The 140826-nt window shown below is 45.5% G+C and overlaps 9 protein-coding genes, 1 long non-coding RNA gene and 1 gene segment (V, D, J or C); 6 read left to right on the forward strand and 5 right to left on the reverse strand.

The window, feature by feature from the left end:
- The first annotated feature begins 890 nt into the window (after positions 1–890).
- On the forward strand, positions 891–8523 carry ABT1 (activator of basal transcription 1). 2 transcript variants are annotated; one of them, XM_066617394.1, is made up of 4 exons: positions 891–975; positions 2323–2661; positions 5101–5276; positions 7960–8523. In XM_066617394.1, exons 2-4 carry the CDS (start codon positions 2394–2396, stop codon positions 8296–8298), a joined length of 783 nt encoding a protein of 260 aa, XP_066473491.1. In that variant the 5' UTR covers positions 891–975; positions 2323–2393; the 3' UTR covers positions 8299–8523. The 2 variants fall into 2 exon arrangements, with proteins under 2 accessions (XP_066473491.1, XP_066473492.1); XM_066617395.1 differs by having other exon boundaries at positions 931–980.
- A 16262-nt stretch (positions 8524–24785) lies between these two features.
- On the reverse strand, positions 24786–36202 carry LOC136640001 (cold-inducible RNA-binding protein-like). The gene is made up of 7 exons (XM_066614766.1): positions 36095–36202; positions 32601–32715; positions 29578–29684; positions 27584–27677; positions 27413–27491; positions 26060–26123; positions 24786–25485 (listed from the first exon to the last, which is right to left on the reverse strand). Exons 2-6 carry the CDS (start codon positions 32701–32703, stop codon positions 26060–26062), a joined length of 447 nt encoding a protein of 148 aa, XP_066470863.1. The 5' UTR covers positions 32704–32715; positions 36095–36202; the 3' UTR covers positions 24786–25485.
- A 6179-nt stretch (positions 36203–42381) lies between these two features.
- On the reverse strand, positions 42382–46519 carry LOC136640104 (RNA-binding protein 3-like). Of its 2 annotated transcripts, none has more exons than XM_066614945.1 (7): positions 46442–46519; positions 44569–44687; positions 44368–44474; positions 43727–43832; positions 43538–43613; positions 43393–43457; positions 42382–43011 (listed from the first exon to the last, which is right to left on the reverse strand). In XM_066614945.1, exons 2-6 carry the CDS (start codon positions 44669–44671, stop codon positions 43394–43396), a joined length of 456 nt encoding a protein of 151 aa, XP_066471042.1. In that variant the 5' UTR covers positions 44672–44687; positions 46442–46519; the 3' UTR covers positions 42382–43011; position 43393. The 2 variants fall into 2 exon arrangements, with proteins under 2 accessions (XP_066471042.1, XP_066471041.1); XM_066614944.1 differs by having other exon boundaries at positions 43393–43460.
- Positions 46520–50087: 3568 nt separating this feature from the next.
- LOC136638676 (homeobox protein prophet of Pit-1-like) lies at positions 50088–59211 on the reverse strand. Its single transcript, XM_066612710.1, has 3 exons — positions 59084–59211; positions 52315–52540; positions 50088–50447 (listed from the first exon to the last, which is right to left on the reverse strand). Exons 1-3 carry the CDS (start codon positions 59209–59211, stop codon positions 50088–50090), a joined length of 714 nt encoding a protein of 237 aa, XP_066468807.1.
- A 2781-nt stretch (positions 59212–61992) lies between these two features.
- On the forward strand, positions 61993–68740 carry LOC136638677 (sperm acrosome-associated protein 5-like). The gene is made up of 4 exons (XM_066612711.1): positions 61993–62131; positions 63037–63195; positions 65797–65875; positions 68674–68740. The coding sequence occupies exons 1-4, from the start codon at positions 61993–61995 to the stop codon at positions 68738–68740; spliced, it is 444 nt and encodes a 147-aa protein (XP_066468808.1).
- Positions 68741–74156: 5416 nt separating this feature from the next.
- On the forward strand, positions 74157–80174 carry LOC136638678 (lysozyme C-1-like). The gene is made up of 4 exons (XM_066612712.1): positions 74157–74316; positions 76396–76554; positions 79033–79111; positions 80108–80174. Exons 1-4 carry the CDS (start codon positions 74157–74159, stop codon positions 80172–80174), a joined length of 465 nt encoding a protein of 154 aa, XP_066468809.1.
- A 2610-nt stretch (positions 80175–82784) lies between these two features.
- LOC136640598 (uncharacterized) lies at positions 82785–87235 on the forward strand. Its single transcript, XR_010793813.1, has 4 exons — positions 82785–82912; positions 84146–84307; positions 85490–85571; positions 87125–87235. It is a non-coding gene; the product is annotated as an uncharacterized lncRNA (long non-coding RNA).
- A 3962-nt stretch (positions 87236–91197) lies between these two features.
- LOC136640597 (lysozyme C-like) lies at positions 91198–93999 on the forward strand. The gene is made up of 4 exons (XM_066615782.1): positions 91198–91336; positions 91812–91973; positions 93068–93149; positions 93933–93999. Exons 1-4 carry the CDS (start codon positions 91198–91200, stop codon positions 93997–93999), a joined length of 450 nt encoding a protein of 149 aa, XP_066471879.1.
- Positions 94000–101073: 7074 nt separating this feature from the next.
- Positions 101074–105395, reverse strand: LOC136638680 (Ig heavy chain V region M167-like). The segment is given in 3 exon segments: positions 101074–101390; positions 102081–102443; positions 105347–105395. Coding segments are annotated over 3 exon segments (729 nt in total).
- A 6900-nt stretch (positions 105396–112295) lies between these two features.
- LOC136638681 (lysozyme C-like) lies at positions 112296–114762 on the reverse strand. Its single transcript, XM_066612713.1, has 4 exons — positions 114624–114762; positions 113987–114148; positions 113148–113229; positions 112296–112362 (listed from the first exon to the last, which is right to left on the reverse strand). Exons 1-4 carry the CDS (start codon positions 114760–114762, stop codon positions 112296–112298), a joined length of 450 nt encoding a protein of 149 aa, XP_066468810.1.
- Positions 114763–122695: 7933 nt separating this feature from the next.
- On the forward strand, positions 122696–131483 carry LOC136638682 (sperm acrosome membrane-associated protein 3-like). Its single transcript, XM_066612714.1, has 4 exons — positions 122696–122834; positions 125174–125332; positions 126542–126620; positions 131417–131483. Exons 1-4 carry the CDS (start codon positions 122696–122698, stop codon positions 131481–131483), a joined length of 444 nt encoding a protein of 147 aa, XP_066468811.1.
- Positions 131484–140826: the final 9343 nt, after the last annotated feature.

The following is a 140826-nucleotide window of genomic DNA, read 5'->3' on the forward strand; positions in this document are numbered from 1 at the left end:
TCATAGACAGAGGTAGTTGGAACATATGGGAGCAGGTATCGTGCACTGTACAGAGTATTGGAGTACGTAAGAAGAGCCCTGCTGGATCAGGGCAAAGGCCCACCTAGCTCGGCCTCCTGTGTCTCAGTGGCCCCCCGGATGCCTCAGGGCACACAAGACAAGAAGCCTGCGTCCTGCCTTGCGCCTGGTGGCCTGCTTCTGAAGCCAGGAGGCTGCACAGCCCGGCAGGGCTTGTCCAGTTCTTTCCAAGGCTCCCAGGCCAGGCGCCAGCACCATGTCCTGTGGCAGGGAGTTCCGCAGACCAACCACAGGCTGAGCCCAGAAATGTCTTCTTCTGCCTGTCCTGACTGCTAGTGGCTGTCCTTGGCTCCGGGGTCCTGCGAGAGGGAAGAGCACAGTCCCACCCACTCTGTCCACCCCCTGCACAAACAGCAGGACTGGAGACACCTCAGCCTGCCCAGCCCTGAGGTTCACATCCAAATGCCTGGCCAGGGCAGGCCTAGCCCCGCCCCCTTCCCCCTCCACTTCCGTTCTAGCGTCGCTTCCTGCCACTGCATGGGCGGAGTCACACCCGTGGTTGTATTTCCCAAGGCGGAAGTAGCGCCGCCTGGACAAAGCGGGGGTTTCCACGCAGCGGGGAATCGCGTGCCGGTCTGCGCATGCGCAAACAAGCCGCTCCTCTCCGAAAAGGTGTCCGCAAAGAGAGCCGCTCTTGCTACGTCAGATTTTGGAGTCGGGAGGAAAGGACGGGAGGGACGCATCAACGGCACTTCCGGTCTGAAGCGGAATTGGTTTCCCTCTCTTCAGCGACCACTGCACCCATAGAGAGTTGGCACCATAGAGACTCCGAGGGCTAGAGCGGCATAGGCGGCCAGACTTTTCCGGTGTGTGTCGCTCTAGTCTCCCCCTCGCTCGCTGGCCTTTTGCGACGTCAGCCGTCGGTGAGAGTGTCGTAGCGGTGGAAGCTGTGGGAAGGTGAGGTGCGTGTGGAGAACGGGGAGCAGAGGCGAAGAACTCGCTGAGCAGGGCGAGGGGGGCTGAGGTGGAAGTCGGAGGGGGGGTGGCAGCTGTGGAGGGCCCACCCCTGGAGGGCCCCTGCTGTGACTAGGGAAGGCGTGTGGGGAGGGCGAGGGGGCTGAGCCTGAGGGGCCTGTGCTGGGCGCAGAGGCGTGCGGGGGGTGGTGAAGGCCGCTCTTGGCCTTTCTGAGGGCGAGGTGCAGGAGAGGCTGCAGGCTCTGGCAGTGGCTGAGGGTCTGCGCCCACCGGTGGCCACGCTTGCTCTGCCATGGGGGTGTAGATGGGGGTGCAGCCCTGGACTTTGCCCCCAGGCCCTGAAACCCGGTGCCAGCCGTGGAAGGACGCAGCCACCTTGCTCCAGCTGAGCTTGTCATTGCCTGGATGGAGGACCACCTCGGGACTCAGTGTGTGAAGTCCCGCCTTGCGAGAAAGGCTGGTTGGGGCTGTAATAAAGAAGCGAATCCAAGACAGAAGAGAGCACTGCTCTGGTGTGTGTCGCATGTGAGCGTACGCTTGTGCACATAGTATCCTCCCGTCACTAGGTCTTTAGGGTGCAGCGAGTGGAGGGGGGATCCGCTGCGCATTCCAGGCCAGAAGGGGTGTGGCTTCTGGCCCAGCCAAGATGACGGCAGCCGCACCACTCCAAGCCCAGCTGTTGGCACTGCAGAGTGGTTTTAGAGAGAAGCGCCTCGGGCCAAGACGGTGGTCTCAGAAGGGCCAAAGACAGCCAAGGCAAAGCCCAGCTCAGCCTGATGCACCTGTTGCTTCCGGTTTGCGAGCCACAGCTCAGAGTGGCCACTTCTCTTCTGGGCCGTTGAAGAACTCAGGGCAGAGAAGTGGTTGCTCTGAGCTGTGGCTTGCAAGCCAGAGGTAATTGGGAGGGGTGTCACATGACAAATGTCATCGTGTCACTGCCAGTTGTTTCCACGTCTGCTCACCCAGTGGGATGCTGCTGCAAGTCATCACCCAGGTGGAAGAGGAGTTAGTGATGCTGCTGCTTTAGGGTGTCTCCTAAACCAGACAGCTGTGAAGGCTTTATTCCCTGCCATAATTCGGCACACAGACTTGTCTGATTTTTTACAGGTGTGTCAGACACTTGTTGCCTGTAGTACTTGGGTTCTCTGTACTGTTTGGCTAGATTGAATAATCAGCAGTGTAAGTTGAAAGCAAATAATCTTGAATTCTGTGTAACCAAGTACTGTGCAGGTTGGTGGTTTGTTAAGCAGTTATAGTTAGGGTGTAAAGGGAGACCTTGTCCTCCCTTGGAGATTCTTGGAAGTACAGTATCTTTGTTTCTCATTACAGGAAGAAAGCAGTTTTGCAGTAGTATCCTTCACTCTTTCCCACACAACATCCAATATTTACATTAAACTTAGATGAGTGGCAGAGGTGAAGAGCAGCAGCAGGAAGCACCAATGGGTGAAGACTTGATAGTGGACTACGAAGAAGGAGGACCACAAGAAGGCACAGTGACAGAGAATGAGGAAGAAGGCAGTGCTCAGCCCTCTAGTCAAGATGGCATCAAAAGAGTTGTGCCTGGCATAATTTACCTGGGTCATATCCCTCCTCGCTTCCGGCCTCGGCATGTCCGCAACCTGCTTAGCGGCTATGGAGAAGTGGGACGTATTTTCTTGCAGCCTGAAGGTGGGTGGGTGTGTGCACATTGGGGGGGGGAGGTGAATTTGCTGGTTGATAAGCTTATGCTGGGCAAGAGTAAATGCCAGGGAAAGGATTACAAAGCAAAGTAACATGTTGAGTGCAGTCTCTCCTCAGAACTGGTGAGATGGATTGTGGATGACTAACTGAGGTGCTATTTGGTTCTTTTCAAAGGGTAAGGTATTGGTGAATCCATTTTATATCTGGAGTAACCTGAGCTGAGTTTCAGTGACATACCTATAAAACAGGGGTGGCAAACATTTTGGCAGGAGGTCCACATCATCTCTTTGACAGTATGTTGGGGGCCAGGGAGAAAAAGAATTAATTTTCATTTCAAATTTGAATAAATTTATATAAATGAATACATTATACCTAGAACTTATATGAATGAAAATTTTTTACTGAGCTTATGTTGGAAAGATTTTCAGATTCTTTTCACTGACGCAATGCCAGTCACAGACCTTTTAAAAGGGTTTAGGAGGCTTTATTACAACTGTTTAGTAAGTTACACACAAGCCAGTTGATTTCAGTTTGGATACAAATGTTCACTCCTCATTTCCCATCCTGTTTCTCAAAGAACCACACCCAGAAAATCACATTAAATAATGTGAGATAAACAAAGTTACCCATGTGACACTGTATGTCACTTCCACCTCCTTATTGGGCATATTATGACAGGTTTGGTGCATGGTTCCAGCTTTAATTGGGAGGTCATTTTACCCTGCATCTCAAATGTTCCTGGCCTGCAACTTTGGTTACACAAGATCCTGGAATTCTCCCTCTGGGAAAGTTATGATCTACATGTTCTCTTTGTTTAGGTCGCTTTGACATAATGACTCTCCTATCCTGTTTTAAGGGGAACAATAGTCATTCTCTTGGCTCTAATTTCAGTTATTTTTCTCAAACAAGAGAAGATAAGTTAACCCCTATTTATAATATACATGAGGACTATATAATACAGGCACATAGAACCACATGAGAAGTATGAACTGTTGGCCACACACCTCTTACACAGTGAAAACATACAGACCAAGCCAGAAACACTTGGAAACACAAGTTGTTCAGAGGCAATGGGGGGGGGGGGGTAAAATAATGCCCAGGGAAAAGCAGAAAACAGACTATAAAAGCCCTTGCTCTAACTCAGCCCATAGCTCACATCTGGCAGTTGCGACCAGCAGTCATGGGCCAGCACAGGCTTCCAACTGACAGGCCACAGTAAATTGGAGACTGGGGGCTCCCCATGGATCAGATTGTGGGTCTCTGATGGCCACAAATGGCCCGTGGGACAGGGTTTCCCCGCCCCTGCTATAAACCAATAGATGAGTGGCTGACTTGCTGGGAATTTAAACCTAGGCCATGAGTCTCCAAACTACGGCCTGTGGGCTGGATCTGGTCCATGGAGACCCATGGCCTGTGGAGACCATCTGGCCCACGCCAGTCTGAAGCCCGACCTTGCCAGGCTATTGCGTGTACTGCAGGGGCCCTGCCAAGCAGCTGCACGAGGCTCATGTGGAGACCTGTGGGAGTAAGAAGTAACGGGCTGTACGTGGTGAGGATGTTGGTGGATAGTCTGCTACTCTTCTATGGACCCTGCTGCTAGAAAGGTACTAAAAACATCTTGCAGTCAGTGTTCCTTAATCACAGCTGTGTAGTATCTGTGAAGGAGCGGCATTGTAAAGATCCTGGTGGGGGATGGGGAGAATCTTTCCTGTTGGAAGTAATCTTGGTCTGTGGTTTGTTGCCGTTCAGATGAATTTTTCTTAATTTATTAATGTTGCCAGGAAGAGGTTGGGAGGGTCTTTTCTGCTGGGAATAATCTTGGAATCTGGTCTGTGGTTATTCATTCATCTAAGTAGCAAGTCTTATGTATTTATTTAAATTTACTTAAATTTGAAATTTATTTTCTTGGCCCTCAACACTGTGTCGGACATATGATGCGGCCCTCTTGCGAAAAAGTTTGGAGACCCCTTACCCAGGCAATCATCCAGATCTGCATAACATGTAACCCATAAAGCTGCACACAACTCACTGGCTGTGTATAGTGGTGTGTGTGGGAAGGAGAGAGAGAGAAAGACCTAGCAGAGTATCATATGTGATTAGTTGGCTATGTTTGGCTTGATGGATCTCAAGCTGTGTCAGGTTAGACTAATGTCAGCATGTGTATGCTCTGTTATAGTGCTGTATATAATGAGTGTGTCTTAATTCTCTTGTACTTGTTCAAGCTCTTTACTTCCTCAGGTTTGGACTGTAGACCTTAGTTTTTGCTGTAAACTTGGGGAAATCCAGGCTGCTCCTGGGTTCTAGTAAAGTGTGCATTTTTTCTTTTGCATCTTGAGTGATTTGTCAGCTGTCCAGCTCTTCACTTGACACTAGGAGAGCCACCAAGATTCTCCATAAGGCAACAATCTCTCTTTCTGTGTCCCTCAGAGAAGTTTATACGGAAGAAAAAGAAGAAAGCAGGCTCCAATAGCAAGAATTTCACAGAAGGCTGGGTGGAATTCCGGGATAAGCGTGTAGCAAAACTGGTAGCTACTAGTTTACACAACACGCCCATGGGTGTCCGTAAGAGGAGCCGATTTCATTATGATCTGTGGAACATGAAGGTGAGTACTTTGGGAGTTGCTCCAGTAAGTAAGGATTCTTGGATTTTTCTGTTATCCGGTTGCTTTTATGTCTTAAACTCTAAACCTGTTCACTCACTGACTGCGAAGATCTTCTGAAGCTGGGCTTCTGAAAATACCATAACTTTTCTCCCTTTGGTTGAATGGGCTCTGGCTTGGCTCTGTGAAAGCTTCCATCTCATCTATCCTTGTAGCAGGTGTCGCAAATGGCAGAGGCAGTGTGAGCTGGTGGCACATCTGGACAGGAGCAAGAGAGTTTGACTTTGGCAGAGAGTAGTCTCTTCTCATGTGTTACATTGCTGTCCCCCCAGCTCAGATGAAAACCACACAGGCATGGGTTGGAGCTGCTGGTACTATTCCATGCATCTCTGTCATCTGTATATAAGAAGTTTTATAGCAATCTGAAATGGCAATGAATCCCTGGCAGACTGTCTCTTAACAGACAGCACTCAAAGCCTCCTGGCTCCACCTTGCATAATCTAGGTTATGTACAGGTAGTCCCTGACTTACGGATGTCCCTATTGTGTTTTAAAGCAGGTATGGTCTGTCCAGTCTTGTACTTTTATTTATTTAAAAGATTTTTATCTGGCCTTTTTCATGCTGAAACAAATGCCCAAGGTGGGGTCTGAGCACTTTTGCTCAGGTGCAGTCCAGACAAAGTTGTACTTTCATGCATACACAATAGTGCTGCTCTGACTTAGATCGGTTCTGACTTCTGGACAAAGCTCTGGAAAGGAACCAGAAGTCGAGGACTATCTGCAGACTTTACTGCTAGCTAATGCCAACTTTGTTCTAGACAGAGCATGCCTGGCTGTGACAGGGTTTGATTGTTCTAGACTCCAGACTATTGTCTGGCAAAAGCGTGATTTCTCTGAATACAGTAGTTGCCATCCTTTGAGTCTGTGCGTGTTTAAGAGTTAGGTTAACAGTGAGATGGCTAAGCCTGCAGATGCCGCTGATCTATTCAGGGTGGTGAAAACCAAAAAGGTTTTCAGTGATTTCCACAAAGAATCTCCCCAGTGAATGGGCAACCAAATGACAATTGTGGTTCAATTTCAGTAGGTGTGAAGTGATGCATGCTGGGATAAAAAGTTTCCACAATCCACTTATACCGTGATGGGGTCAGAGTTGTCGGTGACAAACCTGGAAAAAGATCCTGGGGTCATAGTGGATAGCTCAATGAAAACAGCAACCCAGGATGTGGCAGGAAGGTGAATTCCATGCTAGGGGTTATTAGGGAAGGAATTGAGAATAAGACTACTAATATTGCCCCTGTATAAATTTATGGTGAGGCCATATGTGGAATTCTGTACAGTGACCCACTGCAGGTTCCAAACCCACATCTGGAGGCCCACAGAGAACTTCTGGTTGCATCTGGAGGTGTTCTGAGGCATGGGGAGGCCATGCATGATCTCCTTGCTGCTCAGGAGGCCTCTGACAGGTACTACCAGTCCAGAGGTCTTCTGTGGGCCCACCTGTGAATCTCTGTATCCGCAGGAGTCTGGAGATCCCCCACAGATATCAGTCCAGCATGTATATAGTTCTGTTTGCCACCCCATAAGAAAGATATTGTACAGGAGGAAGAGGTGCAAAAGAGGCCAAGCAAAAAGATTAGAGGGTTGGAGCACCTTTCTTACAAGGAAAGGCTACTTCATCTGGGATGTTTTAATGTTTTAAAAAGGAAAATAATGGGGGAGATGATTGAGACTTATAAAATTATGCATGGTGTGGTGGACAGAGAGAGAAGTTTTTCCCCCTTGCTCATAATACTAGAAATGGGAATCATCCACTGTAACGTATTGGTGAGAGATTTAGTATGGACAAAAGGAAGTGGTACATCACATAGCACATAATTAGTCTATGGAACTTGTTGCTACAAGATATGGTGATGGCCACAAGCTTGGATCGGAATTCGACTAAGTCAGGGGTGCCCAAACCCTGGCCCTGGGGCCACATGTGGCCCTCAAGGCCTCTCAATGCGGCCCTCAGGGAGCCCCCAGTCTCCAATGAGCCTCTGGCCCTCTGGAGATTTGTTGGAGCCCGCACTGGCCGGACACAACTGCTCTCAGTGTGAGGGTGACTGTTTCACCTCTCGCGTGAGCTGTGGGATGAGGGCTTCCTCCACTGCTTGCTGTTTCACATCTGTGATGCAGTAGCAGCAGCAAAGGAAAGGCCAGCCTTGCTTTGTGAAAGGCCTTTTATAGGTCTTGAGCTATTGCAAGACCTTCATTCATTCATATAAGTTCATCTTTAATATATTCATTTATGTAAACTTATGTAAATCTATTCAAATTTTAAATGTAAATAAATTCTTCCCGCCCCCCCTCCCCCGTGTCAGAGAGATGATGTGGCCCTCCTGCCAAAAACTTTGGACACCCCTGGACTAAGTCATGGAGGACAGATCTGTCAGTGTCTCATGCACAGCCTCCAGGTTCAGCAGCAGTGAATACCAGCTGCAGGGAAGCAATGAGATGTATGCCTTTTTCCTGCTTGTGGGCTTTGAGGCCGCTGTGGGGAACTGAATACTAGACGGGCCTTTAGTCTGATCCAGCAGGACTTAAGTTCTTGGACTTTTTTGAACTGTATTTCTAAGGCTGAGGCAGTGAGGCACCATGTGACAACGTCTTATAAACTTTCAGCAGTTTTCTTGTCCTTTTCTTCTCAGTATTTGCACCGTTTCAAGTGGACTCATCTGAGTGAGCGGCTGGCCTATGAGCGGCAGGTGCAGCAGCAGCGCATGCGTGCTGAAGTCTCACAGGCCAAGCGAGAGACAAACTTCTACCTGCAGAATGTGGAGAAGAGTAAACACTTTTCAAAGAAGGATAGGCGAGGAGAACAGGTGGATAAGAGCTGGGGCTTTGTGCAGCGCCGTACTGAGGACGAAATCCAGACCACCAAAGGGAAGAAACGTCTTAAGCAGCAGCTGGCCCGGGCTGCTGAGATCCAGCAGAAATCCCAGTCAAACAGCTCTCTGCTGGCCAAGATCTTCAGTGCACAGCAGTAGTGCTGCCTGGTGGCCTGCATCACTTGAGATGCATAACCTATGATCCAGGCTCCTGCAAGCCACACAGACTTGGTGCCATCATCAGGCCTAATGAAAGAGCAAGCACAGCTGTGAATGCTGCAGATACAAATCATACTGGTTGTTGACTGTGAAGAGCTTCCCTTTAGGGAGCTTTTTGACTTTGTGTATCTAGCATTAAAGCTTTCCCCTGTGGGGATTCTGCAAGAGTTTAGCTCTTTTGGGATCATACTGTGGTGAGTGGGGTTGATGCTGGCTGCCTCCCTTCCCAAGCTTTGAACCCACTTCAGAAGGGCCTCCAGTAGAAGAGTTGGCTGTGGTGAATCAGGTGAAATTGGAGGGAAGGGGAAACTAACAGTCTGGTTTCTGGTATGAAGGTCAACCTTGAGAGTAGTTTAGAAAGCAAGGGGATTTAAAGAAACAGGCCAAACTCCTTTTTGGTAGAGTTTGGTGGACAGTCAAACACCAGGGTCTTCCAGTCCCCTGTCCCCATTTGCAGCATAGGTAGTGTTAAATGGAGATATCAAGCAGTAACCTTGTGTGCCATGCGGACAAAAAGCAATAGTGGCAGTTGCTACTCATGCAAACACCTGCAGTTAGAGTAGTAATGTTCATGGAGGTCCCAGTGAATACTACCAGGCTAGAAAATTGGTCTTCAGCCACTGAAAGTTGAGTGTGTGGTTGCTTACAGTGCAATTCTATGCTGAAATGCTGCCAACATTGTCATATCTTAAGCCCATCCAGCACAGATAGGGAGAGGGCAACAAAAGCCCAGGTAACTCCAAAATAGCACAGCCCTCCTAGTACTGTTGCTGGTGTTCAAGGAAACCTTGTCACAACCTGTCATGGAGTGGCAGCCTGATGTCAGCCTAACATTAGCTGACGTGTAAGCAGCTAATCGTAGGGTAGTGATTTTCAGACTTTTTCATCTCACAGCATACTGAAAAGGTGCTAAAATTGTCAAGGAACACCATTGGGTTTTGGACAATTGCCAAGACACATCATGCTACCAGTGGGAAGCTCACATCCTCTGGTAGTCCTATTAATAAAGGACCCTCCCCCAAACTCCTGCAGCACATCTGTGGACCATTTGCAGCATTCCAATGTGCCACGGCACAGTGGTGGAAAATCACTGCTGTGGGGGTTAAGGAAGACCTGCCAAGCTGAATTAAGCAGGTTCCAGGGTGAGGTCCAATGAGGGTCACTACTGAAATGGTGCCCCTTCAGCAGCCTATAGGAATGAGTCACTGCTGCCCACCCGTGGAGAAATACCCCAATGAAGAACACCTACTGCATGAATGCATATCACACTATGATAACTTGCAGGCGGCATGGAGGCAAAAGCAGAAAATTGCTAGGAATCCCAACACCCAGGGTTCACGGTCCCTTGTGCAATACACACAAATACCTGCTTCTAAGGAATACCTTTTTGACTACACCAGAACTGGGGTAGGAACGTGGTTCCCTTGGAAGAGGGTAGTTGTGCGGAATAAACTCAAGTCTCTTTGTGGCAAGTATTCAAATCCCTGTGGAGGAGATCATGAGCTAGAACAGCAGTCTCCAAATTGGAGTCTGCTGTGCAATGGGAGTTTACTGTTCCACCGGGCAGTCTTCCATTGTCACCGCTGCCTGCTCCCCATGTTTGCTCTACCCTGCCTTGTCTTCCAGAAAATTCTGGAGCAGTGCCTGCTGGGGCAGCAGAACATGGAAGTGGTGGGGCAGAGCAAACATGGGGAGTGAGCGACAGTGACAATGGAAGCCTTCCCTGCAGAACAGTAAGCTCCATTCACAAGGGGATTAGTTAGGGCACTGGATCTGACCTGTGGACCACAGTTTGGAGCACCCTGAGCTAGAAGAAACCCTTCTGCAAGGGGAGGGAGTGGGGTGAGTCACATGAGGATTTTCACTGACACACAGGACAGGGTGATCGTAGCCCACTGCTCAGAGGTGCATGCTAGAATTCATGTGAGACAAGTCTGAACCCAGCCAAGGGATGTGCTCCAACCAGTAGTACTTGCTGTTTGCATGATTGGCCTGAAACACCCACAGCAGGGACAAAGGAAGAGGTGGAGTAAGGTCTGGAGCCCACAGCAGCCAGTCCACAAAGCTACTCTCTCACCACACAACTGGCAGGCAACCATTAGCATCCTGCAGCACCACAAACAGGCACACCTGGCAGGGAGGCTGTAGCACACAGGTCAGACATTGGACTTGCATGTGACATGAGCTTCCTGTTGCAGCAGGCTGCCCATGAAGCCACAGCCTCAAGAACTCCGCATGTGATTTGCATAATTGCTGGCACTTGCCGCACAGTGGCCCTATAATGGATTTGGTAGGCTGCCTTCCCACACCTGTCCACCTCCATTGTGACAGCAAACTGATTGACCCATGACCAAGAGGCTTCTGCCCTCTACTGGAACCCAAGAAGTCAGAGAGTGAGGATGATACAGAACCTGAACCCTTGTAGCTGACAGACCCCTCCTCCATCCCCTGCAGCCTCCCATCCTGAGACCAACTGAGAAAAACAACTAGGCAAAGGGATCCCTATCAGCTACCAAAAAAGACACTGTGTGATTGAGTCAAAGTTTGTATTGCACAATCTCAAAGGTGGAGCAACCTCTGAAAGAGCAGCACACAAGTGGAGTTGCCAGCCACCTCCTCGCAGCTGGGCTCTTGCCCTTTTACAAGTTATCCAACAGACTGCCAAGTAGGAGGTGGCAGTGACATTTGGCTACACCAGTTAGCTCACTGTCTACTGTCGGCATCCTTCAGTCTTGGAAGACTATGGTATCGCGCTCTGAATAGTGGTTCTGGAACAGAGTGTCCTCTCCAGTGCGCGAAGCCTGGGTAAAGTAGATATGGAGGATAGACTGTTACTCATGCAGCAAATTCCCCCTCTCCACGTCGCTGGAATGGTCCAATGGAAAGGCAGAAGCCAATACGGTTGATTCCAGCGGCGTCGCAGGAGTTGCCAGAACGTGACTGTGTTCAGCCATGAACTGCCTCAGGGACTCCGGCTCCGGATTTTGTCTCGAGGTTGACTCCTGAAGCCTTTTCCATAACTGGATGTAGCCACAAGGCAGTGGAGGTTTGGGATCAGAGTTTTCCTTCTCTCAGATGAGTTGCCTTCCCAGGCTAATGAGTCCCATCTACCTGGTGTCTACTATGGCATTTGAAAAGCAACAGGTGTCTGTCTGGAACGAGGAGGTTAGTTGCCCCACAAAAGAACAGCTAGGATCACACTAGTCACTGCTGCCAGGCATACTGCAAGCTTCCCTTGTGATCTGCACAACTTGTGATCCTCCCCCCCAGGTGGAGGGTCTTGTGTCCTCTTCCCACAGGCAGCTGCCTATGGAGAGCAAAGAGCAACACAGAGAGCAAGGCATAGATAGCACCATCAGCCACACATGCTCTCTTGATTCAAATATTCACTCAGCGTTCGCAAGAGAGAGTGGTGCTTACTGAGGTGCACACACATCTGTGCCCTGTTGTGGTGGTAGTGAAAGCAAGGTGGCTCAGCGCATTACTTTTCCCTTTTCTGTCTGGGGTGGGGGGAGAGGAAGAACTTCAGCAGAACTCGATGAGAAATGACTGTGCCACTCTGTGTGGCTATGCTGTAGTCCTGAAAAACAAAAGGGTTCCTGGTAAGTGCTGAGTGTTGATTGATAATGAATGCCATGATCAAGGTATTGGAGTCATGGCATTATGGCTTAAAACCAAGGCATTATGAGTCATAAGGAAAAGCTAAAGTTTGTGGGGCTTTTTAGTTAACTGCATGTGTATGTGTGCATGAGAGAGAGAGAGAGAGAGAGAGAGGAGGAACACATGATAGAGGTTTGCACATTTATGCATTGTGCATAGAATGGTCCCCCATCCCTATATTGCAATTCTGAGTCATCCAGTGAAATTGATTGGTAGTAGGCTAAGAAGTCACGCAAACATTTCAGATGGACTTTGGACTTTGCTTTCAGTCTGGAGAGGTTGAAGAGCTTTCCGTCTGATCTGGTTCAGAGATAGATGCTTTCTGTTGCAGTTCCAAAGGCCTGCTTCAGCAGGACAGCGAAGAAAATCCCAAACAAGGTTGGTGCAAGAACACAGCCCTGCTTCATGCTGCTTCGGATGTCAAAGGGGTCTGATGTGGAACCATCAAAGACAACAGTGCCCTTCATGTCCTTGTGGAAGGAGCTGATGATGCTGAGGAGCCTGGGTGGACATCCGATCTTGGGGAGGATCTTGAAGAGGCCGTCCCTGCTGACCAGGTCGAAAGCCTTTGTGAGATCTATGAAGGCTATAAAGAGTGGCTGTCGTCGTTCCCTGCATTTCTCCTGCAGTTGTCTAAGGGAGAATACCATATCAGTGGTGGACCTGTTGGCTCAGAATCCGCACTGTGATTCTGGACAAACGCTCTCTGCAAGTACCTGGAGCCTCTTTAGTGCAACTCGGGCAAACAACTTTCCTACAACACTAAGGAGAGAGATGCCACGGTAGCTGTTGCAGTCACCCCTGGCGCCTTTGTTCTTGTACAGCATGATGATGTTTGCATCCCTCATGTCTTGAGGTACTTCACCTTCTCTCCAGCAGAGACAGAGGATTTCATGCAGCTCAGTGACGATGATCTCTTTTCAGCACTTTAGGACTTCAGCAGGGATGCTGTCTTTTCCAGGTGCCTTGCCAAAGGCAAGGGAGTCCAGGGCCACGTGAAGTTCTTCTAGGGTTGGTTCACTGTCAAGCTCCTCCAGCACAGGCAGGCACTCAATGTTGTTCAGCACTTCTTCGGTGACTACATTTTCTCTGGAATATAGCTCAGAGTTCCCAGCGTTCCATTTGCTGTGCCCAATCCTGGATGACCTCGCCTGTGGCAGACTTCAAGGGGGCAATTTTCTTCTGTGTTGTCCAAAGTCCATCTTGCCGATGATGCAGCTGTCACTACCCACTCTGCCAAAGATCTCCAGCAGCTCCTGGATCATTTTAGCAAGGCCTGCCAAGATTTTGGACTGACCATCAGCCTGAAGAAAACACAGGTCATGGTTCAGGATGTGGACTCACCTCCCTGCATTACAATCTCTGCGCATGAACTGGAGGTTGTCCATGACTTTGTGTACCTTGGCTCAACAATCTCCAACACTCTTTCTCTCGATACCGAGCTAAACAAACGCATCGGTAAAGCAGCTACCACGTTTTCCAGACTCACAATGAGAGTCTGGTCCAACAAGAAGCTGACGGAACATACAGGTCTACAGAGCTTGCATCCTGAGTACACTTCTGTACTGCAGCGAGTCATGGACTCTTTGCTCACAACAGGAGAGGAAACTGAACGCTTTCCACATGCACTGCCTCCGACGCATTCTCGGCATCACCTGGCAGGACAAAGTTCCAAACAACACAGTCCTGGAATGTGCTGGAATCCCTAGCATGTATGCACTGCTGAAACAGAGACACCTGCGTTGGCTCGGTCATGTCGTGAGAATGGATGATGGGTGGATCCCAAAGGATCTCCTCTATGGAGAACTCGTGCAAGGAAAGCGCCCTACAGGTAGACCACAGCTGCGATACAAGGACATCTGCAAGAGGGATCTGAAGGCCTTAGGAGTGGACCTCAACAAGTGGGAAACCCTGGCCTCTGAGCGGCCTGCTTGGAGGCAGGCTGTGCAGCATGGCCTTTCCCAGTTTGAAGAGACACTTGGCCAACAGTCTGAGGCAAAGAGGCAAAGAAGGAAGGCCCATAGTCAGGGAGACAGACCAGGGATAGACTGCACTTGCTCCCAGTGTGGAAGGGATTGTCACTCCCGAATCGGCCTTTTCAGCCACACTAGACGCTGTTCCAGAACCACCTTTCAGAGCGCGATACCATAGTCTTTCGAGACTGAAGGTTGCCTACTAGGTTAAGAAGGGCCAGAGGAAAGTACAGTACTTCTTTACAAAGAGAATTTTGGAATTCTCTGCCTCAGTGATGGTTTCTGGCTTCTCTGGCTGCAACAAGAGATTAAGCCAAGTTATGAAGGACAACATTCTCTGTTGATCTTAGAAACGACAACTAATGCAACCTCTAAAATGTGGAGCTTGGCTTGCCTTACCAGTGCCAGCTTGGGTACTGAAGGGAATGGGTGCTTAACACTGGAATGCAGGGACAGCAAGGCATACAGGAGAGCAAAGAATGACCCAATGAAAGGTAAAAGCCATAAGAAGTTCCCTGACCAAGTTTTTCATACCTTGAATTCTCACAGACACATATGGGATCTTTTCTGGAGTAGACTCATAAAGGGGTTCTCTGTTGTGATTTGATGGCCCTTCGTTGCTCATCCACAGGCCTAAATGGGTGCTTCAGTTGTTTTGTACCCTACTAAGGGTGCAACAACGAACCTTTAGCTAGCTCTGGTGGCCAGTACCACAATTACCATGGCTGCCTTAATTGAATTTAGTTATGGAGTTGGTGAGGGCCAACTAGGGTTGGAGATCCTTCTTTGGTGGTGCTAATAATTTTGTGTACTCCAAGTCAGGATGTTCCCAGGATGTGCCTTTTGTTCACAAGTTCAAATATGCTCTGCAGGCAAGGTGGCTAGTCATGGAATTTTTCAAGAAAGAAAAGCAAAGCAAGGTCAGTTTAGCAGCAGCTGGTGTGCTGCCAGGTAAGGGGGGATACACACAGCATTTAGTGTGCTGCCACAGGCATCAAGAGGCCTTTGAGTGGAACTTGTGAGCATCATATGTGAATGTCAAACTAATATAGCTAAACAAATAAAATCCAGAATGTGTTCCTAAAAACAATGTTCCAACTTAAAGCATTCAGTCCACATTAGTACAAGTATTTCATTATTATTTGATTTCAACATATGTATGTGAATTTATACTAAAATATGTCATCTTCTCCACCCAGAGCTCCTTTCATTCACAGTACCATTTCTGACAGACCAACTCATAAGTTCAGAATTCTACTCATGGAGCTTTGGGAAGTGGTCCTGAGACCCACATGGCACCAGATCATTTAAAAAGAAATAGGACAAACGAGGCACTGACAAAAGTGACAGAAGTTTTTTGCCAGGGCTCAGCACTCCTGGGAATGAACTGAGCTAAGAGGCACATTTTAAGTGGTCATTCTCATATTTTGTAAGAGAAGAGGAAATCCCCCTGTTCATCCCAGCACACCATCTTTTCTAGTGGATAATTGCTGGTGTCTGTGAGTCCTTTTGGAACAGGGGCATTTTGTCATTTATCTTGCTGCATGATAACTTTGAGAGCATTTTTGCTGAAAAGTGAAATATAGCTATTTTTAATGGTTGGCAACCTTCAGTCTCAAAAGACTATGGTATAAGCCTACAGAACCCGGTAGTCCCAGGCAGTCTCCCATCCAAGTACTAACCAGGCCTAACCCTGCTTAGCTTCCACGATCAGACAAGATCAGGCATGTGCATGGCAATTTTGTACCCACTCATGAAACACATTGCCTTCCAAATAATCAGTCAATTGGTCAATTTCATACTGTGGTTTCCTACAAGAGAACCGCAAACCAACAAGCCACACCTGTGGTAATTGGTGCATAAGAACTCCTGTTCCTAGTAACATTAATCAAAAGTCTAATGTGATTCAAGCCACCTTCCTCATGCCCCTTTAGGCTTTCCTTCCCAAAATGACAGCCCCTAAAAAAAGACAGGAGTGTATAATGTAGCAAGCTATTCTGAGTTGCCCATGAAGCACAAAAAGAAGCACATTCTTTTTTCCAGGAAGTCATTTTGGGAAAGAAGGAACAGGAGATCTTATGCACCAATTACCGCAGGTGTGGCTTGTAGGTTTGCTATTCTCTAAAGCTTGTGTGATTCTGCAATCTGCACATGGAAGGCTATTGGTGATGATCATAACTGGTGGGAGGAAATTGCGTAAAGGCACCACTTGCGACATTTCCTGGTGGTATGCCAGCTGTCCTGCTGGGGCACCACCCCAAGACATCAGGATAAAAACCAAGGGCATGCATGCACTGTTGACAAGCTTTGCTGTGATGAATACCATTCTGTTCTTGGGGCTCTCCTTGTGACGCTGGCAGTGCCAACAACAGATAAGATGTTTGGCCAATGTGAACTAGCCAAATGCCTGAAGAAGGTGGCCTTTGAAGGCTTTGTGGAGCGCAAAGTGGCTGACTGTATCTACTGGCCATCGGCCAACCACGCGGTCAACACAACACTCCTTGCCTCGTCACTGTGTGGCTCCCTGCTACTCTTGCTGTGGGACTGAGTGTCTGCCCTTGATGAAATAACACGGCTACCCTCAATCCTCAATCTCTTCCTGCAGGGGGTCTGCCTGTAAAAATATGAGAGTGGTTATTTAACCAAAGCTGTGCATGATGATGAGAGAAGCTGTGATTATGGGATCAACAGCAAGCACTGCTGTTTGTGCTGGCAAAACCCCAGGTTCCAAGAATGGCTGCAAGATTTCCTGTTATAGCAAGTGTGCAAAGAGTGAAGATTGGTAGTGACAAAATGGTCCATCCATCCTATGCTGTAATATTGATGTCTCTCTAGCTCAGGGGTGTCAAACATAAGGCCCGGGGGCCGGATGCGGCCTACGGAAGCTTTTTGTCTGACCCTCAAGCTCTCAGCTGCTGAGCAGTGCTGAGGTGTTACTGCTATAAGGACAGCTCACATGAAAATTGGGCTCTCCCATAACTTGACATATGATCAAGATTTGTGTATTTTCTCTTCTGTCGTTTGCCGCTAATGAGTTCCTAAGTGAAAAAGTGCTTAGTTTTGGTTATGACCTGATTAATGATATCATTTCCTGCTAATAACATCACTTCCAGCCCTCAGCAGGCACCATGAATGCTGTTCGGCCCTTGGTATGTAATGCGTTTGACACCCCTGCTCTAACTTATCTCAGTTTGTTTCTTTCCTTTTAAGAGCTCCTAGATATTAACAACATTGATGACAACATCCAATGTGCCAAGAAGATTGTAGAGGAAGCAACGGTAAGAGGAATCACTGATATACTGAAGGGACAGGAACCAGCGTTGGAGGGCTAGGAAATAGTACAAAGAAGGGAAGGAGAGGGAAGTGAAACTTTCCTCAAAAGTAAAGGGGAAGCAATCGTGTTCATCTGCTACCACCAGGACACCATAGAGCCTAGTGGTACCTTAAAGACCAGCCCATTTATTTCAGCAGATGATTCTGTGGACTGCACTGCACTTCATCAGAGGCATCAAGCAAATGCCTCTGATGAAGTGGCCTGTAGACCACAAAGCTGATGCTGAAAGAAACAGGTGAGGCCTCAAGGTGCTGCAAGACGGTGCTGTGTTTATCGGTCAGGACAAAGAGGATGTTGCTTCAAAGAGGAGACTTTCACAGAAAGTCTCTTTTGCCAGTGAGAGCAGGACAGGAGACTTGTACATGCAGAACACCAGGTGTCTGCACAGACCATGAAGAGTGTCTGTGCACAATGCCTTGCCTGAGTCAGACACAAGTAGCCAAGTTGCTCCACAGGGAAATGAAACTAGGGACAATAAAGCAACACTTTCATTTGAATGGAATACTATTTATGAAGCAGAGTGAGCTCCTGAGTGGTAGAGAAACCTTCCTTAAAAATAAATGTGAAAGGATATTGGCAAAGATGTTTCAGAATGAAGGCATTATTAAATGCCGGTGTGCAGTGGTTCGTGGAGCTGGAGGGAAGATGTCAACACAAGGTCCTACTGCAGCTCTCCCATCATGGATTCTGAACTCAGGTTCTTGCCTCCTCCTGCTAGAGCACTTTTCACAAAAACTCTGATCTTGACCAAATGTGGACCTTGACTGGAATTGAACTTGGCACGGAGGTCATGGATTGGGCAGGGTCTCTGCCCCAGCATGGGCTCCATTACAAAGGGCTGCAACTCTGCACTGGGATGCGAAGACGGCTGCCTGGCACACTTTCATTCCCTCTACATCTTGTGAAGCATCACTTGTCTTCTTTCTCCATAGGGTGGCCCAGGTAAAGCACTGTTAGGGGAATGTCAATGGCGGCTTCAAGCCCAGGAACTCTGGCAGCAACTGGGACTGAAGGTGTGATTGAGGCAGGCGGAGATTATGGGTGGATTGGTGGTGGATGGACTGGGTGATTAGATTAGTCCAGACATCCAGGTGGAGTATGGGCCAAGGAGCAGAGAGTGCTTCAAAAATGATTTCAGAGTGGGCTGTTTGTAACTGTTGGGTATGAATAAAAGGAAGCTGTAGCATAAGAAGTGTTTGGGGCTATAATTTGTTCTCTTTTGTATGTGCATCTGGGGCAAAATTATACATTATTTTGAACTTTGATCTTTGCCTGTGTGCCTCTTCCATTTAAAACAGGGGTGAGCAATCATTTTGGCAGGAGGGCCACATCATCTCTCTGTCTGGCTGGGAAAAAAGAATTAATTTACATTCCAAATTTGAATAAATGTACATAAATAATACATTAGAGATGAAACTTATATGAATGAATTTTACTCAGTTTATAATAAACACGAGAACTATAGCACAGGCATGTAGAACCACATGAGAACTATGAACTGTTTGCCACACACCTCTTGCACAGTGAAAACATACAGACCAAACTAGAAACACGTGGAGACATAAATTGTTCAGAGTCAATGGGGGGTGGTTAAAATAACATCCAGGGAAAAGCCGAAAACACATGGAGACATGAACCGATGCATCTGGGACCATTATGGATGTGCTTTTGCCAGACATCCAGACCAGAAGCCAGAAGGGGGGTATAAATAACTCCTGAGCACACCTCCAACATAAAGCACAGATTGAAACACAACTATATCAGAGACAAGGAAAAACATGGCACGCTTGAGAATTTGATTTTACCAGACACAGCAAACCTAACCAACAGTCTCTGATGGGCCAGAGGCTCACTGGAGACTGGGGGTTCCCTGCGGACCGAATTGGGGGTTCACAAGGGCCACAAATGACCAGAGGGCTGAGGTTTGCCCACTCCAATTTAAAAGAACAGATTGTGTTACAGGAATCAAGTTCAAGCCTTTGTTATATGGAGAAGGGGGGTGTCTTGACTTCCCTGCCTCAAATCTCCTCTTGGCCTTCTCTCAAGGTGGCTTTAGGCAAGTTGCTTTTTCTCAGCTTCAGCTGCACTCTGGGGATGATGATACTTGCTTTGTTCTAAGATTGTATAGGTAGAGCATGCTGCACATTCAAAGAATACTAAATATTTTTTCTCATAAAACAAGTGGGGGACAACCAACAGTTATCCATTTAATGAAACACAGCAGAAAGGGAAACCAGAAAAAGCTATGCAACATAGCATGAAATCAACCCACTGACTGATTAAACAAGGAGGTAGAACACTTCACAAAATAAGTAGCCAAGGTCCTTCCCTGGGCAAATAGCAGTTTTGGAGGGTGGATTATGAAAAGGTTAACCACACCCTCACTCACTGATCAGACTCCTGGATAAGACAAACACATGCAAGACCAAATGACAACCTTAACAGAAGAGGTTGTTTGGTGCTGGGAGCAAGGAAGGAGGGTAGAGATGAAACTGGAGGTGGGCCTGGACCAGCCCTGCTCTTAAGTTGCTATTACTATATTTGGGGGGAGGGAGGTTGTAAACATTTAACCCTTCACTTTATAAGTTCACAGATGACAGAAATGCAGAGATTTCAGTGTATTTTTATCATAACAAAATTATGAAGCCACAGTACATTGACTAATACAATAGGCTATTTTCCCAACAGCTCAATCTCCCTCCAAAGACCCACTCCAGCAGGCAAGAGGGCTGGGCAAGGGAGCAGACAAAGTACCTTTTCTGTTCCCACCTGGTGGTGGCCATCAGCATGGCTACTGGGTCCTTCTGTGATTCCTTTTAGGTCACTTGGGAGGAGAGGAGGTGCAGAGAGTGACATGCTATGCTCTCAATCTTGAGAGGATGAGGGAAAGAGGAGAGGAATGCCGTGGCAAGGAAGAGCAGGTAGATGAGCGGTAGAGTGAGATTGACCAAAGCAACCTCCCCAAAGCCAGTGTCTCTGGGACTCTCATCTAGCACTCCTCACCCTGGCTGCTGTTCATCCTATGCAGGCTGTGAGTCAAAACAACATGGCAGAGGCTGGACTATTTTGAACCAGAGGTTGGATCACAACCTGAGTCCTGACCTACCTGAACAGCCTACCCCAGGTTCCAGAATGCCTGCCATTTTCCATTGCATTTTTTAAGTTCACCTTGTGGTCTGGCTGCTTAACTAGCTGCTTTCACAGACAATTATTAATCTTAACTTTAATGTCAAGTTGTTTTGACCAAGAATTCTCGTGCCCATGTTCTGGGGTGATCTATGGAATGTGCATGCACAGGTTACATCCCCCAGTCCCAAAGGTTGGCTGGAGCTATGTTCTTCAGTGACAATTCCACCACTGATGCACGGACAGTTGGGCACATGATCACCCAACAGCTTTGTCTGACAGATATGACCCTTACCCTACAGCCACAGATAAGAACAATTGTCAGCAATGCTTCACATTGCTCAAGATTCCCAGGCTCCTGTTGCTCAGCTTATGCATTAAAGTCACATTAAAATCAAGGACATTTGCCTCAACTTTGCATTGCTGAAAATATGGAGGCCCTGAACATATGGTGATCACTATCATTGGCTACATGGGCTGCAGAGGTGCCAAAGTATGAACGAATCTGGACAAATATGTCACATATATATGCTATTGTAGCTGCCTAGAAACTCTGATAGTTTTAGGGCGCAATCCTAACCCCTTAAATCAGAGCTTTCCAGCACTGACATAAGAGCAATACAGCTCTGAGGTAAAGGAACAAACATTCCCTTCCTTTGAGGAGGCCTCTGTGAGTGACACATAACTGCAGAATGCAGCACACGTCCCACTGGCACTGCTATGCCAGTGCTGTAGAGCACTGATATAAGGGATTAGGATTGCACCCTTAATAAGAACTGGGCTGCACAGAAGCATGCAGGACTGAGGAATAAAGAAATTATTTCACAATTCCCTTTTTGCATGTCATTGCTAAAGGTTCTGCAGCCTTGTTCTCTATAGCAGGTGACCTTGTTCAAGTACCCGCATGACCAACACAAAAGCTACAATTGGGGAAGATTCTGTTGTTGAGGACTTTTCTGCCATCTGTAGCCCCTCTCAGGATCTTTTTGCTGGCTTCATCTGAAAAACAAAAAAAAGGAAGTAGAACAAGTTCCGTCTTCAAAAATCAACCCATCTTTCAAAAAGTTTGCCCCTTTAGGAACATTACACCCGCTTTCTCCTTCCTTACACTTTGCTTTCTCCTTCCTTCCCTCACCAGCCTCCATCAGAAGTCTATCAGATGTATCTTTCTTTGGCATCACTAATAACTGAGGGAAATATATTCTCTGTTACACATGGGGCCAAGGCAGATAGCAGCATCAGTATCTCAGTTAGCATCCAGCCAGCGGCGATTTCTCATGTCCCTGTTCAGTGCAGACACCAGATCTACACACACATATCCAACAGGTCTCCTCTTTGAAGATGAGCCTTCTGTAGCTTCCTATCTAAGTCAACCAACAAGGCAATAAGCACTGAATTCACCTTACTGAAGCTTTCAGGAGGAAACGTAGGCTAGATATGCAAGATTGTGTACATCATGAAAGTCTCAGAATGAAAAGATTTCAAACACTGACAACAATAACAGTGAGCTGCAAACTAAGGGCTCAGGAATTAAAATGAAGTGGTGACTGTGAGACAAGTGGGGAAAAGACTGAAGAATGCATACAACCTACTTGTCACCAGACTTACCTGAAGCTCTTAAGATAGCATCTCAATTCTTTTTTAGGCCACTGTCATTTCATGTGCATGTGAGGTCTACTACACCATTCATTCCTTCCAGCACTTGGCACTGGAAGAAAATGATTGCCCTCCTGCTGGCACTGGAAGGGGCTTTTGGCTGAAGCATTTGCTCACTTGTTATGGGCTAGTATTAAGGCTATGAGCAGTTCAGGAGAAGCTGCAGAGTGTAATTTTAGGGGCATATCCTAAAGCAACATTGGAAGGAAAGCAATAGATCAGAAGTGGGAAAACTGTTACCCCTCCTCTCTCCTTTTCTATTGCATCTGTTAAACTGCTCCTATTAAGAGTAAAATTCATAGGAACGTAGGAAAAGCAGGTGTTTACTTTTGAACACATCACATGTCAATGGGCTGTATTGACTAAGCAGTGTTAATGATTAGGATAGGCCTGCAGAGGATTTCATAGTGGGAGAGGCTTGTCAGTAGAAGCTGTGGTTTGCCTGGTGCAAATATGGACTTGGTGCTGCTGGACTTGAAGGGCAGAAGAAAATATCTTGTACTTAGATTGTCAGCCAATTGAAGGAATCCTCAATCAAATTTATATACAACATACAGTAGTTCTATAGGAAAAAATCACTTTGTTTGAATGGTACATGTATGTCTCACCAGGTGCCATCTTGGGAAACACATTCCTGCCGGTGGGGGGGGGGGGAAGGGAAGAATGCCTTCTGTAAGATGGTACCTGTCAACAATATAGTATATTACTCTAATCTTAATTTAAGTCTGACAATGGTCAATTTTCTTGACTTCAGGATGGCAGCATTTTAAAGTGTCATTTTGCCACTTGAAACTTATTGCCAATGTGTAATGCAATTGGCATAATCCATGGGGCAATTTACAAATTGCCAGCATAACCAAGACCACCTCACACTGTCTAGACAGGCTTAGCTTTGTGCATTAAGGTATTAAGAGGTGTGTACATGCAAGCTCGCACAACTGAATTAGCGCTCTCCCCTGGCCTCCCCACAACTGTTTACTACATGGAAGACTTATCCATGATATTTAAGTTTTGAGAAGGACTGCATTAACATACGCACAAGACAGAAGCTCCACAGGAAGCACCCAAAGGGAAAGTCTGTTCTCAACTTCAGGCTTGAAGTAAACGAGGATGCAGAGGTGCCCCTTCCACCTGCCAAATAAAGCCTTGTTATAATTCTGGCTCAGTATTCGTGGTATGATCACATCTTGTCAATGGGGCCTAAAGAGTGAACGCTGATGTCTTGGGGTTCAATTCATTTTCACTCATGATCCTTCCAACAACAAAGTATATTAATCCTCTCTCTGCTAGAAGGGAATAGCAGCTACAGCTTAAGCCATTTCTTCCCAACATTGCACATATGTAACAGGGAACATATATGTACACCTGTGGGTTGGGCAATAATGGGTTAAATAACTCAATATTACAAACAGCAGATGCAAAACCACAAGAAACCGGGGGCTAAGGCCCCAGACGTAATGATACACAAGTTACCACTGTTAATGCAGTTACCCTCTCATGTACAATTTGCATTCAACTCTTGTACATTACTTATTGTGGCTAGGATGATAAGAATGGTCAAACCTATGAAACCAGTGTAGGGATGAAAAAAATACCTGTCCATCAAACCAACTGTTGAGATATGGCTGGCCCTGCATAAAAGCAGCATCCACCCAGGGATCATGAACACATTAAAGTATTCAGAGAAAAACCCTGAAGCAGCAGATCATCTCAGCATGCATTAGACACATCTAAATATTATCCCACAGCAAACACAAATAGGGTGTCAAGAGCCATAGCTCCTTTATAAAGATATTAGATTTTGCTTTAAAGTCAAGTTTGATGTGTTCTGAATCCACAAAAGTGTCCTTTGAATTATCTTTATATTAAGGATTTATACACAGGGCTGTGTGTTCTTTGCCATTTGTATGGTATTAGGAACTTGTACAGAGACAAGCTCAACTCCATAATCTAGGTTTACCACTGAGTAAATCCTTCTGATTTTGCTAGCTATGGGGAGGAGGCAAAGAGTTCTGCGGAGTACTACAATTCTGCTCCCAATTATGGGATGAGTGCATTTTTTCAGAATTCAAAAGGACAAACAAGTTGCTCCCCCCACCCACTTTAGAGATGCTCAGGAAGCCAAACTGGGCATCCAATACCAAATCTTGGGGTGTCTGTATTTCCAAAAAAAAGAGAAGGAAAATCACAGCACATACAGATCCCTGCATGTGCATCACATCCGTGCTTGCCACCCAGCAAAGGAATATTTGAGTTCTGAACGTTCATGATTTACTCAGTGAAAAGATTCCCAGTAGGACAGTTTGCACAGGGAAATCAGTAGTGGTGGGCTATGTGCCCGCATGTAACTTCTGGTTATATCCTAGATGCACCTAGTTCACTGAAGGTGGCAACAAAGCCACAGGCCAGGCTGGTGTACTGTATGTCAGACTTGTGTGCACTTTAGAATATTTCAGCCACACACAGAGGCCCTAAGACAGACAAACCAAGCTGGAAAGGATTCCTCAGAACAGAAAATTTGAAAGCCACAGCATTACCTGTATGAAGGTATCCACATATGGTTTTAGCTACCCAATCGTACACTAGAATCCTTCCACTTCCCTTCTCAAGAAGATTCCTCCTGGATTTGATCATGTGTGGCTTTACATTGTGCAAATGGTAAACGTCAAGAACAGAGCTTATTTTCAGAAGGGCATTTAATAGGCTTCGTGAAGCCAAAGAACTGAATACAGGAATTCCTTAACCACTTTTAGTACAATATTGAGTTACATGTGTGTTTTCCAGTTTAAAAAAAAATATAAACAAACAGTTTTTCAAGAACAACTTGCAGGATCTGCAAGCTTTAGTTCTAGGTACATCATACAGTATAAATTCTGATTTCTGAAGATCAAACACACGAGTCTCCCTTTATCATCAAGGGGGTTCACCTTCCACCATACCCCTTCCTTGCTACACCATAGGACTTTTACAAAACTACAAGGTATTAATGCATTTATAAAAACAAGGAGGATCTTCAACCTTGCTCAGATTCTGAGGAATGACAGGTGAAATGTAGGCCAGAGCCCCTTCCCCCGCATCTTGGCTTTTTAAAAAAAAAAATCCAGGGGAAAAAAAGCAACAGTAGTATGTATTCAAAAATGTTTAAACACGTGTAAAAAAAACTGAAAGAAAGAAAAAGGCAAATGAAAGTGTTTTCCTCCAAAAAGCTCTAACAGGCCATCTTGTAGTAGAAGGTGTTGGGCTGCATATGATAAGACTACAAAAAGGGAAAATACAGGTAGAGAACTAAACAAGATTCAGCGAAGCTCCAAAAATCTTTATAAATACGGCCATTGGAAGGACGATCTTGATTCAGGAAGGACTTATGCTCGGTGCAAGCTGAGGACAAGAAGCAGGTACAAATCGTAAAGCATGCTGAAGAACAGTGTACATTCAACTAAACTAGTCTCCCTCCTCCCAGCCCAGAGTGGACTGTTCTCAGCTTTAGCGGGGGGGGGGGGGGGGGGAGAAAGCTGAGCTTCCCATTTTGTTTTTTCCACTTCTTTTAGGACATTATCTGCAACTGTGCAGCTATCTACACACTTATTAAGTACAGCAAGACACTATTAGGAATGCGACAGTTGAATTCCCACTTATGATTCAAAGGAAGTTTTTCATGCATAAAGGCTGCAGTCATCATTTTTCAAGTAGGGTAACCCAACAGTGTCCCTTTAAAAAAAAAAAATCGGAGGATGCTTTTAAAACTGTCCCACAAAAAATAAAAACCACACACACTTCAGCAAATGGCCAATCTTCCACATGCGTTTATACTAGACACTGATGAAAATGAGAGTCTTGCTGGCAGAGTTAGACTGGGTGGTTAGAGGATCAAGGACTATGATTCAACAGATGCTACAGATCAGGAACAGATAGCAATTAAACTCACAGGAGTCTCTGAAAAACAAACACTTACCTAGTTATCGTAGCTATCTCTGTAGGAGCTCCCGGAGTAACGGTCCCCATAGCCTCCTTGATTCCTGCAGGGAAGAGTGCAGGAGATTGGTTTAGACGTTCCAATTAAGTTCTTCATAATGTGCTGCAACTGGGCAGAGTCTTTATATGCACAACAAAACTGTTGGTTTATCCTCTATAAAACATTTACTATGAAACCTCAAAGGTGTCTTAAGAAATCATTATGGGGAGGCAGATTTTGTTAAAAGGTTAAATACCCCAAAACTAGATCCATTCCTATGAAAGATTTGAATTGGGAATGCAGGGCCACCAGAATGGTCCAGACCCAATGAACATGGAGCTCAACAATGCTCCAGGAGGCAGTTCTCCCCTCCCACAATAGTAATAAAAAAGAGGCCTGAGCAGCTGGTAAACTGAAACTTTTCTTCGTCTCGTAAAGCTAGGTGGGTTCCAATACTGTGTTGTTTTGAAAAATTGGCCCTGCTGCTACAAAGTTACAGAACCACTGTTCTATGTAGCACTAACTAAGGGCCCAATCCTATTCAATTTTCAAGTGCCGGTGCTGCTGTGCTAATGGGGGATGCACTGCTTCCTGTGTTGGGAAAGAAGTCACAGAGGCCTCCTCAAGGTAAGGGAACATTTGTTCCCAGTGCTGGAAAGTTGGATAGGATTGGGCCCTAAATCTATGTATACCTGAACAGAGAGAAGTGACTTGGAAAACAAGAGTTCCAAGTACTCTACCACCCATAACAAGCCTGTTAATCCAAACACAATGCAGAAAGATTCAGGCATAAGCAGCATTAGGGTGAACATCCAGAGTGCTGTGCTTGGTACCACACTAAGGGAGACTGTCACAAAGAGAGGATGGTATATTCAAGATGAGTCCATTTACACTACTAAGCCAGGCAACACTTGCAGTTTCAAAAGCACAGATGCAGATGGCTCCACCTTTTAGCACTAAGACGACAGCAACACATTTTAAAATAGGGACCTAAGGAGGAATGGTTACCCACATTATTTACATGGCCAAAATACTGTTTCCCCTTAGTAATGCTGAAATTCTATAGAACTTCTCAAATCTGTGGAGAAAAAATGGTTCAGGGGTAAAAAATTTATAACAATCTTCCATGTTACTCTGAGGCAGAATGCAAGATTTAATGAATGCCACCATTGTGAAAACCATGTGTGTCAATTACATTTTTAAAAATTCCACAGCTTCCTAGGCATAGCAATCAAGATGCCTCTCATTTGTGCCTTTGTGCATAATCTGGCACCTGGAGCTAGAACTCGATTTTGTAACATTCTCAATGTTCATCATAACCCAACTTAAACAGCTTCCACCCACAAGACTTACCTGCTGCCGTAGTAATCTCTGGATCCACCATAGCCACCGCTTCTGTTGTCGTAACGGCCACCTCCGTATCCTCCACCTCCTACAACAAAAGCCCAAGAACATATTAAGCCAGACAGACCCCACATGACTGAGCAGTTAGTAACAAAAAGCAAATGCCACAGGCAAGCTCACCTCTAGAAAATCCACGTCCACGTCCTCTACCTCCAGAAGAGCCACGGGATGATTTTCCAGCCTGGTCAACTCTGATCTGGCGGCCATCGACAGACTTGGAGAGGGAAAGAAAAAGTGAAAGCCAGTTTTTTTTAAATAAAAAGCTACTATCTTTCATATCTGACCAAGGAATAAAGAGAAGACAACTGAAGGAAACTTCCTGCAGTATCATAAAGATTGGAGAATATGTTCTGAGTTTTTGATATTATCAGAAACTATAGAAAAACAAGCCCTTCTGCCTTTTACTACTTTGACCCAAAACCATTAAGCATGCAAGCAGGCATGGTTTGCTTTCCATCTTGTCTTCCCAGGAAAGCATTGGGAAGCATTGGGAGGACTTGCTGAGGGAGAATCAGCATGGCTTCTCACGAACCTTATAGAATTCTTTGAAAAGGTCAACAGGCATGTGGATGCGCGAGAACCCATAGACATTATATATCTGAACTTTCAGAAGGCGTTCGACACGGTCCCTCACCAAAGGCTACTGAAAAAACTCCACAGTCAGGGAATTAGAGGACAGGTCCTCTCATGGATTGAGAACTGGTTAAAGGCCAGGAAACAGAGAGTGGGTGTCAATGGGCAATTTTCACAATGGAGAGAAGTGAAAAGCGGTGTGCCCCAAGGATCTGTCCTGGGACTGGTGCTTTTCAACCTCTTCATAAATGACCTGGAGACAAGGTTGAGCAGTGAAGTGGCTAAGTTTGCAGACAACACCAAAATTTTCTGAGTGGTGAAGACCAGAAGTGATTGTGAGGAGCTCCAGAAGGATCTCTCCAGACTGGCAGAATGGGCAACAAAATGGCAGATGCGCTTCAATGTCAGTAAGTGTAAAGTCATGCAGATTGGGGCAAAAAACCAAAACTTTACATATAGGCTGAGGGATTCTGAGCTGTCTGTGACAGATTAGGAGAGAGATCTTGGGGTGGTGGTGGACCAGGTCGATGAAAGGGTGGACCCAATGTGCAGCGGCAGTGAAGAAGGCCAATTCTATGCTTGGGATCATTAGGAAAGTTATTGAGAACAAAATGGCTAATATTATAATGCCATTGTACAAATCGATGGTAAGGACGCACCTGGAATATTGTGTCCAGTTCTGGTTGCCGCATCTCAAAAAAGACATAGTGGAAATGGAAAAGGTGCAAAAGCGAGCGACTAAAATGGTTACGGGCTGGGGCACCTTCCTTATGAAGAAAGGCTACAGCGTTTGGGCCTCTTCAGCCTAGAAAAGAGGCGCCTCAGGGAGGACATGATTGAGACATACAAAATTATGCAGGGGATGGACAGAGTGGATAGAGAGATGCTCTTTACACTCTCACATAACACCAGAACCAGGGGACATCTGCTAAAATTGAGTGTTGGGAGAGTTAGAACAGACAAAAGAAAATATTTCTTTACTCAGCGTGTGGTTGGTCTGTGGAACTCCTTGTCACAGGATGTGGTGATGGCGTCTGGCCTGGACACCTTTAAAAGGGGATTGGACAAGTTTCTGGAGGAAAAATCCATTATGGGTTACAAGCCATGATGTGTACGTGCAACCTCCTGATTTTAGAAATGGGCTATGTCAGAATGCCAGATGCAAGGGAGGGCACCAGTATGAGGTCTCTTGTTATCTGGTGTGCTCCCTGGGGCATTTGGTGGGCCGCTGTGAGATACAGGAAGCTGGACTAGATGGGCCGATGGCCTGATCCAGTGGGGCTGTTCTTATGTTCTTGCTTGAAGGGCCACTCTTCAGCAAACCAATGAGCTATAAACTAGGAGACAATGTAGCACAATGCTCACTGAACCATAAATGATGCAGTACCACCCATGGTGGGGGGGGGGGAGTGCAAGAAGTTGGAACACAAAATCAGAGCAAGGACCCTTTGTATTCCAAGACAGTTGTGAAGAAGCTGGATGAAACAAAACAGAAAACAATATATGGCAAGCACTTTGTGTGCACTAGCCAAGAAGCTCACCTCTCCATTCATGGCCCTCATGGCATCCTTGGCATCCTCAGGACGGCAATAGGTAATAAAGCCAAAACCCCTTGAACGCTGGGTCTCCCTGTCTTTCACCACAACCACTGAAGAGAAGGGGGGAGGGAGAAAAAGTGTGAGGCATGTTTTAATTACAAAGATCACAGGAAGTCTTGATGCCTCTATTGCCTATGGGAATCATTCATAGGCACCTCTACTTTGTATTGACCGTCAGACCACTCAGAGGATCACCATACATTCAGCTGCATCCTTGAAACAAACCCCAAAATTAGCGTTTCATGTTGAAATAAAATTGACCTGTCCACATTACTACAGTAGACAGGATGATGTTGACATATGCCACTAACGTACCTGGGGGGGATCAGCAGGAGTGACTTTGGGTGGCACGCCTACGGAGCACCAACACCATACCTCCCCTATCACCACTTGAACAGTCCACTCGCTCTTTTTCCTCTTTGAAAGAAGAGAATGGCTGGTCCAAATGGCAGGAGAACCTACCCCTCTTGTAGCAGTTGCACATCACTCTGAGAAAAAAACAGGTGGCCAGGCCACTCAAAGGGAAAGAAGTGGGCAACATTCAGAGCAATGTGCAATGGTTCCAAAGGTGCCAGAAGTAATTGCAGTGACATAATCACATCACTGCAATTACTTCCAGGGTTGGGGGGGGTCAGCATTTACGTTCCTGGCCCCAAGGTGGCAGTAGAGCCAGGAATGAAACTGATACGTGCATACAAGTAGCTAGTTGGTTAAACTCAATCAGGAGTCTGCATCCAGAAATGCACACACTGCATACAAGAGTTTTTATAACACAAACCCCTAAAACGAATGTGGAAACACGCTTGCATTTACACATTCTGGAATACAACCACCTGCTTGAGAATAAAGGAGAAGCACCTGGCTATTCACCATTTCTGTCCCCCAGGTTCCAGCCCACTGTGTTTTGTTGTACACTGTCACCTTTGCCTCATTTTTGTTAACAGTAAATAACAGAGACCACTTTGGAGTAAAACATTAAAACTCAACTCATTCATTATGGCAAATCATAGTTAAATGAAGCCCAACTATAGGTTGCTCAAGATATTCTAACAGATTAGATATTAATAATATATAATATATAATAATAGATATTAATAACATTCTCAAGATATTCTAATAGACAAATGACAGAAGCAAAAACTATGGTTTGAAGTGGGTTTGCAAACATACTCAAGTAAGGTTTGGTATGACACAAGAATTTACAAGCCATAGTTAAGGACAATGTTCTCCCTGAATCTGGACGTTAAAATGCAAAGCAGATGGGAGAACAAAAGTAAGTGATGAGCTCTAAGCTATGGTCCACCATCAGCAGGTCTTCTGTGAAGCAATAAAAAATAAGTGGCTTGGGGTAAGATGGTGTAGTACAGAGACTATGAAACAGAATTCCTTGAATTCAAATCTCACCTCTACTGTTAACTCACTTATTATTCAGAACAAAGTGAGAGAAAGTGTTAAGGAAGCTTGAACATGTAAAAGTGAAAAAAAAATACAAGTAAATGAAAATATTTTTGATTGAGACTTTATAAAGAGTTTTAAAAAGTGCCTGAGAACAACCATGCAATTTGCATTTATCAGCCATGCACTCTGCACTCCCTGGTCTAACAATTGTTCACAGGCATGCACACAGGTGGCAAACTGTACCTCCCCCACCCCAAAGCAGCAGCCATCAATGCACTGCATCTAATACAGGACACTATGGGGACATGGGGCTGATGACACAATGTTCATGTATACTTCTACAGAGAGGTTCTCAATCTTTTTAGCCCCATGACCCACCATCAGCAACCTAGACATCACATCACAACCAAAACTTCTGGGTTGCTGAGCTTTCACATTTTTTTTTTAATGGCAAAAGGCCTGCTTCTGGACCTTGTTTTTGTTAGTGAGAACATGATGCAACTTGGCCCAGAGTCGGCAACTTGCTTGGCAGTTCAACCTACTTCGGGCCGAGTTGCGACATGTTTTTGCTGACAAAAGCACACTCCGGAGGCTGGCTTTTCACAGAAAAATGCAAAAGTTCAACAATTTGGACACTTGGCAGAGCTTGCGTGGCATTACATGACCCATCAAAAATTGGGTTGCAACCCACGGTTTGAGAACCACTGTCCTAGTGCATATGACTGTTTTAGTGAGAAATGGGGCCAAGGATTTGTATGTTTTGTATTCAAGTATGTGCTTTGCAATTTTCAGTTTAAGTCACAATAAAACAAATCAAGAGAAGTCATAGGCTCAGTTCAAATCCCACATTGAACCATGGTTTACTTATGGTTCCATGCAACGTTCATGAACCTCAGGTGTGTACATGACATGTGAGATCATGATTAAACTAAGGTTGTGAGTGATAAGTGAGCTGGGCCATGAGATGTTGCATTATCAACTGTAACTGACAAAATATTAAGTACATACTTGATCACAACCTGAAGAAATCAAGTCATATAGAACACACAGTAAATTTTGCTAGGTATAAAATATTGCCAGGTTATACCACTTCAGAATGCATGTGGGGTGGGTGTTAAATGCTTCCTCAGATTAACAAAAGTGCATTCCAAAATTGCATACCACAGAAAAGGCTGGACCAAAACATTCTCCTCTAAACATGTAATTGAGTATTTAAACCCAACCTGCACACTAAAGTGATGCACCAGTTGCTGGACTGTTCCAAACCTGTACACCAATTAAAAATCATGTACAAGAATCCGGTCATAATCATTAAGAGGTGTCCTATGGTCCCCCTCCCACTGTGAAATCAAAAAAGGGCCGATCCCAAGATCCTATTTCTTCGACATTGAAGAAGGGTCTTCAAAGACCCTTCTTCGACATTGCAAAGTCTTCAGCACATCTGTCTGGTAGCTAGTGGTGTTTCTATCTTATTATATGTGCTGCATGTAGCCACAAATCTGTAAGCTGACTGAATTTCCAATGCTGAAATGTTCCAGAATACAGGAAGGAGTGACACTTTTCCTCACCTTCAGCAATGTCTCCATATGGGGAGAACAACTGCTCCAGATTCTGCTCATTGGTGTCAAAACTGAGCCCTCCAATAAAGAGCTTTCCTTCGTCCGATGCCATTATTGGAATGATCTGTAGACAAAGGATTGCTTATTTAGAGTAGAGAAGTACCACAGGCATACTTACAAGAAGGTATACTTTTACCACCCCGAACATTTTCATTTCCTACCAAAGCAGAGAATGACTACTATTCCTCTTCTCTCTCTAGAAGACCTAAGAGCTCTTTTTTACAGTCCAGTTTCTTTCTTTTTGCCCTATTGACTCACATCAATGATGCAGGACAAGGCATGTCATCAACAGATGACCTGCTCCAAGAAACCAACCAAACCAACTCTTTGGCAAAACCACTCATTTGGAAATCAAAGGACATGTTCAAGTGCCTCCCAGTATTCTGGTGAATGAACTTGCAGTTTCCTATTTCTACCTACAGCTTCCTGCTTTGTTTTATTATCAGTGTGTTTTGTATCTAATTGAGACCAATAATTTTTGCTAGTTTTGTATTACAAGCTTACAAAGCTTATTTTCTTGTGCATACCTTAAGGCAGACACATTTGAAACTGTGCTTTGCATTTGCAGTCATTCCTCTTAACACAGTGGTTCTCAAACTTTGAGGGAGTTTTACTTCCTCAGTAAGTTCTTGCGGGGGAGGGGCTAGGGCAGCTAAGGGGGGGCGCTTTGCACTTACTTTCAGAAGGCAGGGCTGCAGCATGCTACAGGAGGTGCGGGGAACCCTGCGCAGCGCTCCCCAAGGCTTGGAACGTTCACTAAAAGCGGGTGCAAAGCACCTCCTGCAAAACGGAAGTGCTTTGCGCCTGCTTTTAGTGAACGTTCCAAGCCTCGGAGTGCTATGCAGGGCTGCCCACACCTCCTGTAGCCTGCTGCAGCCCTGCCTTCTGAAAGTGCAAAGCACCCCCCTCGCCCCCCTTAGCGATGCGATCCACTACTTCCCTCTCCTTCCCCACCCCTTAAAGGGGGAAGCATTACACAAACTGATGGGTCACAACCCACCAGTTTGAGAACCACTGCTTTAACAAAAAACAACAGACTTAAAATATGCTTACTTGATGCAATTTATTTCCAGGCTCTGTTTCTATACATGTTTACTCAGAAATCAGTACCAGTTTTCAGGATGGCTTACTCCTATCTGGGTGAACAAAAAATTGCAACCTATCTAATCCTAGGCACACTTACATGGGAATAACCCACTGAAAATAATGGCACTTCTGAGTAAACATCCATAGCCTGTATGTAAAGTATTAGTCTGAACAAAAAAGAGATTTGTATTTGTGGCATTTGGCAGTCAACAAGGGAGATTACTTTTTTTTTAGAGTTACTTCATGGTGAGAAGATGAATTATTTCCCTTTTGGTTCTTTTTTAATCCTACATAATGACTGGTGTTTTTATGCCATAATCTTGAAGGGTACACATTTCAGATTTAAAAAACAATGTTTTAACTCATATGAGAGCGGTCAAGTTTTACAGACTCATAACTTTGCAAGTCTGTGAAAAGTTATTTTCCTATTCTTCAGGGTATGGGTGGTTGGTTTAAAGTGCAGTTACCTTTTACTGGACATCTTAACCCATTACTGCCCAGGTATACACATTTGATCCCTCTTGTGTATACACAATGTCGGGCAGAAATGGCTTCACACACACAGCAATAAGCCCAAGCCTTGTCATCATCATCCTGAACATCAGGTACAATTAGGGACTCTTGTTGCATATGCATAATCAAGTCAGTTATAATCATCACTAAACTATGTCCAACGTACCTAACTAATCAAGGACATGCATCTTTGCACAAACCACAGTGCAGAAATAAGGGATTCCTACCTCCCCAAATCAAGAGATGCTATTAATATAATGCTTCTTTCTTAGCATCTGATAAGAATCTCCACCCAGTTACAAGTCTAACATTTAGGATTAGGATATGTTGAGGAGAGACCCTGACAAGCACCTGCCTCTCCATATTCACCAATGTGTTTCAGGAAATTGGGTATGTGTGTTCAAGAAATACAATCTGCAAAGTAGAGAAGTTCAGAACCTGCTGTTCACAGCACCTGTGAGGAAAGGGTGTTGAGGTGCACACTTTTGGACTAGAATTGTAACAATGGTTTCAAATGCATGTTTTTCGTGTGAGCTCCAAGAAATGTCAAATTATTCACTGACACTTAAAACCTATTCCACCTGCTTCAGGCAACAATGTCTCCACATGTCAGTAACTCCTACAAACATGAAATTCCCTGGTGTTGTGGTTTGGGAGGTGGACTCAGACCTGGAAGATCCAGGTTCAAATCCCCCCTCAGCCATGAAGCTTCCTGGGTGACCTTGGGCCAGTCACTTTCAGCCTCACCTACCTCATAGGGTTATTGTGAAGATGAAAGGAGGGGGGCAAGCCTCACCTACCTCACAGGGTTGTTGTGAGGACAAAAGGAGGGGAGCAGCTGTGTACACTGCTCTGAGGTCTTTGGAGGAAGGGCGGTGTAAAAATACGATAAATAAATACTGTTATTCCCGTCATGGGGAGGATCTAAAACTGCAGTGATGCGTGTGCTGCCTTGGGAGGAAGTCTTAACAGGCATCAGTGGGATTGTGCTACAGGCGATGCGACCTGGAGAGGTACCCAAGATCTCCTTACAAAGCCAGGTCCCACACCAACCTATGTGGCTGCTGGGATGCCACGGCCAAGCAAATGTTATAACGTACATGAAAAGGGAAGCCGAGGCCGTCTTGACCAAGGAAGCAAGATAATATATCACAAAGCAAAGGGGGCCTTGGATCATGCGGCAGCACAGAACAGAAGCTGGCGGGCTGCAGTGTTGCTGGGGGCTCACAAAGGCGGGCAAGGAAGAATACGCCCCCCCCGGAGGAGAGAAGGCCCTCTCGCCCCCTCCCCCATTATCCCTCCCTTCCTCCCCCAGGGTAAAATGGCCGCGAGCACGTGGTCAGCACAGAATGCGGGAAGTCGAGCGCAGCGTCTCACGTTCTCCAGCCCAGAACGCGAAAGAGCATGCGCAGAAGCGACCCCGCGGCCGTCCCGCGCGCGCAGTTAACAGCCCCGGCGCGTGAACAGAAGGCTCGTTCCTCGCGCCCCCCCACGCCGCATCAAGCCCTACGACCGCGCGCTTCTTGCGACGTTCAGGGTCCCCCCGCGCGCCTTTCACCTCACTGCTCAGGCCACCCACACGCGGATGCCAAGACGTTACGAGGCGGGGGGCGGCTGTGGGCTTTTTGAACCAGCGCATGCGCACAGCGCCTCGCTCATTCTTTACGGGCAACCGCCATTTTGTGAAGCGTCTCCCTTCCTCGTCTGCCTCTACTCTGCCCCCCCCCCCGCGGTCCAAAGACTACCCGCGGTCGGCCTCGCCTCTTCGATGCCCGGCGCGAGCACCGTCCCTCGCCCGCTCCCCACGCGACGACCTCAGCGGCCGCGGAGCGAAGGACACTCACCAAGGCTGGTCTCCGCAGAGGAAGATGCGCAGAGCCGTTAACCGCTGAGAGAAGAGGCTATCGCGATGGCGGCAAGAGGGAGACGAGCGAGGAGAATGAAAGCGAGGCTGAGCCCAAGCCACGCCCGCGCGCTGTCTCGGAGCGGATTGGCTGGAAGGGGTAGGGGCGGGGCCGAGGCAGAACGGGGCCACGCCCACCTCCCCCTTAGAGTTACGCTGCCCCAATTCCCATTCATCTGCAGAGCTCTCCTCTCCTCGGCCGTCCTGCGGATTCATTTCAAAGGCAGCGGACAAAGGCTGGAGTGTCACCGCGCTGGCCGCAATACGTGGCTTGCTTCCGCGGACACCTTGCACAGGGGGTGGGTGGGCAGAAAGGTCCGGCTACACAGGCTGCAGCCCACTTTCTCCGGCTGGCTTCACACTGCCTTCTTCCCACATAGTAGGGGAAAGTTCTCCACTCCAGAGCTCGCTCTCTGCCTTTCCTAAACTGCCAGCCTCTGCAACCCCCTCTCCACCGTTATCCTAAAACTGGAGGCACTGGTGGGAGGAGGAGACTGGAGTGTCTCTGCTGCTCAGCCAGTCTTGGCAAAGGACAGGCTAGTCAGCTACAGAAATGGGACTATCTCCAAATCCATACCCGTCACCCACTTTACAATTTAACTATACTAGATGCTATGAACCACAACCTTCCTTAGAATGGGTTCTAACAGATGTAGCATCCAGTGATGGTCGCTTCCCCACCCACAAAGGGATGATCTTTTACTGCAGCACACTTCTACAGCAGTGGCTGATCTCTAAGCCCTAGAATAGCCTTACCACATAAATTCACAGAAACTCCATGCTGGGAGCATGTGAGGTGAACCAGGTGTAGGACTGCCCAAGTTACCTCATTGCAAATTAGATTCCAGCCCTTTCTCTTTTAGAGGTCATTTTGCGGACAAGGGCTGCTAATTTCAACTGACAATGATGGCTATGGTGTAGTGTTCAAGAAGTATCTTGATCAGGACACAGCACAGTACTTCATGTGATAATTATATGATCATTCATGCAGAAGACAGCATACAGCATGTTATGAAGCTTAAAGGCAACCCACAGAAGTGGTTGTAGGTTGCTCTCATCTTTGGAATTCCTGAAGTGCATGTTCTCATACTGGACTTAACAGGCCTCTGATCCAATCCAGAAGGACTCAAGTTCTTTAATATTAAGGTTTAAGAATGAAAGAGACTAGGCAAATTCTGCAAAGGTTTTCTTTAGTTTGAAATTCTTGGATCTGCATTTGGAGGCACTAGTAGATGAGGAAGCTCCATTAATTTTTCACCTTGTCCTACTCTACCTCTTACTGAGCAGGTAGAATACAGTTTAGTTTGAAATCCCAACTCTGTCAACTAGTTCCCCACGTGCCTTCACCCTGAAGTATCATTTTACAGGCATTTTAATTACAGGAACTTTACTGTGAAATTGGGCCCTGTACCCAAAAGCTTTATATAAACATTTTCATTCAGTATGCTGAAAACGTCTCAATTTGTGCTACACCAATAAAACAAAGCAGAACACAACACTTAACTAGTGACTGTTAGTACATTTTTATTAAACAGCCTTAAACAGTTGAGCTCAATGTTTTTCCAGCCATAGGCTACTTGAGAAAGGCATTTTATAGACATCTGCACACTGCAGTATTCCTTCACTCTTGCAGCACATACCTAGAGCAGGCTTTCCAATTCCCTCTCTTCAAGGTGATACTGATCAACAAGGTGTTGCACTCTTCCATCTTTTATGTGGATTACTGGCCCAAAGCTATAAATCACTTTAATAAAGACAGCTCCAGGCATATACGCTTGTGTCCCAAAGGCATAGAATATACAATCCAGTGACAGTTGTCTTGTTCTGTTGTGCTGACCACACATTACATCAGCCCCAAAAAGATAACTTCTGGAACTGCATCCTGTAGTATCATCAATCTGATATGGAATGTAATAAACCAAGTTAGTTCAGTGCCTTGATTAGGAGCAAAACAAGTTAATCTATACATATAAAAATGAATGTTCTGACTTGAGACATCAACGCCTAGCTCACACCCCTAGATCTAGAAACATGAAATTCAGGGAGTATATTCCTTTCATGGCATAAGGATCCAGTAAGAAGGAATTTTTAGAAATTCAACCCCTAAGGGGTAAAAAGGGATAAATGTTTTCATGGATTCTTCATTATCTCTTAGGCCTGATAGCAACTTGGTTTTTGCTTACAAAGGTTAGCCATACAAATCCTTAATTCAGGATTTTGCCCTAATCAACCCCTAAAGGGGCCAATCTAAATTCAGGGGTAAATTACAGAACGCTTCGCTTCCTATTACTTAGACTGGCTGACTTTTCTCTCCCCCCCCCCATGCTACTGCCTGAGAGACATGTGGCTTATAGGAGGCAAGTGAGATCAGGCCAGCCCTTTTAACTCTCAAGTCAGTATGGCAAGGGGTAAATCAGTTATAATAATTGTAAACAGTTAACAGTAAAACAGCAGTTATTTTAGTGTTTACTCTGAACAAAAAAATGAAGTATATTCCTGGCTCAGTGCAAAGCTCTGCTACTAGGATTCTGACAAGCCTTTCTCCTGAGAATTTACGCTATCACCAGCCCTTGCTCCTGCTTATCCCTGCATTTCAGTGAGAAGAGTTAGAGAGGGGCACTGGCTTGAGAGTTGAGTGGTGCAGTCTTTCTTCCCTCACAGGAGGCATTTTCTCTTGACTGTAGTTGCTGCAAAGAGCTGAGGATCCCTTATTTAAGACAGTATGATAAATGAGTATTTAAATGTCAATGGGGAGATGGTGCCTCACACTATCATCCCCATCATGAGACAGAGCCTGCCATTTCCAAACCCTCTCCTATCTCATATATGACACTGCTAATGGCTAGGGAGGTACGTGAGCTCATCATGAGGCACATGATGGACAACTGGGAGAAGTTCTCCATGTCCCATGAAGCAGGGGAAAACTACACTAGCTTCACTGAGTACCTTGCTCACATGTCCAGACTCTTTACTTATGGTGGTTTATGCAAGCTGGTGACAGCTGGGCAACCAAGTTAGTCTTCAAGGTTTACCACAATGGGGAGCTCTTGGCGCTAAAGAGCAAGAGCTCCGTTTTACGCAGGACCTTTCTAGAGGCCATTTTGAGGTGTATCCGCCATGTGAACCTGAAGTGTCCACCACATACCCCTCCCTCAGCCAGATTGCATCTCACACATCACCTTTCTGACCCCAAGAAGGCTCCTGGCAAATGCTGTGCCAGATACACTGCTGCTAAAAGGAGGAAGCAACTTAAGGAAGCAGCAAGGAAATATGGGCAGAGTAATCCTGTGGTGCAGTGTGCTGTGGTGGTCAAGTACCAAAAAAAAAAAATTACCGAGGTCCAGAGCAGCAGGGTATACAAAGAGTTCCTTAAGCAGAGAACCAAAGGCTGTAGGTATTTTCCACTACAATATTCCCTGTTATTTCTTCATCAAATGTTATATTTTGAATTTCACATCATTTTTCTGCATCAACATGCTTTGCTTAATTCCAACTGTGTAAGCTTTTTCTTAATTTGTTTTCCTTTACTTTTGCAAATAGTACCTGTGCTTTGCAAAGGTACTATTTTATTATAGTACAAAACCAATTCAACACACAAAATAAAAAAATTCAATGAAACCATGACTTCCAATAGTTTCAGAGTGTTGCCTGACAAGGGGTAATTGCGTTAAATTTCAATTGTTCATTGCAATCAAAGGAAAATTTATTGGAGTCAAAATGGATTTAAAGTAGTTAAATACCATAACAATGCACAGGTATCATGCTAGTAAATATTAAAAATGGGCTTTAGTATGGGGAGCTTCATCCAATCTGGAAAGCATGGGAGGCTTTTTTAAACAGAATTTTTAAACCCCCATACCTCCAGTTTGCTACATCTATACACAAATAACCAACCTGTTGGGAGGTGTGTTGGTGTCTCCCCAAGAGGCATCTTCCTCTTGTCGAATTAGCAGCTGCAGAAGATTGTAAAGAAATAAAAGCACTGTAGGTGAGTCAGAATAGCTTTCATCCAGTTTCAACTGCCAGTACTGCACAACTTTCTCATTTTAGAAGAGGTCATGTTACACAGAATATGGAACCCTTTCATTATGCACAATTTTCAAGCTAGTGGACTGAAACAATATAATGCCCATGGCTACATCATAACTCAACACCATCACTTATTAGTAAGAAACCAGATGGCTTTGCTATGCTGTGTCTGAAAACATCAAAGTTTAGGGTGAACTGACTAGTATCAAATCCTTCCCCAGGTTGCCACAGCTTTAAAGGCTTCCATTTAATCTTACATGAGCCAAATCAAGATCCTGTTATCACTTTAGAATTTAATATTAATTTCATTAGAAAAATCTTGCTTACTTTACAATATTGCATCAGAATTCCAAGAGAAGCAGTTCATGCCCTTGTGGTACTTTAGTGCAGTTGTTGATGCTTACTCTCAGGACAGTAGTTGATGCTTACTCTCAGGAAAGAGTAGCTACATCTTCATACCTGCCAAAAATAATTCAGTGTCACTAACAAAGTTTGTTCAAATTCACTATATTCAACAGATCACAGGTCTCAACAAGACACTCAAGGGCTAGGTGATACTTTTCAATTAGCCCTCAGGAGATTCCCCAATAGTCAGATTTTTCTCCCATATTTAGAACCTTGTTCAGAGCAAACATACACGAAAAAATAAGAACAAGAACTTCTATGAAGTGGGAACGGAGACTTCCACACAAACCATGCTACACTGGGAAAGACCTTCCCAAGTAACAGTCCAGGTTCTTCATAAGGCAGTTATACAAACTTGGATAAACGGAGGCAGCTGGATAAATCTGAATATCGTGTAGCCAAATGCCCTTCCCTTGTTTTTGAAAAGCAAAATCCCAAGTCACAGGAGGCAGGGAGGCCCTCCCCCCAGGATAAAAAACAGATTCAGTACAAATTCTCCTGGGGTCCAGGGAGACCCCAAGTTTGTCAATAAGAACCAGTGGTTTGCTGTGGCCACAAGAGTGGAGCTCTGTGGGAGAGAAGATGCAGACATGAGCAAAAGAGTTACCTCGAAATACAGGACTATTTCCACAAATGAACTAGCCAAGAGCAGCTTTCGTCTCACATGGATCGCACTGAAGGAGGCACAACACACTTCGGGGTCTCCAAGGACACTTGCTTCCACACGCTAGCAGAGAATTCTCACAGTGTAAGAACAGGACAGAGCTAACTACAAGTCAGCCCACCTAGGCACCAACATCAGTTTAGCCTTAGCCCTGACCAAAACCCTCAATAAAGCCTCAGGCCCCCCAATTCCAAGAGCCTCCTTCTCCATCAGCTTATCTGACAAAGCGGAGTTTTTCAAAACCATGTAGAACATGTCCTGAAAGTGTAATTTGTGGAGGCAGGTTCCTTCCCATATCTTCCTAACTTGCAACAGTAATATGAGTGTATTACAACTGCAGCAAGGGGCTGCAACCCTTGCAACAATCACTGGGCTTTTGCAGTTTTATAGGAGTTGGGCAACAAAAATCCCAGTGCTACCATTAAGCACAGTATTGTTGCCACATAATATTCAGCATCCCATGTCTTGTTTTCTCTTGGAAGTACCAGTACCCAAATTAGAAAGTAATTTGCCTTCAATTATTGAATTAACTGAGGCTTGATTATTGAAGGCCAAACTACAACACCCAACATCTTAAGTCACTTCTATATTGAGGAAATGTCACTGGAATCCTCATCTGCAGTTATTTCACCACCAGTCCTTGGTGATGTGAAATTGTTTCAGCCACTATTACTTGAGACGTAACAGACTCATTTTCACCAGGATAGTACTACAGTGTTGACACTGAAGCATCAAGAAACATTCTAGCACACTGGAAGCATTGGCAGATGCCAATTTGAATGCTTTGACAGTTATCTATTTAGAATTTAGACAAGATTTAGACTTAGACAAGATTACTAAGGTATGTGAATATCAAGATGCTTCCACAACAGTATAATATATATCATGATATATCTTCCTTAACCAACCAGTTTGAAGAGCAAGTGGATGTTTCCACTTAATTTTCCCACTTTTGCAGAATTTTACTGCTTCATCAGCTATCAGCTACTGAAGTATTAGTGTCTATCACATTTGTTACCTGGGCACCAACCTTGGGCTTTACCTAGGTGAGGCCAGACTCTTTTCTTACTTGCCACTAAACTATCTAAGTTGTGCAGTGCAATGTGATGTCAAACGTCAAGAGCAGAGACTGTTTCAGATGGGATTTTAATGGGCTTCGTAAAGCCAAAAATTCAGTACAGGAACTTCCTTATCCACTTCAAATACAATGTCAATTGAATTATGCACGTTTCTTCCAGTAAAAAAAGGACAATATAAACAAACATTTTCAAGAACCTCTCAAAGCATTTAATTCGAGTTCTGGGTTTACTTTACAGTAAAATAGCTTTTACTATGAACCAACGTGAATCATTCAACTCTTCATTAATACCAAGGTGGTTTGTATTTTGTCACCCTCCCTTGCTATGCTAAGAGTTGTAGTGCATTGCACTTTTCAAAAAGTTCACTCAGCTTCCAGCTTTTTTTTTTTAAATTGTAGGGCCCCCATTTATAGAGTTAAAAGAAACTTTGGATTGAAAAAGCAAAGCAAATAAAACTGATTTCAAAAATGTTTAAAAACCACTCTTGGGGAAAAACCAACTCTTGAGCAAAGTCTAAACAGGCCATCGTGTAGAGGAAGCTTTCAGGCTGCATGTGACAAGCTATATGGGGGAAGATACAAGTAGTAACTAAACAAGATTCAGCGAAGCTCCAAAAATCTTTATAAATACGGCCATTGGAAGGACGATCTTGATTCAGGAAGGATTTTTACTCGGTGTGAGCTGAGGACAAGAAGCAGGTACAATCATAAAGGCACAAGCATACGGACATGTTGCAGCATTTCACCACTCCTAGATTTTTTAGATTAGTGATGCTAGAAATCTAGGAATCTCAGGCCCTCCCCCAGTTAGCACTCTGACAGCTGTGCAATTTGAAGTTAGAGTTTCTTTTAAGGTTCAACATGCATTTAAGTTACTTATCAGTAATTGGAATGGAGACCTGAAGAGTTTAGACTGAGACATTGGCAGATATGCTGAAAACCATCTTTGGTACTAACAATGTAGTAGCAAGCTGTTACTGCTGCTACTCAGCAAGTGTTGCAACTGCAATTTAACAGAATTTTGACAAGCCAAAATTTTCAGCCCCTTCCAAGAGCCACTTACCTCAGTTATCATAACTGTCTCTGTAAGAGCCTCCTGAAGAGTAGCGGTCATTATAGCCTCCCTGACTTCTGAAAACAAAGCATTTGTTTTACATCCGTTCACTGAAACACAACTGTTTTAAAGTAGAACATACCACCACAATTACCTGCTGTAATCTCGGGAACCACCATAACCCCCGCTTCGGTTGTCATACCGTCCACCATAGCTTCTGTCTCCACCACCTGCAGCAAGAGAGGTATTCATGACAGTAAACCACTGATGACAGTAAACCACTAATCCTTGTTCTGCTCATCCAACATGTACAAGCACTAACCACTACCCCCTTAAGATTTACCTCTGGAATAACCACGGCCTCGCCCCCTGCCTCCGAAGTAGCCACCTCTGGATCCACGCGAAGATTTCCCTGCATGGTCAACTCTGATCTGACGGCCATCTACAGACTGAAACACAGGTATTTCAGTTACAACCTCCACCCAAATAAATATCAATCCAGGTACAGGCCTAAGATGACAAGAAAAGGGAAAATACTCCTCTCAAGTGGAGGAAATTAGTCAAGTATACTTTTTAGAGCCACAAAAAGCTCTCTTTTACTGAATCAGACCACTGAACCCCTCAAGGCAGTATAATCAGACTAGCAGCAGCAGCTCTCCAAGGTTTCAGACGGAAATTTAGCCATCCAATCCCCAACACCTTCAGAGGACAGAGCACCTATTTTGAGTGCACAAAGTCCTATCACAGAGTCACAGCCCTTCAATTCATTCGAGATTCTAAAATAAAGCCTTACAGCACTAATTTCAATGCTTTGGAACTCTGAGCTGTTTCAAGCACTTACAGTGGACAGTACGTTACCCATTTTTGCCTGGCTCACAGGTGTACACCTTTGGTCCCTGTTGCATATATGCAATGTATGGCCGAAATGGCTTAAAACAGTATGCAACGATTTACATCGTTGTACATCAATCTTACAATCCTCACCTCTCCATTCATGGCTCTCATGGCATCTGATGCATGTTCAGGATTGGCAAAGGTGATAAAGCCAAAGCCTCTTGACCTCTGGGTCTCTTTGTCCTTGATCACTACAACTAGAATACAACAGAGAAAACAGGGAAGATTATTTAACCGCTTATGTTGATGCCAAGAGAAATTCCCCTACTCTACTACCCAAAACGTTCTTACCTTCAGAAATAGGACCAAAAGAGCTGAAGTGCTGCTCCAGGCCTTGCTCATCTGTGTCAAAGTTCAATCCCCCAACAAACAACTTTCCTTCTTCAGAAGACATGATAGTGAGGAGGAGTCTAAGTAAAGGAAATCAAAGACCACAGATTAGACTGATACACATGGTTACACAATTTCACCATCAAAGCCGAAGCCTGCCAATTTTTGGAGAGGAACATAGCTGAATTTGTATGCACTCTATTCCATCAGACCATTGCTCCTATTTCTAAATCCTCAAAGGCCGTATAAATGTGGAACTTTGTTTTCCTAATGCTTTCAATGCAATGACTTCTATTAAAGCTTCTGTTACTGTATTTATATCCTCTAGAGCAGTAGTTCTCAAACTTTGCACTGGGACCCACTTTTTAGAATGAGAATCTGTCAGGACCCACCAGAAGTGATGTCATGACCAGGTATGATGTCATCAAGCTGGAAAATTTTTAACATTCGTGGGCTGCAACCCTACACACATTTATTCAGGAGTAAGTTCCATTTACTATCATTTTTAAAAGCACATACAGAATAGCCTATTAAAAGTAGAGATCTGTAACATTTCCCCAATGCAGTCACAAGCCATAGTAGCATCAAGTCTAATATATTGAAAATAAAATATTAGAATGAATGGGTACGATGTGAAATCAGCTCACGACCCACAGTTTGAGAAACACTGCTCTGGAGCAGTGGTGTTCCCCCCCCCCCGTACTTGAAGAAGAATTGAATAATGGCGGGAAAAGGCAGATCTGTATTAGAATGCCCTGCTGAGCTGGCGAGGCTGGAAGGAAAGCAGCTAGCTGGCTGTGAAAGCCCCAACCACTGCTAGTTTCTGGTCATCAATTTATGCATTATCAGATATGGATCAACAGTTGAAAACTTATAAACTTGAAACAGCAACTATATTAGTTACAAACATTTAGCTGAGATGAGGGGTACAATTTATGGAAATGGGCTGAAAGGGGTATGCAAGTGAAACACTGGCAGCCGCTACCCCAGAGAAGGCCATGATGACTGCTCAAACTCAACCTGTTGCAATCCGTGCAACGTGGGCCTGAGCTCCCCTTGCCTGAGTGACTTGGCCTCTCCCACCCTACATGGGGCAAACGTCTCTAGGACCGAGGTCACCCCAGAGGAATCAAGGCCCAACAACAGATCTCGCCTCCCCGTTAGGCCAGGCGGGAACTGCAAGCTGCGCGAAGATCCCCTCGTGTCACACCCACACCCCGCGCGGGGCAGTCCCTGCAAACCCGCTCCGTTCCCTCAGCCACCTCCACTTCTCAGGGCGCCTTAAGGAAGCGCGCGCCTCAAACCGCCCCCGCGCGTCCCACGGCGGAAGGCGGCGCGAGAAGCAGCCCCGCTTCCCCCTCGCCGCCCCGGGGAAGCCCGTGCCAGGCCGCACGCAGCTCCATGGGCGGCCCCCATTTCCCCGCCTCGAGCGCCATTTTGTTAACCCCCAGCTTAGACTCGAGGGGCAGCCGGAGAGCCAAAGATGGCGGCTGCCGCTGCACCGCCTCGCTGGGCCTCGGTCACGCCCACTCCCGCTTCCCGCCAGCCTCACGAGAGCGCGCGCCCTTCCTGCCTTCCGCCGCCCCTCGCGCGACCCCCAGCACCTGCCTCCGTTCCGCCGCATGCGCAGACCGTTGGCGCTTTAAAGGCCGCCCCGATCACGCGCCTGCGCTCCGAAGCCAACACGGGCCGCACCCCCTCCCTCCGCTACCTCACGCGGTATGACGAAAGAGCGGCGATCGCCGCCGGCTACCCTACCAGCGGCCCCACGAAAGCCAGAGCAAAGAGGGCCTCAGAGCAAAGAGGGCCCCAAACCCGCCGCAGCCTGACTTACACGAGCACCTTCCCCGAGCTAGAGCTGCTGACAATGCGGCCGAGGCACCGCCCGCGCAATGCTTATATAGACTCCCGCCCACAACCAATGGTCACGTGACAGTCGTCGTGCCTTTACATGGACAAAGGTGACTGCGCATGCGTCTAGGCATGATCGCAGTTCCGTAGCCGCGTTGGGGGTGACGGGAGGTGTTGCGAGCAGCCGGGTATTTGGACTACATTCTCCCTCCAAAAAAAAAAAAATACGACATCCGGGGCTTTGTGTGTCTTCAACGAGCAGAGTTCCAAGTAGCTGTTACTTCCGGTCCTGATTGGACTTTTCCGTACGCATGGTCTACAGCAGGGGTGTCCAAAGTTTTTGGCAGGGGGGGCCACATCATCTCTCTGACATTGTGTCAGGGGCCAGGGGAAAAAAGAATTAATTTACATTTAAAATTTGAATAAATTTATATAAATGAATATTAAAGATGAACTTATATGAATGAATGAAGGTCTTGCAATAGCTCAAGGCCTATAAAAGGCCTTGCATAAAGCAAGGCTGGCCTTTCCTTTGCTGCCGCTACTGCATCACAGATGTGAAACAGCAAGCAGTGGAGGGAGCCCTCATCCCACAGGTCATGTGAGAGGTCAAACAGTCACCCTCACGCTGAAAGGAGTTGCATCGGGCCAGTGAGGGCTCCAGCAAGTCTGTGCAGGGTCAGAGGTTCATTGGAGATTGGGGGGTCCCTGAGGGCCGCATTGGGAGTCCTCAAGGGCTGCAAGTGGCCCCAGGGCCGGGGTTTGGGCACCCCTGGTCTACAGCGTGGATAGGAGTGTGGTCTCAGGCTGCAATCCCATGTGTGCTTCCCTGAGAGTCAGTCCCACTGAACTCAACGGGACTTACTTCTGAGTAGACAGACATAGGATTGGGCTGTCAGGCTGCAATCCCATGTGTGCTTTCCTGGGAGTCAGCCCCACTGAACTCAACGGGACTTACTTCTGAGTAGACACACATAAGATCAGGCTGTTATGCAGGCGATCCTCTGCTAGAGTGTCTGCCCCACGCTCACCTTACCGCCTCCCTTTTGCTCCCTGCTGAAGTCCCACTGTGCTGAATGTCCCTTGCTTTTTAGGAAGCGTGTTCAGGGCTGCAGCGCTGCAGCCAGATCCTAAGCATGTGTACGTGAAAACAAGCCCCACTGTGTGCAATGGACTTACTCACACATCACTGTCGACCAAGAAAAAAAGCCCCAGGGTTGAGACACCTTAAAGACTAAGGGCCCAATCCTACCCGATGTAGCCACAATGCAGCCCCGTAACACATATCCCCATACCTTGAGGAGGCCCCAGTGACTGTCCCTCCACCACAGGATGCAGCGCACGTCCCACTGCCACAACTGCACCAGCACTGGAAAATTGGGTAGGATTGGGCCCTAACAGACTTGTGGCCCCCAACCCACCAGAGTGCACTGCCAGTGGCTGGTGGAGCCCAAGTGGGCTTACTGGGCAATGACAATCAATGCCATGTTGATTTGAGTGTCATCATGGCTGCATCTGGACTTTTAATGCCCCTGATGTAATGTCACTCTGGAGTCCCAACTGAGGCTGTGTGGAAGGTGTAGTCAGTTTGGCTGGCCCTGGCCCACCCTGAGAAGTGTAAAACCTGGTGGACTTACTAGGATGGCTGAAGCTGCCATTTAATGCCCTTATTCACAGATGAAATAAGGGCACACTTCTATACTCAAGATCACTGTTTCTCAAACTGTGGTTTGGGAGCCTATTTCAGGTGGGTCCCCATTCAGTTCAATATTTTATTTTTAATATATTAGATGATGCTACCATGGTATGTGACTGCTTTTGGGGAAATGTTACAGACTTGTACTTTTAACAGGTTACTATGTATATTCTTTTAACAATGTTAGTAAATTGGATTTACTCCTGGGTAAGTATGGGTAGAATTGCAGCCTTGGAGTTTTGTGTTTGATGACACCACTTCCGGTCATGACATCACTTCCGGTGGGTCCTGACATTCTCATTCTAAAAAGTGGGTCCCGGTGCTAAATGTGTGAGAACCACTGCTCAAGAACATAAGAAGAGCCCTGCTGGATCCAGCCCATCTAGTCCAGCTTTCTATATCTCATAGTGGCTCACCAAATACTTGTAACTTTTTTCTTGCCCCAACGACTTTGCTTCAACCCTTCTCCATAGTGTTATTCATCAGTCAAGGCTCCTTTCCCTCTGCTGTATGCTGTGTTTATGCTGTGCAGTACAGTAATTTGATCAGCACCAATTTGTTCTGTAGTTTGTTCTGTAGAGCATAACTAGCATGTTAACAACAGTCCAACACACCTCATCTGGTGAAACATGGGAAGTGGTAGACTGTGCTACCACTGACTTCAGATGCTGATGTGTGGGCAGAGAAGATGCATACATTCCAATACCTCTGCTGACCATGAGCAGCCCGTTTTCTAGTACAATCCCTACTGTGCCTTTGGGGAATGTTTTTGTTAAATTATATTAATGTATTAATTAATTAATGCACTAGAATTCTTCAGCTGCCTCTCCCAAGTATCTAGAAGTTAAATTCCTAAGTAAGCGGATGGGTGCATCTTGATGAGCATTTACCTAAGGCACATTAATGTAAGTGCACACACATAAACATAGAATCCTAGCACACTGCTTCCCTTCAGTGTTAGTGCCCCTAATTGCTTGGTGGCACATCGGATGATACTGTTGCTACCAGTATTGAGGGTTCAGAGGTCAGTCTGATCAGGTGGACCCGGAAATGGGAGTGGGCCTGTGGCCAGTGCCTGACCTTGATGACCCCTAATAATGCCCACTTCTGTGTCCCCAGCCCAGTTCAGTAGAAAAGAAAACGGATTGTTTGTTTATGCGAGCACACGCTGTTCCACTATTTCAGAAGTCAGGCTGCTGCAGAGCCAATGATACAATACACAGCAGGCAGAAAAGAGTTTTCAGCAACATGGAATGCAGGAGGTGAGTCAGTGATCTATTCTAAAGGTATGCTGAAAAATACAGAAAAGTATCCTTCTTAGCATTCTTTGAGGTGTCCTTTTAACTTTGGGGCTATTCATATTGTGCAATGAGCTATATCAGTCCTTGTTTCTCCTGTGCACAGAGACTGGAGAATCTTGGGGTTCTTCAGAAGCTTATGAGAGATTACCTGAAAGAAAGATTGCCCAGCACTGAACTTCTGTGGTGTGCAGACCCTGATGAGTTTTTGAGTTGCACTCTCAGTTCATGTGGGGTGAAGGTAAAACTTAACAGGCCTGGCTAGCTTCCTGCATACATGTTTTACACAACTAGAAAATCCTCTGTAAAAGAGCAAGGTTTCCTCAGAGGGCAGTGTGGGCGGAGGTGGGTTTGCAAAAGGCTAAACTAGGGTATGTTAAAGCATTCCTGTTCCTCCAGTGATTTGCCCAAAGGTGGCTATGTGTTGCCTGAGGGTGTTATTATGAAGTTGTTCTCAGAAGTAACTGCATTTCATGGAGTCAAGCCTATGTAACATTACTGTGGAATGGAGCCACTGTGGACAGAATAAACAATAAACAATAGTATACATCTTTAAGTATCTTTACTTCCCCCACCCACCCACCCACCCTAATTGTCCTGCTGGAATCTGTTCATCCCCTGAAGACAAAAAGCTCTTAGTTCCAGTGTGTGTTGGGGTCAAGACTCAGTGAGATCATGGAAGGTGGTGGAGGAGCTGTGGGAGAACCCATGGTGCGCAATGGGCTGTACCAATCTTCATGGGTGCGGGAAGCTTGAGGGTGGTGGGGGGCAGGACAGGGAAATGGAGCAGAGGCAGAAGAAGGAGGTGGGGGTGGCAGAGAGTAGGTGGCAGGGAAACGGGGCAGGGGGTGATGTGGCCCAAGGGTGGGGGGATATTGGTATTGTCGAGGTGGAGGTGCAGGCATGGGACAGATGGAAAGAACACCGGAGGTGCCTGGTTTTAGCAGAGTTCGTTCTTGCTTTCGTTGCTTTGCCCGGCGGTTCTGGAACCAAACCTGTTCAGAAAAAAGAAAAGAGAAAATTCACATTGTGAATTATATTCCCAGGACAATTGATTTTAGCTTCATTAGGCCCAAATCCTAACCAATTTTCCTGTACTGACACAACTGTACCAATGGGGCATATGCATTCTGCAGTTGGGTGGCAATTGCAGAGGCCTCCTCAAGGTATGTTTGTTCCCTTACCTAAAAGCTGCATTGCCTTTACCCCGCTGCTGGAAAGTTGATTAGGATCATGCCTTTAGTTATATAACTGAATGAAGTTACTTCTGAGAATATATAAATTAGCCATCTCAGTATCTTTATGGGATATGCAAGAATGTGCCCATTGGTAGACAGGGGCTGGGACATCAGCAGAAGTTAAATGGCTAGCCAGGAGCAGGAAATTCTCTGTGAGGCTTGAGCAGTGCATTTAGGATGGGAAAACTATATTGTAACGATTGATTAATAAATCAGGAGAAAATGAACAATGAAGGGAGAAAAGGAAGTCTGCACACTCTCAACAAAAGGAAGCGGTATGGAAGCTCACTTATGTTCAGGTGGACAGAACAGAATTGTGGGAGATTAAATGGCCAAACAGGGATTCCTAGCAATCTCCTAGACTTTGCACACTCCGCTGGTTCCTAGTGGTTAATATTAAAGAGCAAACATTGTACTATTGGCTTTCACCACACCGAACAGATCGGTCCTCTCCAGACATTTGTGGGTGCCTCAATTTCTCATATAAACTCAAAATATCTGCTTACTAGTATCATGTGGCACAACTGAATGTAAGCATACAAAATTTGCTGGGGGGGGGAAAGCTGCATTAGTATTTTGCAGCAAAAACAACAGTCTTTTTGCACCTTAAAGACTAATAATTTTATTTCAGCAGAAACTTTCATGGACCTCTCACAGAACCCAATCTTATCTCCTGCCATGCTATAGTATGCAGCCCTGCCAAAAAGAGGTGCAATGCTTGCTGTGGTCGTGGTGGGCGACCTGAAAGCAAACAGAAGTAAATAAAAAACATTTTTACCTACCTCTTTGTAAGCCCTCAGGCCACCTATGGGCCTTCTCAGACATATGTCACCTATTTTGTGGCCTTTGTGAGGAGAGAAAAGGGACAGAGAAGTTTTCAAAAGGGGATAAGATCCAGTGTGCATGAGTGCTGCCGGGCCGCCCTTCTCCATCCCTTGACTCACCCCAGTTCTCGCCCTGAAATGCCATTCCTCCCCCTCCCCACTCGCAGCGTGCCCTCACTGCTGACTTACTGGTGCTGGGGGATCTGGGAGGGTAGCTGCCACATGGCCAGCACAACCTGTTGTTTCTGGCAATGGCTCTATGGAGCACCGTGTTTTGTAATGCCATAAGTCAGGCTGATAGGATTGGACTTAGGATCTTCATATGCATATCTGTACAATGTTATCCTCAGTTGGAAGGGGTGTGTGTGTGTTTAATTTGGCCCTCTGTCTTTAAGAGGCATAAGGCTCTTTGTTATTCAAACATAGGCAAGCACAGAACTTCAAAAACATAGGCTTGTGAATGCAGATAATAGTGATTTATAAGGAGGAACTCAACTCTCTTAGAATGCAACACATCAAAAGAAAGAAAGAATGTTCTAAATTTGTTGAAAGAGCACACTTTTCTCTTTCCATTGATAGTATTAAGGGTCAAGGGATATACATGCTTTACCGAGCAAGCCTATACAGATTTACTCAGAAGTAAGTCCAACTAATTTGCAGTGGGATTTACTCTCAGGAAAGTGTATAGGATTGCAGCTTTAATTACCCAGTTTCTAAAAGTCCTTGTGTAGGCCATTTTGTTCAGTGTCCATTATGGAACCAGCCACATATTCTCTGGGCTCCAGCTATGAAGGAGATACCTGGATACGAGCTTCATTGAGTTTGGTGGCCCTGGCCAGTTCCTCCCGGCAGTAGATATCAGGATAGTGATTTTTTGCAAAAGCTGCTTCCAACTGGTCGAGCTGGTCCTGGCTGAAGGTTGTCCGGTGCCGTCGACGGGTAGGAGTGGCAGTTGTGTTCAGGGAGGAGGGGGCAACAGGTGAGAGTAATGAACCCTCAGCTAGTTCAGAGACACTGGAGAGCTTCCTGTAGAGGGAAACTTCAACATCTGAAAGGAAATCAGAGGATCAATTGACACCTCTCTGCTGACCTACATCCAAGCTTTTGGGGTTTCCATCATCCCTGCCAAAGCCCCTGCTGGTAACCTGACGTGCTTTCTTCCCCCTGCTTGTTTCTCAGAGGGTTCTTCTTAAAGCACAATCCTATGCACATCTTTAGGGCCAAACTACATATAACACAGGTCAACACACATTTTATTTTCTTTAAAGTTAAACCTATTCTTGGATATATTTGGGGTGCTGAATCAAAAAATGGCATTGGTTTTGCCTGATTGGTTCTAGTTTGGGGGGTACGGCACAGTCATATAGTCATAGTAACAAGGAAGCTGCTTGAATCAATGTATAAAATGGCTATGCTGTGCCAAACCAGAGCCAATCGGGCAAAACTGATGCCATTTTTGGATTCAACACCCCCAAAATATCCTAAATTCATTCAAACGTTCTTGGCAACTGAAAAGGTTTTTGTTTCTTTTGTAAGCCTGTGTAATATTTAAAGTTTTGTTAGCCCTGATTGGTTTATGTTTTCTTCACACAATAGCGACTGGATCAGCATACCCTCCTGGATCAGGCCCACAGAAGCCACATGTAGGAAAAAGTTAAGCACACCTCCCTCCCTTCCACTCTTCTGCTTTCAGTCAACTCCTCCTGCAGTGGCTTTTCATTTTTGGAAAATGGGCATGCTGTTCTGTTACACATGTGTTTCTGCGTCATATGTAGTTGGTCCTTTCAAGAGCAGGCAAAAGAGGGGCAGCAATTGAGAAAATGGCTGAAAAGGAAACATGATTAACCCAACCCTCACCCCTCCCCACTGCAAGATTAACAGTGGCCCACATACAATGAGTTTTTGCTCAGAGCAGTGGGACAGCTTAAGCCAGCACTTCTTTTTGGATCCTGGCAGTGGCCTGCTGACCTGAGACTTGTTGGAGTCGTCTGGGACTGAGTGTTAACACGCCAAGCAGCACCACTGATGCCATGACTGCCTCCTCTTCGGGAAGATTCTCCTGATCTCTTTTCTTTAGAGCAGCAGCTGGCAGCATCAGGTATGTGAACTTTTCTCCCATACCAATAATGAAATGCTGTGATGGTAACAGTATATATATATTTTTCCAATTCCCTCTTGAAATCCCCAGGATTAACCATGGGGAACATGATGCTCCGGCCCCTTCTTCCTGGAAGAACATGAGATCGTGAGAGCAAGGGAGGCACAATGGACTCGCCTGAGAAACTAATTAATTTGGGACCCCAGTGTGTGTGGGTGGGAATGGACAGGATTTGAGCCCCCAGGATCTGAGCCAAATAGCTTTCTCGTTAATGTGCGTGCATCCTGGTGTTTGGAGGAATGACAGGTTCTCTAGTCTGTTTCACTCACACTTCTCAGTAGCACCCTCCTTCAGTTCTCATGTGTAAATTGAATTCTGCAATATCAGAGGAGTCCTGCTGAATCAACTCAAAAGGTCCGGCATTCTGCTGCTCACTGGGCAGATAGGTACCTCAGAGAAGTCTACACAAGCTGGGCTTGAATCAAAGAAGGGGCCTTCCATAGAGTTGGAAGGGGCCTAATAGGTCATCTAGTCCAACCCCCTTCAGCAGGAAATCCTCTTAGAGAATCTCCAACAGGTGCTTGTCGAGCCTCTGCTTGAATATCTCTAGTGATGGAGAGTCCAACTGAGGGTGAAGGCAACTGCTCTTTCCTGTTTTTGCTCCCTAGCACTTTGGTATTTGGAGGTATACTGCCTCTGAACATGGAAGTTCCATCTAGTCATCTTGACTAACAGTCACTGATAGGTGATCCTTCGTGAATTTGTCTGTCCTCTACCTAACTTCCCCCTTCCGTCTAACTAGTGTCTTGCTTTTGTGGAAAGAGTGGCAAAGTCTCTCCCCTTGAAAGCATTCCTGGCCAGAAACCACACTGACAATGTCAGAGGACTAAATCAAAGAATCCAGAGTCAGGCACCCCCACTCCCATAGCTAGAGATGATTTTTTTTTTAGGTGATAATGAAATAAACACATAACACTGCTTTCTGTACTTCTAATTTTTGTTGAAAAAACAAAACAAAACCCAAAATCTGCAACAACAACAACAAAAATAAAACTGTTGTCTAACATCTCTATATGCCTGTGGGTGCATCTGTTGATACTACACCACTTACCTAGTACACTTTTAAAGTTATTTCAATTTATAAAAAGGCATCCTTGGAATAAAAAGACATAACTCCACTTTCTGCACTTCTCATTTTTGTCAAAAAACGAAATCTGTGAAAAAACCAAAAAAGCACACCTCTGCCCATAGTTAGGGAGGATGATATTTCTCGGATAAGGATGACTTACAAGGTATCTTATTGTTCCCAACTATCAGTGCAAAGATGTGACTGGAAGAAAATAAACTGAGGACACAAAAGGTGCAAGTGGCACCATCTGCTGGTGATTTCATGAACTTTGATTTGCGAGTGCGGCTATCATAAGTCTGCCTGGACTTTGGACACTGTTGGGAAGCTAAGGTAGAGGAAGGAATAAAAGCCACAGGCATGCTGTCCAGTTCTGCCCTTTTAAATCTTAGAGCTAGATGCATAACCTAGGAATTGTTCCTGTCTACCTCTCTGGCTTCTTCACTCCAGGTGATAATTTCAGGGTGTATGTACCAAATCTTATCCAAATTTCCAGCACTGCTGCAGCCGCAATGTAGCCCTGAGGTAAGGCATCAATGACTGCCTCCCCACTACAGGATGCAGTGCATGCCCCATTGGCATGGCTGCCCCGGCACTGGAAAACTGAATAGGACTGGGCTTTGTGTTTGTACTTCTATTTTATGTTCCATATTTGTGTCAATAAGTTTTCTATAACCTAAAATCAAAAAAATTATTGCCTTTTACTCTAATTAGTAACTTTTTTTATTCTTAAAGGGGTTCTTCTTGTTATCCATATTTGCAATGTTAAAAAAGGCTATAAAAATAGGAACAGTATTCAAAAGTAAATGTATAAATAAGATACAAAAACCAAAATAACTTCACACCAGCTTAACCTTAGCTGTTAAAAACAAGCCCCCCACCCAAAGAAGTTCTTTATTAATTCCAGAATAGTTTGCTATACCACTACCTATTAGGCTGCATGGTCCCTCCCAGACCTGGGAACAGATGAGTGGTGTGCTTGTTTTCATATTTCTCAACCTAGAAACCCTCTTGCACTGTGGTGCATTCTCACCAGTTGCTTTTGCCAGACTGGATTTTTAAATTTTCTTCTTCCCAGCTGCTCCATGCTATCTGCAGTCTAGATGCCCTCCCTGTGCGCCTGGTAGATCGGAGCTTTCCCACTCACCAGCTGTGGAGCTGACGGTCTCAGGAAATGCATCAGTGAGTGCCGCACTCTTCCTCTTACCTGCTCGTCCACCCTCCATCTCCCTTGATCCAGACTGCGCTTCCCTCAAAACTTTTAAGCCAGTTCTGACGTCAACTGTCTCTTTTGGATGGGGGTGCGGCTTTGGCCAGCCACCTCCCACCACCACCACCCCTGGAGCACACCTGCTTATGGTAAGGATGACCAGCAGAAAGGAGGTTCAGAACAAGGGAAGGGGGTCGGACAAAGCTAAGGAGTGCTGGGTGGAGGAACTCTGGGTCTCCATGCCATCTGGCAAGTGATTTTGTGTAGCAGTGTTGTGTTAAAATGCATCTGTCCTGTGCATAGGATATAGGTGTGTGAGGATGCTCTGTGTACATGCTGTGCCATTGATGGATGTAATTTTATGTGCAGATGAATCTGATGTCTAGTGGTGTGAAGTTGTATTGCTTTGATGTTACTTTGTGTGTTTGTGTGCACCTGCTGGTGTGTTTTTCTTACTGTTTTGTAACTCTCTTAGATTGGTATGTGTGTGTTTTGCTCCAAAGGCATGCCAATTGCTTTGTGAATGTATTGCTTTGGTATCTGCCTAAAAGCGTACCAGAGGGCCTCTGTGGGTGGCAGCCCAGACCCTGTCTCCTGGGATAAGGTTCCAGCAATCATGGCTCTCTATTGTCAATGCAAATCCCTTGGAAAAGCAGAAACCAACCAGCCGAGGGATAGACCGTGGCCAAACTATCTGCCTTACACTGTCCTTTGGGTCTGACTCATGACCTCAGCAGCCCCACTGGCTCTCCCTTTGCGTCAAAAATGCTCAAATTCATAGCCCCCCTTGTGCTTTCTCAAAGGGTTACACGAGGCTATTCCACGGCTTGTCATTTTGTCAGGTTCTTCCTGTCAAAGCTTTGACTTTATGACACAATTGCAGAGCTTAAGAGCAAATCCAGAGGGACAAAGGGACAAGCAGGCAGCAAACAGGTCTGGCAGGTTGGGGAGGGGCAAACTCTACACAGTTAGGCTAGTATTCCGGCTCACTATTGCCTCTTGGTTGTGGCAAATGCCTGGATTTGTCTGGATTGTCCCAGATCATGTCTGTGTCATGAGTGATCCTGTCTGTTTCAAAATGGAACTGATTCTTTAGCGTGCTTGTGGGTGTCCCCTGCTGCGCTGTTCCCATGCCTCATCTGCCTATAGTGCGGGATGGGAGTGCAGTGCACCACAGACCATCAGAGAGTGCTAACCCTTACTGCTTGCAACCCTTCTAGGTATGACTTCCCTACTGTGAGAAGGGAATCCAGAAATCCTACCCCTGAGCCACAGTTGCAAAAGAGAGAGTTTCACTTACCTTCTTCTCTCATAATGCAGAACTCAGAGCTAGTTAATGGGGATGGCAGGAGGATGCATTTCTTCACACAGCTCATAATTCGCATGTGCAATAGATTTCACTACCACATGATGTGGTAAGGGGCACAAAAGTCCTCTTAGGCTTTAGAAAAGCATTTTGAAGCTCATGGAGGAAGGTAGGTCTATCAACAGCTGTGATGACTCAGAGGAACCTCCATGTTCAGAAGCAATTTCGCTCTGAAGTTCAGGTGTTTGGGAGAAACCACAAGAGGAGGCCATCACAAGAGGGTGCCCTACTCAAAAGAACCAAGAGACATCTGGCTGGTTGTTGAAGGAGAGGGCTGGACGAGATGGACCTTGGTCTGATCCAGTAGTGCAATGCTGATCTTCTTGCGCAATGCTACTCTTTGTTGTTGCTCACCATAACATTGGGGATAGTTAGGAGCAGGGTAAGCGGAGGGTCCCAAAATTGTACATTGACGGGGCTGCTGTGCTGATTGCCCTTCGATTTGTGGTTAATGCGATTAGGCCCCCACGATTGCTGGGAACTCCCCTGGGCTTCAGTAGACAATCTTCCTCATTATTACTAATTGGGAATGGTACGTGTAAAGGGGAGGCTACGCCCTCAGGACATGGCATTAAGTATATGTGGGGTAGCAGATGGCAGCACAAAATAGGCTTTTGCCTTCCCGTTGCACTACATGTCAATAAGCTTTTACAAGACTTTTATTAAGTCTTAACTTTGGATCTGAATTCAATGAATCATTCTAATTGAAAGGCCTCTTACAGCTGTGAGAACCCAAGAGTCCTGGTTGCTAGCCTCCTTCCCTCTATCTCAGCGTGTTTGTGTGGGGCTATCAGTATGGTTTGAAGGCATGCTCTCAGATATATCTGACTGCAAAAACACAGCGTATCTCAAGAGCATTTGTTGGGGTTAGAGTCTTCTGTGATCCCTAGGAATGTTAATACAATCTTCACCCTTTTTCAAGCAAAGGATTTATGCCTTTGGCAAGCGTATGTTAATACAGAGGCCTGTTAAATTATTTATACTACTCAGTGCACAGGACCAGAGTTGGCTGGAGATATAGATGCTCCTGAGCAATAATCACAGGTGATCTGAAACCAATGGGGGTGGGGGTGAGATGTTATCACCTAATTAGATGGTGCCCCTGTTTGCTGCCTCTGTATGATGGTGGAAAACTAATGTGCTATGGGTTTGTTCATCTGCTTCCTCTGACCTTGCTTTCTTTCTCTTGCATAGTCCATTCTTGACTCATTTTTGAAATTTCTCCTAATCCAACATTCTGTTGCTGTTGCCATCTCCTGGACAGCGGGGGCTTACCCCTGAGGAGGCCTTCGTAAAGCCAAAACTCCCCCACAAGTTGCAGCAGACATGTTGGCATGGCTGCATTGCCATACGGCTGGAGGTAGGATTGGGCTGCCCATCTTCAGTGGCAGTCACAGGCTGTGATATCACAGGGTGACCTCAGAGGTCGGGTTCTAGAACACAGCTGAACTGCCACCTTTTGGTGGGATATGTTGGCAGGTACATCTTCATCTTTGGTCCTGGAGAGGTTGACAGCCCAATCCAATACTTCTCAATGCCCAGGGCTGCAGCGGCACTGAAATGGCTACCGCTGCATCCCATGGGGCTGGGAAGCAGCACGGGGAAGCAGTGCTATTGAGCGGGTGCAGATTTGAGGTGACCCATGTCGGGAGGGGGGGTCAGGATATGGTGGCAGGGCCTGCCGCCATCGCCGCCCCCTTCCCACCCCGCTCCCTTCCCCGCCATGCCTTCCCCCACACTGCCCCGGAACACCTATCCCCCAGTCTTACCACTCTGCCACCCGGCGCTTGCCCTGAGCTCCAGGCAGAGGTCCCCCATCCTCTGCCCAGTGCTGGCTCAGCGTGAGCTCGCTCTGAGCCAGCTCCAGTGCCAGACCAACACAGTCTGTTGCAGGCATGCCTTATGGCACGTTTGTGACACTGTGCGCCGGCGCTGGGACGGCGCAAGCCCGTTTGGATTGGGATCACAGGCAGATGTGAGGGCATAGACAGGTGCCTCTACAAGGCTTTTAGTTGATTCAGCGTCTTGAATGAAAAGGTTTGATCTAACCACATGACAAATTTATTAACTACGTTAAAATTAATTTGGATTGCATCTACAAAAGGCAAAATGTGTTGGATTTGGTCAGCCGTTTCCAACCTTTCTGCCAAGTTACACTTGGCTGCTATTTGAAATACATCATTCAATTAAACACCTAGAGTTCCTGTGAGGCTCTGGGTAAGGTTTCCTTCAAGTTGGCAGGTCTGGTGCCAGGAACATCACTGGGAAGTTGCCAAGGATCCAGGGTCCTCAGAAGGACAGGCTGCTGATCCCTGAGACCATTTCTGTGTCCATGGCCTTTGTGTGTTGGTGGCAGAACAGCTCTCTCAGGGCCCACCCAGGTAGGAGGAAACCCATGAGTGGCAGTTTTCCAAGGGTCCTGCTGAAATCTGAATGCAAATCAGCATCCTCTGAAGGTCCCCAGTTGCCTAAAAGACCCGATGTGTGCATGGTGAGCCCCTTTTCAGACCTTCTGCCAAACATGCAGAGGTGAGTGAAAAAGACAGTAGGCTCTCTGGGGAGGTGTGGAGCAAATTCTTCTCTGGTTACATCTGTACAGCTAGTTAAGGAGGAAGATGGTTGGTTCTTCAAAGAGCAGCCCATTTTTTGTCAACTAGTCTATAGGAAGTCTTTTTAGATTGTGAGCCCTTTTGGGACAGGGAACCATTAGTTATTTGATTTTTCTCTGTAAACCGCTTTGTGAACTTTTTTTGTTGAAAGCGGTATATAAATACTGTTAATAATAATAATAGTAAGATGCAGCAAGCAAGATTTAATCATCCAATCATTCAGTCATCAAGATTGAATGAATGGTTTTTCATTCACATAATCAGCCACAGGTCTTGTCCTTCTCTCTCCTGTTTCTCGCCTCTCGGTCTTTCCTTCCCCCACTGATTGCTCCTTCTCCTTTTCTCTCTTTTCCTCCCAGAGCCCTGCATGGATGAACTTGTGGGAATCTGATAGGGAAGGATGGACAACTAGAGGCTTCAACACCATTCTTTTGCTTTCCCCTCACTTTAACGCTCTGTTCTGTGGCATTTGTTAATGTGAGGATCACGTTACTGTGAAATAATGAAGTGTTCACGTTGACTCTTTAGAAGGTGTTCAAAGAACAAAAAATGTAATTCAGTCTTTTTGAGACTATTGCTGAATGCTTTCTCCTCCCCCACACAGTGGCATAGCTAAGTGGGTGCAGGGGTAACAGTTGAACCGGGCATCAAGTTTTAGGAGGGCAACAAGCTGACACTAGTGACCAAAATTGTGAAAATCTTGGTATGTATGAATAATACCATCATGTTATATATCATTGGAAAGGTAATTTAATACAGAATGCAATGAAACAAATGGCATTGGAATATGTGTATTCTGTCAAATTTGTATTCTATTGAATTGGCCTCTTATGGCCAATTAACCAGAAAATAAAAACACAATTGCCTTATGGAACAGCAATTGGATTTTCTTAACTCAAAATTGACCTGTGAGACTGATTGTTCTGAGAGCCAGTGACATATTATTATGTTATTGACATGTTGCAATGACATGTTATGATATAGCATGAAACCAATAGGGTGTTAATACAGTATGAGTTAGCTCTCATTTCTATGTATCATAATACAGTTACCCCTGCTAACTGGGTAAAAGGCACTTTTTCAAGTGGTGCCCTTCTTATATTTAGCAAGGGGAGAATAACCATCCCTCTTCACCCCAGCACAGTGTCTCAAACCTATCAGGGGCACACTTTTTATTTATTTACTTAATTAATTTGATTTTGTCTGGAGGGGGGGCTACAAATCTTCTTTGACCCCAAGTAGCAGATAGATGCCTTAGCTATGTCACTGACTGGGTGGAGGCAGCAGAGAAAGTTGGTGGCAAGCTGCTGGGGGGAGGAGGTGCGTTCCTCCCAATTTTCACTTTTTAAAAAGTCCGGATGTGATGTCACTTCCGGGGCAACATTTTGAGTTTGGCACCAGGCTACATGATAATTAGCTATGCCACTGCCCCCACACACCCAAACAAACCTCCCCAGACATAAACATCTAGTTTGTCAAGGTTCTAGTGTAGCCTTCTTTGTGATGTATTCATTTTCTCTGCATTGACCAGAAAACCTTTAGCTTTCCATTTAGTGATGATGACCTGACTGTGAGGGCCACTCACACACATAGGCCACTGAAGTCCAAAGTGGAAAGCCCCAAATTGCCATACTACTGTCAAATGTGTTGTGCAACCTGGCTTCTTTAACATACTCTTCATGTGGGGAGAAGAAGAAACTTGTTTTCCGATCTCTAAAGTATCAGTACTAGGAACAGTATATGTAGAAATGCTGACTACAATAGATTTAATTACTGAGCAGCACCTGGAATTACTGGAGGGTATTGGGATGTGCCAGGGCTGAGTGTTGATGATCACTGCCCAGGTGACTATCCCTGACATCTGCTGCCACCGAGTGACTTTACTGGTGGCATTTCAATCATTTGCACCACCATTAGTCACAGTTGCTCCTTGTTGCTCAGAAATACACAAAAACTCTCACTGTCTGATCTCCAAATGTTACTTCTCTTGTTACAGACTGGTCCTCCTGAAAAGATCCCCACCCTCAACTGCTTAGCAACAGGGTAGTAAGACCAGCCAGAGCACCAAGATGAAGGCTCTTCGGGTGATGGCCATTGTTATCTGCCTTGCAATTAAAACTCACAGCAAGTTCTTGAGTCGCTGTGAGCTGGTGCTGATCCTGCAACGTTCAGGAATGGATGGGTATGCGGGCTACAACTTGGCTGACTGTGAGTTGCACATATGTGGGTGTCAATCTGTTTTATTACTGTTTGTGGAAGGGAAAACATTTTGCTCCATTAAAACTGGCAGGGCAAGTCCACATGAGGATAAAGAAAGGTTTGCCCCAAATTTCAGGCTGTGTGGTAGTCCCCCAAGCAACCAGCTTTCCAGTTTTGTTAGCCCTCCAGGACTGGCCTGGAATCTTCAGGAATTGGCAGATGTCCAAGTGACCAAGCCAAACCTGTGTCTGTGTGGAACACAACTCACAATCCTCTCCAAACACGTTCCAGGTCCTATTCCAGTCTTATGCTACATCTCCCTCCAAACCTACTCTCCTGTCAAATTTCTACCATGCTAGTTGAGAAACCTCAACCCCAACTGCTAGAGGTGGGTTTTTTCTCATTGATAATGAAATTATCCCTTTTTCTGTACTTTTCATTTTTGTAAAACTAAACACCAAAATCTGCAAAAATAAAACCATTCTGACCTCTACATATTCTCCAACACCTCTACATGCATGTGGCTGCATTTGCTGACACTATACCACCTATACCACCTACCTAGTACACTTTTAAAGCAATTATAATTTATTTATATTGATTTATAAATCAATCATAATTTATGATTATAATTTATAAAAATGTACCCTTGGAATAAAAAATACGTAACACTGCTTTCTGCACTTCTAACTTCAGAAAACACGGAATCTGCCAAAAAATAAAACCATTTTCTCCCACCTCTACCCTTTGCAAATTTGGCCTTGGGCAAACTGGATTGAAAGGTGTCATTAACATGTTTTTCTGCAAGCTAAATCTTATCTCTGACAGGCTCTGCCTTCCCACCAGCTTCTCTCCAAACTCCCTTGTAAACTCCAGCAAATACAGTGATCCTGTGGATTGGTCTCCTCCCTCAGGGGTCTGCTTGGCGTACTATGTGAGTGGCTTCAACACAGCCGCTGTGACGTACAGCTCAGATGGCACTACTGAATATGGCATCTTCCAGCTCAACAGTGGCTTTTGGTGTGCTGACGGCTACAGTAAAACGAGGAACCTGTGTGATTTACCTTGCCGCGGTATGGGTTTCTGTCAGAAGACAGGTGCAAGAACCTGGTCCTTGGAAGTATAGCCTTTAGGCTTAGCCTGGGAAAGCCAATGAGAGACAGATGATTACCTGGGGAAGCCGGCAGTTTCCTCATTGGCCTTACTGTGACCATCCCTTTCCCAGAAGGTGACTCTAGGTCTCCTGGTCATTGGCTGCAATCAGCCCAGCAATAGCAGCAGCCACTGTCTTTGAGAGCATAGGGTAGTGGTTGTTGCCTTGTTAAAGAAACATTAGATCATTAACTGTGTGGATATTAATTGATTGATCTATTTATTAACCCATTAAATCTTCCTTACACAGTTGCCATAGAGGTTGCTGAGATAACGTGTGTCAAATGCCCTGAACTGATAGGAAACATGGCATGGAAATTCTGTGAATTATTGTGCTGGGGGATGGTCAGAGGGCACAAGCTGCAGCTACTGTACTGAGATGAACCAGTGTCCAAGGCTCTGCGGGTGTGACAATGGGGAAAGGTGTCAGATAAATTTCCGTAGTTCAAAATTTACTCCAGCACCCTTTGCCAGCTATGATGCAAGGAAACAAAATAGAACACCACCCAGATCACAAGTACTAATCAGAAACAGCTAACATTTTCTTTCTGTTTATGAAAAGGACCAACCTGACACACTAGCAGTACCCAAAACCTCATGTGCATCTATAGAGACTCAGCCAGAGAGATCTTGTCAGACCAGCTATGCTGTTAGTACTCAGTATGTCACTCCACTTGGTTGAGTGGTTCAGAAACTTTGGAAATTCAGCAATAAGTGAATGACTATGAACTACCAAATGCTCAATAGTGCTGATTTGTTTAAGTGACATTTCTTTAAACAAAAGAGGAGAGGATATGTGTGTATTAGAGTCTTCCTATGAGTGTCACTAGGTGACACTATATTTAGTTGCATCAACATGGAGTCAGATAAGACTAACAGATAAGCAGATAAAAAAACTGTGTTTGGCATACTGTACAGTGTCTTCTGGCATTTTCATAGAAAGTGCCTTCTTTTTTGCTTGTGCCATACACCTACACTTGCAGAACAGTCTCAGAACCTATCCTGCAAGCAGATTGACAATTAAGGACAACATCTGCAGCCATTAAGTCCCCATATCCCATTGAGGAAATATCATCTAAATCACCTTTGACGGTTATCAAGGATGATCGCTCACCCAGCAGGTGGGATGATATTTACTTCAATTGACTAAAATGTTCCAGTTGATGACAAGAGATATCAGGGAGGGAGGGCAGTTAGAGAATTTGTGGTGGTGGTGGTAGGGAATGTCCTATCTGTAATAGAAGCTTTAGCTTTCTGAAATTTCAGATCAATATGAGAACTTCATTCTTCTTTCTCTCTGCCACTCCTCATCACATGCACCTCTCCTATCTGTCCAGTCTTTCTCCCAAGTTGCCTTCAGTTCTCAGAAGCCTTTTCCTCGTTATCTCCCCTTGACCTCATCCTCTGGCCCACTTCCTTCCCCCCTGTCCATTTCACTGGACTGCCTGCCCTGTCCTCTTGAGGATCTGAGTGACAGACTGTGATTTCTAGGATCAGAGTAGCATAGCCAATGATGGCCAGAGAGCCTTCTTCCTGCACCACCCCTCTGCAACATTAGGGCAGATTAGCCAGTCACTGCAAAAGGCTTCATCACAACCACAGGTAATAGCTGAAAGCATCTGATGTTTTATTTAGGCCTGCCACTTCCCCCCCCCTCACTTTGCACCCAGAACATTGCCGCATCCTTTTACAATGCCTACATTAACCCCAACAACCTTAGGTTCCTCAAGTACCCCATATCCCTTTACCCTTTCTCCTCCCACCCCATATCTCTTGCTGATTCTGTTGTCTTCATCTAACCCCTTCACATACCCCTTTGATCTTCTTGATTACCCCCACTATTATCTCCTCTCTCCTTTTCTCACATCATCAATCTTACCCCCTCCCTCTTCAGGCTCCTTCCCACTGCATTCAAACATGTCACCATCTTCCCGATTCAAAAAAAACTCAAACCAAAAATGCTTTTCTTGACTCCTCTTTACTAAGACTGGTGTTAGATCAAAGAGCACCCCAGGCAAGGCTTTCCATTTTGTTCAGTGTTTGTAGCTCCTTTTAGCATGTGCACTTTCCTGTCTAAATGGTATCTAAATGCTTGATTTATCACTGTCATATGATGATAAAAATGCATGCATGGATCCATATATCTGAATGTATTTATGCCATATATCAACAAATATATTTGTCCTTATATAATTGTTTTAATTTTAAAAATAACTGAAATGCCTGTTGCACTGCAGATCTGGTGCTAGGCAGTAGCTCAGGTGGCTTGCCCCCCAAACTGGCCCCCACCCTCTGACTACTGGCTACACTCTTGCTGCTTCCTTTTTGCACCGGACTCCTAAAGCATATACTATGTTCACCCTGTGTCCTGTCTTTCTCTCTTCCCGGGCCACTCTTCATCTCCTATAATCTGCCCTCCAGTTGAAACTGCTCTATATCACAGAGCTCACTGTAAATAATAACATAATGACATGTATTATTCTGCAGTACGTAACACTTGCTGTTTCCTCCATACCCGCTAGATCTGCTGACTGACCAAATTCAGGATGACATAGTGTGCCTCAAGAGAGCTGCAGTGGGCCCAGATGGCTTGGACACCTGGTAAGAGGATGAGTTTATCCTTCAGTGGCCTGGTATGTCTGCTCCATCCAGCCATCCTGTGTGAAAGTCATCCAGCTATTTGCTGTCTTAAGCATCTGAGCTGATTTTGTTTCCAATGATTTTATAGTGGTATGGGGAACCTGGGAGTGATGGGGCTTTACTACTCAGACCACTCGCATGCTTGGATGCTTTTCTCTAAACAGTTATCTGCTCTTAGAAACCTAGCATGACAGATAGATAACCAGGCAAGAATTTTTCTCCCTCATGTGCTAGTTTGCTACATGTAGGGATATATTTTTTAAAGGACCATTCAATCATGAGTCCCTTACCTGCAGTTCGAAGTGATGCATCCCAGGCACAGGTTTACCTCCTTAGTGAGAACTGGGCAAAATACAGTTACCATGCAGTAGTAGAGAGATCCAGATGTCTGGGGCTGGAGTGAGGTAGACACATGAAAATAATAAATTGCAGATAGAGAAAATAACTTGAATGTCTCCAGTGACTTCACTGAAGGTTATATCTCGATCATGCGGTCAGGGCATGTCTGTACAAACTGGCACTTCCAATTTTTGCTGGGCTTTCACTTGACAATACAATCCTTGTTGAGTCAGATGGCAAGGGAGTCTCTGACCCACACAGTGTTCCATTGCCCACTTTACAAGGAATCTAGATCTATGTATTTGGATTTGTTTTTTTTGTCAATCACTCTGACTGTCATGATGAATTGAAATTACAGATATTACTTACAAATGAGAATATGACAAAACGAATGGCGGACTTTTTATACGGGATTTTAACTAAACGTAAAATGGAGGGAAATTTTTATTTGAATCTATATTTATTCTGTTCTGATGACCTGCTGGAATGCAATCTTTGTGTAGGTTTCTCAGGCAACTGTCAAGTTTTATGCCTAATAAAGGTCGTCTGTCTGTCTGTCTGTCAGATGGCAAGGCCATCTAATCCAGGGTACTATGTTTCCAAACATGGCTAGCCAGGCACCATGTAGGTGTTCACTTTTATCTGCTGGTTTAATTGCAGAGCATGGTGAGCAGAGAAACGAAGCCTAGTTAGGCAGTCCAAATGACTATAGACGGATGACCAGATGCAAAGCTGGAAGGGATCCTGTCTCTTGAACACCAATTTAGAAGGGATTTTGCTAAGCTGGTGCAGTTTGCCATGTGGAGTGAGAGAAGCTGCCCTTGCTAAAATTCTCTCTTCTGTGCAACAGTTAGCAAATTGATTTAGGAATCCTATGCTTCTTGATTGCTAGAATGCTGCATTTTGCCTGAATTTTGTAGGACTCTGCTTGGCATAGTCTTGGTTTAGCACACAATTGCCAAGCCAAGAAAGCAGGAAGTTGCCCCTAGACCAGGGGTGTCCAAAGTTTTTGGCAGGAGGGCCACATCAGCTCTCTGACACTGTGTCGGGGGCCAGGGGAAAAAAAAGAATTAATTTACATTTAAAATTTGAATAAATTTGCATAAGTTTACATAAATGAATATATTAAAGATGAACTTATATGAATGAATCAGGGTCTTGCAATAGCTTAATGCCTATAAAAGGCGTTGCACAAAGCAAGGCTGGCCTTTCCTTTGCTGCCACTGCTGCATCACAGATGTGAAAGAGCAAGCAGTGGAGAGGGCTCTCATCCCACAGCTCACACGAAAGGTCAAACAGTCGCCCTCACACTGAGAGAAGTTGTGTTGGGCCAGTGCGGGCTTCAACAAATCTCCGGAGGGCCATAGGCTCATTGAAGACTGGGGGCTCCCTGAGGGCCACATTGAGAGGCCTCGAGGGCCGCAAGTGGCCCCCGGGCCGGGGTTTGGGCACCCCTGCCCTAGACTCACGAAAAACAACTAGATGTCAATATTAGCCACTTCCCCTTGTATGTTTCCTTTCTCTCCTCTTCCTGGTAACATGTGGCTTAATGCAAGGCAAGATGTCATGTCATCATACTATGTGTTTTCCCATTGTGGCCACCAACCAATTATACACAGCTGGGTGCTGTCATGTCACATGTTGTGTCATATTACATGGAAGTGGGGAGAAACACGGAGTGATGGCAACTCTGTATTTCTCCTAACTGCAATACCAGCAATGGAAACTAGGGGACCCTTGGGGAAGATGACTTCAAGGTCTTCTCCCTCCTCACCACCATTCACCACCACTTGCTAGCCAGACCCTCTACCTGACACTACTTGCTCTTTCGAAAGTCATTTGCTTGCCTTCTCCCTATGCACAATGCTGCCCAACAGGACAGGGCTGCTGCTGCTCCTTCTCCTTGCCCTTCTCACACACACACTCAGAGAGGGTAGATGAACATGCAGTGACCAGAAGACCCAGCTGGCTTTGGGGGTTGGCAGTGCCCCCCCCCCCCGCAGAGGTGTGGGCATCACAGGTATTCAGTGAGGCTGATCTCCAGGGCTGGCCCATTCAAGAGGTCAACTGAAGTGATTGCCTCAGGCAGCAGATTGGTGGGGCAGGAGTGCCCATCTCTATCTCCCTACTTGCCCCCATTGCTCTTTTTCCTTCCCCTCCCTGGATTGGGAAAAAAAGAGGGAGACAGAGAGGGAGGGAAGGAGAGTGCTGAGCTAGAACACTGGAGAGTGGGGGGAGCAGAGGCTGCCACAGCATGGGGTAAGGAGGGCAGCATTTGGCCTCAGGAGGTCTTGGGATGACCCTGCTGAACTCCGATGCTGGTCTTGTTCTAAAGCTCGCTTCTGTCCTTGGCTTGCATTTTTGACTGGCTCCACCAGGAGTGCCGTGTGCATTTCTTTCTTTTTTCTTTTCTCCCTTAGGATGGAGTGGAGGGACCACTGCCGCAACAGGGACCTGAGTCACTGGATTGCTGGCTGTAATCTGTGAACTTTCAGCACCAATCATAGAATGCATCCCATGCTAGCCAGACCTCTACCTGGCACCACCTGCTGCTGATCCTCTAGTGCAATTTGATTGAAGCCCTAACATTGTATCTCATTAAACTATCTTTTTTCTTAGGCAAAGCCTTCCTATGAAGAAGTCTTCTTTGTTAGGTCTCTGATAGAGATGGGAGAAGCAACAGGGTAGAGTGGGGAGGAGCACCACAAGAGGAACTGATTGTTGTGGAAGAAGGAACTAGGGCTTGCTGGTCTGATCTCAGTGGAGGTGTGTGTTGGACCTGTTCACACATGCGTGTACATTGTATAGCGTACAGGTGGGACCCCGGTATCCATGGGGGTCCATTCTCTGACCCCTCTTCCCCCCTGCAAATACTGAAAACCATGGCTAAGCAAATCTGTGATTTTGGTTCCCTTTAACCCTCTGAAGGATGGCCTCTATGAGCTTCAGAATGCCTCCTAGAGACCCCCCTCCCATGCTATTTTTGGAGGCCACAGATAGTACTTCTAGATCTACCTTAAATGCATTGCTTTTGCAGCAGAATCTACTCACAGAGTACAAGCTGAGCATACTTATCCGTGGATTTTCTATTTGTGGATTTGGCTCAATGCGGGTCTCCTGGACCCTCATTGAGCCAGACTTGGGTCAATCTGAATTCTCTGAAGACAACCAGAGCAGTGCTCCAATAACCACTGGAAGGCTTTCTGAAACCCGCAGAGACTGCAGAAGTAGTTTTTTTTTTTTTTTGGCCTCTAGGAGGCATTCTGAAGCCTGCTGTTGTTGGCGAACATGTGCTGCCTCTGCTGACTTCAGAAGGCCCTTTGGAGGTGACTGGAGTGCAGCTTCAGTCACCTTTGGAGGGTTCAGGTTGGACCAAGTCTGGCGCAACATGAGTCTGGGGAACTTCCCCACAATTGAAAATCCATTGATAAACAGGTTCAACCTGTAATCTGTGAGTGGATTCTGCTACAAAAGCTGAGGTGGCTATGGAAGTTCTATCTGTGGCATTGGTTTCACAATAGTCTATTGTTTGTGCAACTGCTTTTATCATGTTTTATTTGTCTGTTATGAGCCACCCTGATACTGATGTAAATGTAAATTCTGCTAAACACAACCATCAATTTTCATTTTTAAAATGTAAACACATGGCTCCCTAAAGGTTTACCAACTTTAGCCATTAATTTGTAATTGTGCATGGCAAAAAATGCAAGGGGAGATTATTTATCTGAAAATGTAACAAGGTACTTGAAGTGACCTTGGGTCAGTCACTCAGTCTCACATTGTTGTTGTGAGGATAAAAGAAGGGAAGGAACCATAAACACCACCCTGAGCTCCTTGGAGGAAGGGTGGAATAAAAATGTCAGGGAAAAGTGGGGAAAAAAGGAGTGGTAGCAGCAGCTGGTGTGTCATTTCTTTTGGGGGGTGTCCAGCTCCTACAAAGGAGAGGGACACCCAACTGTAAGATGGCAACAAGGTCACAGGCTTCATCCCCACTGCCCTGCAGGTACATGCTGCTCAGTATTACATTTGAAGTTCCTGTGAGACTGTGCTGCCTCTCTCAATGCCCTCTGGAAAGGGAGTAAGCTCTCTCTTGCATAGTGGTGAGCAACAGCAGAAACCAGGTCCCTGCCACTGTATGAAATGCTGCTAAACAGGACATCTGAGCATTTAACACTAAGCCATTTCTGTCCAACATTGCATATACGCAACACTGACCAAATGCCTACACCTGTGGGCCAGGCAGAAATGGGTTAAAGAATACATAAAGGATGGTTGAGGAGGGAAACAAAGGAAGGGCCAGGATGAGCATCTTCAAGTCAATTAACGCATGGGGCGGTTTGGCTTTTCAAATATCATCTGAGCTGGCCCAATATTGCTTTGACTTCACATTTAGCAATTTAGACGTCACCATTAGTGAATGGTTCAAGCAGCTTCCTCATGAGGAAGCCATGGTGTAGGCTATGCTGTGTCTCCAAAACTAGATGTGACAGGGCAAAACGGATGCCATTTTTGGAATCAGCACCCCAAATATACCCAGGAATTGGTGTAACTTTTAAGGAAGCAAAATGTGTGTTGGCCTGTGTTATCAAAGCGGTTTACATAGCAAAGGAATGAGAACATGGTTCTCTGTCCCCAAAGGGGTACCCAATCTAAAAATTCAAAGCAGGCCCCAGCAACAGCCCACAAGGAAGGACCTTATGCTGGGACAAATGGGGCCAGTCGCTCTCCCCTTATTCAATATCAGAGGGACATGATTAAAAGGGTGTGTTTGGCCCAGTTAGCAGGGACTAATGCTTGAGGTTCTTTATTATTATTAGCAGTATTTATATACCGCTTTTCAACGAAAAGTTCACAAAGAGGTTTACAGAGAAAAATCAAATAGCTAAATGGCTCCCTGTCCCAAAAGGGCTCACAATCTAAAAAGATGCAAATGAATACCAGTAGACAGCCACTAGAACAGACAGTGCTGGGGTGAGGTGGGCTCCAGCATAGGTTCTTTACATATGCAAAGTAGCAAAAACAGTTGCAGAATGTGTATTTCACACAAGTTTTAATTGCTTCCCAGTGTTTGAGGGAGGTCTTGGGTTCTTCCTGGTCTCTTTGGTTCCTCCTGTGTGGATCAGAAAGAGAAAGGGGTGTTCCTGGTTCCGGCTGGAGTGAGGAGAACATTGTGCTTTATTCATTCATGGACCTCAGACAGAGATAAGTTAATGTAGCTAAGAAGCTCCTGACAAAAATTTAAGTGCTTTCAGGAGAGCCACCAAAAAGCCATCATCGGATGAAGTAAAGGGACAGGTGGAAGTTTAGAAAGGGGATAACACTGGGTGAATACAAAGAAGAAAAAATAAGGTACATGTCTGCAGTTAGCTTGAGAGATTTCAGGCTAACAGGAAGGGTCCAATGGACTCCACCCACTCCACCAGTTTTCTGCATCTGGCCTAACATTCCAACTTCATTTCCTCTCCTCTCCCCCAAACCATCACAACTTCCTTTGAAAGTCCTATCCATTTTTCTCCTATTATGAGCACAGACTGAATGGCACCTCTGAATACTTACTCTTAGATTTACAGTGTTTCTCAAACTGTGGATCAGGATCCAGTTGGTGGCTCGCGAATCAATTTCAGGTGGGTCTCCACTCATTTCAATGTGTATTTATTTCTAATACATAAACCGCAGTCGCATGGTATGTGACTGCATTTGGGGAAATGTTACAGATCTGTACTTTTAATAGGTTACTATTTACAGTTGGGCCCCCATATCTGCAGATCCCATATCCACAGATTCACTTATCTGCAGATCGGGTTCACCCCCTGTGCAGGCCCCCTCCGGAGTGCCACTCTCCTTGCCTTTGGAGGGTTATCTGAGGGTCCTTCCCCAGGCCTCCTGGTTGGCAACCTTGAAAGACTATGGTATAAGCCTACAGCACCCGGTATTCCCAGGCAGTTTCCCATCCAAGTACTAACCAGACCTGACCCTGCTTAGCTTTCGAGATCAGACGAGGTCGGGCATCTGCAGGGTAACAGTTTTATAACGCATTAAGAATATCACTTCCGGTTTAATGGAGAAACCAGAAATGACTTTTATTCACTGTCGGCCTCAGTTTGAGCCCGGCAGAGGCCGCGGACATTTGTCCGCAGCTTCTGTTGGGTTCAGAGGACCCGCTGGAGGCAAGGGGAGCAGAGCTCCCCTCAGCTCTGGAGGATGGGGAGGAAGCATTTGTCCGTATCCATGGTTTCACTTAACTGCAGGGGGATCTATCATTCTAAGGCAATCTGTTGGGACCTGGTGCTAAAAAGTTTGAGAACCACTGTCCTAGAATCTTACTGTAAGGTTGACCTCTGAGGCTGATAGTACCACTCACTTTTGCTTCAGCCATGGCAAAAAAAAAAAAAAAAAAAAATCACTGGAGGGTGTGAAGATTTATTTTATTTTATTTTTATCTAAAACATTTATATACCACCTTTCTTACATTCAAGGCAGTGGACCACACACAAATAAAAACATAAGAATAAAAACCATCAGAAACAACTAAAAATGATATAAGAGCCAATTAAAATATAAACACCGCAATGACATACAAGCAATAACATAGAATAGCAGCAGAATATAAAAAGGACCCCTAGGAGCCTCCCTCCTTGAATGCCAAGTGAAATAAATGTTTTATTTTATTACATGAGGGATGGATCCACACAAGCAATCTGAGCAATACTTCAGCAGCCTTAAAGGGCCCTAATGTAGACAGCAGCCTCTCAGGGGCTTTCTGTGGCACTTACAGAGATTAAGGGCCCAATCCTATCCAATTCTCCAGCCCCAGTGCAACCACAATTCAGCCCCAAGGTAAGGGAACACATGTTCCCATATCTTAAGGATGACTCTGTGACTGCCTCCCCACTACAGGACGCAACACATGTCCCATTGGAACAACTGCACTGGCACTGGAAAACTGGATAGGATTGGGCCCTAAGGCTGCAATCCTAACCACACTTTCCTGAGAGTAAGCCTTATTGAACAAAATAGGACTTACTTCTGAGTAGACCGGGTTAGGATTGTGCCCTAAAACTGTTGGCCCCAAAGGCCTGGCCATGGGTTTGGATTTTCAGAGACTTTAGGTCACTGTCTGAGAAGTTAGAATACTATTCCCCTATGTAAAAATTGCAGTACATATTAGCATAGCCTGCCTGTTCATGTGCTAAAATGTTTTTTCCCCTTTAATTTCCAGGCCATTTTTACATGAGGGAACTTTCTAAAATAGCTTCCCCCATTTGCAGTCTATAATGGTCCAGTACAAAATGTTTATCACCTCAGCAAATAACCATATTTTGCTGGGTGCATAGATAGATCAAGCTTGACTTGTAGCTCAGGGCAGTTACTAGCCTCAGCTCCACTGAGTAACTGATGTCATAGTAGACTGTTGGCAGCAGGTTCCAGAACTTCCAGAAGCTCTAAGCAGAAGTGCGGAGGTAGAAACCCCATCATAGGTGGCTCTTTGCAAAGCTCAACTTTTGCCTTGTGAGTCCTGATGACCTGACCAACCTGCTGGTATATCACCTCCTGATCACAGGTGAACTCAGTAGGGTGCTCAGGATTCCTACGTGAGACTCCTGATTTCACAACAGTACTCAGTCCCCCTCTACTAACCAGCCCATAGACACAGTGCCCCTGTGGAATTAATTTCATATGGAATTGGCTTTTAAGTTTCTGCTATTTTACATTGACATGTGTACATAAGTTGCTGAGGGTAATCAAGGTGCTTTCAACTATTCTCCTTAAAGTGTTACATGTTTGTGCCCCTTGGGGAGCTGGTGTATCTATTTCTCTGGTTCTTCCTAGACGTCACACTTAGAAGCCACAAACTGGCTCAAAGTTAACCTTCAGCTCCTTGCCATGTGATGGAACTACAGAGATGATGATGAAGACGACTTTCATACCAAAGACCCTCCTCCTTGCCTGCTTTGTGGCCAATTTAGTCACCATCCAAGCCCGAATCTTTGGTCGCTGCGAGTTGGCCCGTATGCTAAATGATAACGGGCTGGATGGATACCAAGGCTACAGCCTAGCTAACTGTGAGTATAACGTCTCGACAGAGGGCAGTCTTTGTTTCTAAACTCTGAATTTATGTGTGTGGGAAGTTGGACAATACCTTGCCTCTGGGTATTTTCTGTTCAGCTGTTATCCTTTAAGCATTATTTCCTTGTCCCTGCACCCAAAACAAGGTGACAGTTTATTTGCTCTAGATTCTGCCCCCAGAGTCACACTTACAAATACTTCTCCAGAGCATCCCATTAGCTCAAGACTCCCCCAGAACGAATGTCTCAACTTCTCTTTCTGGCTCTAAGCTGCCACTGCCATGAAACAAAGGGAGGTGGTAATCTCCAGTGACAGAAATTGGATCCCAGAGAGTTGAAAACTGATTGCAAGATCAATTAAAAATGATGAATGCTGTGCCAGAGCAGCCTTTCAAGAAAAGTAGGAGAACTGCCTGGTGAATCATTTCTCATGCTACTTAATGGGGAAGGGATGCCATTTTGAGGTTCTTCAGGCACCAATTTATTTTGGGATGGTTGGCAACCTTCAGTCTCGAAAGACTATGATATAAGCCTATAGCACCTGGTATTCCCAGGCAGTCTCCCATCCAAGTACTAACCAAGTCTGACCCTGCTTAGCTTCCGAGATCAGGCAAGATCAGGCATGTGCAGGGTAACAGTGAATGGGCCAGTCAGAAGAGTATGCAGCATTTCCCCCTCCCCATGCATGCTACTAGCCACAGCAACAGCCCAATCCTAACTAACTCCCCACATGGTGATGCAACAGCCAGGGGAGTTTTGGCCTGTGGAGATGTCCTCAGGGTCCGGGGACCCTTGTTCAGGGTAAGCCCCAGCAGCCATTATGAGTCAACTAGACCTGTGCCAGCTCAATAGCTGGCACAAGTCTGTACTGAGCCATGCAGGCAATTGGGCCTGGGAAGGGGGTTAGGATTTGGTTGGTGCTGCCGCCACTGATCTGCCCTCTTCCCTGCACCTGTCCCACCCACCCCTCCCCTATTCTGGAACAATGAGGAATGAATATTGTGTCCAATCCTATGTTTTCAGCATCAAAAAACCAAAGGGCATGTTATCATGCCTATCCAATAGGCTGTACTTAATCAGAAGGCACAGATAGTTAAGCAAATGCTTTATTTCCATGTTTCATACATGAGGGTAGAATGCAGTTCCATATACGTTTAAAAAGCTTTAAACTTTAGTAAGCATTTACACCCACCATCAGGAATCAGTTGAGGATCAGAAAACCTTTAAAAGAAGTGTGAAGACACCTCCAAATTCATTCATGAACCAAAAAGTATTGAAATCGTACAATAAGGTGCCTGCTTTAACTTCCGCACCATGGAAGCAGTTCAAGTCACAGCTTGCTTCAACTTTGCTTCCTTGCATGTACAGCACACATTTCCTTGGCTATTTAGCCCCTATCATTTTTTTTGCAGGCTGGGGGAACTAACAGCCCAATCCTAATGCATGTCTACTCAGAAGTAAGTCCCATTAGAGTTAATGGAGCTTACTCCCAGGAAAGTGTGGATAGGATTGGGCTGTAAGGGCCCAATCCTATCCAACTTTCCAGCACCAGTGAAGCTGCCATGCAGCCCCAAGGTAAGGGAACAAATGTGACTCTGTGACTGCCTCCCCACCACAAGATGCAGTGTACACCCCATTGGCACAGCAGCACCAGCACTGGAAAATTGGATAGGATTGGGCCCTAAGTGAGTCAAGCCACAGATTGTAAGACAAGTTAAGATAAAGCAACTCTTCACCACCACCACTGCTACACACACACACACACTCTCTCTCTCTCTCCTTTTCCATGTATCTCTATGGAACCAGCGTTTGAACTAGAGCAGGCTTTTGAAAAAAAAAATGTAAAGGGTAAATGTTGGAGATGACTGGATCACTAACTAGTGACTAATCACTTGTTCTCATTTATGGGGTTGCTTCAGAGGGTTGTCCTACTGGGGCAAGTGCAGGGGCCCAGAGCCCTCCGAAAACACTTCACTGGGCTGCAAAGCCTCTTCCAACCATCACTTTTGGGAACGAATGAGCTAAAACTGCAGAGCGGGCATTGGAGACTGAGGCCTGTATCTTCTCTCCCTGCAGGGGTCTGCTTGGCATTCTTTACGAGTGGTTTTGACACGAAGGCTGTGGAGAACAACAATGATGGCAGCAAAAGCTTTGGCATTTTTCAAATCAACAGTGATTGGTGGTGTCAAGATACCGGTTACCCTTCGGAGAACCTGTGCTACGTCTCTTGCAATGGTGAGTCCTTTCTCACCCATCACCACTAGAGGGTGCTGTGCCATAAGCAACAGGAAAATGGATTTGATGCAGCAGGGAGCCATGCCCCCACAAATGGAGCATCCTAAATACATAACCTGGCCCAATAAGGTTTTATTTATAGATAGTATGTGGGTGGTGCAAAATATTTAGAAAATGTGGGGGGAGGGCTTTGATACTTCATTATTATTTCAATCCCAATCACTATATGCCAATGTATACTTGACGATGGCTTGGAAGTTTAACTCAAATTGTGATGTTTCTTCTCCACTCATATAACATGCTTGTGTCGTTAAACCCTTTGATTATGCCTGATATAATGTCTTCCCATTTCACTGGATTTGTCTTGGGAGCCGGTGCCCTCCTAACTTTGAAAGGAGTAAGGACTATAATGAATTTGCATTTTATCTGGAACACAGATGGTGAACTTTTTTGAGATCGTGTGCTCAAGCTGGCAGTACAGTAATCTAAAAAATTCTTTCACATGCCCATGGTCATTTGGAGCAGCAGATTATTATTTATTATTATATTTGTATTTTACAAATTAAGGCTGTAATCCTATGGACACTTACCTGGGAGTAAGTTCCCCTGAACTCAGTGGAACTTACTTCAGAGTAGACATACATACCTACATAGGCTTGTGCTTTAAGGGAGATTTTGTTCATCATTAAAGCTACTTTGGGTATGCATCGTTTATATTATTCTCAAATTGGACCGTTTATATCCTAGAAAAGGTCATCCTGGACAGATGCTCTTTTTCAAAACCTCCAGTTTTAAACCATTTTAAACCCTGTTTTAAAATGAATAAAAAACAACCTTCCCCCCCTCTCCACTTCAATTTCAGAAGGTTGGCACTTTTTAAAAAATGGTTCTGCTGCTGTGATTAGAAGCCTGACACACAGAAAATTAAAAAGAAGCCTTTTCTCACTACTTAATAATAACTAATAATAACTTTATTTATACCCCGCCCTTCTCCCCAAAGGGACCCAAAGCGGCTTACTTGTGACATGAATTACCTAAGTATTTGTTTTTGGTATCAAACTATTATAAAAACACTGGAATGCAGCATTCATGTAAAGCTGGCACCAAACTCAGACAGTTACAGGTGGGAGAGGCCAGACAGCCTAGTGGTGAGAGTGACTTGCAACTGGGAGACCTGGGTTCTTTCTTTCTCAGCAGTGGAAAGGCTATCCAATTCGGGTGGGAAATTTTTTGTTAGTACTTTGCCTGAGGAGTACCTAGGGAGCAGACTGTTTGGGAATCAGGAAAAAACATACAGGAAGAATCAGGAGCAGCCTGGAGAGGAAGCAGTTGCTGCTGGAGCTGACAATGGGTGTGGGGGGTGGAGGAGGAGAATAAACAGATTGGTGGTCAAAAAGATAGTTCTCCTGGGCTGCGTTTGAGCTAATAGCAGAGACAGATTAACTGGCACTGTTGGAGCCTAGGAGGGAGGACCTAGGGAGAGTCAAGGGGTGGCACTGCATGCCGTGTGTCAACAGAATTTGTTCACATACCACATACCATGTGGCGTCCATAGATTCGCCACTCCTGATCCAGAACCTTCAGCTAATCAGGCTGGCAAAAACAGTTATTTATTGTGTTATTTCCATTTAAACCTGATTTCTTCAGCAGGTGCAGCTTTTATGCCTGCCCTGCCCGCAGCTGCACCTCTCAAAATATTCTCTTCTATGGAATTGCTATAGGGACATGAATCCTTTCTTCCTTTGCATGTGATCACTTTAGGGCAGGTGATGGAAAGTGTGAAAGCGAATCTCTAGGGGTGGATTTTAGAGTTGTTGCTTCTTACTTTGGACACCAAAACTGCCACTTCCACTGAACTGGCTGTTCCTCTAATGTTCATTGGAAGGTAATGAGGGTTTTCTATCACAGGAGTTCAGGGATAGAATGACAGAGAATCAGAGCCAAAGGTGGTCTTCATTTTAATAGTGAACACTCAGCCCACCAATTCATCTAGTCCTCTCTTACTTCTATGCAGTAGAGAAAGCAGCCGTGGCTCCTCCTGCCCATTTACGTCTATGGCAAACACATCTCCAGATCACACCAACACAGCCAATGGATGTGGAGTAGACAAGAGCCAGAAGTGGAGCTGGGGGGGGGGCACAGCGCGTTAGCCATGTCATGCTCTACAACGCACTGTGTAAGTGGCCCCTCCCCGTCGGCATTGGAACCAATGGGGCAGCGACAGCAACATACCATCACTGCCCTAAATGGCTCTGATGTGTTGCAGAGCATGTCCTACTTACCATGCTACCCCACCCAGCTCTGCTTCTGACAAGAGCAGCAGGGAGTGAACAGTGGGAAGAGCTGTACAATGGAGAACTATGTCTAGAGCCAGAAGGGGTCTGGGGTTAGTCTAAATAACCTTTTCATTCAGTCCAGCTTTGTGGTATGAAGGAGCAGCTATACCCACATCTCATCGCTTCTCATTTTTCCTTTTAGATTTGCTGAATTCTGAAATTAAAGACGACATCCATTGTGTCAAAAGGATTGTGGAAGATCCCCAAGGCCTGGAGGCATGGTATGAGAAATATCCTACACTGGTCACCCCAGATGAATGGCCTTCTGGGACTAACTCACAGATACCTCATGCCACACCCCTATAGTTGGTCCATAAGATTATTCTGCATTGACTAACTCTTGCTCCAAGTAGATTATTATGTCCTAGTCAGGTGTGCACTTAATTGTGCAACTTGACTGTATGGGGGGCATTTTAGAGTTAAATAACAAGTGGGGGGGCATGAAATGGGGGGGTGAGGTAATTTGCACCAGTGCAGTTTGAGCCCCCTGCCTATTTTTACATGTAAAAAAGTTTCTATTGGCTTTCAGTTGAAGCTTTTCTTCATTTAAAAAATAGCATGAGAAGGGAGTGCAGTTGGGCACACAACTAAAGCCAACCTCTGCATCCCTATTCACACTCTTATTTCAGTGTCCTGGCAGGGTCAAGAAAGGAGCAGCAGTCAGAGATAATTCCTCCCTCTTTTCTCAGCTGTCCAGAAGATAACTCTATCCCCTAGGAATTACAGTCTAAATATTACAGGTTATTTTGCATTTGGCAAACACAACTTGTTATGCAGGAGCGAGAAGTTACATGTGGCAAAAATTTCCAGCTTGTGCAACTATTATAGGATCCTTTTCTCTCTTTTGCATCTGGTCATCCTTTGCATCTAGGGAACATCACTTAGCTCCAGACTAAATGGCACAAGGGACTAAATAGCACGGCTCATGAATTAAATGGGGAAAGTAAATCTGGCACAATCCAAATCCATTAAAATTAATTGGCATTGTAACAGACTTCAGTTGAATGTAGAGAGCACCCAAGGCAAAGTTGAATGCATTAAATCCCATTGATTTTACTAGGTCCACTTTACACATACACAATTCTAAGCAAAGGTTATATCCCAAGTGCTTGCTATTTAACTGGTCTTCGATTCAAGAACATTCTATAATCCTTGTGGCATGCACCATTGTTTTCAGAATATTAATTGTAGCAACCCATTTCCTCCTCTTCCTGCAGGGATGAGTGGACAACACACTGCAAAAATCAAAGCCTGAACCAATGGGTGAATGGATGCAAGCTTTGAAGAAGCAACTGGCTACTGTCCACCTGCCTTCAGCAACAGGGCTAGGTGCCTGCATGCTTCTATGATGTGGCACTCTTCAAGTGGTTGAATTAAAAGAAAAATCTCTTCTGCCTTTTGGTTCTTTCAGTTATCAGGGGAAATGCCACAGACTGAAAGAGGGTGCAGCTTATTCTGGCTTCTCTCCACACTGTTGTGCTCACTTTGAGCCCAACAGTCTCTGTCTCTGTCTGTACTGCACAGACAGAGACAAACAAGACAGACTGTACTGTACTCTGTCTGTACTGCAGTCTGGGAAATGAGAAGCAGTCCACTTTGAGCAGGATGCTTGTGGGTGCAGGGTTCTTCCTAAGCTTGCTGACTGCAAAAACGTTCAGTCTGTTCTAATTGGGCACCTTTAACTGCTGCTTGATATTCAGCAAGCACTATATGGAAATAATAAACCTCACCTATGAACTGATGCTCATCCAGCTGCTGTTAAAGACACAGCTGCAGGGATCAGTTCAAAAGTTGGCAACCCTAATATTACTTCCCCATGCTCTGTTCCAATTCTTCCTTTGGGAAAGTACTGGGTACTCAGTGTCCATGTCCTTTCAGGATCAGATCCCTGCAACTACAGGTGACCTGAAGCAGAGGAAGTGGGCAGGGTCATCAGTCTTTATCCCAGACAGGGACCCAAAGCCAGCACAGTTTCCACAGTGGAGGACAGGACAGTGCTGAGCAGGACATCAGAAGAGCTCCACTGGATCAAGACAAAAGCCCATCTAGTCCAGCTTCCTGTATCTCACAATGGCCCACCAAATGCCTCAGGGGAACAGCAGTGGAACTACCATAGACTGAGATGGGGCAAAAGCCCCAGGTGCTGGCTGCTGGGACCCCGTGGAAGCCTCTCTGAGGCTCCTGATAGAGGTGGAAGCTGTGCTTCTGGTTTCCCAGAAGCACAGTTTAAAGCATCGGGGAACCTCATAGAGGTTTTCCCAACACAGGTGGAGGTTCTGCGAGGCTCCATGAACCTCAAGTGAGTGGGGGGGGGGCAACAGCCCATGGGGTGCCATCGCGAACCTTTGCCCAGGGCGTGGGACTGGGGAGCTCTGCTGCTGCAGGGGAGCACACAAGACACCTGCATCCTTGCACCCGTTCAGAGATAGCCAACTTTTAGGAGGCTGCACGTACCTATCATGGCGCAACCTGTGATGGACTTTTCTTCCATAAATCTGTCCAGTCCCCTCTTAAAGGCATCTAGGCTGCATGTCATTGCCACATCTCGTGGCAATGGGTTCCACAGATTAATTATACACTGGGTGGAAAAATATTTTCTTTGGTCTGTTCTAACTCTCCTGACACTCACTGGCTGAAGATAAGAACAGGACAGGAAGCAGGTTTGGGAGGGGGGCAGGCAGACCATTCCATAGACCCCACAAGCATAGATTCAGTTTGGTCAACTGAAGCAGAGGCTCTCAAAGGAGCAGAGGCTGGCCATGGGCTGGACAGAGCTAGCTGCAGGCTGCATCTGGCCCCCGGGCCAGGATTCGGAGACCCCTGGATTGAACAATCAGGAATCAGTGGGCATCACGTTTAGCTGTTTGCTCTGGGTTCTAAACTGGTAGATGAGATCAGGTGGTGAAAGTCGGGAGGTGATCATATTAGAGTCCCTTGGGCTAGCTAGGCACTGGGAGTTCCAGAGCTTTACTGAGGTCGAGTCAAAGAACAACAGAATTCAGAATGGTCTCCACGCTCCTCAGCAGCAGCAGCTCCCTGTCCAGGCGGCAACAGCTAATTTGGTCACTAGACAAAAGAAACCCCGCTTCACATTTAATACACAGTCATAACAGTCAAAATACACCGCTGCTCTGACTGCATCTCACTGCAGGAGCAGACCTGCCCTCTTTCTGCCCTGGAGCAGGTTTGTGACATGCCACCCCCCTCCAGCACACTGTCCCCCCCTCCCTAGGATACTCGCCAAGGCTCACAATGTTCCACAGCGGTTCCACAAGCCTTCTGACACTTCTCCTGCTGTTTGAAACAATGGTTGGCAACCTTCAGTCTGGAAAGACTATGGTATAAGCCTACAGCACCCGGTATTCTGGTTTGTTGACAAAACCAGAAATTGTTTAAAAGAATGGGGGAAGCCTGACAAGGTGGCAGGTGGCGTGGGGCGATGGGCGGAGGTAGCAGCGGTGGGGCACAGCAAGTGCGTGGCAAGCACGGCACCTGGGGCCCTGCCTCAGGTCTGCCAGAGTCTCACAGGAAGAGAACTGTGCAGTTTGGGGAAGGGGTCATATTTTATGCTGAACAACCTAACACAAGTTGACCATCACAGACTACAGTCCATGACCACTTCTGTTGCAATAAATGAGTTAACCTTTAAGCTATCACAAGACTCTTTTGTGCTTTTCCTGCTACAGACTAAGCCGGCTGCTGCCTCTCTAGTACTTGTTTTGGATGACACACATTTCAACAGCTAGGCAAGGGCGGTGTTAACTTCCTGAAGTATCTCACATGTTGACCTTTGCTGTTTCCTGAAGGTGTGCCAGAAGAACATGTATAAAAGCATGCATGAGGTCCCATCTTCCACATTGGCCTCCCTGCCTGTGCTGCAAAGATGAAGGTCCTTTTGCTGCTTCCCATCCTTGCCTGTGTCCTTACTGTAGGACAAGGCAAGACCTATGAGCGCTGTCAGGTGGCTCGGGATTTTAAGAAACTGGGATTAGATGGCTTCAATGGCTACAGTCTGGACAACTGTGAGTCCTGGCAGGGATTTTATTGTCTAGGCAAGCACTATGAAAATGGCAGGCATTTTTTGGAAGGGGGCAGGATTGTGTGTTACATTTGGGTGATTTGGTCTTTTGTGTCCACCCAATCATGTGTTTAGTCATAGGAGTAATTATGGGGGAAGAGAGCCTCCAACCATATTTCTACTGACAAATTTCATTTTGTGGTTTGTTTGTTTGCTTTTATTTTCATGATGCACAGAGGTTTTGGAAAGTGGTGACCATGGAGCACAGGGTATGTCTTGAACTGATGCCTGATCTATAGAGGGGGGAAAGGTGCAGAAAAGTACAGTAAAATTGAAATGAGGGTGCATATTGTCCTTCTTCTGTTACCACACCTCTCAAACAAGGATGACACAGTAGTGCTGGCAGCAGTCCACACACAAGGTCCACATGCTGCCATACCATTGTGCTCAAGACAGGCAGGTTTTTTGTCTTAAGAGATGCAATTATTTCAGTGCAGGGAAAATACCGGGAACATCAAGAGATGGCTGATGATGTTGTGTGAACTCCTTGCAAAGAGTGAGTGAATAAGATGTGGTAATTTTTAGATGAAACACCTGCCTAGAAGTGCCCTTAGATGGCTTTAAAAGGAGATCAAACAAATTCTTGGAGGGGGGAATAGGTCTACCAATGGCTACCAGCCATGGGACATGGGACCTTCCATATTTACGTGCAGCTGAATAATAGTTTTTGGTGGGCAATGCTGGAAGTGGGCTGTTGTCTCTGAATTCTGTTTGTGAGCTTCCAAGAGGTATCTGGTTGGCTGGTGTGGGACACTTTGCTAAACAGACCTTCATTGGATCCAGAAGACCTCTTCTTGTGTTCTTATGAATGAATGGGAATGAAGAATGATCTGTGTCTGCATGTGGAGAGGTGACTTAGTGGTGGGGCTGCACAGTTGGGTGGATGCCGTGTGTATATGTGTGGCAAAGAGTGACTTCTTGAAGATGGAATTGATGAGGGGTGTTGTGCAAAGTCGAAAGGACATTTTGGCACTTACATGAAACCTGGTTAGTCTTAACTTTCAAGTTTATTCTTTGAATTATTCCCTATTTTATCAGCATGACAGCCCTGATGGTTCCTGAGCCCTCCTACCGTGTTACAGAATGTAGCAGTGCTATACACAAGGACACCTCTTTCCACTGTGCCCACCCCCAGTATGTCTGTACTTACTTCCAACCTTTTTTCTCCCTACTTCAGGGGTCTGCATAGCAAACCATGAGAGCCACTACAACACAGATGCCAAGCACTATAACAACTATGATGGCAGCACAGACTTTGGAATCTTGCAGATCAACAGCCGCTACTGGTGCAAGTATGGCAATCAACCAAGTTCCAATGGTTGCGGAATTCAGTGCACTGGTGAGCAACATTATCTCGCTGCTTGTGCAACACATCGGTGCTTTTCAGGAGGGATAAGCTGACATGTTTGCAGCTGGTTTTTGCTGGTGCACAAGCCATGCTTGACAGAACCAGCAGCCAAAGAGTCATGAGCAGAAAACCATCCTGATCTGCCTACTCATGAGTAAATCTGCTTTCTGGCCTCCTGCTTGAAAGAGAGGTCTTCCCAGCTGGAAGATCTGCTGCATCCACTGCAGGGCTCCATTTCAGGCAGGAGACCAGAGTATAGCCAGCAGGTCTAAAGTTTCCCATGATGCCTATTCTTCAGACGAAACACCTTTTCTTGACTCCTGGATGGGCCACAACTGAGAACGTATTTGCATTCTTACGCAGTGGCAGGGGCATCTCTCCACCTGGTTCAGTTAGTTCCACTGAGCCACTCCAGCAATAGACATATTTTGGAATCCAACTGATAGGACTAACAATATGGTTCTTGCCAGGGTGACCAGACACAATGCAGGGCAGAGTGCCTGTACCTTTAACCAGTGTGGGGGGGAGGGGAGGGGATTTTGGCAGGTGTAGCTTTTTAAACCCTTCCATGTTAAGCTGCACCTGCCAAAATTCCCTCTTCTCAACAATGGCTAAAGGTATAAGCACTCTGTCCTCCATTGTATCTGGTCACCCTGGGTTCTTTCCCATGCAAATGTTGCCATTCCTGGGGAAATCCAACTCTTGCTTTCTTTAGGCCAGAGACAGTTTCTAGCATTAGTTGTACTTCAGAAGTTACATTTCATTGGCTTGAGACTGATGTGGGGAATATCCCATTTTCTATTCTCCAGATAGAGAACATGCCATTTTTTGTAGTTGCACAGTGCAAGTTCTAGAGTGGTGGAAGATCTAGAGCAACTCACTGTTTCCTGGGAGTATTCCACTGTTTCATATATGCAGAAATGCAAGTGTTTCCCACACCATCACTGCTTTTCTATGCTGAGGGAAGTTATACTGTTTTTTTTCCCCCTGGTCTCCAGCTTTTCAAATCATAGGAGCCATGCCAAAATAAAAATAGTGGCAACCACTGGTGGGTCAGATGACTGAATACAGGGACTGTCCACCTTTGAATCATCCTTATCCTGAAACCAATTGAGTCCTACCATATGCCAGGAGGGAAGCATCACATTCATATTCAATGTCCTCTTCCTACAGAATTGCTGACAGATGACCTTGCTCCAAGCGTGGCTTGCGCTAAGATTGTGGTGAAGGAGTCACGGAATGGACTGGGTGCCTGGTAAGTGGGCATCAGCTGTAGGGGAAGGGAAGACGGGTCAGAGGCTCTTATTGGCATTCCACACAGCAGGTGAAGGATTGCAGAACACCATTCACAGTCACTGTCAGCAACCCAAGGCAAGAACAAGACTGCACATAGAAAATGTAAAATTGCACACAACTGTGTGTCAGGACTGACTCGTGTGCCATCAGCAAACTGCTTGTGTGCCATAAAATAAATTAATTCAATAGTTAAGGTCCCCTGTAAGTCCAAGGCATCTACCCATAGAGGAGGCTGCCATTGTGCTTTTGCATATGTTACTTTTCTGGGCTTGCTTCCTTCTAGACCAAAACAGACCCAGATCGGTGACTCAGGCAGAAGCACAAGGAATAGGTGGCTAATTTTTGATCTTACTCTTAGGTCCAAACTGTAGGGCTATCACATGATGGAGGTTATAGCCCTAGATCACATGGTTGAGGTGATAGTCCTGCCTGTTTAATTTTTTCAAATGTAAATAGTTACTGTGCAGGATCTCCATTCGGATCACAACCATCACCACAAAAGCCTCTGTCGGGCGCCCTTCATGGCTGTTATTTGCTAAGAGAATAAAAAAGCTTTTTCTCCTTTGCAAGTAGCAGCTGAGAGGGAGCAATCTAGATCAGTAAGGGCCACAGCAGGGGTATTGTTAAAGATCTCTTTCCGTGATCCTGAAGTGAGTTTATCACAGAAGTCAGATTCAACCAGGGAAGTCTTGACTCACAGCTCACTCACTCAACCACTACAGTACACTTGACTGTCAAAGCCAAATGATTGCAGCAACCCTAAATGTGAAGTACATCAAACCATACTTATAGGGAGAGAGAGCAAAAGAAAAATGATTTTGAAGGCTATTGCTTGCTGTGACAATACAAAATTTTGTTTTCTGATTTTGGCCTATCCTTTCTAACAGACTGTTTTTTATGTGTGGGGAGCCCAGCACAATTATTTTGACTATGTTTTAAAAATGAAATAAAACTTACAGAAGTGAAATCAAATAAATCAGTAGCCATTACCCCTGCTAACTGGGTAAGAGGCACCCTTTCAAGTGGGTGCTCCTCTTTTTAGCAGGGGGAGAGTAAACTGGCCCACCTCACGCCAGCAGTGTCTTTTCTAGTGGCTGTCTGCTGGTGTTCTTTTGCATCTTTTTAGATTGTGAGCCCTTTTGGGACAGGGAGCCATTAGTTATTTGATTTTTCTTTGTAAACCGCTTTGTGGACTTTTAGTTGAAAAGCGGTATATAAATACTGTTAATAATAATATAATTTGGTGATGCAATCAGGGCTACTTTCAATGGGTACAAGCAAACAATAAATAAGGTTTCCCATCTTAACACACCCATGAAACTATTTTACATTAACACACCCATGAAACTGTTTTAGATCAACACACCCACGAAACTGTTTTGCAACTCATTTTGCAAATTGTCTATAATCTATTTTAGGTTATGAAGCTTCACACAGATAAGTGGAGATATGTCAGATCGTGATCAGATATGTGCACATGAGGATGTTCTTATCTGTTCTCTTTTCCTGTAGGGTGACATGGAGGGAATATTGTGAAGGCAAGGACCTGTCTAAATACGTTGAAGGATGTGGCGTGTAGAGGAACAGCATTCCCTGGAGTTCTGGGCAGGGATCCTAGAAACTTCCCCCTTAGTTCCTGTCTGGCGAACAACTCTACACACAGGCCTCCAAATAAATGCATCAAAAAAACTGTGGTGTCTAGTGTTTCTGTTGTCTAGTATGTTCCTTGAAGCATCTGGTGGGCCGCTGTGAGATACAGGAAGCTGGACTAGATGGGCCTTTGGCCTGATCTAGCAGGGATCTTCTTAGGTGTGTTCTCTTTCACAGCCTCATTTCTGCATGTATACTTTTCTTGGAAGAGGGAGCATACCGTTTTTCCCAAAACCAAAGCATTGAAAAAGCCAGCTGGCACATTTCTTGTAACATGTAACTTGGCCCTCAAATTATGACCTGCAGAGGTACCTGCTTCTTAGGGTGCCTGCTGCAGCAGCTAGAAAACAGGAAGGTACAGGAAGTGTGAAACCAATTAGTGCAGAAACCATTTGGATGAACTATGCCAAACTCCATCTCAGATTCACTGGGCAACAATGGACTGGAGGCAACCTCTCCTCTGTGAAGTGCAGACTGCAGTGATTGTGTCTGTCAACTGTTGAGCAAGAGAGGGTTATGTCTCCAGTTACGGATTGTGATTATTGTGGGTTTCAGAGGGGAAAAAATGTTTAAAAGGAACGAAACTGCCACACTGATGCTTTAGGACATAAATTTCATTCACAAGACAAAAAATATTTTGAGTATCCCCCCAAATCAGATTTACAACATGAAACTGGAATTCAAATTTAAAATTCAAATACTGGAACTTGAGGCAAATCACACACGACCTGCCAATCAGACCACTCTGATGTGGGGGAACTGATCGTTTCCATTCAGTGACGTGGCTGTATTAACATTAACTCTGTAAAGCAACAAATAAACATACAGAACATAGTTAATTATGAACATTTCTACACATCAGAGAAAGATATCCTGGGAACAGGGAATTAGAACACTCAAATACCTTGAATACAATGTGTAAGGTATAAGAGCCTTCATGTTGTTTCCATGTCACTTATGTGTGGCAAATGTAGCATTTTCAGTGTGCGCTTGGGTGGCACTGGAGGAAGCTTTGATCAGGTCTGGATGGTCTCCAAGCAGGGGCTTTGTTGGCTGCAGAAGATGTTCTTCTCACTCCAACAGCACAATCGCCTTCTGACAGAAATGGCGGAGGATGTGTAAGGCAGACACTCCAAATCAAATGGCGCCCTCCCATGGTGGTAAAGATTCTATATTGTACTTCTAAACTAATGATAAGACCAGCCTTGCTTGTTGACAAGCTCAGGCATGAGCTCTTCAGAGAGCTTCACCTCCCTAACTGGTGGATTCTCCCTGACTTCTGCTGGTGTGCATACATGCAGGGCAGAGCCAATCAGCAGCCTCTTGCAGAGTAACAGTCTGCTGTACATTCAGGTGGCTACTTGCTCTTGTCTTTTCCCCCTAATCTCATTCAGTCTGAACCTCCACAGCCAGGGATGGTGTCAGTCATCCAGTCAGCTTAGGCACCAGCCAAGAACCCACTCCTCTCAGAGGGTACACTTGACTGGGCTGACTCCTGAACCCCCAAGCACTGGTGGCAGTGCCCAGTGCACCACTAGGGGACAGTGCTGGGCTTTGCCCTCAGCCCCCAGCTGCCTAGCACCTGTACTGGGTGGACCCTCGAATAAAATGCCTGCCCTTCTCCTAGTGACTGAAACCTCCACTGAAACCTGGATGTTTGCAGACTCCTTCCTTCCAGGCTGCTTGATCCCTCCCTGACTCTTCCAGCATGATCAGTGCAACTGATTCTACTGTGGTTTGTTGCTCCATTCAGATCAAGAATCAGACTCCTATTTTGGATTATTTGATGGCTTCCCTTGATGCGGACATGTGATCACTGTTTGCTTGTCACCACATGAGGGCACATTCAACTGAAACATTTGCCACCAAGCCCTAACAGTGGTATACCACCTGTGAATCAAGCACACTTACTGGAGGGAGGGGCACAGCACATCCCACTGTACTCACTGCTTCTGAGTAATTATGCAAAGGATGCACACTCAGCAAAAGGAAACATAAGAACTGGGAAGGAGACAGACAGGGAAGAAAGAATCATTTACTTCAAAGGTGTATCAACCTGTATGTGAGGGCCCAGGAAATGTGATTTGCTTTGTTCTAGATTTTGTGTCTTGCTTTGGTGTGGACAAGCTCATGAACAAAGGGCATGGTCCCATCAAAGTTAAGTACATTAAATCCCCATTGAGTTCCGTGGGAGAGTTAAACACACACTCAAATTGCTGAAATCTACAGGGTTTAAAAGTGCTGAAGCATGGCTGGATCGTGCTCAAAAACACTGGGTAGTTGAGACCCATATTGAAGCAATTCATGGCCACAGCTGGCACCCTTCCTGGCTGTGAAGGACCTTCCTTAATCCAAACCGATTGTTGCCGCAGGACCTTGGTGAATGCCTTGACAAACAGCCACCTGCTTGATTTTCCTTAAACAATCAGAAATCAATGGGCATGACATTTAGCTGTTTGCTCTGAGTTGGTAGATTAGATAAGCTGGTAGATTAGATCAAGTGGTGAAAGTCAGGAGGTGATCATATTTGAGTCCCTTGGGCTAGGCACTGGAGTTCCAGAGCTTTGCAGGCCTTACTGAGGTCAAATCAAAGAACAACATACGTAGTTCAGAATGGTCTCCATACTCAACAGCAGTAGCAGCTCCCTGCCCAGGTTGCAACTGAGACTAGCTAATTTTGTCACCAGACCAGCAATTTTCAACATTTTTCATCTCGTGGCACACTGAGAAGGCACTAAAATTGCCAAGGCACACCATCAGGTTTTTGACAATTGACAAGGCACACCATGCTGCCAGTGGGAGCTGACATGCCCCATTGGTGCTACTAATAAATTACCTTCCCCCAAATTCCTGTGGCACACCTGTGGACTACTCGTGGCACACCAGTGTGCCACGGCACAGTGGTTGAAATAGGCTGCACTAGACAAAAGAAACCCCACTTCACATTTAATACACATACCTAATGGTAAACATTTACCTCTGGACTGACTGCATCTCCCAGGAAGAGAACTGTGCCATTTGGGGAAGGGGAAGAGGCGGAGCTACTGTGTGGGCTTCTCCTAGACCAGGGGTGTCCAAAGTTTTTGGCAGGAGGGCCACATTGTCTCTCTGACACTGTGTCGGGGGTAAAAAAGAATTAATTTACATTTAAAATTTGAATAAATTTACAGCAGTTTACATAAATGAATATATTAAAGATGAACTTATATGAATGAATGAAGGTCTTGCAATAGCTCAAGGCCTATAAAAGACCTTTCACAAAGCAAGACTGGCCTTTCCTTTGCTGCCGCTACTGCATCACAGATGTGAAACAACAAGCAGTGGAGGAAGCCCTCATCCCACAGCTCACGTGAGAGGTCAAACGGTTGCCCTCATTCTGAGAGCAGTTGCGTCAGGCCAGTGTGGGCTCCAACAAATCTCCGGAGGGCCAGAGGCTCATTGGAGACTGGGGGCTCCCTGAGGGCCGCATTGAGAGGCCTCGAGGGCCGCAAGTGGCCCCAGGGCCGGGGTTTGGGCACCCCTGTCCTAGGCCTAGATTAAATCTGAGGCACCAATGTGTTATTACCCCCCAGGAAATGAACACTGTGACTTATTTTATGCTGAAACATCCTAACAGTAGCATAGCAATGGTCACAAGCTGACGATCACAACTATAGTCCATGACTGCTTCTGTTGCAATAAATAAGTTAACCTTAAGGTATCACAAGACTCTTTTGTGCTTTTGTTGCTACAGACTAAGCCGGCTGCTGCCTCTCTAGTACTTCTTTCTGTTGACACACGTTTCAACAGCTAGGCAAGGGTGGTATGAACTTCCCAAAGTCTCTCCCAAAGTCATGCTGACCTTGCAGTTTCCTGGAAATGTGCCCGAAGAACATGTATAAAAGCAGGCATGAGGCCCTATCTTGCATCTTGGTCTCCCATCCTGTGCTGCAGAGATGAAGGTCCTTTTGCTGCTTCCCATCCTTGCCTGTGTCCTTACTGTAGGACAAGGCATGATCTATGGGCGCTGTCAGCTGGCTCGGGCACTTAAGCAACTGGGAATGGATGGCTACGATGGCTACAGCCTGGCCAACTGTGAGTCTTCTGGCTGAGCTTCTGTTGACTAGGCAAATGCTGTGAAAATGGCAGGCATTCCTTAGAAGGGGGCAAGATTGTGTGTTACATTTTGGGGCCTTGGTTTTCTGTGTCCACCCAATCTTGTGTTCAATAGGAGTAATTATGGGAGAGGAGGGCTTCTAAATACATTTCTCCTGGCAAATTTCATTATGTGGTTTGTTGGCTTTTATTTTTGTGATGCACAGAGGTTTTGGAAAGTGGTGACCATGGAGCACAGGGTATGTCTTGAACTGATGCCTGATCTATAGAGGGGGGAAAGGTGCAGAAAAGGAATAATAAAACTGAAAGGAGAGCCCTGATGGCTCCTGACCCTTCCTACCATGTTACAGAATGCAGAAGTGCGGTAGACAAGGTCACAAGTGCACCTCTTTCCACTGTGCCCATCCCCAGTATGTCTGTACTTCGTTCCAATCATTTTTTCTCCCTACTTCAGGGGTCTGCACAGCATACCACGAGAGCAGCTACAACACAGAGGCCACACACTACAACACCTATGATGGCAGCACGGACTTTGGCATCTTCCAGATCAACAGCCGCTACTGGTGCAAGTATGGCAATCAACCAAGTTCCGATGGTTGCGGAATTCAGTGCTCTGGTGAGCAACATTATCTCACTGCGTGTGCAACACATCGGTGCTTTTCAGGAGGGACAAGCTGACATGTTTGCTGCTGGTTTTTGCTTTCTGCTTTCTGGCCTCCTGCTTGAAAGAGAGGTCTTCCCGGCTGGTAGATCTGCTGCATCCACTGCAGGGCTCCATTTCAGGCAGGAGACCAGAGTATAGCCAGCAGGTCTAAAGTTTCCCATGATGCCTATTCTTCAGATGAAACACCTTTTCTTGACTCCTGGATGGGCCACAACTGAGAATGTATTTGCATTCTTACGCAGTGGCAGGGGCATCTCTCCACCTGGTTCAGTTAGTTCCACTGAGCCACTCCAGCAATAGACATATTTTGGAATCCAACTGATAGGACTAACAATATGGTTCTTGCCAGGGTGACCAGACACAATGCAGGGCAGAGTGCCTGTACCTTTAACCAGTGTGGGGGGGGAGGGGAGGGGATTTTGGCAGGTGTAGCTTTTTAAACCCTTCCATGTTAAGCTGCACCTGCCAAAATTCCCTCTTCTCAACAATGGCTAAAGGTATAAGCACTCTGTCCTCCATTGTATCTGGTCACCCTGGGTTCTTTCCCATGCAAATGTTGCCATTCCTGGGGAAATCCAACTCTTGTTTTCTTTAGGCCAGAGACAGTTTCTAGCATTAGTTGTACTTCAGAAGTTATGTTTCTTTGGCTTGAGATTGATGTGGGGAATATCCCATTTTCTATTCTCCAGATATAGAACATGCCATTTTTTGTAGTTGCACAGTGCAAGATCCAGAGTGGTGGAAGATTCTAGAGCAACGCACTGTTTCCTGGGAGTATTCCTGTGTTTCATATATGCAGAAATGCAAGTGTTTCCCACACCACCACTGCTTTTCAATGCTGAGGGAAGTTATACTGTTTTGTTTCCCCTTGGTCTCCAGCTTTTCAAATCATAGGAGCCATCCCAAAATAAAAATAGTGGCAACCATTGCTGGGTCACATGATTGAATACAGGGACTGTCCATCTTTGAGTCATTCTTATCAATTGAGTCCTACCATATGCCAGGAGGGAAGTGTCACACTCATATTCAATGTCCTCTCCCTGCAGAACTGCTGACAAATGACCTTGCTCCAAGCGTGGCTTGCGCTAAGATTGTGGTGAAGGAGTCACAGAATGGACTCGGTGCCTGGTAAGTGGGCATCGGCTGTATGGGAAGGGAAGACGGGCCAGAGGCTCTTATTGGCATTCCACACAGCAGGTGAAGGATTGCAACACCATCCACAGTCACTGTCACCAACCCAAGGCAAGAACAAGACTGCACATAGAAAATGTAAAATTGCATACAACTGTGTGTCAGGGCTGACTCGTGTGCCATCAGCAAACTGCTTGTGTGCCATAAAATATAACTTAATTCAATAGTTAAGGTCTCCTGTAAGTCCAAGGTATTTACCCGTAAAGGAGGCTGTCATTGTGCTTCTGCATGTATCACTTTTCTGGGCTTGCTTTCTTCTAGACCAGGGGTGTCCAAACTTTTTGGCAGGAGAGCCACATCATCTCTCTGACACTGTGTTGGAGGCTGGAAAATTGGCCGTAATTTGATAGACTACTGATATTCTAATTCAGTTGGTTGCATTGCATTCTGCATTAAATGACCTTTCCAATGATATATAACATGATGGTATTATTCATACATACCAAGATTTTCACAATTTTGGTCACTAGTGTCAAGCTCAGATTGTTGCCCCCCTAAAGCTTGATGCCCGGTGCAACTGCTACCCCCTGCACTCCCTTAGCCACTGGTTTTAGATGAACACACCCATGAAACTGTTTTGCAATTCATTTTGCAAGTGCAGAGCACAAGAATGTAAATAATCTATTTTAGGTCCTGCAGCTTCACAAGGATAAGTGGAGCAAGGCACATGGTCAGATGTGTGCTCATGAGGATGTTCTCATCTGTTCTCTTTTCCCCCAGGGTGGCATGGAGGGCATACTGTGAAGGCCGGGACCTGTCTCAGTACGTTGAAGGATGTGGTGTGTAGAGAAACAGCATTCTCTGGAGTTGACTGGCCTGGGATCCCTCTTAGTTCCTTCTTAGTTCCTGTCTGACAAACAACAACTCTACTCACAGGCCTCCAAATAAATGCAGCAAAATACTATAGTGTGTTCTTTTTCACAGCCTCATTTCTGCATGCATACTTGTCTTGGAGCAGGTACATCTTTCCATGAGTGACAGCAAAGATAACTGGGCTGCAGAACTCCTAGGTGCTTTCCCCTGAGATACAGAAAAGGCAGTGAATCAGCTGTAATGTCTCTGCTGGTTTTCAATTTCATCTCTATTTTAGCTCATTTCTCCATATTAAAACTATTGTAAATACAGAGGAATGCATGACTTAGACTGGAACCACAGAGGAGGGGGCAGTATTAAACCTCCCCCATCACGATGTCATTCCACAACACCATCTCTCTGACATACAGTTTTTCCCAAAGCCAAAGCACTGAAAAAGTCAGCTGGCACATTTATTGTAACATGTAACTTGGCCCTCAAATTATGACCTGCAGAGGTACCTGCTTCTTAGGGTGCCTGCTGCAGCAGCTAGAAAACAGGAAGATACAGGAAGTGTGAAACCAATTAGTGCAGAAACCATTTGGATGAACTATGCCGAACTCCATCTCAGATTCACTGGACAACAACAGAGTGGAGACAACCTCTCCTCTGTGAACTGCAGACTGCAGTGATTGTGTCTGCCAACTGTTGAGTGAGAGAGGGCATCTAAACCTGGTTTTGTTTGATCTCTTATATTCGCCAAAGCAGCTGGCGCAGTCTTCTCTGTCATCCCTTTACACAGACCACGCCTTCTAACGGTCTCTAACTCTGAATCAACAACTTCGGAACTCATTTCACCCTACACACTCAAGGGTCTACTTCTGAGGCTGAAGCAGGTTAAAGGAAAGACAGCAACCTGAAAAGAACCACTTCTCAGTCTTGATTGTCCCAACACACTGTGCCACAGGGCCCCCAGTGCCCATATAGCCCAGCAAATGTTTATGAGTCTGGCCTCAATATTCTCATTTTCAGAGTAACAGGATGCTAGGCCTCAACACGGCAGGAAAAATACAAGTGCTGTGGGGGAGGGGAAAATGGACCCTGTGCCAACCGCTGGAATGCCCAAGGGTCTGGGCAAATAATCTGTGAAGATGAGGGTACGCTCCCAGCCTTGGCAGAGTTGACCCCAAATCGTGCTGCTGCCTCTGAAGAATTGCTAAACTAGGAGCAAACCTAGACTGGAAAATGGGGTAAAAATTACTCTGAATTCTGTAGATATCTTTAGTGTGATATCTACAAAAGACAGTTTGTATTCAATATTCAAATTCACATTAGTCCAAATTCACATTAGTCCTGTTTTCTGGACACAAAGAATTGCAATTTCTTTAAAGGGCTTTCCTGAGGTAGCTGCACTTCTGATGGTGGGTTAAAGTGCTGAGATTTTGAGGTGGGGGGAGCTGGGCAGGTTGGTCCTGAAGGTTTGTGCAAGAGCCTCAGGAAACGGCAGGGGTTGGTCACACTATATTAACCTCCACTCTGTCAAAACCAGGCGTGCAACGAGGCGTTCTGGGATTGTTTACCTCTACTTCGCTGGCTGATGTAAATCGTGCTTCGGGGAAGCAACAGCCCTGACTAGTGAACCACAGTGCCTTCAGATGACATGTACATTTGAAGTACCTAGTCAATGTAGCTGTGCCAGTGGGGCATGTGCTGCATCCTGCAGTTGGGGGGCAGTCACGGAGGCCTCCTTAAGGTAAGGAAATGATTGTTCCCTTACCTCAGAGTTGCATTGCCCTGATGTCAGAGCTGGAAAGTGGGTTAGGATTGCGGCCAAGGTCTCTATTTTCTGTTACCTGCTCCTGGTCGTACTTTACCTCTGGGGAAGTTGGAGGAGACAACTTTGAAACATATTATCAGATGCTTGTGTGCAGGGCCACCTTCAGACTTCTCCCTCCTCCCCATCCAGGTCTCTGGAAGTTAAATACTGTCCTGTGTCACAAGCAGAGACAGGAGCAGACGAAGCTTGTCCTTAACATATACATGCATGCCAATGTGTTTGCATGGACACAAAATGCTCACTACCCTCCCTCTATTCTCCTTCCCTTAACGATTTATCCAGGCAGTAAAGCCATGCTGAGCAGATCTGAATTGCAATTATTCAGTGATAAATGCAGCCAGACCCATTGTGTAATTTAACATTCTATTTAATTATCTTGTGTTGAACAAAAAAAGGAAGCTGCACATGACATTAATCACAAAGTTTGGCCCTATGGAGTTAATCTTTCAGTTTTAAATAAGAGGCATGCTGGTTGATTAGGATCAGGACCATAGTGTCCAAAGATAGGGGACTGACTCTTATCTTTTATGGTGCAGCCCCAGCAAAAATGGTCCCTGCTGTTATTTGGCCAGGGAGGGCAGCTGACACCAATGGCAGTGTTTCTTCCAAGGGAAATCATAGCTGAGGATGGGGATGGGATTTACATTGGGAAAGCAGCATGAGGGGAAAGGGTTAAAAAACATGCACCACTATCCTGACCCTCACAAGCCCCCTCTGCACAGCCAACTACTGCACGTACACTTGTCATGATGTGTAGTTGGACTCAATACACCCTGTTTTAGAAGTCAGAACAGGAAAGGCTATTGCAAAGTAAAGGAACACAGTCTACAGGGAACAGTCTTTGGCAATGTGTCATGATCAAGGATTAATTCATGTCAGTTTCACCATGGCTCAGATCTGCTTCCTCTTTTACATTTCATTCATTGCTGACTTGGGAGATAAGGTACTAAAGCTTTCTTTTCTCCCACTCACTTTTCTCTTCCTTCTTTCATCCATCCCAGTCTCACACCTTCTTGGGGAGGAAGGAGGAAAGAGGACCCAGGGGACAGACAGACCAAAGAAACCACGTCTGTCAAGCCAGTGGTGGGGAGGAGTCTCCAGGTTGCATCAGGCAACCTTAGCTGGAAATCCAACCACATTTGATCCAATGGAACAGAGGACGCTTACACTAGCTGAAGATTCAGCTCCATTGCTGGGGGTTGGATGCCATTTATCGTGTTGCTGTTAGCAGTTCCACCATTCCCAGAAGCTGTGGGGGCAGGTGCATGCATGAGAGCGCCTGCGGTTTGCGGTTAGGTATTTTTAAGCCTTTTTAACAAAACAAGTTGACAAAAACACTGACCAGGTGGGTAAGAATTGCCTGTCCTAAGTCTGTTATTAGCTCAGGTGGTTTCCAGACTGACCTCAATTCATCTGGCTGGCGGAACGGAAAAGCAGTTGAAGTTCCATTACAGGGCCTCTGGTTTGTCCAATCCTGTGGCTCACCGTAGCCTTATCCTTTGGGGGATGAAGGTGTGTCAGTTCATACTTAGGTCTGCAGAGGTCTTACCATGGCTCCATCAAGCAATGCGCTAATAAGGTCTCCAATTCATCAAATGTTGCTCGAACCCTGTATCATCACCAGACAGCCTTAGGGTTGGTTGTCTCACACAAGGTCTCATGTTCAGGTCCTGGTACTCTGCTATGATCCATGTGTAAAGACAAGTGCATTGAATTTCCAAATGATTCCTATCCAGCTGCCACCTAAGAAGTAAACCAGCATCCTAATGGGTAGGACATCAGTTCAAGGCCCATCTGGTTTGTGTCTTCTTATTTAATGTGTTCTGCATATAAGAACATGAGAACATAAGAACAGCCCCACTGGATTAGGCCATAGGCCCATCTAGTTCAGCTTCCTGTATCTCACAGCGGCCCACCAAATGCCCCAGGGAGCACACCAGATAACAAGAGACCTCATCCTGGTGCCCTCCCTTGCATCTGGCATTCTGACATGGCCCATTTCTAAAATCAGGAGGTTGCACATACACATCATGGTCTGTAACCCGTAATGGATTTTTCCTCCAGAAACTTGTCCAATCCCCTTTTAAAGGCATCCAGGCCAGATGCCATCACCACATCCTGTGGCAAGGAGTTCCACAGACCAACCACACGCTGAGTAAAGAAATATTTTCTTTTGTCTGCTCTAACTCTCCCAACAATCAATTTTAGTGGATGTCCCCTAGTTCTGGTGTTATGTGAGAGTGTAAAGAGCATCTCTCTATCCACTTTATCCTTCCCATGCATAATTTTATGTCTCAATCATGTCCCCCCTCAGGCGTCTCTTAATATGAGCATCTGTTCCCATTTGAGAAAGCTGTACTCTGTGGACCCAGGCTGAATGCCCATCTTCACAGAAACAGCTTGATGTGATAGTACCAAGAAATGACATGAGTTTGCAATATACAAGCCAACCCCAACATATGTGATGAACTACTATCAGTAACAATCCAGGGTGTGTTCCTATGGTCTAGGGGCCTTCAGTCTGCCATCTAATACAGCCACACGATTCCCCTCTGTATGATAGGAAAACGCACAGGCAGGCAGGCGGCCCTTCCAAGCAGACAGCTCTTAACGGCACCAACTAGTTGCTACTTTCTCACTTGCAGTCACACTCACAGATGCAACGTTCCTTTCACATTGCACCAGGCTTGATGTGGGAGGCGGGCAGTAAAATGCCTCTCCTCCTTTTACCGCCTCCAGCTTCGGCTGTGGTCTGTTGAATTTGAGCAAGGATTTCTCCAAAGAGATGCAACAGTGACAGTCCACATGTATGACAGTTGTGCTGCTATCCAGCAAGGTTTTTAAAACTGGTTTTTCCATGTTAATAGATATGACATTGAACTGTGGGGAACATACAGGAGGAGAACATATGGAGGACAGTGGGGAGTCATGGACTTTCTGCATGAGAGAGAGAATGTTATGAGCTGTGGATTTGAAGATTAGATTTGAAGGGTGTTAATTTAGATCACTAAAAAGCTGTAAGTAATTAGAACATTTGACTTTGCCCATGCTACACCATCAGAAGTACATAAGAACATAAGAACATAAGAACAGCCCCACTGGATCAGGCCATAGGCCCCTCTAGTCCAGCTTCCTGTATCTCACAGCGGCCCACCAAATGCCCCAGGGAGCACACCAGATAACAAGAGTATTTTTTGTACTTTTAAAATATCTGAATATATGCATCTTTAATGTGATTTTTCATTTTTATTTGTTTCTCTTATTGTGTCTTTTCCCCTTTTTCTTTATTATTATAAATAAATTTTTTTTAAAAGAAAAGATGACAGTGTGGAGTGAACCGTAGGGGTGAACCTTAACAGCTCATGAAGAGGTGCAGCACTTCAGACTTCCAACAATAACTGTTTATTATACAATTAAGTAAAATGTACAACTTAAATCATACGTAACTAAGAGCACAATCCTTTCTAACATTCTAGCACTGACGCAGCCATGCCAACACAGCACGTGTTGCCTCCTGCAGTTGGGGGGCAGTCAAAGAGACCTCCTTAAGGTATGGGAATGTTTGTTCCCTTACCTTGGGGCTGCATAGGTGCTGGAAAGTTGGATAGTATTGGGCTCTAATGTGTGTGAACTGAGTACTTTTTTGACTTTAATATCTCATCTTAGGCTCAGAGGAAAGCCGGTCCAAGATCTCATGAAAGGCCTCTGCAGCAGGACTGAACTACTGTGCCCTGCATGCAACTTTTTGCCTGCCTCTTAACAGTCATAATATATCACAAACGTCCCAATAAAGACTGAGTGAACAAAATGTAACAATCCTGGACTAAGTGGATTCCCTTCTGGAAGTACCCACAGTGGGCAAGCAAGATAGGAAGAAATTGGAAATGATCAGCTACAGTGCCAATAGAATGAAAATGTTTGTTTTCGGTCAAGGAGAATACACACAACAGTGCTGAAAATTTACAGGAAGTTCTTTTTTCATGGCTAGAAAATTGGCTTTAGACCATGCTTTTTAATGTTGGAGCTGAAGAAGCGAATGATCCAAAACACATCTCTTTATATTTGCAGTAAATTTTTTTAAAGCACATTGCATTGATGCCTGGTTATCCTACGCTAGAGCCCAGCCTTACCTTTGAAGTAATAACAAGTTCATGACCAAATGGGAGCCTCTGCAGAGCTAGTCATTTTTGCTCTGTCACCAGGTTTCCGCAATAATATTATTTTGCAAAAATCCTTAAAAGTTCTGTTTCCAACCAGAGCCCAAAAGACGACAGTGTGGCATCAACCGTAACAGTGAACCTTAATAACTCTCCCCTTACCCCATGTCATGCTGCACTGGCCCCAATGGGTCTACTTGGATCTGCGCCACCTCAGGAAATGGCTCAAATCTGAGTTGACCGGAGCAGCGACAGGCTGCTCTGTGCCGCTCGGGAACAGGGTCAGGATCTGGCATAACCGCTGAATCTTAGTCCTGCCTCCCACTAGCCGCCCGCCCACTTGCCACACGCCCTCTCCGGGAATGCCTGGAGTGCATTCTGAAAATCTACTCTGAAAGGGTGGCTCTGGGAGACTCCAACTATAACCTGACCAGATAAAGAGCTACCAGGCGCCGCACCTGGCCCACGGGCTTTGACACCTGTGCGATTGAGTGTCATTTTAAAAAGTGGGTCCCAGTGCTAACAAGTTTGGGAACCACTGCACTAAGTCCAGTCAGCAGCATCACACTGTTGTAACTCTTCTGACGTGTTGACATCAGCACAGATATAAAGCCACTTCCAAGAATGCAGCGTCATGCAGCTTCCTCATTCTTTCTTGTTATTCTACATTAGCATGATCAAGAAATATCACCCAGAGAACCAGCTGGAGGAAGCAATGCATTGGAGATGAGCGGTATTGGGGTGGGGTAATGAGGCTGGGAAGGGAGCTGAAGTTGGAAATGAGGTGATGATGGAGAGGGGGAGGAAGCAATTTTGGAGAGTGCGGAACGAGGAAGAACTTGGAGAAAGAACTGGAGTTGCCCAACTGCCGTTCGTTGCAACTGAGTGTGTTCTGGATAGGTTTTGGGTGTATTGCATCTAACCAACAAATAATGTTCAGACACAGCAGGGATGTGAAGGAGGGTTTGTTTGTTTATTTATTTATTGGACATTGCAGAGGGAGGAACTGCCCCCTGCACATGGGAGCAACCGGGAAAGAAGCAGCAGCAGTGAATGGCCAGGTCACTTGTTTTCCCTAGCACAGCTCCAAGCATTTCTCAACTTGGCTGCCAGAAGACTTGTGGTGCACAGAACACTTTAAGGCACCACTGCGAAGAACATTGCGAGGGATGTTCAGAATGCTGTTGGTGCTGTAGGAGCCATCTTTGTTCAAGACCAATGCTCCTGGTGTCACTTCTTTGGATATGGGGTTCCCAGCGGTGCTCCACTTTATCTCCAGAAATCCAGGGAAGAATCCCTTAGCTAAGCACAAGGCATGGATGGTGGAGGAGTCTGATGCCATGGGGCTGAAGTTAGACAAGAGGATGACTGATGGTTCCTTTGCTGAGTTTCCTGGAAAAGATGACCATGAGTGTCAAAGCCAGGAGTCTTTTCATCCCCCAACAGAATCACAACGTCACTGTTTCCTGATTTCTGCTCTGACAATTTGCCTGAGAACAGATTTTTTTTGAGGAGGGAGGGCGCAAACAAGGAAAATTTACTAGACTGGTAGATTACAGATCACACACCCCTCCAGTAGTACTTAGGGCAGAACCGTCCACATTTCCAAAATTGGATTGGTGGCAAATGCATGTAAGGCAGAGAGCAGGGTGGCGCAATTTCCCTCCACAAGTGGCAGGTGGGAAGTTGGTGCTGAACCCTTTCTCCATCCTCTGTTTCCCTTGTAATCCCTCCCTCCAACTGATGTTCTCTTCATTGTGCCCTGAAACCAGAAATAGACCTGGAAGAGAGAAAAAGCAGGTGGAGCCAGGTGGTTGGGGCCAGGAAAGTGGCAGTGGAAAAAAAACAAAAACATTTTCTAACACTTCTGCATATTCTGTAGTACTTCTACATGCCACCTAGTTCACCTATGTAGTACTCTTTAAAAGCAATTATAGCGCAACTTATAATTACAATTTATAAAAATGTGCCCTTGGAATAAAAACACATAACACCGCTTTCTGCACATCTACCTTTGGAAAACACCAAAATCCAAATAAAAAAGTTTTCACCCACCTCTGGTTACACAATATTCTGACTCACCTCCTGTGATGCTGAGCTGTGTTCCACCACCTGAGACTGCAGTGCTGAAGTAATTTGCCTCTGCCATGCACCAATAGGTGGCGCTGTCCTCTGTGCGCACCCCCTGGATCCGCAGCACATAGGCATTGGTGCTTGTGTCTCGGATGCCCACAAACCGCTCATCAAATTCACTGGATTGTTCTAAGCGACCATCAATATTGTGCTTCATGATAAAGACCGGGGGCTTGCCTGGGGTTTGCTGGAACCAAAAGGCATGGTAGTTGTCGATCCTGCCATCCACTAGGCTGCACTGGATGGCAGCAGTGCCCCCCTCAGAAACCGAGGCCTGTGGAGGCTGGATGGGCACAGGCTGCAGTGTTCCACCTGACAGGAGAAAAACAAATGGATGTGCTGATGAAGTCATTGTTGAAGGCTCAGAAAGAATCCAAGTTGCATACTGAAAAAGTTCCTCCCCTACTTACAGAGATCAGGAGGGAAGGCCCTAATCCAAGCCCCGTTTATTGGGAGGTTCTATTGGTTGTAGATGGAAGCAGAATTTTTTCTATGATGGCCCCTGAGGCCATGCAATAGGCTTCCCAAGAAACTGTGTCTACACATATCTGTTTTTGTTGCGAGCTGGAGAAGACGTTCACGCAGCTAGCTGCTATCAGGTTGCTCGGCTTGCCTATCTCCCAAGGTCAGAGTGCACACTCCCGGCGACAAAAACGACGCAAGGCAAAAGTCCTCCACCAAACGCCTCTTTACTATGTACAATATTTACAACAGCAACAGTCCAAACTGTACAAATGGCACACAAATCACTGATCACACTGATGTAGCCTTCAGCACAAAATCCACTCTGCATCTCCCACAACCCAGCTTGCTCCTGCTGGAATATATATGTGTGGCAGCCAATCAGAGAGCAGTAAAATCTGCAGAGTCACTCTGACTTGGCATGTGCTGCCACACACACACACACACACACACACACACACAGAGGGAATGTCACCTGGTATGGATCACCAGATATTTCATCATCCTTTCTCTCCCAGGATGCTGTGTTGGCTTAGTCAGGCCAAGGCTTCAGGCCTGCTACTATTCAGCCAGTAAATTACCTAGCAGTCCCAGGGATGAACCCGTAACAGTTTTAAAGTCCAGCCAGGAACATAGGATCACCTTCTAAATGGGGTCTTCCAAGTCTTAAGTTTAGGAAGATATGGGATCTAGGCAGATAGATGAACAGACAGACTGCTCATGATGAGTCTGTTCTGTTCTTAGAGGCAAAGATCATCTAGGCATGATGTTAGAAATATGTAGCTCAACCCATAGCTAAGGAATGTCTTATTAGAAATGTCTTAGTAGGGCCAAATCACACAATACCGTACTTTAAAATGTGTATGTTGACCCAGTATTATTATTATTATTATTATTATTATTATTATTATTATTATTAAGATAATGTATGTGAATGGGATGTACAGTGGTATTGCATCATACATGCTTTCAGCTTCTGAGAATTCAATTATATGCAGTCGACAAACGACTTAAATAGTGCGGACAATCCTGCCCACCATTCCACTTCGTGAGTGTATGCCCCGGAGTGAGCCTGAGATGGGAGACATGAATCTGCTGTTCCCTGCAGTCCCTGCTGACTGGCCCCCAAAATGGCAGATCAGATTATCTCATTTATTATATACTGGAACGCAGATTGTAATTTTATAACTATTGAAATAAAGACACATAAATTAAAATAGATGCATAACTTAAAAACAAAACAAAACAATCAAAATACTTTCTGAAAGAAGACAATGAAAAATATTCCTGAAAGGGCTGGGAGACAGAGAATGAATACACTCAGTCTCACACCTCGATCCTGTCTGCATTTGTTTATTCAGAGGCAAGTCCCAATGCATTGAATGAGAGAGGATGCACAAGATTTCAGCTCAAGACACAGGATCGAACACCCCCTTTAGTTTCCAAAATACCAACATTTTTGTTTGATTTAGCATTAAAGTACACTTTAAGAATATACTACTTTTTAATCTGTTAAACAGGTTGCAGCCCCCTACAAATTAGGACCATGGCAGGGCGACAGAGGCTCTTCACTCCGTGGTGGGATCTTGACTGCATTGGACCTCTGTGCAGTTGCTATTTACCATGGGGAAAAACACTTTCATTGTCAGCAAGGGGAGAATTAGAGCACACGGTCCACCCTGATCTCAATGAGACTCTAATGGGGAGAGGAAAATTAACACACTATGCCCTACAATAATCTGATTCAAGGTAGCTCCCTGATGCAGTGGCTATTTCCAGTTTTAAAAAGCGTGTGTTTAAAGTAACGTATAGGTTGACTTAAAAATCAAAGGCCAAAGCTGACATTATATGGGAGTTCCATGACTGGAACTGTTGATACCCTTTTCTTTTTCAGAAAGGAACTGCAGGGAATGGAATAGAATTGGTGTCACAGGAGGCAGGACCTCCTCAAAATCCCTTGCCCTAAATCAATTCCCTGACTTAAACCACAACCCCTTCCCTGCCTTAGCCACTATTAGCCAAGGAGGCAACACCATACAGTTCCAAATTGTGCGCATAAATGTTCTGTGTCACAGCTAATAGCATTTGATGGAGGATTATGCCAATAAAGTGTTGGGACTATGCCAATAACACCTTTTTGGAGAGGCAGATTTTAGCATCTTTCAGTTTTGCCTACTGGCACGCACCTCTTTATACAATGGAAAGATGGTTCCACAAAATATATCATTTTACCAATGTCATTTTTGATTGACCTTGTTGACAAAAATTATTTCTATCTATTAAGCGTGATAGTCAGCAAGATGGTTAGTGAGTAGGCAAAGGGATCATTTCCTTCAACTGCATGCATGTATATCATCCTCTACAGCTTCTCACCTCATCTACGCACCTTTTCCAAACAGTAGTTGTGGCTCTTAATTGACTTGAGAAAAAAGATGTCAGGATTCATCCTATGGTCATGCTCATTCTCTCTGTGTAGAAGAACCAGCACAAGGCTAGAAGTTCCTCCTTTTCCAGTCATTCAGTGGCCCCTTTCCAGTTCTTGCTTTCTCTTGGGGTCCAATCCTATCCAACTTTCCAGCACTGATGCAGCTGTGGCAACAGGGTTCGTGCTGCACCCTGCAGTGGGGAGGCAGTCACGGAGGCCTCCTCAAGATATGGGAACATTTGTTCCCTTACCTTGGGTCTGCACTGCAGCTGCATCAATGCTGGATAGTTGGATGAGATAGGGCACTAGGTTGGTAGCATATACTCACCCTGGATGGAGGAAGCCAGTAAGAGGCACAGCAGAAGCCACAAACTCATCCTTCTCAGCTTGAACTTGGATCTGTGATGAAACTGCTGATCCTTCTGCTGATCTCGCCTTACGCACACTGTTTTACAGGCTCTGGGCTCATTTGCAAGTATTTGGTTACTGGCCAGTTGATTTCCTGAGATTCAACCAAATGGGCTCTGGTTGGAAACAGAACTTTTAAGGATCTTTGCAAAATAACATTATTGCGGAAATCTGGTGACAGAGCAAAAATGACTAGCTCTGCAGAGGCTCCCATTTGGTCATGAACTTGTTATTACTTCAAAGGTAAGGCTGGGCTCTAGCATAGGATAACCAGGCACCAATGCAATGTGCTTTAAAAAAAAATTCTGCAAATATAAAGAGATGTGTTTTGGATCATTGGCTTCGTCAGCTCCAAAATTAAAAAACATGATCTAAAGCCAATTTTCTAGCCATGAAAAAAAGAACTTCCTGTAAATTTTCAGTAATGTTGTGTGTATTCTCCATGACCGAAAACAAATATTTTCATTCTATTGGCACTGTAGCTGATCATTTCCAATTTCTTCCTGTCTTGCTTGCCCACTGTGGGTACTTCCAGAAGGGAATCCACTTAGTCCAGGATTGTCACATTTTGTTCACTCAGTCTTTATTGGGACATTTGTGATATGACTGTTAAGAGGCAGGCAAAAAGTTGAATACAAGGCACAATAGTTCAGTCCTGCTGGAGAGGCCTTTCGTGAGTATTTCCTCTGTATTTATTTCCCCACTTCTTTCGTGAGGCTTTCCTCTGAGCCTAAGATGAGATATTAAAGTCAAAAAAGTACTCAGTTCACATACCTTAGAGCCCATTCCTTTCCAACTTTCCAGCACCTATGCAGCCCCATGGTAAGGGAACAAACATTCCCATACCTTAAGGAGGTCTCTTTGACTCCCCCCTACTGCAGGATGCAATGCGTGCTGTGTTGGCATGGCTGCGTCAGTGCTAGAACGTTAGAAAGGACTGGGCTCTTAGTTACATACGATTTAAGTTGTACATTTTACTTAATGCACATTTGTGCATTTTAAGTACATACATTTTACTTAATTGTATAATAAACAGTTATTGTTGGAAGTCTGAAGTGCTGCACTTCTTCATGAGCTATTAAGGTTCACCCCTACGGTTCACTCCACACTGTCATCTTTTCTTTTTAAAAAAAGTTATTTATAATAATAAAGAAAAAGGGAAAAAAGACACAAATAAGAAAGAAAAATCAAACAACATTAAAGTTACATATATACAGATATTAAAAAGTACAAAAAATACTTCTGATGCTGTAGCATGGGCAAAGTCGTATGTTCTAATTACTTACAGCTTTTTAGAAATCTAAATTAACACCAATATATACCTTCTATCTCCGACAGCTCCTCTCATCTACTCATTATAAGTATTCCATTTCAGATTAATGTTCTCTATTCTGTTCAGTCTAATCTTCAAATCCACAGCTCATAACATTCTCTCTGTCCTCCGTATGTTCTCCTCCTGTATGTTCCCCACAGTTCAATGTCATATCTATTAACATGGAAAAACCAGTTTTAAAAACCTTGCTGGATAGCAGCACAACCGTCATACATGTGGACTGTCACTGTTGCATCTTTTGGGAGAAATCCTTGCTCAAATTCAACAGACCACAGCCGAAGCTGGAGGCGGTAAAAGGAGGAGAGGCATTTTACTGCCCCCCCCCCACATCAAGCCTGGTGCAATGTGAAAGGAACGTTGCATCTGTGAGTGTGACTGCAAGTGAGAAAGTAGCAACTAGTTGGTGCCATTAAGAGCTGTCTGCTGTCTGTGCCTGTGCGTCTGCCATCTGCCTGCCTGTGCGTTTTCCTATCATACAGAGGGGAATTGTGTGGCTGTATTAGATGGCAGCCTGAAGGCCCCTAGACCATAGGAAGGAACACACCCTGGATTGTTACTGATAGTAGTTCATCACATATCTTGGAGTTGGTTTGTATATAATAATAATAATAATAATAATAATAATAATAATAATAATAAAGTATTTATATACCACCTTTCTGGTCATCAGATTACTCCTCTGATTCAAGGCGGTTTACATAGGCAGGCATTTCTAAATCCCTCAAGGGTTTTTTTTACAATCATAGAGGTTCTCTCTTTCAAGAACCACCAACATTTCAGAATGGATCTTCCTGGTTTGCTCTCACTTCTGGCCAAGTCACAAACTCACAAACTCATATCATCACAAACTCATGTCATTTCTCGGTACTATCACATCAAGCCGTTTCTGTGAAGATGGGCGTTCAGCCTGGGTCCACAGAGTACAGGTTTCTCAAATGGGAAACAGATGCTCATATTACTTTTCTGATATACAGAATACATTAAATAAGAAGACACAAACCAGGTGGGTCTTGAACTGATGTCCTACCCATTAGGATGCTGGTTTACTTCTTAGGTGGCAGCTGAATAGGAATCATTTGAAAATTCAATGCACTTGTCTTTATACATGCTTCATAGCAGAGTACCAGGACCTGAACATGAGACTTTGCATGAGACAACCAACCCTAAGGCTGTCTGGTGATGATACAGGGTTTGAGCAATATTTGATGAATTGGAGACCTTATTAGCGCATTGCTTGATGGAGCCATGGTAAGACCTCTGCAGCCCTAAGTATGAACTGACACACCTTCATATCCCAAAGGATAAGGCTACGGTGAGCCACAGGATTGGACAAACCAGAGGCCCTGTAATGGAACTTCAACTGCTTTTCTGTTCTGCCAGCCAAATGAATTGAGATCAGTCTGGAAACCACCTGAGCTAATAACAGACTTAGGACAGGCAATTCTTACGCACCTGGTCAGTGTTTTTGTCAACTTGTTTTGTTAAAAAGGCTTAAAAATACCTAACCGCAAACCGCAGGCGCTCTCATGCATGCACCTGCCCCCACAGCTTCTGGGAATGGTGGAACTGCTAACAGCAACACGATAAATGGCATCCAACTCCCAGCAATGGAGCTGAATCCTCAGCTAGTGTAAGCGTCCTCTGTTCCATTGGATCAAATGTGGTTGGATTTCCAGCTAAGGTTGCCTGATGCAACCTGGAGACTCCTCCCCCCATATCTTTGAGTCCACTATTGGCTTGACAGACGTGGTTTCTTTGGTCTGTCTGTCTCCTGTTTCCTCCTTCCTCCCCAGGAAGGTGTGAGACTGGGATGGATGAAAGAAGGAAGAGAAAAGTGAGTGGGAGAAAGCCTTAGTGCCTTATTTCCCAAGTCAGCAATGAAGGAAACATACAAGGGGAATCTTCAGGTTGCAGCATTAATGGGTCAACCAGTTCACAGCTTGTTTAAATCAATCTTACTTCATTAGACTATGCCTTCCAACGTTTTGCAAGGTGAAAATAGGAACAGTGATGCTTTGTTACATGGACTGTAAGGCCAAAGGTCATTACCGAGGTTTAATTTCTTGGGGAAAACATGCCAGGTTCAAGTCAAAACAGCACCCTTTGACCTAGAGGCCCTTCTCCTGAATGTATGAAGGCTCTCTGACAAGGCAGCAAATAGGCAGTAAGTAGCCTAGTGATCCAGGACACATGAATGGAGTTTTTAAAAAAGTTGTCTCCAACCCTTCCCAAAGGCAAAACAGGGCTATGTGAATTTGAAATGAATCCCAGAACATTTCACAACCAATTGCTAAGGATGAAATAGAGCAAGATCCTAACCGCACCCTAGTTTGGCACAAGTCCATTGCCCATGTAAAACATGTTTGCGCCTCCTCAGGAGTCGGCTGGGCGGGCGCAGGGACGCGTGCCGGTCCACGTGTGCCAGAGACTGCATCCTGCCTCCATGCCGACTACAGGAGGGAGGGTTGTGTGGTCCAAGCTCAACTGATGCACGGATCTGGGGAGTGCAGGATGGAAGGGAGTGGGAGGCGTTCCAGGGCAGAGGGAGGACAGGGAGCGGGAGGTGGGGCTGGGACCCTGCAGTTTTGCCAGATCCCAACCCTGTTACCCGAGCAGCGCAGAGCCGCTTCAAGCTGCTCTGTTCTCCTTGGACTCGTGCCACCTCCTGAGGAGACCCCTTGGGGCCATGGTGGCTTTTTATTAAGAGAACCTTACTGAGGAAATTGCACTCTTCACCTGCTCAGTAGCATTTCCATATATTTTTGGTTCCCTGGTTTTGGATTCTAGGCTTCCTCCCTGGCATTGACAATAAATATCAGATCTGAGCCATGGTGAAACTGACATGAATTAATCCTTGATCATGACACATTGCCAAAGACTGTTCTCTGTAGACTGTGTTCCTTTACTTTGCAATAGCCTGTCCTGTTCTGGCTTCTGAAACAGGGTGTATTGAGTCCAACTACACGTCATGACAAGTGTACGTGCAGTAGTTGGCTATGCAGAGGGGGCTTGTGAGGGTCAGGATAGTGGTGCATGTTTTTTAACCCTTTCCCCTCATGCTGCTTTCCCAATGTAAATCCCATCCCCATCCTCAGCTATGATTTCCCTTGGAAGAAACACTGCCATTGGTGTCAGCTGCCCTCCCTGGCCAAATAACAGCAGGGACCATTTTTGCTGGGGCTGCACCATAAAAGATAAGAGTCAGTCCCCTCTCTCTGTACACCATGGTCCTGATCCTAATCAACCAGCATGCCTCATAATTAAAAAGGAAAGATTAACTCCATAGGGCCAAACTTTGTGATTAATGTCATGTGCAGCTTCCTTTTTTTGTTCAACACAAGATAATTAAATAGAATGTTAAATTACACAATGGGTCTGGCTGCATTTATCACTGAATAATTGCAATTCAGATCTGCTCAGCATGGCTTTACTGCCTGGATAAATCGTTAAGGGAAGGAGAATAGAGGGAGGGTAGTGAGCATTTTGTGTCCATGCAAACACATTGGCATGCATGTATATGTTAAGGACAAGCTTCGTCTGCTCCTGTCTCTGCTTGTGACACAGGACAGTATTTAACTTCCATAGACCTGGATGGGGAGGAGGGAGAAGTCTGAAGGTGGCCCTGCACACAAGCATCTGATAATATGTTTCAAAGTTGTCTCCTCCAACTTCCCCAGAGGTAAAGTACGACCAGGAGCAGGTAACAGAAAATAGAGACCTTGGCCGCAATCCTAACCCACTTTCCAGCTCTGACATCAGGGCAATGCAACTCTGAGGTAAGGGAACAATCATTTCCTTACCTTAAGGAGGCCTCCGTGACTGCCCCCCAACTGCAGGATGCAGCACACGCCCCACTGGCACAGCTAAATTGACTAGGTACTTCAAATGTACATGTCATCTGAAGGCACTGTGGTTCACTAGTCAGGGCTGTTGCTTCCCCGAAGCACGATTTACATCAGCCAGCGAAGTAGAGGTAAACAATCCCAGAATGCCTCCTTGCACGCCTGGTTGTGACACAGTGGAGGTTAATATAGTGTGACCAACCCCTGCCGTTTCCTGAGGCTCTTGCACAAACCTTCAGGACCAACCTGCCCAGCTCCCCCCACCCCAAATTCCAGCACTTTAACCCACCATCAGAAGCGCAGCTACCTCAGGAAAGCCCTTTAAAGAAATTGCAATTCTTTGTGTCCAAAAAACAGGACTAATGTGAGTTTAAATATCGAAAACTGTCTTTTGTAGATAATCACACTAAAGATATCTACAGAATTTATAGTAATTTTTACCCCATTTTCCAGTCTAGGTTTGCTCCTAGTTTAGCAATTCTTCAGAGGCAGTGGCACGATTTGGGGTCAACTCTGCCAAGGCTGGGAGCGTACCCCTTCACAGATTATTTGCCCAGACCCTTGGGCGTTCCAGCGGTTGGCGCAGTGTCCATTCCTCCCCTCCCCCACAGCACCTGTATTTTTCCCGCCATGTTGAGGCCTAGCATCCTGTTACTTTGAAAATGAGAATATTGAGGCCAGACTCATAAACATTTGCTGGACTATATGGGCACCGGGGACCCTGTGGCGCAGTGTGTTGGGGCAATCAAGACTGAGAAGTGGTTCTTTTCAGGTTGCTGCCTTTCCTTCAACCTGCTTCAGCCTCGGAAGTAGACCCTTGAGTGTGTAGGGTGAAATGAGTTCCGAAGTTGTTGATTCAGAGTTATAGACCATTAGAAAGTGTGGTCTGTGTAAAGGGATGACAGAGAAGACTGCGCCAGCTGCTTTGGCGAATATAAGAGGTCAAACAAAACCAGGTTTAGATGCCCTCTCTTGCTCAACAGTTGACAGAGACAATCACTGCAGTCTGCAGTTTACAAAGGAGAGGTTGTCTCCACTCCATTGTTGCCCAGTGAATCTGAGATGAAGTTTGGCATAGTTCATCCAAATGGTTTCTGCACTAATTGGTTTCACATTTCCTGTATCTTCCTGTTTCTAGCTGCTGCAGCAGGCACCCTAAGAAGCAGGTACCTCTGCAGGTCATAATTTGAGGGCCAAGTTACATGTTACAATAAATGTGCCAGCTGGCTTTTTCAATGCTTTGGTTTTGGGAAAAACTGTATGCCAGAGAGATGGTGTTGTGGAATGACATCGTGATGGGGGAGGTTTAATACTGCCCCCTCCCCTGTGGTTCCAGTCTAGGTCATGCATTCCTCTGTATTTACAATAGTTTTAATATGGAGAAATGAGCTAAAATCAAGATGAAATTGATGAAAACCAGCAGAGAAATTACAGCTGATTCACTGCCTCTTTGTATCTCAGGGGAAAGCACCTAGGAGTTCTGCAGCCCAGTTATCTTTGCAATCACTCATGGAAATATGTACCTGTTCCAAGACAAGTATAAGTGTTGAAATGAGGCTGTGAAATAGAACACATTATAGTATTTTGCTGCATTTATTTGGAGCCCTGTGAATAGAGTTGTTGTTTGTCAGACAGGAACTAAGAAGGAACTAAGAAGGATCCCAGGCCAGTCAACTCCAGAGAATGCTGTTTCTCTACACACCACATCCTTCAACGTACTGAGACAGGTCCCGGCCTTCACAGTATGCCCTCCATGCCACCCTGGGGGAAAAGAGAACAGATGAGAACATCCTCATGAGCACACATCTCACCATGTGCCTTGCTCCACTTATCCTTGTGAAGCTGCAGGACCTAAAATAGATTATTTACATTCTTGTGCTCTGCACTTGCAAAATGAATTGCAAAACAGTTTCATGGGTGTGTTCATCTAAAACCAGTGGCTAAGGGAGTGCAGGGGGTAGCAGTTGCACCGGGCATCAAGCTTTAGGGGGGCAACAATCTGAGCTTGACACTAGTGACCAAAATTGTGAAAATCTTGGTATGTATGAATAATACCATCATGTTATATATCATTGGAAAGGTCATTTAATGCAGAATGCAATGCAACCAACTGAATTAGAATATCAGTAGTCTATCAAATTACGGCCAATTTTCCAGCCTCCAACACAGTGTCAGAGAGATGATGTGGCTCTCCTGCCAAAAAGTTTGGACACCCCTGGTCTAGATGAAAGCAAGCCCAGAAAAGTGATACATGCAGAAGCACAATGGCAGCCTCCTCTACGGGTAAATACCTTGGACTTACAGGAGACCTTAACTATTGAATTAAGTTATATTTTATGGCACACAAGCAGTTTGCTGATGGCACACGAGTCAGCCCTGACACACAGTTGTGTGCAATTTTACATTTTCTATGTGCAGTCTTGTTCTTGCCTTGGGTTGGTGACAGTGACTGTGGATGGTGTTCTGCAATCCTTCACCTGCTGTGTGGAATGCCAATAAGAGCCTCTGGCCCGTCTTCCCTTCCCCTACAGCCGATTCCCACTTACCAGGCACCGAGTCCATTCCATGACTCCTTCACCACAATCTTAGCGCAAGCCACACTTGTAGCAAGGTCATTTGTCAGCAGTTCTGCAGGGAGAGGACATTGAATATGAGTGTGACACTTCCCTCCTGGCATATGGTAGGACTCAATTGATAAGGATGACTCAAAGATGGACAGTCCCTGTATTCAATCATGTGACCCAGCAATGGTTGCCACTATTTTTATTTTGGGATGGCTCCTATGATTTTAAAAACTGGAGACCAGGGGGAAACAAAACAGTATAACTTCCCTCAGCATTGAAAAGCAGTGGTGGTGTGGGAAACACTTGCATTTCTGCATATATGAAACACAAGATTACTCCCAGGAAACAGTGAGTTGCTCTAGATCTTCCACCACTCTAGATCTTGCACTGTGCAACTACAAAAAATGGCATGTTCAATATCTAGAGAATAGAAAATGGGATATTCCCCACATCAATCTCAAGCCAAAGAAATGTAACTGCTGGAGTGGTTCAGTGGAACTAACTGAACCAGGTGGAGAGATGCCCCTGCCACTGCGTAAGAATGCAAATATGTTTTCAGTTATGGCCCATTCAGGAGTCAAGAAAAGGTGTTTCATCTGAAGAATAGGCATCATGGGAAACTTTATACCTGCTGGCTATACTCTGGTCTCCTGCCTGAAATGGAGCCCTGCAGTGGATGCAGCAGATCTACCAGCCGGGAAGACCTCTCTTTCAAGCAGGAGGCCAGAAAGCAGAATGCAAAAACCAGCAGCAAACATGTCAGCTTGTCCCTCCTGAAAAGCACCGATGTGTTGCACACGCAGTGAGATAATGTTGCTCACCAGAGCACTGAATTCCGCAACCATCGGAACTTGGTTGATTGCCATACTTGCACCAGTAGCGGCTGTTGATCTGGAAGATGCCAAAGTCCGTGCTGCCATCATAGGTGTTGTAGTGTGTGGCCTCTGTGTTGTAGCTGCTCTCGTGGTATGCTGTGCAGACCCCTGAAGTAGGGAGAAAAAATGATTGGAACGAAGTACAGACATACTGGGGATGGGCACAGTGGAAAGAGGTGCGCTTGTGACCTTGTCTACTGCACTTCTGCATTCTGTAACGTGGTAGGAAGGGTCAGGAGCCATCAGGGCTCTCCTTTCAGTTTTATAGTTCCTTTTCTGCACCTTTCCCCCCTCTATAGATCAGGCATCAGTTCAAGACATACCCTGTGCTCCATGGTCACCGCTTTCCAAAACCTCTGTGCATCACAAAAATAAAAGCCAACAAACCACATAATGAAATTTGCCAGGAGAAATGTATTTAGAAGCCCTCCTCTCCCATAATTACTCCTATTGAACACATGATTGGGTGGACACAGAAAACCAAGGCCCCAAAATGTAACACACAATCTTGCCCCCTTCTAAGGAATGCCTGCCGTTTTCACAGCATTTGCCTAGTCAACAGAAGCTCAGCCAGAAGACTCACAGTTGGCCAGGCTGTAGCCATCGTAGCCATCCATTCCCAGTTGCTTAAGTGCCCGAGCCAGCTGACAGCGCCCATAGATCATGCCTTGTCCTACAGTAAGGACACAGGCAAGGATGGGAAGCAGCAAAAGGACCTTCATCTCTGCAGCACAGGATGGGAGACCAAGATGCAAGATAGGGCCTCATGCCTGCTTTTATACACGTTCTTCGGGCACATTTCCAGGAAACTGCAAGGTCAGCATGACTTTGGGAGAGACTTTGGGAAGTTCATACCACCCTTGCCTAGCTGTTGAAACGTGTGTCAACAGAAAGAAGCACTAGAGAGGCAGCAGCCGGCTTAGTCTGTAGCAGCAAAAGCACAAAAGAGTCTTGTGATACCATAAGGTTAACTTATTTATTGCAACAGAAGCAGTCATGGACTATAGTTGTGATCGTCAGCTTGTGACCATTGCTATGCTACTGTTAGGATGTTTCAGCATAAAATAAGTCACAATGTTCATTTCCTGGGGGGTAATAACACATTGGTGCCTCAGATTTAATCTAGGTCTAGGACAAGGGAGCCCAACCCCTGGCCCTGGGGCCACTTGCGGCCCTTGAGGCCTCTCAATGCAGCCCTCTGGGAGCCCCCAGTCTCCAATGAGCCTCTGGCCCTCTGGAGATTTGTTGGAGCCCACACTGGTCTGACGCAACTGCTCTCAGAATGAGGGCAACCGTTTGACCTCTCAGGTGAGCTGTGGGATGAGGGCTCCCTCCACTGCTTGCTGTTTCACATCTGTGATGCAGTAGCGGCAGTAAAGGAAAGGCCAGTCTTGCTTTGTGCAAGGCCTTTTGTATGCCTTGAGCTATTGCAAGACCTTCATTCATGCATATAAGTTCATCTTTAATATATTCATTTATGTAAACTGATGTAAATTTATTCAAATTTTAAATGTAAATTAATTCTTTTTTTCCCTGGCCCCCGACAATGTGGCCCTCCTGCCAAAAGCTTTGGACACCCCTGGTCTAGGAGAAGCCCACACAGTAGCTCTGCCTCTTCCCCTTCCCCAAATGGCACAGTTCTCTTCCTGGGAGATGCAGTCAGTTCAGAGGTGAATGTTTACCGTTAGGTATGTGTATTAAATGTGAAGTGGGGTTTCTTTGGTCTAGTGCAGCCATTTTCAACCACTGTGCCATGGCACACTGGTGTGCCACAGGAATTTGGGGGAAAGTAAATTATTAGTAGCACCAATGGGTGATACCTTAAGGTTAACTTATTTATTGCAACAGAAGCAGTCGTGGACTATAGTTGTGATTGCCAACTTGTGACCATTGCTATGCTATTGTTAGGATGTTTCAGCATAAATTAAGTCACAACGTTCATTTCCTGGGGGCTAATAACACTTTGGTGCCTCAATTTAATCTAAGTCTAGGAGAAGCCCACACAGTAGCTCCGCCTCTTCCCCTTTCCCAAATGGCACGGTTCTTTTCCTGTGAGATGCAGTCAGTCCAGAGGTGAATGTTTACCATTAGGTATGTGTATTAAATGTGAAGTGGGGTTTCTTTTGTCTAGTGCAGCCTTTTTCAACCACTGTGCCGTGGCACACTGGTGTGCCACGAGTAGTCCACAGGTCTGCCACAGGAATTTGGGGGAAGGTAATTTATTAGTAGCACCAATGGGGCATGTCAGCCCCAACTGGCAGCATGGTGTGCCTTGTCAATTGTCAAAAACCTGATGGTATGCCTTGGCAATTGTAGTGCCTTGTCAGTGTGCCACGAGCTGACAAATGTTGAAAATTGCTGGTGACAAAATTAGCTAGCCTCTGTTGCAACCTGGGCAGGGAGCTGCTACTGCTGTTGAGTATGGAGACCATTCTGAACTATGTTGTTCTTTGATTTGACCTCAGTAAGGCCTGCAAAGCTCTGGAACTCCAGTGCCTAGCCCAAGGGACTCAAATATGATCACCTCCTGACTTTCACCACTTGATTGAATCTACCAGCTTATCTAATCTACCAACTCAGAGCAAACAGCTAAATGTCATGCCCACTGATTTCTGATTGTTTAAGGAAAATCAAGCAGGTGGCTGTTTGTCAAGGCATTCACCAAGGTCCTGCGGCAACAATCGGTTTGGAGCAAGGAAGGTCCTTCACAGCCAGGAAGGGTGCCAGCTGTGGCCATGAATTGCTTCAATATGGGTCTCAACTACCCAGTGCTTTTGAGCACAATCCAGCCATGCTTCAGCACTTTTAAACCCTGTTGATTTCAGCAATTTGAGTGTGTGTTTAACTCTCCCACTGAACTCAATGGGGATTTAATGTACTTAACTTTGATGGGACCATGCCCTTTGTTCATGAGCTTGTCCACACCAAAGCAAGACACAAAATCTAGAACAAAGCAAATCACATTTCCTGGGCCCTCACATACAGGTTGATACATCTTTGAAGTAATAGATTCTTTCTTCCTTGTCTGTCTCCTTCCCAGTTCTTATGTTTCTTTCTGCTGTGTCTGCATCCTCTGCATAGTTACTCAGAAGCAGTGAGTACAGTGGGATGTGCTGTGCCCCCCCCCCCCGTAAGTGTGCTTGATTCACAGGTGGTATACCACTGTTAGGGCTTGGTGGCAAATGTTTCATTTGAATGTGCCCTCATGTGGTGACAAGCAAACACTGATCACACATCCGCATCAAGGGAAGCCATCAAATAATCCAAAATACGAGTCTGATTCTTGATCTGAATGGAGCAACAAACCACAGTAGAATCAGTTGCACTGATCATGCTGGAAGAGTCAGGGAGGGATCAAGCAGCCTGGAAGGAAGGAGTTTGCAAACATCCAGGTTTCGGTGGAGGTTTCAGTCACCAGGAGAAGGGCAGGCATTTTATTCGAGGGTCCACCCAATACAGGTGCTAGGGAGCTGGGGGCTGAGGGCAAAGCCCAGCACTGTCCCCTAGTGGTGCACTGGGCACTGCCACCAGTGCTTGGGGGTTCAGGAGTCAGCCCAGTCAAGTGTACCCTCTGAGAGGAGTGGGTTCTTGGCTAGTGCCTAAGCTGGCTGGATGACTGACACCATCCCTGGCTGTGGAGGTTCAGACTGAATGAGATTAGGGGGAAAAGACAAGAGCAAGTAGCCACCTGAATGTACAGCAGACTGTTACTCTGCAAGAGGCTGCTGATTGGCTCTGCCCTGCATGTATGTACACCAGCAGAAGTGGGGGAGAATCCACCAGTTAGGGAGGTGAAGCTCTCTGAAGAGCTCATGCCTGAGCTTGTCAACAAGCAAGGCTGGTCTTATCATGAGTTTAGAAGTACAATATAGAATCTTTACCACCATGGGAGGGCGCCATTTGATTTGGAGTTTCTGCCTTACACATCCTCAGCCATTTCTGTCAGAAGGCGATTGTGCTGTTGGAGTGAGAAGAACATCTTCTGCAGCCAACAAAGCCCCTGCTTGGAGACCATCCAGACCTGATCAAGGCTTCCTCCAGTGCCACCCAAGCGCACACTGAAAATGCTACATTTGCTACACATAACTGACATGGAAACAACATGAAGGCTCTTATACCTTACATTGTATTCAAGGTATTTGAGTGTTCTAATTCCCTGTTCCCAGGATATCTTTCTCTGATGTGTAGAAATGTTCATAATTAACTATGTGCTGTATGTTTATTTGTTGCTTTACAGAGTTAATGTAAATACAGCCACGTCATTGGCTGGAAACGATCAGTTCCCCCACATCAGAGTGGTCTGATTGGCAGGTCGTGTGTGATTTGCCTCAAATTCCAGTATTTGAATTTTAAATTTGAATTCCAGTTTCATGTTGTAAATCTGACTTGGGGGGATACTCAAAATATTTTTTGTCTTGTGAATGAAATTTATGTCTTAAAGCATCAGTGTGGCAGTTTCATTCCTTCTAAACATTTTTTCCCCTCTGAAACCCACAATAATAATAATCCATAACTGCACATGTTATGAAAACATCAGTAGGAGTTTTGCAAGGAAATTCAAACAAGTAAAGCTGTGGTTCCCATAAACAACACAGACAGAATGGATTATATAATGTAGGGCACAATCCTAACCAACTTTCCAGCACTGGCATAGCTGTGCCAGTGGGGCATGTGCTGCATCCTGCCATTGGCGGGCAGTTACAGAGGCCTTCTCAAGGTATGGCAATGTTTGTTTCCTTACATCAAAGTTGCATTATCCTTAGGTTCTAGAAAGTGGGTTAGGATTGTGCCCTTAATTTACATAACAATAAGAAGTGGCCATGTGGGTCCGTAACAAAAATCTAAAAGCTTCCACTAGGAAGTCTTGGTTGGGCTAAATCAGGGGTGTCCAAACTTTTTGGCAGGAGGGCCCAATCATCTCTCTGACACTGTGTCAGGGGCCAGGGGAAAAAAAGAATTAATTTACATTTCAAACTTGAATAAATTTACATAAATGAATATATTAGAGATGGAACTTATATGAATGAATGAAGGTCTTGCAATAGCTCAAAGCCTGTAAAAGGCCTTACAAAGCAAGGCCAGTCTTTTTTTCACTGCTGCTGCAGCATCACAGACGTGAGACAGCAAGCAGTGGAGGGAACCCTTGTCGCACAGCTCACCTGAGAGGTTGAAAAGTCACCCTCATACTGAGAGCAGTTGTGTAGGGCCAGTGCAGGCTCCAGCAAGTCTCCGGAGGGCCAGAGGTTCATTGGAGATTGGGGGCTCCCTGAGGGCCAGATTGGGAGTCCTTGAGGGCTGCAAGTGGCCCCAGGGCCGGGGTTTGGGCACCCCTAGGCTAAATAAAGGTGTTACTAGAAGTGGCTTTTTAGAATTTAAATAGTGATCCCTGTGCTGTGCTGGACAACTGTGCTGGGCAACTGAAACCCTGGATGTGGAGGCTTCTGTTTGGTCAGGCTCAGAGCTGGAGCAAGGAGGCTGCGGCACCCAAATTCCAGTGCAGACTGAGGGTCTGCTGTCCATTTCTGGAAATACAGCAGGAGGCCGGGGTTGAAGTACAATAGAACAAGGGTGCAGTTTTGGTGACCAGGAAAGGACAGAAGGCCAGAATCCTAGCATTTATTGGAGGTATGGCCCATCTAGAAATTTCAAATTACTGGCCAATGGCAGGGGCTGATCTTGCACACACCCCTGTTTGCTTTTGAACTTGGAGAGGAAGGCTGAGCATGCAAAGTCGTAAGGAGAAAACTGGATTTAGATACAATTGCAGCCTGCTTAAAGTCCTGAATACATTTCCGTTTGGGATTCTAATAAGTTGAACTTGGTATTTAAGAATTTTTCAAAAGGAGAAAAAAAAAGTCTGTTTTGGGGAGAATTGGAGAGAAGCATTGTTCCTTTGGCTGTGTGCATGTGGTTCTTTGACTTTCATAGAATGTCCAAAATAAGACAGGACGTCCTTCAAAATTCATATGGAATGAAATCTCTTATCTAGGCTTATCTTATCTTGACTGCTGTGGAGCCCACTGAACCAGCATTGTCCACTAGATCATGTGACCAGGCCTTCCGTTGGGGGTACCATGCAGGAGAAAAGAGAGCTGTGCACACATGCTCACCCACATACAGTACTGTACCTGTGTTCTGGAAGGGAACCTGCAGCAGTGCTGCTGGTGCAGGATCAAAAGTAACCACTAAAGGGTACAGTACAGCAGACATCAAGATAAGGGCCACAGTAAAGAACAGAAACAGGGGATGTTCTAGAAGCTGAGGTGCTGTGATGTCAGGTGCTCCTGATGTCACAGGAACTCTGCTAGATTCCAGAAGCACCTGTGCGATGGGACCCTCTGCTTCCAAACCTGGCAGGATAAGAGTTTCTCTGTCTTGCTCAGTAAGTGGATCTTCATGTGGGTGGAATGAGAGCCAGACTAGATGAGATGTTTTGCTCCTTTATGATGCTTTGGGATGCTGCATCCCAAATCTCCTGGGCAGACACATGGGACTAGAGATCTAGGTCTAGCAGGGAAGTGGGGCCTAATGGTTTTGCGCATGTATGAGGGGCTAAAACACCAAGGTTCTCTCCCAAACTCTCAGAAAAAAATTGAGTCCAGTAAGGTGTTTCCCAGCCGAAAAATAAACAGAAATTCTTATTTTTAGGTGAATTGAATCTGCTGTTGCAGTGCACTTGGACACCCCAGAGGTGACCAATAAATGCTGAATGTGAAAATCGGCCTCAAAAGAGTTCACTCCCCAATTCCCACAGCACCCGTCATTGCTTCTCTCACTGATTTGAACATGCTGCCTGATAGAAAAGAGGCAATTACAAAGCACCAAAACAGTAGGTAGCTGGGTTGGTGGACCATTAGAAAAACATCCAAAAGTTGCAGTCTAGTAATTAGATTAGCTTCACAAGGTGTTCAAGATGATTTCAAGATGCAAGACAAGGAAGAAATAATGGCTGTTCACCCATTTTTGTCTAAGTAATGAGTAAAAAGGCTATTCCTTTCAATTGGGGGAACTCATACAACACGGAGGGTGGGCTCTTATGAGGATAAATGTCTCAACTCTGTCTCTGCATTGGGAGTGACTGGAATGAGATGCAACCAGAGTAAAATTCTGACATAGCAGGCAACTTCCTATTTGGTTTCTATTCCTTGGATGTATAGGAACCTTTAACTATTTTCTTAAATTGTTTCCCATGGCACACTTTGTGACTCCTATGGCATGTAGTTTGGAAATTCTTGGTCCAGTATGTAATAGAGCTTAAGTAAGAATAGAATGGTAAACATTAGGAAGGTATCTTCTGTTGTATACCTGTTTAGGTGTCATAGCCTCCCCCCCCCCTCCGAAAAGACTGCAGGATCTAATTCCCTAAGGGGACTGAGATATCCATATCTTGAACTTCTCTTCAGAGGCTCCCAGGATTCTCTGGGGAGAGCACTGAGCCTGTCAGTATGGCATCTGGGCTGGGGGCCAATGCCCATCTATGGGCCCACACCCATGCTTGGCCAATCCTTCAGGCCTTGAAGGTCTGCTATTGTCACAGCTTCCCACCACCACCCAGTAAGCCAGAGCTGTTGGGATATTGCTCAGGTGGTTGTGGGAGAGCAGCAACAACAGCAGTGCTCCTGTAACCTCCCCTCAGTGCCATTTTTACAATTCTCAGATGTGTTGTGCCCCTGCCTTAGGGGCTGGTGCACCTGGGAATTGTCAAATAGTGCCAAGGGAAGAAAGAAGACAGCCTGCTGCTTGCTCCCACTGCCTCCTGGTTGGGCTCCCCATTGAGTGCTCACCTAGAAAAGCAAACCAGTTTCTGGCTAGTGGATGGGCAAGAAGTCTCCTCCACTGTTGCTGCTACTGCTGTAGTTGGGGGTTGTAGCATGAAAGAGGACTCCTATCTGACTGCTACCCAGACCCAGGCACCATGGGAGGGGTAGCTGACATGAGTACACACTTTCTAAAGTGTGGGGAGAGTGCTTCTACTGCAGGGTCCCCAAAAAGCTGAATCAGCTGCTGCGTCCAACCAAGTTTTGTGTTTCTAGACATGTACACTGACTTCTTTGGAGGACAAAAGCATGGAAAAGAAGGATTAGGGCAGGGGTCTCCAAACCCTGGCTCGGGGGCCAGATGCTGCCCACAGAGAGTTTCTGTCTGGCCCACGGCCAACCTCTGATCCCCTGAGAGCCTCTGGCCCGGTTGACCAAACACAACCAGAGTTGTGCTTGTGGGGTGGGGGAATGGGGGTCCATTTAAGTGTGTGTGCTTTATTTCTTGGGCTGTGTTGGTGCTTGGAGGAATCCTAGACATTTGAGCCCATTCATTCATTCATTTCAGTCATTCATCTAAGTTCCATCTCTAATGTATTTATTTAAATTTTATATCTAATTATTTTTTCCGGCCCTCGACACCGCGACAGATATTTGATGCGGCCCTTTGGCCAAAAAGTTTAGAGACCCCTGGATTAGGGCATTGTATGGAGGAAAATGCTGGAGAAAACCAGTAATGGCTACCTTGAATTTCTTGCATTATCTGATTTCTCCATGATTTATCTAAAACGGTCCCCTAATGCTTTTTTCCTTCTCCACAGGCCATCTTGGAACTTCCTGTTTGGACCCCACCTGTCGTTTTGCCTGATCTCTTGACCTTCCCAATGCATTTTGAGGAATGAAGGTTCTTTTACTGCTGCCTCTCTTCATGTGTCTTACATGTAGAGTTTGGGGAAGGCACTTTGAACGCTGTGAGCTGGCTCAGGTGTTGCACAACGCTGGCTTGGAAGGGTACCGTGGGTACACTCTGGGTGATTGTGAGTGCTTCTCTCTGTTCTCTCCATTCCCTCAATGTGGTCAGTACTTGTGTATAGAACTGGTGCTCTGTCTCTCATTTTGGGACCTGGATGTGATGATAATGTAAGCGTATAAGTAAGGCTCTGGTCTTCCACAATCATATATGAGCACAGAAGAATAATGTGCAAAGGAATCCTTGGGAAAAAATTCAGTTCTCCAAGCATGCCAGCCAGGTCCACCCCAAGGCCTCCTGATGCCTGAGGTGGCATGCGAAGTACTGCTCCCCCTTATCCAGTGATGAGCCCACTCTTCATCATTTTAGCTCAGCTGTCTCCTCCCCTCCACACTTCTTTTCTGTCCCCCTCTAACTTTTTGAATCCAGGGAGTGGAAGAAGAAGGAGGGGCAGTGAAGGCAAGTAGGAGGACAGAGATGGGTACCCCCCCTCCAATCTGCTGCCTGGGGTGACCACTTCAGTTGGCCTTTGCACTGGTTCCCAACCTGTGGTCTGGGGACTACAGGTGGTCTGAAAGACCCTGAGGAGTAGTCCATGAAGCCTCAGGAGAAGAAAAAAAAAAGAGAGAGAGAGATTGCCTTTGATCACTTCCAGTGTGCTCCCCCACAGACTACCAGAGAGGGTGGAGACTGAATTGCCCGCACCCAGCAACAAAAGCAGCAACCCACAAATCTTCACTATAAATAATACATCTAATAAATCTCTAATTATTACAAATTTAATTGTATCTTTTTGTGAAGGGCTGGGGGTTGCATGCAAGACCTATGAGAGGGGGTACAGGGGGTAATTTGTACCTGGGCCCAGGGTCAAAAAGAGGGGACCCAGGAGTCAAAGGAGCCAAACCCCCAGAAATTTCCTGGAATCTGATATTTTCCAGTCTCATCTGAACGTGCTGTCAGCATGGGATGCTGGGTGGACAGTAGCTGTGGCTACCGCAAGCCATATGTGCTAGGCCAAGGAATGCATACATGGCATTCCTGAGCACTGTCAAATCTGGGAAGAAACTGGCCTGCTACAGTAGCTCTTTGCCCTGTGGATCTACTTACCATTAAGAAGTGTATCAAGGACACAACTGTGGAACTACAGCTGCTGCAGTAGTACATTTTGGTTCACACAGGATGCTTTCCCTTCTAGTTTGAGCCTAAATATGATGGTCTAATTTTCTTCAATGATTTTCTTCAATGATTTTCTATACTTAAAAGATTTTAGAGACTTAGGCTGCAATCCTAACCACACTTTCCTGAGTGTAAGCCCCATTGAACAAAATAGGACTTACTTCTGAATAATCCTGGTTAGGATTGTGCCCTTAAGAGTGTGTTTGGTTTTCTGTATTACTGTATCTAGCTCCTGGCACTGGACAGGTAGACCTGGGCTCCACATTGGGAAGTACAGTCGACCAGGACTCCAAAGATTCTTCCTGCTGTTGCAGCCCTCCCCCTGCCCTGTTTTACCCCCTCCCCGCCCCTCTTGCCACTCTCCCTAACTCTGTTTCACCCCCTCCCCTCCCCCTTTGGGAAGGGGCTCAAAAGAATCATTGTACACCCCCCCCCACCCCGATAAAATTTTTCTTGGATGCCCTGTTTGCATGTGGTTCTCATCAGTTCCAATTTTTGTCTCAGTGGTCCACTGACCTTATGGATGGACCTGCCCTGATGCCAGCTTTCATTATGAAAAAGCAATAGGGCATTGTTTGAATCATTGAGGCCCAAATCCAAACCAACTTCCCAGCACTGGCATAGCGGTGCCAATGGGACATGTGCTGCATCCTGCAGTTGGGTGGCACTTTGAGCCCTCCTCAAAGTAAGGGAATGTTTATTCCCTTACCTCGGAGCTGCATTGCCCTTATCTCAGTGCTGGAAAGGGGGTTAGGATTGCGCCCTTTAGCAGGTGACAGGATCCAGCTTTCCTTGGGGAGAAGGCACTGTGGTTGTTACTCCATCCACCTGCATGGTGCATTTCGAAGAAGAGGGCAGATTTCTGTCTCAGGGGGATTGCAGTCTAAAAAAAGATGTGAGAGACAACTTAAGAAGGGGTGGGCAGTGCTCTTAGGGGAGGTGGGCAAAAGCAAATGCTATTATTTCATGTAAATGTACTTGGGCTTATTTACAGTCATGTGTGAAGACTCAGGTTGTGTGAAAGTCTTCGTGGAAAAGCTGGGTTTTGAGGAGGGATTTGAAGGAAGTAAGAGAGGGTGATGGAGCTGAAGGAGCAAACGTCAAGGCCAGGAATATGATGGGATTTTAGTGCAGAGAAATGAGGCGGCCTTAGAGGCTTTTGAAGGCCTTGTTCTTGTGTTAATCTTGGTGCCAGAATTCTCTGGGTCCCTCTCCCTCTCCACATTGCAGGGCTCTGCTTGGCCTTCTCTGAGAGCAAGTTCAACACAGCACTTGTGAACCACGAAGCCGACGGCAGCACCAACAACGGCATCTTCCAGATCAATAGTCGCATTTGGTGTGAGGATTACAAACGCTTGAAACCAAACCTATGTCAAATGCATTGCAGTGGTGAGCTCTGTCTGGTGTTACTAGAAGGTGCTACTCCACAGTGGTTTTAGAAAAGGTCATGGAGTATAGGGGGCATGGAGTCTTTCCCTACTCACAGCACATATTCTTCACTGTCAGGCTCTGTCCTTACTTTTAGCTTAAGGATTCCCCACCCTCAATAAAACCTTCCTGCCTTCTGCATGAGTCACTGATCTGGACATCCCTCCTGATTGGAAGACGGCCTGCCCACCTAGAAGAAGTGATTTATGCAGAGGCACATGTGTGTAGCCTCCTCCAAAGGCAAATAATTGATTTGAGTGATATCATACCCAATGCAGAGATTCTGCAGAATTACCTGCCCCTCACTGGATTCCAGGCCACAGTAGATGCGATTTGAAAGTCCTGATATTCCTTTACTGGGTCAAAAGCAGAGAGGAATGGCCTAACTCTTTTATCCCGTGCCATGTCTCCAATCCCCATCGCATCCTTCCCCCTGCTGCTATAGGTGATCCAGAGATCCATATTATGGCTGCTGTGTTTTTCCCTCTGTAGCTCATAGCAACTGGGAGAGAAGGAGCATTTTAGCTCACAGCTGTCCTAAATCACTCCACCAGTCACAGCTGCTTTGAGGACCAAGAAACAGATATAATGAAGTTTCAAGCACAGAATTCCTATGTAACATCAGTCCAGTTCCAATTTATTGATCTTGATTGGAAAGAGAAGGAGTCAGCACAGGCAACTGCCTCTCTTCTATAAGTGGGTATTTGGGACTCCAAAGAGACTTTGGGCCCAGTCCTACCCAACTTTCCAGCACTGATGCCACTGTGCCAACTGGGCACACACTGCATCCTGTGGTGGGGGGCAGTCACAGAGGCCTCCTCAATGTAAGAGAACATTTGTTACCTTGGGGCTGCCTTGAGGCTGCATCAACATTGGAAAGTTGGATAGGGTTGGGTCTTTTGACTTGCAACAGTTGTGTTGGGGCACACTGGTATGTCTAATACTGTTCGGGAATTTCTCTAGGCAAAAGGGATGCTTTTCTACAGAGACTGCAGTTGTCTGCAATCAGTTGCGGTTGTCTTCCCAAAAGGAAAGAGAAGAGACAGATGCATAAAAGGCTAACTGGGAAGGTTCAGCAAAGGAAAAGAAATTTGTGGGGTTCTTCTCTTTAAGAAGATGAGCCTAGGGCACTGTCTGCCCCTTCATGTCCTCTTTTCTCTCTTCCCACAGATCTGCTGACGAGTAACATCAACGATGACCTTGTTTGTGCCATGCGGATTGCACAAGGGTCCAGAGGCCTTGCATCCTGGTAAACACTTTATGTATTACATTTTTATCGCATCCTTTTTAATATATCTTATCGTTTTTCCATATAGGCCACTCAATAATAATAATAATAATAACAACTGGGTATTTATATACCGCCTTTCTGGTCATCGGATTACTCCTCTGACTTTATTCAAGGCGATTTACATAGGCATGCTGTTTCTAAATCCGAGGGGATTTTTACAATCATAGAAAGGTTCTTTCTTTCAAGAACCACGCAACATTTAAGATGGATCTTTCTTGGTCTGGTATCACTTCTGGCCTCCAGTTGCCTCCACTCAAGGTGGCCTGTGTGGTGTTTCCAGACTCTGGCCACACCTCAATCTACTAAGCTTCAGTATGGTGGCTGCCTCATGGGTCATCAATTCAGCATATAGGTAAAGGAATCAGTGGGGGCAAGGGGCATAGTAATGTATTGTGGTGATCACTCGGGCAGTGTATGTGAAGCTACACGACTGCATGGTGAGCAAAGGAAATTCACTAGTAGGACAAAAGTGGTAACAAGTCCAGTCTCTGTTATTAGTATACATCATTTGGGCAGTCAGAAGTATGTTGTCTCTGAAACTGAGTGTAACCCCAAAAGTGACAAACACTAGACCAAGCAATCATGTAAGGCACAGCATTGGAATAATCACTTTTTATAATATTTCATCTGATTTTTATAAACATTCAAGGACCTGATGCACAAGACTTCAAAAAAGATTGTCATACAAAGTTATTTGATGTTCTGCAAAATAACAGATCTGGATGTCCACACAGTTTGATGAACTCAATAATACCTGGTCACTGGGCTGATGATCACAATATCCCATTAAAGCTAGTCTCAGCAATCTCGTGTTGATACACAATTCAACAAATGCCATAACAATGGCAATAGCAGTCCTGTAGTTTCTCTGTGCAGGTAATGGTATCAAACTCTTCAGGAACATGATATGCGAGATCTGTGGTGAAGAAAATCATCTGCCACTTGGAAGCTTGGAGAGCCAGAATATAAGGCTTCTACCTCAAGCAATCTGCAAGTTCTTCAGAATGCATAATCTGCAGTGTAGCAACTGATCTAGAGAAAATTTGTTAGAATGTTTGAGTCTTCAGCTGAGTTGCAGAAATTCCTGAGGCCAGCACTGCAAGTGCCGCTCTTTGAACTGCAAGTTGCAAGGTACCAACTTTCAGAATAAATCCAAGACCCAAGAGCCAGGATGGTGTAGTGCAGTGTTTCTCAAACTGTGGGTCGGGACCCACTAGGTGGGTCGCAAGCCAATTTCAGGCGGGTCCCATTCGTTTCAATATTTTATTTTTAATATATTAAACTTGATGCTAGCATGGTTATGTGACTGCTTTGGGAGTAATGTTACAGACTTGTACTTTTAACAAGCTAATATGTCTATTGTTTTAACAATGATACTAATTGGGACTTATTCCTGGGTAAGTATGAGTAGGATTGCAGCCTAGGATTGTTAATAATTTTCTTGCTTGATGAGCTCACTTATGGTCATGACATCACTTCCGGTGGGTCCTGACAGATTCTCATTCTAAAAAGTGGGTCCCGGTGCTAAATGTGTGAGAACCGGAGTTGGACTTACAGTAGATCCCTGCTCAGCCATGAAACTTCCTGGGTGACCTTGGTCCAGTCAGTCTCTGTCAGCCTCACCTACCTCACAGGGTTGTTGTGAGGACAAAAGGAACCATGTACATCACCCTGAGCTCCTTGGAGGAAAGGCGGTATAAAAATGTGAAAAATATTTTCAGTTGTAGACTTATAGCAGGTTCAGAATCCTCATGGTGGGATTTTTCTGTATTTCAATACATTTAGATCCCACCTTTGTTCCATCTTGGAACTCAAGGTGGCATACATGGCGGGTTCCCAGGCAGTCACCGGATCTGTATCGACTCACTAGTGCTAACTAGGCTAAGAGGCACCATTTCAGGACAACAACTCTCCCTGTTCAACTCAGAAGGTCTTTTCCAGTCATTCTTTGCTGGTGTATCTTTTAGATTGTGTAACCTTTTGGGAGAAGGAACCATCCGGTAACATTACATAAGCTACTATGTGAATTTATTTTTGTTGAAAAGCTGTATATAATATGTTCAATAATCATAATAGTTTTTTGCTTCAGCAAGGTAGCTGCATCACATGTCCTCAGAATTTGCCCTGGATCTTTTTTTTTTACTTGCTTATTTATTGTTTCTTATTAATGTGTTTTGATCCCGTCACTATACTGTAATAAGGGACAATGAAGCGGTAGTGTCACTAGGCAGGTACAGGGGGTGTGAGCTGAGCTGGATGATGCTCTGGGGGGTGACACCACTACTAGCCAAAAAATTTTAAATCTTGATATTTTCAAATAATACCACGTATTATTCATGTATTATTATTCGGTACATAATTTCATGCAGAATGCAATAAAACAAACAATATCTATATTGTATCAAGTTACAGTCAAAAAACCACTGGGGGTGGGGCAGTGGTGCATCACCACGTTCATCCCCCCTGGACTTTGCCCCTCCCACTGCATGGGAGGAGGCCCATTATGTGGGTGGTGTGTTGGCCTCCCGTACTGGGTAATGCAAACCCTAGTGACACCAGTGTAATGAAGGCACCAGAATTAGGCAGTGGTTCTCAAACTAGTGGGTCGTGACCCACCAGTTCATGTAAAGGTTCCCCCGTCCCTTTAAGGGGTGAGGGAAGGGGAGAGACAGGGAAGCCATTCCCAGGATCTCGCCCATGTGGGGGGGACGAGGGGGGTGCTTGTGACTTCCTTTAGGAAGACAGGGCTGCAGCAGGCTGCAGGAGGTGCAGGGAGTCCTGCACAGCCCACTGCAGCACTCCCCAAGGCTTGGAACATTCCAAAAAAGCAGGGGCAAAGCACTTCCATTTTGCAGGAGGTCCTTTACTCCTGCAGTTTCTGAACATTCCAAACTTCAAGTAAGGCACAAGCACCCCCCTTGCCCTCCTTAGCTACGTGATCCTGGGGATTGCATTGCTGCCCTAGCCCCTCCCCCACAGAGACTTACTGAGGGAATAAAACTCCCTCTGAGAACCACTGGAATAAAGAAAACACATACAGCAGTGGTTCTCATACATTTAGCACTGTGACCCGCTTTTTAGAATGAGAATCTGTCAGAACCCACCGGAAGTGATGTCATGACCAGAAATGACATCATGAAGCAGGAAAATTTTTAACAATCCTAGGCTTCAATCCTAGGCTTCAACCCAGGAGTAAGTCCCATTGACTATCATTGTTAAAAGAATATACAAAGTAGCTTGTTAAAAGTACAGGTCTGTAACATTTCCCCACATGCAGTCACATACCATGGTAGCATCAAGTCTAACATATTAAAAATAAATATGAATGGGGACCCACCTGAAATGAATGAAAATGAAATGAATGGGGACCCACCTGAAAATCACTTGTGGGTCCCGACCCACAGTTTGAGAAACACTGAACAGTATTCCAGTATGTATAAGAGAGCGTGCATCTCATATTTGCTGCCCCCTCGTGGCTGCTCTGAATAGTGATTCTACACACTTCCTAGTTTAATTGTGGAATTAAATTTCAGTTTTTAGCACAGCAGAGACTTTGATTGTCAAGGTTTAAACCTAATGGTGCAAGCTTCAACTGTTGGTGACAACATATTGATCCACACGCTGTTTATTACATTTTTATTCTGCCGTTCCTATAAAGAGCTAATGACAGTATACATAGGCTTTTTTCATTTTATCCTTGAAGCAACCCTGTGGGTAGGTTAGACTAAAGGAGTTTGATGTACTCATGGTCACTCAGAGAACGGCATAGCTATTTCTGTCTCTAGTTCAAACCCAACATGGTATTTGCTACTCTGCATTGGCCATTTCCTTTATCAGAAACTCAGAGACATCCACCAAGGAGAAAGCAAACCCACCATTCAAATGATGGAGTTTTGAAATTAAAATGTTAACTTTCGTACATTTGAGGCAAAATCCACTGGAAACATCTTGGTGGATCATGCCCCATGTTAACCAATGTGTATGATGACTGCCATTTGGATACCCACTTCGGCCACCAAAATATATTGGGTTGGCCCTGGAGATAATCTGTCTTGTATATGTGACTTCCTGCTGTCCCATTTTGGAATTAGCTTGGATAATCTTCATAATGGCTTGGATTATCTCCATATCTAATATTCCATTATAACTCCTTTGACCAATCATATCCCACTTTCAGTGTAACTGGTAGACCAGTGTTTCTCAAACTGTGGGTCGGGACCCACTAAGTGGGTCATCAGCCAATTTCAAGTGGGTCCCCACTCATTTCAATATTTTGTTTTTAATATAGTAGATGCTACCATGGTATGTGACTGCATTTGGGGAAATGTTACAGATCTATACTTTTGACAGGCTATTGTGCATATACTTTTGACAGTAAAAGGGCCTTACTCCTGAATAAGTGCGGGTTAGGATTGTTAGAAAATTTTCCTGCTTGATGATGTCACTTCCAGTCATGACATCACTTCCGGCGGGTCCTGACAGATTCTCATTCTAAAAAGTGAATCCTGGTACTAAAAGTTTGAGAACTACTGTGGTAGACCATTATGCCTCTGGGTCTGCATGACTTCTCCCCAGGAGCTATTTGGCTGCCAGCTCCTGTCTTATTTTGGTGGGACTGTACAGCAGAATGTCCAGGTGGGGTTGTGCCCCTTTACATTTGTGTTCCATGGTTATTTCAGCTGAGTTTACTAATAAGATTTTTCTGTTTTACATGATGAAGATTTAAGGCTAATGAGATCCTCTTTTACTCTTAGGAAAGGTTGGAGAGAAAACTGTGAAGGCATTGATTTGTCTATCTGGCTGAAAGGATGTGTACTGTGAAAGAGAAAAGGAGCAAAGGGAGAAAGAAGGCAGTGGAAATTCTTGGCACTTGTTAAATGGAGTGCCCCAGCCTGGAACCATTGCCTTCCTGGAGGCGCTCAGCAGAAGTCTGTGAATCAATTCAGTTAAAACTTGGCTCGGCTCTTACAGCAGGAAGAGGGATTGTGTCTCAGGCACTGAGAACCAAATCTTGTGGCATAAAGATGTTTGTTCAGACATTGTGACTGAGGTGCCATGTATTCGAGCTCACTGTGGGTGTGTGCTGTGATCATCATGCCTGGATGATTTTTTTTTTGCACACTGATTTTTCAACTGTCTTGTGAAGGAACTCTGAGGCTCCTTAATGAGAAGATCAGTCACAATAGACATATCTCCCTGATAAACAAGTTGCTCATCCCCACGACTAATGTTCCTTTCTGTTTGCATCTTCAAGGAGTCTGTTCTGGGGTGCAGTCTCAGTTCACTCAGGTCGAGGCATAACAGGGGGCAATGTCTCATGTGAACTGAATGACCATCCTAAAATATCCCTTCTCCCTAAAAAACTTCAGCAGTTCACTAAGCTTCCATAGCAGATGTTTAAGGCAGGGGTTCCCCTTAAGACAACACAGAAAAGGTTCTCTTTTAGAAGACTGAAAAATCACCTGCTTTGGTGGGATGTAATGGAGTTGTTAATGGCTGTTAATAGTCCTCCAAGAATGTAATCCCAGCCTCCCTTTTTTAAACTGTCTAAGGGCCCAATCCAGCACCTGGGTTCAGTGCCACAAACACCAGTGGAACACTGCCCAGAGCTCTGGGTGAGCACTGGGTCGTGGAAAGGTGAGTGGGGGCAGGGGGTGTTCCGGGGCAGGGGGGGGAAGGTGGGGAGGGGGTGGGATGGGATGGGAAGAGGTGGAGATGGTGGCAGGCTCTGCCGCCATATCTTGACCCCCTCCTGGCCCAGGATACCCGAGACAGGTCTCCTTGATTCTGCACCTGCTCAATAGTGGGTGCAATTTCGAGGACACCCTCTGGGACCACCCAAGTTTTACATGGGCAAGACTTACCCTTACCCTGAGGAGACCTGGTGCTGCTTGCTGGATGCAGTGGTTGCCTTGTTGGTGCTGCTGCCGTTCTGGGCGCTGGGAAGCATTGGATTGGGCTGCCTGCCAGCAGTCTTCACCACATTATGCTGCATGAGGTACATCAGATCAATCTAATTGGCCGATCTCATGTTCCAGCATTGTTAGGGAGGGCACTAGTGACACCATCTTTCCAATGGTTGGATTTGGCATTGCTTGGCATACATTTTTTCTGTCCCCATTGTATGCTTCTATTCATTAGTAAAACATGGGCTGGTTCATCTACCCAGTTCCTGCTACTATATTTATCAAGATTGTCTTTCATATTATTTCATGCAGAAGATCCCAGGCTCAGTCCCTGACCTCTCCAGTTGAAAAGGCTTCTCTGATACCAGTGGTAGAAATGATCTTGGAGAGCTTTTTGCCAGCCAGTGTATTTGCACTGGATCCAAAGTTTTCAAACTTTTTACCTTCACAAAAAGGTAAACACATCTGCTGCATATCTGTCCTGTCCAATACATCCAGTGTATTCCAGGGGAACCTGGGGCTTGGGGCATACATACTTGGTTTGTATGAACCTATGGGTACAACTGTTGAGTTTCATTGTTGCCCTACTTGAACAGAAAATGTGACCCAGAACACTTTCAACACTCTCCTTGAGCTTAAGATGCTGTGTTCTGCTGAGCCAGAACCTTTGTTCCTCTACCTAACTGGTGTCTCTTATTGACTGGCTGCACTCTCCAGGTCCTTCCCAACTCTTCTACCTGCATGCACCAAGAAGTGATTTGCATGCACAGTGGTTGTCCTGCTCTGCAGCAACAGCCCCTCACCACCATGCAGAGCTTCACTTGGTAAGGATTAGTCAACAAGTTGCCCTTTGGAAAAATCTTGACCACCACTACTGAATTGGCAAATGTATCCTTTTTAAGTCAAGACATTGCACACAAAAAATGGATTATACTGTATACTTGGCCCAAGATACTTTGGTATCTGAAGGGGAAAATCCAAATTGCAACCTGCTCTAAAATCCACTAGGGGAGCATCCTACTGAAATGAACCAAAATGTGTTGTGCTCTGAATGGGAAACTGTTGGGGGGTGTAGTTTGAATTTTTCTGCTTCAGGTACCAAAACATTTCAGTCCACCTTGAAGATACATTTGCCTTTTCCTGGCTCAGAGAATCCCTGCAGTTCCAGCCTGAACTCTTACCTCCCTTGACCACAATTGATTTTCATTTTTAATGAAACCAGTGGCAATTGTTAAATCTGAGGCTTTAACCTTGTTAGTTTTATAAAAGTTTATTAAGGGCACAATTCTAGCCAACTTTCCAGCACTAACATAGCTGTGCCCATGTGGCATGCACTGCATTCTGCAGTGGGGAGTCAAGGAGCCCTCCTCAAGGTAAGGTGTTCGTTACCTTACCTGCATTGCAGCTAAATCAGTATTGGAAAGTTGGTTAGGATTGCACCCCAAGTCTCTCCCAAGAAGCCACTCCTTTAATCCTCAAAGAATTACCCTCCCTCCCCCACTGTTAGTTATAGTGGTTGAAAACTTTTACCTAAAGTACTATTTCATCTTGGTTGATGTAAAAATTTATTATCAACATGGTGACACTGCTCCTGTGTATAAACCATTTCATGAACCAGAGATCCTTTATTATCCTGTTTTATTTCTGAAATGCTCAAATATGTACCAGGTGCTAAGTTACAGGGAAAGGGGAACACTTGGGTGGAGAGTAAGGGAAAAGTAGAAATAGAAAAATACTATGAATAGAAACTACTATACAATAAAACAGATCAAGAGAAATGCAAGACTTTTAAACCTAGAGGCCAGAACAGAGACAGCTCTATACTTAAGGGGCTTGTAAGAGTCCCACTACTGACTAGAGAAGTAGATTGGCAAAAACCCCAAAAGAACACAGGATACAATCACTTTCTGCAAGGGAAAGAGGAATCCTTGCTGCACCTTAGGACTGCTTCTCAAGAGGACACACAAGGTTTTATAGATTCCAGTTTATCTGGAAGTATTTGTTGAAAGGTGAAGGGATCTTTTACTAATAGACCCAATAATGGGGAGTTTTCTGCACATTTGGACTATTCAGGACTCTTATTGATTTAAAGTTTTCAGGAAAGTTTCAGTTTGATTTGAAGTTTTCAGGCAAGTTTCAAGGCAAGTTTCAATTTGAAGTTTTTCAGGCAAGTTTTGAAGTTACAAGAGGAAATGTATGGGTCTCCCAAGCTGTTGTAGGTTTAAAAAAACCAGACATCAATTGTACATCAATGGTTTTCCCTTGTAACCACAGTATTAGTAATGAGTTAGGACCTGCTTTAGGTTTTCGGTTTTTAGTAAAACTTTTCTACTGTAGGTAAAATTGGGGAAGGGGAAGACAGGTGTGATGTTGGAACCCAAAAACCCCTTTAGATGAGACTGCAGGAGGCAATAAAAAGCATATGGATGTGATGCTTGCAGGATTGTGCCAATTTTCCCTTTTGTGCTTTAGGTTTACCCATTCACTCAAAATATCAAAGTTTATTCAAGATAGCAAACTTTTATTTAAATTTAATAGCAGTTACAAGATTTAAAACATTTACATAGCAGAAATATAGGCAAAGCATTTGTACAGATTACTTCATACAGTACAAACTTAGGAAAGGTGGAGAAGATACAGAAGCCAGGACTGTTCTAAAAAGGCACTGTGTGTTTTTAAAAAGATAAAAATGCAAATAGCATGCCCAGAAGTGGAAAATAAAACAGTCAGAAACCAAAAGTAACTAGAATGTTAAGGCTTGCAGAAGCACACAAAAAGTTCTGTTGCACCTCAATGAGCCTGAGGAAAGACTAATTCAGATGCATGAAGTGGATTGGTGAACATGCACCTGAAGTACTAGTCTTGGCTGTGTGAAAGTTCTTGTTGCTGAAAAAGTTGGAAGTGACAGAAAGATGAATTCTGCAACAAAAACAAATGTTTCATAGCATCATAAAGATAACATTTATTGCAAAAATTCCCAACTTCAGATGCTTAGCACTATCTTTAGTTTGTACACACCAGTAAACAGAAAAGTAACCTGAAAATATGAGGTTATCATGTAATAATAACCATGTAATAAAAAGCATGATATAATTAAAGCTGGGACCCTATACATTTTCCTGAGGGAAAGCCCCCACACAGAAATCAAACTGGACTTGCATGTGAGGAGACATGCACAGAATTGCACTGTTAATGTGTTTGTGTTAATGAGTTGATAATTCTGATTTGAAACTACCCAAACAATGTAGCACTTTCCAAGCCCATAACAGAAGAGTGCCAATGTTTGAGCAGTATCTGGCCAGAAAGATACAAGACATCCTGGTGCATTTGGAGAGAAGGGACTCTGGGGCCCCCTAGAAGCCACTTCATCACAGAGCACTTAAGAGAGCCAAGAGCCAGAAGTGCTTTGGTGATGAAGTCACCTTCAGGGGAAAGAAGAGACATCCTTCTTCAAGGAGAAAAGCTGGCAAAGAAACAAAGTCTGGCAGGTAAATTAAGGAGTAAGCCTGGGCCAGAATCTCACCCAAACAAAAAAGCACTTTCCTGCTTGGAAATACACTAGAAAGTGCCAATGTCTGGGCAACATTCAGTCAGGGAGTTGCAAAATCCAGTACTGTATCCTTTAGTTTGCAGGTTCCTCAGGGCAGGAACCTGTATGTTGCTAGCATAAAATACATTACATTCACAATTATAAAGGAGTAATGTAATCCAGCTTGTCCAAGCAAGAAGTTGGAAGCTCTGGTCAAATGACTTCATTTCCAGGTCATGTTCCTTGTTATTGGCTTCTGGTCCTGGAAAGACATAAAAATAGGAGAAAACAGTATTTAATCTTGCACACACTATGATATCCAAGCAAGAGCAGAGAATTTCACCAGCACTGCCACCTTGCTATCTTGATTCACTCAAAAGATGCAGGGCTAGGACAGAATGAGAGGACCTCAAGGTGACTTCTACTTTAGGCAAGAGCAGCACTGGTTTTAAGGTCCAAGAAGTTTGAAGGATCTAGGAAAAGCCCCTCTTGGGCTTGTGGCCCAGCCAGGCCCGAACCCTACACAAACAATATAGCACTTAATTGAATCTGTGAACACAAGCAAGTGCCAGTGTCTGTGTGGGCTTCAGGAGGCCTTTCTCCATGTCTCCAGACCTGTGGATGGAAAGTTGCACTGAACCCTCACCCTACACATTTTGGAAAGATCTGAGGCAGCCACAGCAGCCAGGGGCATGCTTGGACTTCCCACCCCAAGCTGGGCTGGCCAAAGGGCAGTGGGAGTCAGGACTTCTGGAAAGAGGCTGCAGAAGGAGAGCTGCTACAAAAGCTTGCTGGCCCAGATGGTGACCCCAATCCATGGATCAGAGCTGGCAGAGCACAGAAAATGGGAAAAGGCACAGGAAACCCAGAAAGTGAGAGGAGAGCAAGGAGGGTGGGAGGGAAGGTGAAGGATCACTGCCTAGAAGATGAAAGATCTCCAGTGGATCCAGATGGGGCAGGGCAGGGAAGTGTTGAATCTGGGCTTCAGTCACAGGGAGCATAAAGGCACGTGCAGCCCGAGGATTCCCGGGACCAAGTCCCACTGCGTTCAATGGGGCTTGTTCCAAAGCACAGGCCGGGAAGGAGGGCAGAGATTCCCTAGGGACGGAAGAGAGACGCGCTCCCGAGCTTGGCTGCAACTTACTTCCGAGTAGTTGGCCTAGGGTGCCCGGGATTCCCGGGCGCGGAGTTCCTCCTCAGAGGGGCTATTTGCTGTTGCGATCGCGAGCAAACAGCCCGTCCGGGGTTGCGCTCAGCGCTCACCCAGAAGGCGCCTTGATGGACCGAGGGCAGGGCGGGAAAAGGCCAGTCCTGCCGGGGGGGAAGCTCCACACCAAGACGGGGGGTTGCCGCCGGCTCTAGAAATCGCGTGGACGCCGCCTCGGGCTCGAAGCGATGGAGCGTTGTGGTCGAGTGGCCCAACGCCACCGTTCAGATTCCTGCCACTACAGGAAACGGGTCGCCTAGTGGTCGCGGGCTCCGTGGACGGCCCGGTGTCCCTGGCTGGGCGCGTGGCAAAAGGGACCCGCCTTGGAAGAATCAGCCCCATCGGATGCTGCAAGTCTACTCATAATCCTGGCCACTTTCCTGGGAGTAAGTCCCATTGACTACAATGGGACTTACTTCTGAGTAGCCCTGCATAGGATCGGGCTCCAAATTCTCCATTTCCAGTGGATTATTTGTCTATTTCTATAGCCCACTGGAATTTTAGAGAACTAAACTCATGAGGGGCAGGGAAGGGCTGGAGCCCCACGGAGCGCGTCCCTCTTCCCGCACCGACGATGAAAGCCTGATCAAGACGTCGCCAATACAAGAAGCACTTTCTCGAGCTTTGGGAATCACAAGACAGTGCCGCCGTATTGGTGGCGTCGAGGCAGCGGAGGAAGGACCTTCTCGAACCCCCCCCCCGCCTCGCCAGAGGACTACCCCAAAGGGAAACTGCACGAAACCTCAGCAGAGGCCCCCACTGCAAGGCTAATGTAGAAGTCTGACCCCCCCATCCCAACCCCCACCTCAATAATCCTCCCGATCCTCGCTTTACCCAGATCTGTCCCACAAAGACCTTCAAGCTACCTCCCAAGTGTCAGCCGCCTTGCCACTGCCCCTAGATCCCTTTAACTCTCTAGGGTACCAATGCCTGTTCCCAATCCCTCAAGACCCCACAAATCGTTTCGTAAGGTCAAAATATAGGCCGCCTCGGAAGGTCTTCACGTGCCTGGGGAAATCGCAGATAAAACGCCATCTACACACCACACACAACCCAAAAGCCAGATCCCTCCAAGAATTCCAAGAATTCAAACCTCCCGGGCAGATTCAGAGATCTCAGTGATCTACGTGGCCTTGCCAAGATCCAACCCATCTTCCACTGAAAGTCTTCGCCAGCCACCACTGCCAAGAGCCCACCTCTCTCCAATACTCACCACAGTCCGAAAGTTCCATGAAGATCTTTCATCGTGGAATCGAGGGATAGTAGTTCTCTTGCCACCACAGCCCCTGCTTTTTAAAGCCTGTGGCTCTGGGGTGTCATTGGCTCACAGCTTCCCTCCATTGGGTTCCTTCCTCCAATCAAGTTCAAGAGCTGTGGACCCTTGCCCTCCCACCTTTCCCCTCCCTTCCCCTGACCAAGCCCTTGCCTGATCAGGGGTGGGGTGGGTGGGGTGGGGTGTGATGGTGAAACCATCAAGGGGGTGATGGAGGGCAGATAATCTATTGCTAATGGGCCAAGCCAACCCAACCCCATCCAGGAAGGTGGGTGATGGAGGCTTGCAAATAGAGGCTTCAGTCTTGCAAATGCCCGCCCATTCCATTCCAATGGGCCTATCTATCTGGAGCCCTGGTGGAGGAGAAATCCCTTTGTTTCATGGAGGCTAAAGTGATCTTCTCCAAGCCAATGACAATTGTATCAGCTGAACAGGCTGGCACATTATTTTGCATGCAGGTAAGGAGGTTGGAAAGAGGACTCTTCTAGGAGTAGGAGCTAAGCAAAATGGGGAGTTTGCCCATTTCCTGGATCTCCTTTATTTCTTCATTTTTTAACCTCTCTGTGCGAATTGATTTTTTTCCCCAAGAGGCCCATGTGTGTTTATATACATCTATGTATGAATATATAGGTAGTCTATATATAGATAATATATAATTATCCTCTTCATTAGTCTGATCAAGTAACTTTTTAAAATGACAACACTCTTTGCTGCAACATAGTAGCACAGTTACTCTTCTGGTACAGGATCCATGTAAAGTCATTTTTGTTGAATTGACTTGCTTGCAGTTCATTGGAATTCAAAATAGATTTAGGAAATATTCTACTGAGAAAGGTTAGTTAGATGAAATTTAGATATCTGGCAGGGACAAGTCCTTACTGCTGGCAAGGGCAGTCATTTCAGTGTTACAAACAAGGCTCCCAGTGAACAGTTCCAGTTACATTGGATAAGATCGCAAGCTTTCAAGATGCACTGAACACTTCTTCAGACAGATGTTCTGTGCAACAAGAGACATTAAACATAGCTGGTTTTACAGAAAATCTGCATCATTTGGGACTGTCCTTGTTCTAATAACTTGAACATTTTTATTGCAGTTGAGGTTGCAACCCTATGCACAGCTATATCAAAGTAAGAGTCATTGAATGAAATGAAACAAACTTCTGAGTAAATGTTTGTTGGGCTGGGATGTACCAGATTGAGGGCCCAATCCTATCCAGCTTTCCAGCACCAGTGCAGCCATAATGTAGCCCTGAGATAAGGGAACAAATGTTCCCATACCTTGAGGAGGCCTCTGTGACTGCCTCCCCACCTAAGGATGCACTGCACACCCTATTGGCATGGGTTGCACCAGCACTAGAAATTGGATAGGATTGGGCCCTGAAGCTACTACCACTGCTTACATTTTTACACCATGGGTCCTAAAGGTTGATTGTATTGTCTTTTAGATCCCAGGGAGGATCTGGGAGACCAAATCCTCTCTGAGGCATAAAGTTCTCTTTGTGATCTGGGGCCACTTGTGCTCTTTTCCTCCAATCTATCCCACAGAGTTGTTGTGAGAATAAAGTGAAGTGCAGGAGAACCATGTTTGTCACACTGAACTCTTCAGAGGGGACAGAAATAGATGATTAAGAAACAAACAACTTTATTTTACAGGCCAGTACCTGCCTTGGAAGTCTTCCTCTCCAACCAGCCTCATGCATGGGGAGAGAGATTACCTTTGCCACTGTGGCAGGACATTAGCACTATCAAGAGTTTGATCTTTATTTGTTTGGCCTCTGTTTTGTTCCTGAAAAGTCCTAGAAAATATTAAAAGACCTGGATTTTGTTTTAGATGCACTAAAAGGAGCTAGTAATTTCTTGTCATTCTCCCTGAACCTTGGGAACAGAGCAATATTGGCAACTGGGGATAAGGCCCCATTCCAAAAGAGTAGCCATATAGGTCTACAATTGCAAAAACAAAACTGAGCAACAACAAAACCCATGGTGTGCTGTGGCATCTGAAAAAAGAAATGAACAAGTTTATGGAGTCATAAGCTCATCTGGGAAGCAATCTGAGGTCCTGCTGCCCTGAATTCTTTCAACCTCCTTGTGCCACAGGCCTCTTTGCTTTCTTGCATTTCAGTATGCTTCCCTTGGCATTTGAACTTCAGCACCAGGCCTGAGGGCAGATTAAAGATGGACATTATACATAATATAAAGTTAGCATTTTTTGAGCCCACACTCTTTCTCCAAGGAGCTCACCTGGGTTC

The sequence above is a fragment of the Tiliqua scincoides genome, chromosome 2 (assembly GCF_035046505.1).
Source record: "Tiliqua scincoides isolate rTilSci1 chromosome 2, rTilSci1.hap2, whole genome shotgun sequence".
Lineage (NCBI taxonomy): Eukaryota > Metazoa > Chordata > Lepidosauria > Squamata > Scincidae > Tiliqua > Tiliqua scincoides.

Excerpts from the sequence above, each read along its gene's own strand:
- ABT1 (XM_066617394.1), top strand. The coding sequence starts at position 2,394 with ATGAGTGGCAGAGGTGAAGAGCAGCAGCAGGAAGCACCAATGGGTGAA. Across the intron at positions 2,662-5,100 it reads TATTTTCTTGCAGCCTGAAG|AGAAGTTTATACGGAAGAAA; the intron begins GTGGGTGGGTGT and ends TGTGTCCCTCAG. Across the intron at positions 5,277-7,959 it reads ATGATCTGTGGAACATGAAG|TATTTGCACCGTTTCAAGTG; the intron begins GTGAGTACTTTG and ends TTTTCTTCTCAG.
- LOC136640001 (XM_066614766.1), bottom strand. The coding sequence starts at position 32,703 with ATGGCATCGGACGAAGGAAAGCTCTTTATTGGAGGGCTCAGTTTTGAC. Across the intron at positions 29,685-32,600 it reads ATATGGAGACATTGCTGAAG|TGGTTGTGGTGAAAGACAGG; the intron begins GTGAGGAAAAGT and ends CCTTCTCTTCAG. Across the intron at positions 27,678-29,577 it reads TGAGGGCCATGAATGGAGAG|TCTGTCGATGGCCGCCAGAT; the intron begins GTGAGCTTCTTG and ends TCCCTCTCCAAG.
- LOC136640104 (XM_066614944.1), bottom strand. The coding sequence starts at position 44,671 with ATGTCTTCTGAAGAAGGAAAGTTGTTTGTTGGGGGATTGAACTTTGAC. Across the intron at positions 43,833-44,367 it reads TGAGAGCCATGAATGGAGAG|TCTGTAGATGGCCGTCAGAT; the intron begins GTGAGGATTGTA and ends CCTGTGTTTCAG. Across the intron at positions 43,461-43,537 it reads GGTTCCCGAGATTACAGCAG|AAGTCAGGGAGGCTATAATG; the intron begins GTAATTGTGGTG and ends CTTTGTTTTCAG.
- LOC136638676 (XM_066612710.1), bottom strand. The coding sequence starts at position 59,211 with ATGCCTGCAACAGACTGTGTTGGTCTGGCACTGGAGCTGGCTCAGAGC. Across the intron at positions 52,541-59,083 it reads AAGCGCCGGGTGGCAGAGTG|GAAGCTCTCCAGTGTCTCTG; the intron begins GTAAGACTGGGG and ends TTCCCTCTACAG. Across the intron at positions 50,448-52,314 it reads TCAATGAAGCTCGTATCCAG|GTTTGGTTCCAGAACCGCCG; the intron begins GTATCTCCTTCA and ends TTTTCTGAACAG.
- LOC136638677 (XM_066612711.1), top strand. The coding sequence starts at position 61,993 with ATGAAGGCTCTTCGGGTGATGGCCATTGTTATCTGCCTTGCAATTAAA. Across the intron at positions 63,196-65,796 it reads GTGTGATTTACCTTGCCGCG|ATCTGCTGACTGACCAAATT; the intron begins GTATGGGTTTCT and ends CATACCCGCTAG. Across the intron at positions 65,876-68,673 it reads CCAGATGGCTTGGACACCTG|GATGGAGTGGAGGGACCACT; the intron begins GTAAGAGGATGA and ends TTTCTCCCTTAG.
- LOC136638678 (XM_066612712.1), top strand. The coding sequence starts at position 74,157 with ATGATGATGAAGACGACTTTCATACCAAAGACCCTCCTCCTTGCCTGC. Across the intron at positions 74,317-76,395 it reads AGGCTACAGCCTAGCTAACT|GGGTCTGCTTGGCATTCTTT; the intron begins GTGAGTATAACG and ends CTCTCCCTGCAG. Across the intron at positions 76,555-79,032 it reads GTGCTACGTCTCTTGCAATG|ATTTGCTGAATTCTGAAATT; the intron begins GTGAGTCCTTTC and ends TTTTCCTTTTAG.
- LOC136640597 (XM_066615782.1), top strand. The coding sequence starts at position 91,198 with ATGAAGGTCCTTTTGCTGCTTCCCATCCTTGCCTGTGTCCTTACTGTA. Across the intron at positions 91,974-93,067 it reads TTGCGGAATTCAGTGCTCTG|AACTGCTGACAAATGACCTT; the intron begins GTGAGCAACATT and ends CTCTCCCTGCAG. Across the intron at positions 93,150-93,932 it reads CAGAATGGACTCGGTGCCTG|GGTGGCATGGAGGGCATACT; the intron begins GTAAGTGGGCAT and ends CTTTTCCCCCAG.
- LOC136638681 (XM_066612713.1), bottom strand. The coding sequence starts at position 114,762 with ATGAAGGTCCTTTTGCTGCTTCCCATCCTTGCCTGTGTCCTTACTGTA. Across the intron at positions 114,149-114,623 it reads TGGCTACAGCCTGGCCAACT|GGGTCTGCACAGCATACCAC; the intron begins GTGAGTCTTCTG and ends TCCCTACTTCAG. Across the intron at positions 112,363-113,147 it reads TGGAATGGACTCGGTGCCTG|GGTGGCATGGAGGGCATACT; the intron begins GTAAGTGGGAAT and ends CTTTTCCCCCAG.
- LOC136638682 (XM_066612714.1), top strand. The coding sequence starts at position 122,696 with ATGAAGGTTCTTTTACTGCTGCCTCTCTTCATGTGTCTTACATGTAGA. Across the intron at positions 122,835-125,173 it reads TGGGTACACTCTGGGTGATT|GGCTCTGCTTGGCCTTCTCT; the intron begins GTGAGTGCTTCT and ends TCCACATTGCAG. Across the intron at positions 125,333-126,541 it reads ATGTCAAATGCATTGCAGTG|ATCTGCTGACGAGTAACATC; the intron begins GTGAGCTCTGTC and ends CTCTTCCCACAG.